The sequence below is a fragment of the Engystomops pustulosus genome, chromosome 2 (assembly GCF_040894005.1).
Source record: "Engystomops pustulosus chromosome 2, aEngPut4.maternal, whole genome shotgun sequence".
NCBI lineage: Eukaryota > Metazoa > Chordata > Amphibia > Anura > Leptodactylidae > Engystomops > Engystomops pustulosus.
In genome coordinates, this window is record NC_092412.1 from 25,352,121 (window position 1) to 25,496,299 (window position 144,179).

Here is a 144,179-nt window from a genome sequence, read left to right on the forward strand (position 1 = left end):
CTGTAGATTTTTGTTTTGTGTCCTGAGGTTATAGTGATGTAGGGGCTTGCAGGCGCCGAACCTGGGCTTTATGTGATGTTGATGTTGTTCAGATTTTGTTTTGTACTATATTTTCTTTGTTATCTTGTAAAAAGTGTATATACTGTATTATTATATATAGTGTGGTTTAGTGTGGTATAGTGTCAGGTTGGGAGGGGGGTGATGGTGGTGGGATTTTGGGATTTATGAACTGACCTTGGACACTGGTCTGGACTACTTAACGCAAACTTTGGACGTTAGACCAGTGTCTGGGGGGAAGGGGAGGGTGCGGGCGAGGGATCTAGTTTAGTGTAGTGTTATGTGTATTCTGTGTTTGTTAGTTTATTAATAAAAAAAAACGTAGGATATCTGTGTGGGGTGGGGTGTGTTTATGTTCATTTAAGTTAATAGTTTTTTGGGGGGGGGTGTGACTTTTGGTTGGGTGGAGGTTGTGCTATTTAGTGTTTATTTTGGTGTGTATTAAGTTATTGTTATTTCTAGGTGTTTTTGCTAGGTGTGAATGTGGCTGGACCAGCAGGTGAGTTATTGTATATATTTTGTATGTATTGTATATTATGTTTGGTTTTTGTTATATATTGTTATGTTTTTTTTTAAACTTTTATATAGAATAAAAGATCTACAGGATGTACCTCAGTACAGGATAAGTACACAGTTACTGCACCAACAGAATAGTGAGTGCAGCTCTGGAGTATAATACTTGATGTAACTCAGGATCAGTACAGGATAAGTAATGTCATGTATGTACACAGTGACTGCACCAGCAGCAGAATAGTGAGTGCAGCTCTGGAGTATAATACAGGATGTAACTCAGAATTAGTACAGGACAAGTAATGTCATGTATGTACACAGTGACTGCACCAGCAGCAGACTAGTGAGTGCAGCTCTGGAGTATAATACAGGATCTAACTCGGGATCAGTACAGGACAAGTAATGTCATGTATGTACACAGTGACTGCACCAGCAGCAGAATAGTGAGTGCAGCTCTGGAGTATAATACAGGATGTAACTCAGGATCAGTACAGGACAAGTAATGTCATGTATGTACACAGTGACTGCACCAGCAGCAGAATAGTGAGTGCAGCTCTGGAGTATAATACAGGATGTAACTCAGGATCAGTACAGGATAAGTAATGTCATGTATGTACACAGTGACTGCACCAGCAGCAGACTAGTGAGTGCAGCTCTGGAGTATAATACAGGATCTAACTTGGGATCAGTACAGGATAAGTAATGTCATGTATGTACACAGTGACTGCACCAGCAGAATAGTGAGTGCAGCTCTGGGGTATAATACAGGAATTAATTGTGCATTGTTACACTTTCTATTCCAGTTTTACGTGGCATATTTTCAGTTTTTCCTAATCTTTTTTTATTTAATGTCTGTAAATTCCTTTACAGCTGTTAATAGGGAGAATTACTTCTGTCAATATGACCCCCATATCTTGTGCTACTATTAGTATTTCCAAGCAGAGGACCAATGACTCGGTTTTTCATGGAGCCTCGTATTTTCCATCCCCTTTTACAATGGATAACAAATGTGTGCGCTCTTAGGTCCTGGATGTTGTGGCCACGTGTGGAAAATCTGTATCACGGTCATTGCCTATTGAGGTGTAACCTTTATAAATGGCCTCCAGGATCCCTACATGGAAATGTTAGACTCCGGCAGCTGGGGTTTCTTCTGTTCCCACATGTAACTGAACAAATAAGTAGGAAAAACAGATACAGTATGACTCAACGGCATCTTAAAAATAGGGAAAGACCGGTGGGAGAAGTGGGGGGCAGACCTGGCTTCCTCTGAGTCACCTCCGTAATAATCCATCGCTCTCACATCTGATAAATCTATCAGAGCTTCTCACGTTGTTTCGTGAATTCCTATGAGTCAGCACTAACAAAGAGGGAACTGTGGGATTTACCAAAATCATGTGATTCCAGGAACGGTCTCCGGCTATAATGCGATTTCCATGGCTAATTCTGGATTTAAAAGGGGTGGTAAACCTGAAAAAATTGTTTTAGAAAAAAGTGGTGGGCACAGAAGAGATGGGTCCACTAACAAAATTGAAACTAGTTTCTTCCCCTGGGTCCAGATTTTTCTACCCATCCGTTTTCGGTCGCTCCATGTCTTTTGGGATAAAGGGAATGTATCAGCAGTGAAGACCATGCAGACCGCAGGTAGTGTGAGGTATTGCTCATAGATCTCTGTGTAATCAGACCTTTGTGTATATTGTTAGTAGTAGCAGCAGGACTGTGAAATATGGATTGATTTTCTATTATTCTAGCTTCTTTAAATGCACTGGGGTTGTGTCCTCACACTGCTGTGCTCTTAGCTCTCTATAGCCAGTATTGTCCCTGGAGAGATGTGAAATCATAACTTTGAGTGTTAATAGCAGCAGCACTGTGAAATATGGATTCATGTTCCAGTATTCTAGATTCTTTAAGTGCACTGGGGGTGTGTCCTCACACTGCTGTGCTCTCTGCAGCCAGTATTTAGTATTTTCCCTGGAGAGATGTGTAGTCGTACTGTTGAGTATGTTTTTATTAACAGATGGAATGTGATATATGGATTTATATTTCAGGATTGTAGCTTCTTCAAGTGCACTGGAAGCATGTCCTCACACTTCTGTGAACTTATCTCTCTGCATTGAGTTGTTACACTGCACTTCCCTTCTGAGTAAAAGGCTTCTGATGGATTATACTACATGGTCCAGACCACGGCACCCTATACATCCATTCTCTAGCTACTGCCTTGTACCGAAATTGTTAACAGGCTTGGGTCTTGTATTGGTACTGACAACCCAAAAGCAGAGGATTGGGGTGTAACCAATCCAGACTGAATTATCTTTGTTTGCAGTCTAATCGCAACTGTATTGGCCACCCTTGGCTGAAAATTCTAGTCATCTGGGTATACAATCTGGAGGTACTGATTTCCCTTGTGGAGAGAATACTATTGTTAATTGCAATGGTTCATGGGAAATATATGTAAAGTAGTCACTGCAGTGCCACCTATAGGAAGCTAAACCCAATGTCAGATTCCTTCAAAAGCCTGGATTTGGGTTTTCAGCCAAACCAGAAAACATTGGGGCTCTTTACTAAGGGTACGAATGCCGCACTTTCGTCGGGTTTCCCGACAATTTCCGTTTTGCGCCGAATTGCCCTGGGATTCTGGCACACGCAATCGGATTGTGTCGCATCAGCGCCGGCTTGCACGTGACAGAAATGGGGGGGGGGGTGTGGCCAGACAATCCGACAGAATCAGACAACACGCGGAATTTAACATTTAAAATTGTGTCGCAACTTACATGCACCAGGAAGGAGAAGGTGAACTCCAGCGGACCTCGGGGCAGAAGCGATGGATGCAGGAACTCAGGGGCATGAGCTTGGTGAATTGCGCCGGACCCGAATCCTCGTCGGACATCGCGCCGCGGGATCGCGACAGGACCGGGTAAGTAAATCTGCCCCATTGTTCCATGTAGTCAGTATCTAGTAGACTTTGAGGTTTCTGTTCCAAAGATTTCTGGTATCTACAAGTCTTCTACTAAGCTTCCGGGTATTTAGTGATTAATACCAATAACCCTTTGGGGATCAGTAGGAGCTATCATTTGATGGCAGCTCCTTCTTCATGGATTTGTCCAGGCTCCTCAATAGATCCAGGTGACTACTTGATAGTAGAACACATCCATAACCGGGCCCATGAGCTCCAACAGAGGTCTACCCTAGGTAAACTCATAATATCCCTGAATACAATGAATTATAAGTAGGCCATTGACTGTGCTGTTCTCCATAGGGTTTCTTCTGGTGGACCCAGTTTGATCCCTCACGTCATGGAAGCTCCAACTCCTCAATGTCATGTGTTGTAGACGGAGTTGTTAGTTGTTTTATACCATCTTCTCAATCGTGATAATTGAGAACCAACATGGTGCAGTTTATTTTTTTTCTGTTTTGCTATGATGTTTTTGTAGTCAAAAGTGAGAAAAGCTCAATTTTTGTTTGTCATGAAATATATCTAACTAACTTTCCACTGTTGTGGTTCCTGTACATGTCTGTTTAGCACTATGGTAACAGACAACAAACAAACTCTGCGTAGTCTGCTATTTCTTTTCATTTTCCGTTGCTTCAGAATATAAGGAATAAAAGTAGAATATGATCAAAAGTAGAAGAAATAGATATGGCAGATGGAATTGACTACACAGCTACCAGGGAGATACATGGCTCCATGTCTTTTATTGGGGGTAGATTGTCCATCAAACAGCCACTGATTGACCAAAATGGGTTCCTTGAGTCGTCGTTAAAGTCATTGTAGACTTCCTTCCAGTGTTGAAGTCCATTAGTGAGGTTCACAAATGAGGTCATGATGGACCTGATAGTCGATGAAAGAAGAAGGCCTTCAAAAACAAATCTATTGAAGGAAATTTAGGATCTTGAACAACATCCCTTCTGTGAATCCAAGACTAAGACTTCACAATAAGGAGCAATTATTTCAGTGCATGGATGGAGAGGAACACAATGGACTAGAGAGGCCGTAAACTTCCCTCTTGTCTCAGACAGATTTTCTTTGTGAAATAAGAGTGATTAGGATTTTCTATGAAAGGTCAGGATCTCTGGTCAGAGACAATAAATATGGAGTCTTAGGCATCCTCCACTTGACAAAGCCTTGTGCATGGACCAGAACGGTCAAGCAAATGTTACATGACTTAGCCCATTTGCTTCTGTTGGAGTGTGACCCAAAGTAAGATGATTCACACATTACTCTACGACGGTCCCCTTACATAATATGGGTTCTTCGTTGTTAGCTTGACCATGACCTCATCTCCATGATCTAAAGCTGGTCATACATGATAGATCTACAAGGATTTCAGTGGGACTGCACAACCATCTTGTACGGCAGGGTCCCAGGAGTGTACATATATATGTGGAGTTAAGAGACATACCTATTATGCCCTAACTTATCTAAGATTATGACCAGAACCAAGTCATGAAACCATGTCATCTAAAGATGAGATTGCTTTCTGCTAAATATTTGAGGTCTATCATGGTTTCGAAGCCTGAACATTGGACAATGTATTGTTCTCCTGTGACCAATATGGCCATTTCTAGTATTCTTGACCACTTTTCTGTTTTGGGGAGTGGGAGGTATGAGTACAAAGCCTTCTATGAAAATCTTTGTAGGTGAAGACAACCAAATTTGTATAGACCTTTCCAATTTGGGTGACGCTAACCAACTTCCTTGCCTTTGTCACTCCCTTCTTGTGACAAAAACTGTGCACGACATATATGAGAGCACAGAGTTGGAGCGATACTCTAGATTTAGGGAGGTCTCCCTTATTTGATGAGCTTCTTGGACATTCCGGGAGAGTTGGTAAGCATGGTCTTCCATCAGGGCCGGTGCCAGCACTGGACAGACCTGGGCAAGTGCTGGGGACCATAGCTCTGGGAGGCCCACATTAGGCTGTATATAAGGAATCCATGGGGTGAGGGGGTCTTTATATAACATAACCATGACGAAGCTGTTTGGGATGATAAACTAGGGAATATTTTAGGGCAGGAGACCGTTTTAGTTTCTTAATTTTCAATGCCGCCACGTGAGTTCACTGCAAAAGGGGCCTAGAGAGGCACTGTCACCCAGGGGCCTACTGAAACCTGGAGCCGACTCTGTCTTCAATGGTCACATCCTCTAAAATTGGAAGGTTCTACAAACCTGTCATCATTATTTTATGTGAAATGATGAGGGATGAGGTTCCACCTGACAGCCGCTCTACCGTTTCAGGGTTGTCCCAGTTAGTAGGACAATGCCTGGTGCTCAGGAGGGTCTGTGTGATGGCGCAAAGTTCATAACCAAAAAAGTTTCTACTTTGTAGGATCTCTTTAAATCCTTTATCGGACAGCGTTTATCATGTTTAGTGCAATCTGCTTTCTATCTGGCTGCAGTCAGTGATAGGTCTCATCACATGTAGTTAACCTATAGCTCTGTGTTATATGTCATGTAATTAATACCAGATGCTCCTCAAATAATTTATAGGGGTCGTGCCGTTGTGAAGGAGTTTGCATGTTGTTTACTATTATTTGGGTTGTCTTACTACGTAATATGTAGGGAACCTCATGATTCTACAAAAATTTTATATCATCATTCAGTGTAGAAGATAATACCGCCATACAATACCAGACAGTAGAGTATAAGTCCCTTCAGCATACAAAATTCCTAGCCCGCAGGCTGCTTAAGCCTGGGGGCGGCAGGACTGGCGGTGTTTCTCCTTCCCCCCCCCTTTTTTTGTGGTAATTAAACCCCTCCCGTGTCCCGTCCCCCGCCCGGGGTTTTGTTACTGGGTGGCCAATCAGTGCTTCCTGGCCACTTGATGGCGCTAGCCCTGGGCTATTTAGCCCTGAGCGCGGAGCTGGTCCAGCCTCTCTTGGACTTGCTCCGCGCTCAAGATTTTTCCCACCCGCCCGCCCCTTTTAAACTGTTTTTCGGGTTTTTGTTTGGGTATTTGCTAGGAGAAGTTTTTTTGTTATGTATAATTTTTTACCATTTGTTTGTAGTGTTTTTGTGTTTTAATATTTTCAACAAAGTTTGTTGGTAGTCACAGCTTGGCCTGTGAGGAAGCTGGACCCTCTCGGCTGACGTCGTAATCACCTGTCGGACCAACAAGGACATGCCCCCGCGTAGGCGGGGCCAGGCATGCGAGGTGAATAATTCCGGAAGGGTCTGGGCTTCCCACAGGTCAGTTTATTTGTAAATATTGTTAATTAATAAAGCTGTGGCCGACCTCCACTTTTCTCCCATCAGACAGCTTCTTGTTTAGTTTTTTGGGCGCAGGGGACGGGTGGGTTTATATCATTTGGGTTGGTTTTATTGATACTGCCAGTCTAATGCTGCTATATTGTACAGATAATGTCATACCTTACATGTGGCTAATACTGTCATATGGTAAATATATCCTATAATATGCTACAGTACTCAAATATAATTCTGCTACACTGTACACATAATGACATCATACAGTATAAGTACAATATAGTATATACAGCCTTGGACACATTGGGGGTCATTTACTAAGGGCCCGAATCGCGTTTTTATGTTGCTTTACTCGAATTTTACTGAAGTTTTTCTCTGAATTGCCCCGGGGTTTTGGCGCATGCGATCAGATTGTGGTGCATCGGCGACGGGAATCGGGGGCGTGGCAGTCGGAAAACCCGTCGGATTCGGAGAAACCGCCGTATTTAAAAAAAAAATGTGTAGCTGGACACGCGCTTACCTGCACCCGGCCCGGCTTGGTGAACTTCAATGCACTCCGATGGACTTCAGCGCAGCAGCGACACCTAGTGGACATTGGGGGAACTACCTTAGTGAATCGCCAGAAGACCCGAATCCTCCACAGAGAACGCACCGCTGGATCGTGAATGGACCAGGTAAGTAAATCTGCCCCAATGTAGTAAACATAAATAAATCTGCTATACTGTACTAATAATGTCATCATACAGTATAATAATATAAGATAAAAGTTGATAATATAAGATAAACCTATGACATCAGACGTGGATAATACAGTAGTACTAACTTAGGCAGGGTCAGCAGCCATCGCAGCTGTTATGGGGTCCACAGTGTCAGGGGGCCCCGGCATTTTGGGTATTGGATGTGAATATGCTGTATGTCTGTGCAACATCCCCCACCGGGGCCTAGCCTTTTCTTGGGGCCTGGAGACAGCCTGGGCCCGCAGTACCTGAGTGGCTGGCGGTTGCGGCCTAAGCACGCTTGTGTCACGGTGCTTGGTATGGGGGAACCGGAGGGCTGTCCTACAGCCTGGCAGGTCTCCAGCAGGGTGGTGTTGGCAAGAAATGATGAGGGAGAGGCTGCTGTAGCGGATCTCCCTGGGGCAACCCTTTGGTGTCTAGAGTATGAGTCTCTGTGTGGTGGACAGGGTGCCCGTGATGGTGACAGCCGGAGTAGCAGGGACCAGACGGAGGCAGAGGTTGAACAGAAACACTTACAGTTCTTTATTGGAACCGACAGGAACATCAGCAACGTGCCTTTAACAAAATGGTGGAGTGCTGGAGAGGTATTTGGAGGGAGCCACAGGATGTAGATCACCAGCCTGGATGCAATGGCAGGCTGGGAGGTAGCTGTGTCCTGGAAGGATGCTTCAGCTTGTCCTGGATTGCTTCAGGTATCACCCTTGAAGGTAGGATGATACCCCTTTCCTCTCTCTCTCTGTCTAACTTGTTCAAACCCTCTGGTCTGACTGAAACTCCTCTAAGAGTCTCCTCTAGAACATTCCTGGCCAGGGGTTTTATTACTCCCACTGGTCAGGTGGTGGCTGCTCCTCCAATTACCTCTCAGCTCACAGAGACAGGATGCAATACATGTGATTGGCTGACACATATGACATCACATAAAACAATTAACTCCTGCCTTGCCAGGCAGGATCTACCACTGCAATGTCCCCTGTGTGATGTAGTGACATGCTGTGGGACGTATTTGCAAGCACTCCTTCGCCTTGCATCGGCGAGGGTGTTGCATCTGTGTATATGATGCATGACTGTATATGGTACTGTATATATGGTGTGTATACACTGTATATTTTTTAAGCGGTAAGTTGGCCCCATTCAGAAGTTGGGTGTTGCTAATCTAAAAAAAAGAAACACATTAGAACCCAATAATAGTCAGATAACTGAGCTGATGGTATGTGACAGCCCGTAAAATTTCTCCACTGCTGGATTTCTCATTTCAGGTGGATACACAGTGTAATAACCTCCAGGGATCAGATTTCTGGATTTGCCTGGATTCATACAGAGCGGGGGCAGAGGATGCGGGTGTCGTACAGGACGGGGCACACCTGCGCCTCCTCCATGTGTGCACCTGCATCTCTTCTATGGTAACATAGAGGCAAATTATTAATGGCATAAATGCTGTGAAAAGGTGGTAAAATATGAACCCCCTCCTTCTGTTCCTACTTGTTATATTAAATTATGAGGGGGGCAAGAAAATCCAACATCAAAATAAATCCACCATCATGATAAACCAGGGACACTTACTCATAGATCCAGGCACCGTGACTGTGGTAATCTTCTTATATCCATGGTCTCCTTCCTTCTAACATCAACTTTTAAAACAATGTTAATTTGGCAGAAGGGCTCTGAGGGGTGTTACCAAAGCCCCTCCGTGCTGTAGCTCACACTTCCCCACTCCCTTTGTCTGATTTCATCTTACACAGTGGGAAAGGGAAGTGTGCCTGCACAGAGTAATAGCCTGTGAATCTGGGAAAGATGGGCTCTGGTAATGCTCCCCATAGCACGTCGGGCTCATTAGCATAATTTTAGAAGGAAGCTGCAGCAGCAGGGGCTTTGTTAACTCCCCCCAGAGCCCTTATGGTTCATTAGCAATAATTTTAAAAGTTGATTTTAGAAGGGAGGAGGACATGGGTAACAAATATGAGAAGATTACCACAGTCACGGTGCCTGGATCTATGAGTACGGTAAGTGTCCCTGGTTTATCAGGATGGATTGTGATGGTAGATTTAATTCAAAAGGGATTTTCCATATTGATAGTGTTGGGTCAACAATATGAATTTGGTGGCATCTGATCAGATTTTTGCAGCTATATACTGGATGGAACTATAAGCAGACAGCTCCCCCCACGGTGCAGTGGCATCCTGAGGTACTACACTCAACTGAATAGAAGCTGATAGCTGTAGCACCTCCACCAATGACTAATCAATATCAATTAGTCATCAATATGTATAAGCTGGAAAACCCCTTTAAATTTGCATCTATTAAAGTGATTCCAATGATAACCCCCTTAATCCAGCATCCGATTATGTCTACATAAAACTATCTACTCCACCCCTTCTAGAAGGTCAGTTGAGCGGTGGTGGCCATAATTCTTCTTGGACATCTTAGGACAGTGATGGCGAACCTTTAAGAGACTGAGTGCCCAAGCTACAACCAAGCCCACTTATTTAGCAGAAGTAACATGTTGCTACCTGTTTTGTCACAGCTTTTAATTGTACAGGTGTCCTAGGACACCAATACAGTTGAAAGAAAGAGGAGACATTCAGATTATCATTGTAGCTTCCTTCCAGGGGCCCCTGAACAGGAAGAACGGCAGGGCCCAGAGCAGGAGCTCCAATAATAACGCAGCCTTGTCTGCACCTCCTTGCTCCTCCTGTAGTCCCAGGCAGCTAAGGATTTGTAGCTTTAAAATAGCCCTGATCACAGCATGTCCTGGGCGGCCGGGGACTGCAGGAGGAGGTTTTGAGTCCTGTCTGGAAACTCTTTGCTGGGATGATGGCCTGGGTGCCCACAGAGAGTGCTCCGAGTGCCACCTCTGCCACCCGTGCCATAGGTTCGCCACCACTGTCTTAGGACATCTATGGCCACATCTCTTATATTATTAAAGGTGACCGATAATTCATGGAGAAGTCCTTCTGTCTGCTCCTGATACTGATAAGAATGTGACTGGGGGGCAAAGAGCATGGACAGGTCAGATCAGGTCAGATCATTGTCAGACTTGGATGACCCTCTCTGGGGCCAGGTGATAAAGTGTACGTATAGATTCATATCTCCCCAAACATTTATGAGACCTATGGGTGGAGTAGAGGGGAAGGGTTATAGTAATAGTGGTAAGTGGGGTATCGTGGTGGCGGGGTGGGTTATACATTTAGCTCTTGGAGGCTGATCAGGGGGTCACTAGAAAGGTTCACTTCTACTATGGAGGACTTGATGTGTTACATGGTCATCCATTCATTTGGCGCATACATTTTGAAAAAATTTAATCCGTTAAGGACCGGGCCCTTTCCTGTTTTTTCATTTCCATTTTTCACTCCTCACCTTCAAAAATCTATAACTTTTTAATTTTTACATGTAAAGAGCTGTGTGACGGCTTGTTTTCTGCGTAACAAATTGCACTTCATAGTGATGGTATTGAATATTCCATGCCATGTACTGGGAAGTGGGAAAAAAAATCCAAATGCAGTGAAAATGGTGAAAAACCGCATTTGCACCATTTTCTTGTGGGCTTGGATATTACGGCTTTCACTGTGCGCCCCAAATGACATGTCTACTTTATTCTTTGGGTCAATATGATTACACAGATACCAAATTTGTATAGGTTTTATAATGTTTTCATACATTTACAAAAATTAAAACCTCCTGTGCAAAATTTTTTTTTTTGATTTTGCCATCTTCCGCGGCTAATAACTTTTTTATACTTCGTTGTATGGAGCTGTGGGTGGTGTAATTTTTTGCGACATTTGATAATATTTTCAATGATATAATTTTTAGGACTGTACGACCTTTTGATCACTTTTTATAGATTTTTTACATTTTTTTTCAAAATTGCAAAAAAGTGCCATTTTTAACTTTGGGCACCATTTTCCGTTACAGAGTTAAACGCATTCAAAAACCGTTAATATATTTTTATAGATCAGGCATTTTCGGACGCGCCGATACCTAATATGCTTATGATTTCTACTGTTTATTTATATTTTTGTCAGTTCTAGGGAAAGGGGGGTGATTTGAATTTTTAGGTTTTTTTATTATAATTTTTTTTTTACTTTTTTAAAAATTTTTTTACTATTTTTCAGAATCCGTCGGGTTTTCGTTCGGCCATGCCCCCCCATTTCCGTCGCGTGCATGCCAGCGCCGATGCGCCACAATCCGACCGCGTGCGCCAAAATCCCGGGGCAATTCAGGGGAAATCGGCGCAAATCGGAAATATTCGGGTAACACGTCGGGAAAATGTGAATCAGGCCCTTAGTAAATGACCCCCATTGTCTTGACACATTGGGGCACATTTACTTACCTGTCCCGTCGCGATCCCTGCCGTGCATTGTCCGACGAGGATTCGGAGCTGCTGCGATTCACTAAGACTGTGCATCCAATTTCCTGCATGTGTCACTTCCCCCGTTGAGGTCTGCCGAAGTTCACGTAAGCGCCACAATCCGATCGCGTGCGCCAAAAACCCGGGGCAATTCAGGGCAAAGCAGTAAAAAGTCGGGAAACCCGACGGAAATGCGCTGTTCTGACCCTTAGTAAATGTACCCCATTCCCTTTAAAGTTCACCTTCTTCTTCCTGGTGCATGTGAGTGCTTGATCTTGTGACACAAAACCTTTTTTAAATTCCGCGGTTTGTCCGAATTCGTCGGGTTGTTCGATGCCCATGCTCCCCCCATTTCTGTCACGTGCAAGCTGGCGCCGATGCGCCACAATCCGATCGCGTACACCAAAATCCTGGGGCAATTTGGCGCAAAACAGAAATATTCAGGTAACCCGACGAAAGTGCGGCGTTCGGACCCTTAGTAAATGAGCCCCACAATGTCTAAGGGAACTCCTTAGAGAGAATAGTCATAAATGTAACAAATCAGTAGAACCTTCAGCTCGTCCACTGTAAACATAAATGCTCATTGTCCTTCATCAGTCTAAGGGACCGAATCTTTCTTTAGTTTGTTAGTTTCTCCTTGAGAAGGTAAAGTAGATCACTGGAGGGTTGTGAGAGATCTGTGATATTACTTTCTGAATGGAAGGCGGCCAGGTGATTGTGTTAATCCGGTGAATAATTGGCGCTACAAGTGGGTGGAGCCTCAAGGTCATACTTTATGGCCGTGCCCTTCTGACCCCAACTCACAATCCTGGGAGTCACCTAATAGTCACATATGTCTTGAGTTACCATCTAACATGATATAAAACTTCCATGTGTGCGACTCCTTACGGAACACAAATCATCGCAGGTCACATGACCACAGAAGCGACATACTGCAAAAGATATGGTGTATCATATAGCGGGAAGCATGGGCGGACCCCGCTGATATCATCCCACATGTGTACACAGGACTTCACATCCAATTACAGGTCTCATTCAATGTGAAGGATCGCCGCGAAATAGGTCACAGGGGAGGAAGCTGTGGGACCCCTCAATGAGCCCAGTGCCCCCCCCCCCCCCCCCCCCCGCTAGCGGCACTCAGTAGTAGGGTGGGGGGAGACCTCACGGAGCGTCTAAGTAAAATGCTTTCCATACAAGGAATAAATAAATCCTATGGACATTCACTGCTGCACGGAAAGGAACTGCAATGTAAAATACAAGAAAATCAGTAAATGTAAAGGAAAACTGCGCCATTTACAGGAATAGTGCACCCATACAATCTATATAACATACAGGGAAAACTGAAAGGTCATATCAGGGGTTAATATCAGATATTCCGGATTGCCTGTATATACTATCTGTGTGCTGTATACAGGATCTCCAGTGTATCCTATGAGATGTAACATCACACTGCCTGTATATACTATCTGTGTGCTGTATACAGGATCTCCAGTGTATCCTATGAGATGTAGTATCACACTGCCTGTATATACTATCTGTGTGCTGTATACAGGATCTCCAGTGTATCCTATGAGATGTAGTATCACACTGCCTGTATATACTATGTGTGTGCTGTATACAGGGTCTCCAGTGTATCCTATGAGATGTAGTATCACACTGCCTGTATATACTATCTGTGTGCTGTATACAGGATCTCCAGTGTATCCTATGAGATGTAACATCACACTGCCTGTATATACTGTGTGCTGTATACAGGATCCCCAGTGTATCCTATGAGATGTAGTATCACACTGCCTGTATATACTATGTGTGTGCTGTATACAGGGTCTCCAGTGTATCCTATGAGATGTAGTATCACACTGCCTGTATATACTATCTGTGTGCTGTGTACAGGATCTCCAGTGTATCCTATGAGATGTAGTATCACACTGCCTGTATATACTATCTGTGTGCTGTGTACAGGATCTCCAGTGTATCCTATGAGATGTAGTATCACACTGCCTGTATATACTATCTGTGTGCTGTATACAGGGTCCCCAGTGTATCCTATGAGATGTAGTATCACACTGCCAGTATATACTATCTGTGTGCTGTATACAGGATCCCCAGTGTATCCTATGAGATGTAGTATCACACTGCCTGTATATACTATCTGTGTGCTGTATACAGGATCTCCAGTGTATCCTATGAGATGTAGTATCACACTGCCTGTATATACTATCTGTGTGCTGTATACAGGATCTCCAGTGTATCCTATGAGATGTAGTATCACACTGCCTGTATATACTATCTGTGTGCTGTATACAGGATCTCCAGTGTATCCTATGAGATGTAACATCACACTGCCTGTATATACTATCTGTGTGCTGTATACAGGATCTCCAGTGTATCCTATGAGATGTAGTATCACACTGCCTGTATATACTATCTGTGTGCTGTATACAGGATCTCCAGTGTATCCTATGAGATGTAGTATCACACTGCCAGTATATACTATCTGTGTGCTGTATACAGGATCTCCAGTGTATCCTATGAGATGTAGCATCACACTGCCTGTATATACTATCTGTGTGCTGTATACAGGATCCCCAGTGTATCCTATGAGATGTAGTATCACACTGCCTGTATATACTATGTGTGTGCTGTATACAGGGTCTCCAGTGTATCCTATGAGATGTAGTATCACACTGCCTGTATATACTATCTGTGTGCTGTGTACAGGATCTCCAGTGTATCCTATGAGATGTAGTATCACACTGCCTGTATATACTATCTGTGTGCTGTGTACAGGATCTCCAGTGTATCCTATGAGATGTAGTATCACACTGCCTGTATATACTATCTGTGTGCTGTATACAGGGTCCCCAGTGTATCCTATGAGATGTAGTATCACACTGCCAGTATATACTATCTGTGTGCTGTATACAGGATCCCCAGTGTATCCTATGAGATGTAGTATCACACTGCCTGTATATACTATCTGTGTGCTGTATACAGGATCTCCAGTGTATCCTATGAGATGTAGTATCACACTGCCTGTATATACTATCTGTGTGCTGTATACAGGATCTCCAGTGTATCCTATGAGATGTAGTATCACACTGCCTGTATATACTATCTGTGTGCTGTATACAGGATCTCCAGTGTATCCTATGAGATGTAACATCACACTGCCTGTATATACTATCTGTGTGCTGTATACAGGATCTCCAGTGTATCCTATGAGATGTAGTATCACACTGCCTGTATATACTATCTGTGTGCTGTATACAGGATCTCCAGTGTATCCTATGAGATGTAACATCACACTGCCTGTATATACTATCTGTGTGCTGTATACAGGATCTCCAGTGTATCCTATGAGATGTAGTATCACACTGCCTGTATATACTATCTGTGTGCTGTATACAGGATCCCCAGTGTATCCTATGAGATGCAGTATCACACTGCCTGTATATACTATCTGTGTGCTGTATACAGGATCTCCAGTGTATCCTATGAGATGTAGTATCACACTGCCTGTATATACTATCTGTGTGCTGTATACAGGATCTCCAGTGTATCCTATGAGATGTAGTATCACACTGCCTGTATATACTATCTGTGTGCTGTGTACAGGATCTCCAGTGTATCCTATGAGATGTAGTATCACACTGCCTGTATATACTGTGTGCTGTATACAGGATCCCCAGTGTATCCTATGAGATGTAGTATCACACTGCCTGTATATACTATGTGTGTGCTGTATACAGGATCTCCAGTGTATCCTATGAGATGTAGTATCACACTGCCTGTATATACTATCTGTGTGCTGTATACAGGATCTCCAGTGTATCCTATGAGATGTAGTATCACACTGCCTGTATATACTATCTGTGTGCTGTGTACAGGATCTCCAGTGTATCCTATGAGATGTAGCATCACACTGCCTGTATATACTATGTGTGTGCTGTATACAGGATCTCCAGTGTATCCTATGAGATGTAGTATCACACTGCCTGTATATACTATCTGTGTGCTGTATACAGGATCTCCAGTGTATCCTATGAGATGTAGTATCACACTGCCTGTATATACTATCTGTGTGCTGTATACAGGATCTCCAGTGTATCCTATGAGATGTAGTATCACACTGCCTGTATATACTATCTGTGTGCTGTATACAGGATCTCCAGTGTATCCTATGAGATGTAGTATCACACTGCCTGTATATACTATCTGTGTGCTGTATACAGGATCTCCAGTGTATCCTATGAGATGTAGTATCACACTGCCTGTATATACTATGTGTGTGCTGTATACAGGATCCCCAGTGTATCCTATGAGATGTAACATCACACTGCCTGTATATACTATGTGTGTGCTGTATACAGGATCTCCAGTGTATCCTATGAGATGTAGTATCACACTGCCTGTATATACTATCTGTGTGCTGTATACAGGATCTCCAGTGTATCCTATGAGATGTAGTATCACACTGCCTGTATATACTATCTGTGTGCTGTATACAGGATCTCCAGTGTATCCTATGAGATGTAGTATCACACTGCCTGTATATACTATCTGTGTGCTGTATACAGGATCTCCAGTGTATCCTATGAGATGTAGTATCACACTGCCTGTATATACTATCTGTGTGCTGTATACAGGATCTCCAGTGTATCCTATGAGATGTAGTATCACACTGCCTGTATATACTATGTGTGTGCTGTATACAGGATCTCCAGTGTATCCTATGAGATGTAGTATCACACTGCCTGTATATACTATCTGTGTGCTGTATACATGATCTCCAGTGTATCCTATGAGATGTAGTATCACACTGCCTGTATATACTATCTGTGTGCTGTATACAGGATCTCCAGTGTATCCTATGAGATGTAACATCACACTGCCTGTATATACTATCTGTGTGCTGTGTACAGGATCCCCAGTGTATCCTATGAGATGTAGTATCACACTGCCTGTATATACTATGTGTGTGCTGTATACATGATCTCCAGTGTATCCTATGAGATGTAGTATCACACTGCCTGTATATACTATCTGTGTGCTGTATACAGGATCTCCAGTGTATCCTATGAGATGTAGTATCACACTGCCTGTATATACTATGTGTGTGCTGTATACAGGATCTCCAGTGTATCCTATGAGATGTAGTATCACACTGCCTGTATATACTATCTGTGTGCTGTGTACAGGATCCCCAGTGTATCCTATGAGATGTAGTATCACACTGCCTGTATATACTATCTGTGTGCTGTATACAGGATCTCCAGTGTAACCTATGAGATGTAGTATCACACTGCCTGTATATACTATCTGTGTGTGCTGTGTACAGGATCTCCAGTGTATCCTATGAGATGTAGTATCACACTGCCTGTATATACTATCTGTGTGCTGTATACAGGATCTCTAGTGTATCCTATGAGATGTAGTATCACACTGCCTGTATATACTATCTGTGTGCTGTATACAGGATCCCCAGTGTATCCTATGAGATGTAGTATCACACTGCCTGTATATACTATCTGTGTGCTGTATACAGGATCCCCAGTGTATCCTATGAGATGTAGTATCACACTGCCTGTATATACTATGTGTGTGCTGTATACAGGATCTCCAGTGTATCCTATGAGATGTAGTATCACACTGCCTGTATATACTATCTGTGTGCTGTATACAGGATCTCCAGTGTATCCTATGAGATGTAGTATCACACTGCCTGTATATACTATGTGTGTGCTGTATACAGGATCTCCAGTGTATCCTATGAGATGTAGTATCACACTGCCTGTATATACTATCTGTGTGCTGTATACAGGATCTCCAGTGTATCCTATGAGATGTAGTATCACACTGCCTGTATATACTATCTGTGTGCTGTATACAGGATCCCCAGTGTATCCTATGAGATGTAGTATCACACTGCCTGTATATACTATGTGTGTGCTGTATACAGGATCTCCAGTGTATCCTATGAGATGTAGTATCACACTGCCTGTATATACTATCTGTGTGCTGTATACAGGATCTCCAGTGTATCCTATGAGATGTAGTATCACACTGCCTGTATATACTATGTGTGTGCTGTATACAGGATCCCCAGTGTATCCTATGAGATGTAGTATCACACTGCCTGTATGTACTATCTGTGTGCTGTATAAAGGATCTCCAGTGTATCCTATGAGATGTAGTATCACACTGCCTGTATATACTATCTGTGTGCTGTATACAGGATCTCCAGTGTATCCTATGAGATGTAGTATCACACTGCCTGTATATACTATCTGTGTGCTGTATACAGGATCCCCAGTGTATCCTATGAGATGTAGTATCACACTGCCTGTATATACTATCTGTGTGCTGTATACAGGATCTCCAGTGTATCCTATGAGATGTAGTATCACACTGCCTGTATATACTATGTGTGTGCTGTATACAGGATCTCCAGTGTATCCTATGAGATGTAGTATCACACTGCCTGTATATACTATCTGTGTGCTGTATACAGGATCTCCAGTGTATCCTATGAGATGTAGTATCACACTGCCTGTATATACTATCTGTGTGCTGTATACAGGATCTCCAGTGTATCCTATGAGATGTAGTATCACACTGCCTGTATATACTATCTGTGTGCTGTATACAGGATCTCCAGTGTATCCTATGAGATGTAGTATCACACTGCCTGTATATACTATCTGTGTGCTGTATAGAGGATCTCCAGTGTATCCTATGAGATGTAGTATCACACTGCCTGTATATACTATGTGTGTGCTGTATACAGGATCTCCAGTGTATCCTATGAGATGTAGTATCACACTGCCTGTATATACTATCTGTGTGCTGTATACAGGATCTCCAGTGTATCCTATGAGATGTAACATCACACTGCCTGTATATACTATCTGTGTGCTGTATACAGGATCCCCAGTGTATCCTATGAGATGTAGTATCACACTGCCTGTATATACTATGTGTGTGCTGTATACAGGATCTCCAGTGTATCCTATGAGATGTAACATCACACTGCCTGTATATACTATGTGTGTGCTGTATACAGGATCTCCAGTGTATCCTATGAGATGTAGTATCACACTGCCTGTATATACTATCTGTGTGCTGTATACAGGATCTCCAGTGTATCCTATGAGATGTAACATCACACTGCCTGTATATACTATGTGTGTGCTGTATACAGGATCTCCAGTGTATCCTATGAGATGTAGTATCACACTGCCTGTATATACTATCTGTGTGTGCTGTATACAGGATCTCCAGTGTATCCTATGAGATGTAGTATCACACTGCCTGTATATACTATCTGTGTGCTGTATACAGGATCTCCAGTGTATCCTATGAGATGTAGTATCACACTGCCTGTATATACTATCTGTGTGCTGTATACAGGATCTCCAGTGTATCCTATGAGATGTAGTATCACACTGCCTGTATATACTATCTGTGTGCTGTGTACAGGATCTCCAGTGTATCCTATGAGATGTAGTATCACACTGCCTGTATTATCGGTGTGCTGTATACAGGGTCTCCAGTGTATCCTATGAGATGTAGTATCACACTGCCTGTATATACTATGTGTGTGCTGTATACAGGATCCCCAGTGTATCCTATGAGATGCAGTATCACACTGCCTGTATATACTATCTGTGTGCTGTGTACAGGATCCCCAGTGTATCCTATGAGATGTAGTATCACACTGCCTGTATATACTATCTGTGTGCTGTGTACAGGATCCCCAGTGTATCCTATGAGATGTAGTATCACACTGCCTGTATATACTATATGTGTGCTGTATACAGGGTCTCCAGTGTATCCTATGAGATGTAGTATCACACTGCCTGTATATACTATCTGTGTGCTGTATACAGGGTCTCCAGTGTATCCTATGAGATGTAGTATCACACTGCCTGTATATACTATCTGTGTGCTGTATACAGGATCTCCAGTGTATCCTATGAGATGTAGTATCACACTGCCTGTATATACTATGTGTGTGCTGTATACAGGATCTCCAGTGTATCCTATGAGATGTAGTATCACACTGCCTGTATATACTATCTGTGTGCTGTATACAGGATCTCCAGTGTATCCTATGAGATGTAACATCACACTGCCTGTATATACTATGTGTGTGCTGTATACAGGATCTCCAGTGTATCCTATGAGATGTAACATCACACTGCCTGTATATACTATCTGTGTGCTGTATACAGGATCTCCAGTGTATCCTATGAGATGTAGTATCACACTGCCTGTATATACTATGTGTGTGCTGTATACAGGATCTCCAGTGTATCCTATGAGATGTAACATCACACTGCCTGTATATACTATCTGTGTGTGCTGTATACAGGATCTCCAGTGTATCCTATGAGATGTAGTATCACACTGCCTGTATATACTATATGTGTGCTGTATACAGGATCTCCAGTGTATCCTATGAGATATAAACTATTATCAAAATAATATTAATCTTTATTTACATATTGCCATCAAACTCTGTAGCACTTTACAAATATAAAATCAGCCCAGCATTCTGCCTTTCTTCTCATAGACAGGCAATGTGCAGTTTGCAGTGAGCTCCTGATCTCCCCCTAGTGGTGGCCATTGTTTTGATGCAATTACAGTTTTGTTCAAGGACCTACATTCTCTTATAGTATTTGTATGTGGTCAGCAGCTCCTTCAGTAAAGCTGTTACTTGCGCTCACAGATGGACTTATCATGTTTCCGGCAGACACAGATGAGGCGTGGACGGTGTTTGCCCAACATTCAGCGGAAGCAGATTCTGTAAATATTGACTCTGTCTGGAAAGAAACTTCTTTTATATGGAAGAAAAATAGAAAAAAAATTGGTGAATAGAACATCAGGAGAGCCATGTGGTGGCGATGTGTGTACAGGATTTATAACCTGACCTAAAGAGGACATCCAGGCAAACATGAAGAATACTGCATGGATTCCCTGTTGTTATGTCCTCACACTGCTGTGTTCTTAGCTCTCTACAGACAGTGCTACCGTAGGTATTGTCTGTGTAGAACTTTGTAATGATATATTTGTTTATATATTGTTAGTAGCAGCAGGACTGTGGATTTACATTGCAGGATTGGGCATTGTCCTGCGACTGCTCTGCTCTGTGAGTAAATCTGCCGCACAGCCCCTCCCTTATGCTCATAGACTGTTGTAATGTTCAATCAGTATTCCCATACAAAAGAGGAGACAGGCGGCTGTGGAGCTTCTCAATGCAGGGAGCTAAGAGCACAGCAGTGTTAGGACAAATCACCAGTGAATGGAGTAGATGAGGGAGTATAAATTATCACCAGGCAGTACCTCACATCAGCGCCCCCTTGTGTTCCAGAATATAATGCAATCTCCTCTGCATATGCTGAATCAGTGACGTTTCCTCCAAAATCAATAAAGTGTGTGGTCCCGCATCCACTCATGGTGTTGAGTATCTCTGCTTGCTGTCAGTGAATGTGAATATTGTTGCATATGGAAACATATTAAATGAGGGGATCACAATCCTCTATAGGTTGCACAGACTCCAGACTGATAGTAAGAGCCTGCACTGATACATTGTAACAAACTATTACCACATGAGATCTGTAATAATAGTGTCAGGTACAGCCCCCTCTATATAGTGACAGATACAGCCCCTCCATATAGTGACAAATACAACCCCTCCATATAGTGACAGGTACAGCCCCTCCATATAGTGACAAATACAACCCCTCCATATAGTGACAGGTACAGCCCCTCCATATAGTGACAGGTACAGCCCCTCCATATAGTGACTGGTATAGCCCCTCCATATAGTGACTGGTACAGCCCCTCCATATAGTGACTGGTACAGCCCCTCCATATATTGACAGGTACAGCCCCTCCATATAGTGACAGGTACAGCCCCTCCATATAGTGACAAATACAACCCCTCCATATAGTGACAGGTACAGCCCCTCCATATAGTGACAGGTACAGCCCCTCCATATAGTGACTGGTATACCCCCTCCATATAGTGACTGGTACAGCCCCTCCATATAGTGACAGGTACAGCCCCTCCATATAGTGACAGGTACAGCCCCTCCATATAGTGACAGGTACAGCCCCTCCATATAGTGACTGGTATACCCCCTCCATATAGTGACAGGTACAGCCCCTCCATATAGTGACAAATACAACCCCTCCATATAGTGACAGGTACAGCCCCTCCATATAGTGACTGGTACAGCCCCTCCATATAGTGACTGGTACAGCCCCTCCATATAGTGACTGGTACAGCCCCTCCATATAGTGACAGGGATAACCCCTCCATATAGTGACAGGTACAGCCCCTCCATATAGTGACTGGTACAGCCCCTCCATATAGTGACTGGTACAGCCCCTCCATATAGTGACTGGTACAGCCCCTCCATATAGTGACTGGTATACCCCCTCCATATAGTGACAGGTACAGCCCCTCCATATAGTGACTGGTACAGCTGCTCCATATGGTGACTGGTACAGCCCCTCCATATAGTGACAGGTACAGCCCCTCCATATGGTGACAGGTACAGCCCCTCCATATAGTGACAGGGACAGCCCCTCCATCTAGTGACAGGGACAGCTCCTCCATATAGTGACAGGGACAGCCCCTCCATATAGTGACTGGTACAGCCCCTCCATCTAGTGACAGGGATAACCCCTCCATATAGTGACTGGTACAGCCCCTCCATATAGTGACAGGGATAACCCCTCCATATAGTGACAGGTACAGCCCCTCCATATAGTGACAGGTACAGCCCCTCCATATAGTGACTGGTACAGCCCCTCCATATAGTGACTGGTATACCCCCTCCATATAGTGACAGGTGCAGCCCCTCCATATAGTGACAGGTACAGCCCCTCCATATAGTGACAGGGACAGCTCCTCCATATAGTGACAGGGACAGCTCCTCCATATGGTGACAGGTACAGCCCCTCCATATAGTGACAGGGACAGCCCCTCCATATAGTGACAGGGACAGCTCCTCCATATAGTGACAGGGACAGCCCCTCCATATAGTGTCAGGTACAGCCCCTCCATATGGTGACAGGTACAGCCCCTCCATATAGTGACAGGGACAGCCCCTCCATATAGTGACAGGGACAGCCCCTCCATATAGTGACAGGTACAGCCCCTCCATATAGTGACTGGTACAGCCCCTCCATATAGTGACAGGTACAGCCCCTCCATATAGTGACAGGTACAGCCCCTCCATATAGTGACAGGTGCAGCCCCTCCATATAGTGACATGTACAGCCCCTCCATATAGTGACATGTACAGCTCCTCCATATAGTGACATGTACAGCCCCTCCATATAGTGACATGTACAGCCCCTCCATATAGTGACTGGTACAGCCCCTCCATATAGTGACAGGTACAGCCCCTCCATATAGTGACAGGTACAGCCCCTCCATATGGTGACAGGTACAGCCCCTCCATATAGTGACAGGTACAGCCGCTCCATATAGTGACAGGTACAGCCCCTCCATATAGTGACAGGTACAGCCCCTCCATATAGTAACAGGTACAGCCCCTCCATATAGTGACAGGTACAGCCCCTCCATATAGTGTCAGGTACAACCCCTCCATATAGTGACAGGTACAGCCCCTCCATATAGTGACAGGTACAGCCCCTCCATATAGTGACTGGTACAGCCGCTCCATATAGTGACAGGTACAGCCCCTCCATATAGTGTCAGGTACAGCCCCTCCATATAGTGTCAGGTACAGCCCCTCCATATAGTGACAGGTACAGCCCCTCCATATAGTGACAGGTACAGCCCCTCCATATGGTGTCAGGTACAGCCCCTCCATATGGTGACAGGTACAGCCCCTGCATATGGTGACAGGTATAGCCCCTCCATATGGTGACAGGTACAGACCCTCCATATAGTGACAGGGATAACCCCTCCATATAGTGACAGGTACAGTCCCTCCATATAGTGACAGGGACAGCTCCTCCATATAGTGACAGGGACAGCTCCTCCATATGGTGACAGGTACAGCCCCTCCATATAGTGACAGGGACAGCCCCTCCATATAGTGACAGGGACAGCCCCTCCATATAGTGACAGGGATAACCCCTCCATATAGTGACAGGTACAGCCCCTCCATATAGTGACAGGGACAGCTCCTCCATATAGTGACAGGGACAGCTCCTCCATATGGTGACAGGTACAGCCCCTCCATATAGTGACAGGGACAGCCCCTCCATATAGTGACAGGGACAGCTCCTCCATATAGTGACAGGGACAGCCCCTCCATATAGTGTCAGGTACAGCCCCTCCATATAGTGACAGGGACAGCTCCTCCATATAGTGACAGGTACAGCCCCTCCATATAGTGTCAGGTACAGCCCCTCCATATAGTGTCAGGTACAGCCCCTCCATATAGTGACAGGTACAGCTCTTCCATATGGTGACAGGTACAGCCCCTCCATATAGTGACAGGGACAGCCCCTCCATATAGTGACAGGGACAGCTTCTCCATATAGTGACAGGTACAGCCCCTCCATATAGTGACTGGTACAGCCCCTCCATATAGTGACAGGTACAGCCCCTCCATATAGTGACAGGTGCAGCCCCTCCATATAGTGACAGGTGCAGCCCCTCCATATAGTGACATGTACAGCCCCTCCATATAGTGACATGTACAGCTCCTCCATATAGTGACATGTACAGCCCCTCCATATAGTGACATGTACAGCCTCTCCATATAGTGACAGGAACAGCCCCTCCATATGGTGACAGGTACAGCCCCTCCATATAGTGACAGGTACAGCCCCTCCATATAGTGACAGGTACAGCCTCTCCATATAGTGACAGGTACAGCCCCTCCATATAGTGACAGGTACAGCCCCTCCATATGGTGACAGGTACAGCCCCTCCATATAGTGTCAGGTACAACCCCTCCATATAGTGACAGGTACAGCCCCTCCATATAGTGACAGGTACAGCCCCTCCATATAGTGACTGGTACAGCCCCTCCATATAGTGACAGGTACAGCCCCTCCATATAGTGTCAGGTACAGCCCCTCCATATAGTGACAGGTACAGCCCCTCCATATGGTGACAGGTACAGCCCCTCCATATGGTGACAGATACAGCCCCTGCATATGGTGACAGGTATAGCCCCTCCATATAGTGACAGGTACAGCCCCTCCATATAGTGACAGGGATAACCCCTCCGTATAGTGACAGGTACAGCCCCTCCATATAGTGACAGGTACAGCCCTCCATATAGTGACAGGTACAGCCCTCCATATAGTGACAGGTACAGCCCCTCCATATAGTGACAGGTACAGCCCCTCCATATAGTGTCAGGTACAGCCCCTCCATATGGTGACAGGTACAGCCCCTCCATATGGTGACAGGTACAGCCTCTCCATATGGTGACAGGTACAGCCCCTCCATATGGTGACAGGTACAGCCCCTCCATATAGTGACAGGTACAGCCTCTCCATATAGTGACAGGTACAGCCCCTCCATATGGTGACAGGTACAGCCCCTCCATATAGTGACTGGTATACCCCCTCCATATAGTGACAGGTACAGCCCCTCCATATGGTGACAGGTACAGCCCCTCCATATAGTGACTGGTATACCCCCTCCATATAGTGACAGGTACAGCCCCTCCATATAGTAACAGGTACAGCCCCTCCATATAGTGTCAGGTACAGCCCCTCCATATAGTGTCAGGTACAACCCCTCCATATAGTGACAGGTACAGCCCCTTCATATAGTGTCAGGTACAACCCCTCCATATAGTGACAGGTACAGCCCCTCCATATAGTGACAGGTACAGCCCCTCCATATAGTGACTGGTACAGCCGCTCCATATAGTGACAGGTACAGCCCCTCCATATAGTGTCAGGTACAGCCCCTCCATATAGTGACAGGTACAGCCCCTCCATATGGTGACAGGTACAGCCCCTGCATATGGTGACAGGTACAGCCCCTCCATATAGTGACAGGGATAACCCCTCCATATAGTGACAGGTACAGCCCCTCCATATAGTGACAGGTACAGCCCTCCATATAGTGACAGGTACAGCCCCTCCATATAGTGACAGGTACAGCCCCTCCATATGGTGACAGGTACAGCCCCTCCATATAGTGACAGGTACAGCCCCTCCATATGGTGACAGGTACAGCCCCTCCATATAGTGACAGGTACAGCCCCTCCATATGGTGACAGGTACAGCCCCTCCATATAGTGACAGGTACAGCCTCTCCATATAGTGACAGGTACAGCCCCTCCATATGGTGACAGGTACAGCCCCTCCATATAGTGACTGGTATACCCCCTCCATATAGTGACAGGTACAGCCCCTCCATATGGTGACAGGTACAGCCCCTCCATATAGCGTCAGGTACAGCCCCTCCATATGGTGACAGGTACAGCCCCTCCATATAGTGACAAGTACAACCCCTCCATATGGTGACAGGTACAGCCCCTCCATATGGTGACAGGTACAGCCCCTCCATATAGCGTCAGGTACAGCCCCTCCATATAGTGTCAGGTACAGCCCCTCCATATAGTGACAGGTACAGCCCCTCCATATAGTGTCAGGTACAGTCCCTCCATTTGGTGACAGGTACAGCCCCTCCATATAGCGTCAGGTACAGCCCCTCCATATGGTGACAGGTACAGCCCCTCCATATAGTGTCAGGTACAGCCCCTCCATTTGGTGACAGGTACAGCCCCTCCATATAGTGTCAGGTACAGCCCCTCCATATGGTGACAGGTACAGGCCTCTCCATATGGTGACAGGTACAGGCCCTCCATATAGTGTCAGGTACAGCCCCTCCATATGGTGACAGGTACAGGCCTCTCCATATAGTGTCAGGTACAGCCCCTCCATATAGCGTCAGGTACAGCCCCTCCATATAGTGTCAGGTACAGCCCCTCCATATGGTGACAGGTACAGGCCCTCCATATAGTGTCAGGTACAGCCCCTCCATATGGTGACAGGTACAGGCCTCTCCATATAGTGACAGGTACAGCCCCTCCATATAGCGTCAGGTACAGCCCCTCCATATAGTGTCAGGTACAGCCACTCCATATAGTGTCAGGTACAGCCACTCCATATAGTGTCAGGTACAGCCACTCCATATAGTGACAGGTACAGCCGCTCCTTATGTTGACAGGTACAGCCGCTCCATATGGTGACAGGTACAGCCCCTCCATATGGTGACAGGTACAACCCCTCCATATAGTGTCAGGTACAGCCCCTCCATATAGTGACAGGTACAGCCCCTCCATATAGTGACAGGTACAGCCCCTCCATATAGTGACAGGTACAGCCCCTCCATATAGTGACTGGTACAGCCGCTCCATATAGTGACAGGTACAGCCCCTCCATATAGTGACAGGTACAGCCCCTCCATATAGTGTCAGGTACAGCCCCTCCATATAGTGACAGGTACAGCCCCTCCATATAGTGACAGGTACAGCCCCTCCATATGGTGACAGGTACAGCCCCTCCATATGGTGACAGGTACAGCCCCTCCATATAGTGACAGGTACAGCCCCTCCATATAGTGTCAGGTACAGCCCCTCCATATAGTGACAGGTACAGCCCCTCCATATAGTGACAGGTACAGCCCCTCCATATAGTGACAGGTACAGCCCCTCCATATGGTGACAGGTACAGCCCCTCCATATAGTGACAGGTACAGCCCCTCCATATAGTGACAGGTACAGCCCTCCATATAGTGACAGATACAGCCCCTCCATATAGCGTCAGGTATACCCCCTCCATATAGTGACAGGTACAGCCCCTCCATATAGTGACAGATACAACCCCTCCATATAGTGACTGGTACAGCCCCTCCATATAGTGACTGGTACAGCCCCTCCATATAGTGACAGGTACAGCCCCTCCATATGGTGACAGATACAACCCCTCCATATAGTGACTGGTACAGCCCCTCCATATAGTGACAGGTACAGCCCCTCCATATAGTGACAGGTACAGCCCTCCATATAGTGACAGATACAGCCCCTCCATATAGCGTCAGGTATACCCCCTCCATATAGTGACAGGTACAGCCCCTCCATATAGTGACAGATACAACCCCTCCATATAGTGACTGGTACAGCCCCTCCATATAGTGACTGGTACAGCCCCTCCATATAGTGACAGGTACAGCCCCTCCATATGGTGACAGATACAACCCCTCCATATAGTGACTGGTACAGCCCCTCCATATAGTGACAGGTACAGCCCCTCCATATAGTGACAGGTACAGCCCCTCCATATAGTGACAGGTACAGCCCCTCCATATAGTGACAGGTACAGCCCCTCCATATAGTGACTGGTACAGCCCCTCCATATAGTGACAGGTACAGCCCCTCCATATAGTGACAGGTACAGCACCTCCATATAGTGACAGGTACAGCCCCTCCATATGGTGACAGGTACAGCCCCTCCATATGGTGACAGGTACAGCCCCTCCATATAGTGACAGGTACAGCCCCTCCATATAGTGACAGGTACAGCACCTCCATATAGTGACAGGTACAGCCCCTCCATATGGTGACAGGTACAGCCCCTCCATATAGTGTCAGGTACAGCCCCTCCATATAGTGACAGGTACAGCCCTCCATATAGTGACAGGTACAGCCCCTCCATATAGTGACAGGTACAGCCTCTCCATATAGTGACAGGTACAGCCCCTCCATATAGTGTCAGGTACAGGCCTCTCCATATAGTGACAGTCTGTGTTCCTCCATTATATACCACCTCTTCTCTCTTTAAGAGATTGTATCCAGTTTACAACTTATCACCTTCAGCAGGAGATAATTTTGGGGGTTCTGACCCCTATAGGAGGGATCCCACACAGTACATGGGAGTCCTCTAGCATCAGGGGTCTCTCTCATAATCACTGCGGGGTCCTGCATTCAGCTGCCACCTTACCCTATATATTGCACCACTACTCCCATGGTGGCAGTAGCCCATTGTCCTCTTGCATGGGACTGCAGGGTCCTGGGTGCGGGAACTGAGCTATCGGGGCCGCCCTGTGCAGGGAGCTGTTTGTTCTGGGCCTGTGGGTGGGAGGGATCACGTGACCCTCTGGAAAACTTTCTCTGCAACTCGGGAAAAAGTTTCCAGATCTCAGCAGCAGCAGCAGCAGCAGAGGGGTCAGACACCTGCCCTGCGGCTCCAGCTACTGACCACCCACCTCTATGGGCACTGCCACCCATGGCCACCGCACTGCTGCGCAGGAACTGTGACCTGGAGTGAGATCCCGAGGGATCTGGAGACATGATCCAGGGGAGATCCCGGCACTGAGATTACTAGAGCGGGTGAGTAGCAGCGAGCACACTACCAGGAGGGCACACTACCAGGAGGGCAAGAAGGCAGATGTAGCAGAGCTGAGCCTGTCATTTACGATAAGGACATATATAGATGTAGCAGAGCTGAGCCTGTCATTTAGGATTCTTACATATATAGATGTAGCAGAGCTGAGCCTGTCATTTAGGATAAGGACAAATAAGATGTAGCAGTGCTGAGCATGTCATTTAGGATTCTGACAAATAAGATGTAGCAGAGCTGAGCCTGTCATTTAGGATTCTGAGATATGAGATGTAGTAGAGCTGAGTCTGTCATTTAGGATTAAGACAAATAAGATGTAGCAGAGCTGAGCCTGTCATTTAGGATTCTGACTTATAAGATGTAGCAGAGCTGAGTTTGTCATTTAGGATTCTGACATATGAAATGTAGCAGCGCTGAGTTGTCATTTGGTGATACACATTTGGAGCGTAGGCAAATTTTACTTTCATTTCAGATGTTGCAAAGATGAATTTGTCATCCATCTTTTTAATGGACAATTCTTTTGGCTGTGATCAACTTTTACCAACTTGTTGATCAACTCAGATGTAGCGGGGCTTAGTTTGTCATTTGGTGATACAAATTATACTTTTCATGTAGCAGAGATGAATGTGTCATCCATCTTTTTAATGGATGATACTTTATATCTGGCTGTGATCAACTCCTGACGTATAGATGTAGCAGGGCTGAGTTTGTAAATTATGCAGAGTACAGATTCACAGTGAGATGTTCTGAACAAATATGATGTAGCAGAGCTCAGTTTGTCATTTGGCGATTCTGTCATTTCAGAAGTAGCAAAGATGAATTTGTCACCCATCTTTTTAATGCACAGTAGTTTATATCTTACTGTGATCAACTCCTACCATGCAGATGTAGCAGGGCTGAGTTTGTCAATTGGTGATGCTATAATTTCAAATGTAGCAGAGATGAATTTGTCAGTGAGATGATTCTGAGCATCTCTCACAAATAAGATATAGAAGATATGAATTTGTCATTTGGTGATACTATTATTTCATATGTAGCAGAGATGACTATGTCATCCATCTTTTTAATGCACTGTACTGCATAACTGACTGTGATCCACTCCTGCACTTTAGGTGTAGTAGAGCTGAGTTTGTCATTATAATGATTTGTGACTAAGGTAACTTCTGTATTTCATATGTAGCAGAGTCGAATTGTTATTCCTTTTATGTCCGCATAGCACATTAAATCTGTGCAGCGTCATAGTCCTTGTTGACTATGAACAACCCCTATATTTCACGTGTAGTAGCAAAGAGTTTGTCATTTGGTTGCTGGCATATATTTTTGTGGGTTGACATAGGACTTCAAATTTTATTATCATTCCAGATGTAGCAGGGCTGAGTTAGTCATTCTATATGACTGCAAATCCCTCCTACATATCAGATGTATCAGAGCTGGGTTTGTCATTTGGCAGCATATGTATCTAGGTTGAGGTAGGGGCTGATGGTTCATTGTTGATATAGCAGAACTGAATTTGTCATTTTTCGTTTTGGTTTCTGTGTATCATGTGTCTATAAAGTTCATTAGTTGCTTTGTGGCTTAACTATGAGTAACCGCCTACATATCAGATGTAGCAGGGCTGGGTTTGTCATTGGGTAACACATATATGTAAGTGGATGTAGGATTGCAGACAATCAAACAGTACTATAATTTCAGATGCAGCTGAGTCTCCTATTATCCGTGTCACTTCAAACGTAGCAGAGCTGTGTATGTCATTGGCCACTTTGTCAGCACAATGAATCAGGGAAAGCAAAGAATAGCAGGGAACGCCCCATTTATCTCATGATGCACAGACATTGCAGTCATAAGACTGTGTACAGATGTAGCAGAGCTGACGGTAGTTCACACTCCAGTTTTATTTGATATCAAACAAATTACAAAGTCATCTCTACTACATATTTTTCATTGTATGTGTAGAGATATAGTAGTACCGATGTTGTCATCATATCTTTTGTGCATAACTGTGTGATAGGATTTATTGCAGTAGGGTGCACCTTTTATTCAGCTAGTGACAAACTCGGTACCACTACATCATGCATGTGTACAGATGTAGCAGTGCTGATGTTTTCAGCCTATATTTTGTGCCCACCCTTTGTGTGTGTTCAGATAATGCAGTCAATTTTGACATCAACCAGATGACAAACCCTATGGTTTTACATAGAATGTGATATACTTATAGATGTAGCAGAGCTGAGTTAGTATTTGCCCCCTTTCTGTATGTCTATGTGCATTCACATAGTGCAGTGTGTTTACCTGACATCAGGCAAATGCCAACCTCTCCCAACTACTTCTGTATGGCACTACACGTGCACAGATGTAGCAGTGCTGACTTAGTATCTGTTATTTTTGCATATATTTGTGAGTTCAGATAATCTAGCGATTTTAGCTGGTATTGAGCACATGACAAACTCAGCTTTAAACTGGAGAGCTGTACATGTACAGATGTAGCAGTGCTGACTTTGTAGTTGTCTCTTTTGTACCCCTTTGCGAGTTCACATAATGTAGTGAGTTAACCCTAAAATCAAGCAAATGAAAGACTCAGCTCTGCTACATCTGGTTCTAGGTCCCTGTAGGCAGTGCTCACTGTCATGCAAAACTGCATTGAGATTCCAATGACAAACACAGCTCTGCTACATTATTTTGGCTGTAGAGCATTCGAGGTGTACAGATGTATTATTTTTAAAATAGTCATTTTATGTCATACCTGGCAAATGACAAACTCAGCTCTACTATACTGTACATAACTATAGGTAAAGGTTTGGCACCTATTTTGAGGAATGTTGATGGAATTTCATATTTACAATCTATGGGCGAGGGCAGAGGAATCTGTGTCTAGTATAAAGGTCACAGTCCTCGGTCCCGGAATTTCTGGAGGATCTACATAATGTCTAGATCTATGACCCGGGTCATCAGTGTCATGTGTGAACATGTAAGGGGACAAGTTTTGTCATTTGATGTCAGATGTAGCAGCGCTGGATGTGTTGTCAGTGAATCTTATCTTTCCAGCAATTGTCTCTGGGGTAAGATAATGTAGAATACTTACCTGCAGTCCTATGTAATACATAATGATGTCACGGTGCCGAACTGCAAACCCAACTCTGCTACATTGGGCTAAATGAAAATGGACATGAGCGAAATCTGCAAAATGTTAATAAGTTACACATCATAATATCAGTAGGGAACATAGCAAACTCAGCTCTGCTACATCTTTATAGAGCGCTATGGATCGCTCTGCGTGTTGATAAAGCAGAGAAGAGTTTGTCACTTCACTCTTTGAGACATCTGATTCCTATAATTCTTCTAGTGGTCTCTATAGAGTCGTAAAATTACACATTGCCCCGCAACGGAGTAAGACAGATGACAAACTCGACTGCGCTTCATCAGGACAAATTGGCTTCTGTATAGATGGAGAAGAGCAAAACTTTTTACATTATTTGGGGGCTGCATTACTAGAGCGTCTGCTATTCTGAAAGTAGCACCTTGTAGTGTGGGGGTTATTGTGTGCCAAGTGACAAACTCAGCTCTACTCCATCTGTATATAGAGCAATGCGGCAGCGATGGCTAATGACACATAAGGGGGGGTGTTGGCAGCGCCAGGGAATTAGCGGATTCCTGATGTTCCCTATGATGGGTGATAGTGGCGCCCCCTAGAGCCATCTGCACATATTGCAGATAAAGGGGGGATCGGAGCAGATGAGCGGCCAAAATATATGGCACATGGATTATCCTCATTTGAGGCAACGCCCTTCACCATCTCCAGTGCCCCTCACATACCCCGTGATGGATGTTGTGGTTGGACCTCATGTCACATCAGCTGGTAACATAAGACGTAACGAGACACAACATCTTCCTGATAGCAAGTAATCCTGAGGAACAGGCTTTATTTGTCATTTAAAAAAAAAATTATACACCAAAGCTGCACTCACTATTCTGCTGCTGGTGCAATCACTGTGTACATCCATGACATTACTTACCCTGTACTGATCCTGAGTTACATCCTGTATTATACTCCAGAGCTGCACTCACTATTCTGCTGCTGGTGCAATCACTGTGTACATCCATGACATTACTTACCCTGTACTGATCCTGAGTTACATCCTGTATTATACTCCAGAGCTGCACTCACTATTCTGCTGCTGGTGCAGTCACTGTGTACATACATGACATTACTTATCCTGTACTGATCCTGAGTTACATCCTGTATTATACTCCAGAGCTGCACTCACTATTCTGCTGCTGGTGCAGTCACTGTGTACATACATGACATTACTTATCCTGTACTGATCCTGAGTTACATCCTGTATTATACTCCAGAGCTGCACTCACTATTCTGCTGGTGGTGCAGTCACGGGGTACATACATGACATTACTTATCCTGTACTGATCCTGAGTTACATCCTGTATTATACTCCAGAGCTGCACTCACTATTCTGCTGGTGGTGCAGTCACTGTGTACATACATGACATTACTTACCCTGTACTGATCCTGAGTTACATCCTGTATTATACCCCTGAGCTGCACTCACTATTCTGCTGCTGGTGCAGTCACTGTGTACATACATGACATTACTTACCCTGTACTGATCCTGAGTTACATCCTGTATTTTACTCCAGAGCTGCACTCACTATTCTGCTGCTGGTGCAGTCACTGTGTACATACATACATTACTTATCCTGTACTGATCCTGAGTTACATCCTGTATTATACTCCAGAGCTGCACTCACTATTCTGCTGCTGGTGCAGTCACTGTGTACATACATGACATTACTTATCCTGTACTGATCCTGAGTTACATCCTGTATTATACTCCAGAGCTGCACTCACTATTCTGCTGCTGGTGCAGTCACTGTGTACATACATGACATTACTTATCCTGTACTGATCCTGAGTTACATCCTGTATTATACACCAGAGCTGCACTCACTATTCTGCTGGTGCAGTCACTGTGTACATACATGACATTACTTATCCTGTACTGATCCTGAGTTACATCCTGTATTATACTCCAGAGCTGCACTCACTATTCTGCTGCTGGTGCAGTCACTGTGTACATACATGACATTACTTATCCTGTACTGATCCTGAGTTACATCCTGTATTATACTCCAGAGCTGCACTCACTATTCTGTTGGGGCAGTCACTGTGTACATACATGACATTACTTATCCTGTACTGATCCTGAGTTACATCCTGTATTATACTCCAGAGCTGCACTCACTATTCTGCTGGTGGTGCAGTCACGGGGTACATACATGACATTACTTATCCTGTACTGATCCCGAGTTAGATCCTGTAATATATTGCAGAGCTGCACTCACTATTCTGTCTCCATGTATCACAGTTGCCTCCTGTCATGGTGGAACTTTTATGACTGCGTTGTCCTTTAGATACATCTACAAGTAAGTACTACAGACCTGGGGACAAGATGTGATGCACAAGAGGTTGCCATTGGTGTAGTCATTCTATCCGTCTCTAGGAGATTACATATTCCTCTGCTTTGCTCCCTTTTACTATGTGCCTGTATCCACTGAAGTTCTGTCATTGTATTCATGAAGCAGGAGGCTCAGGATGAATAGTATTAAAGGTGTGTTCCAGTGCATTGAATGATGGGGTAACACATATATATCCATTTGAATCTTCTCCCACGTCCCTCTTTTAAACCTACAGTCACAGAGACCTGATGGGGTTCACTTATTTTCTTGTACTGCGTTTGGACCCCTTCATCCCCTTCATTGATGGCCGTCCACCCAGATGTCACTTTGTATATCTACCTACACAAACAGCTTAATCCAATAAGCAATTTACTCGTTATAAACTCTCTGGCAGCCTTGGTATCTGAAATTAAAAAGAAAAACCTAAACCCCGCCCCTGATTAGCCAAACACCAATCAATCACACCTGGGATCCTCCCCTGCCTAGAATTACATAGCTGCTTTCTTCCATATCTGTCCATAGGTCTTGTCCGGTTCTGTAGCTTGGCTCATATGTGGTGGATGGAGTTACATTGCAATACCAAACACAACCTATGGACAGATATGGCGCTATTTTTAGAAGGAAGCAGCCATGTATTCTAGGCAAGGGTGTGTCCCTGTCAAAAGTAGGCAGGTCAGTCTTGGTGCTTAATTATGCAGGGGCGGGGTTTAGGTTATGTTTTCTCTTCATGTACCATGTAGTTTTAGTTGTTTGAGTGTGAAAGTCCAATCTTTTGGAATCATAGTCCAATCCTGCAAAATCCCTTTAAAGCCTGATCCTTTAAGGACCCTCCATCATCTCCATATTCTGCGTCCTTCACTGATTCCGACGCCGTTGGAATCTTTTCCTTAGCCTCCATTTTCTGGATTTAATTTGCCCCTCATTATACTAATTCGATCCACTACTGTCAGTTGGGAGGTCCTGGGTTGAATCGGCCACACTGTCACCGCCCAATTGACCGTAATTTGCATATAGACCGCTGAAACTATTGACTGTGATTGCTCGGGAACGGTAGGGGCTAGAGAAAAAAATCCAACTGCGTCGGAATCAGTGGAGTGGAGCCTATTCAGTGTGAGTCCGGGGAAGTCAATGGCAACATCCTCTTAAAGGGAATGAATCTCAACTTTTCCATAGCTTTCTCCTTTAATTGTGGTAGTGGTTCCCTCCATCGCTGAATAATCCTAGTTCAAGGACTTTGTCTATAGGTGTGACCTTAATGATATCGTTTCCACCTTGTCAGATTTCAAAGGAGGAAACCGCACCCCCACCCCTCCGTCTCCTTCAATTACCCAGTGAAAGGTCGTCACAGTGTTAAAGGCTTTTCTTCCCCCCGGCGGCTGCTTGTCTTACCTGTAAACTTCTTAAAGGGCCAGTCTGTCATCCGCTCCCCCCCTCCTCCCGATTGTGGAGGATTCCTTATGTTCTCCGCACACAACCTAATGCACTAAAACTTTATTTGTCCTGGGCTGGAGACGGCCATTGTCGGCCATTGTGGGGACCATTCCTCTCCGCTTCAGTAGTCGTCCGGTGGACAAAGGGAGAAGCTTTTTAATTATTTGGCTTTTTTGTGTTTAAGGGAGTCTTTTGTGCGATTTTTTTTATTTGCGGAGTCGGGTCTCTGTCAATCAATCTCGCCACCACCTTTTAGCCTTTTTTTTTTGCCTTTTGTTGGAGTGTATATCATTATCAAGTCTATTTGGACTGTTGTTAATAAAATACCCTATAGAAGGAGACTGAGGGGGTCTTCACCATGACTTTCTACATCTGGGAATCATTTAACTAGCAACTTCTTAAAGGGAACCTGTCACCAGCGGGACGCCTGTTAAACCCCTAAACATACCTTATAGGGCAGTGATGGCGAACCTTTTAGAGACAGAGTGCCCAAACTGCAACCCAAAACCTTATTACTTATCGCAAAGTGCCAGTACGGCAATTTAACCTGAAAACTGACGGTTTAGTTTAGAATCAATAAAATGATACATTCCCAATCAGAGGTAGCTTCCCTCCCATTGCGTTTTATTTGCATTTCAAAACTCCTATACTTGTTTCATACGTGCGACATTGAGGGAGAGGCAGCAGTCCTATACACACTGAAACGCCACTTTTACATCATATAAAAGAGTAATAAAAAGTTATCAAAAGGTCACTCAGTCCTCAAAATGGTAGCAATGAAAACAACGGCTCATTAAGCAAAAACGCCATTTTCACCATTTTTTTTTTCCAGCTTCCTAGTACACGTCATGGAATAATAAATAACTGAGTTACACAAAAAATAAGCCCTCACACAGCTATATATAAAATGCACATATAAATATATAATATGTATTTACATACATACATATATACATAGAAATACATATATTACTTACTCTTTGGTTGTCCAAGGTGGCGGGCAAAAGTTCAGGTGTCTGGTATTCCTGGGGGGGAGGGGGCGGTAGTGTAGATGGGCAGAGGGTGGGTGGCCAGAGTTAGGGCTGCAGGGGTAGGGGTCTAATGCGGCATCTGGAGATCTGGGCAGTGGGTTTTTGAGGCATGAGTTCCAGGGGAGGTAGCGGGCGAGGTTTGGGCCGAGGTGGGGTTTGTAGCGGGCAGGGTGGTTCGCAATAGTTGGGTTGCGATAGCGGGCTGGGGTCCGGGCGGGAGGGCGGGCTTGTGGTTGCGGGTGCAGTTTGTGCTGGTAGTTTCGGCGGCTTGCGGGCGGAGTTTTAGGGGAGGGGCGGGAGCGAGCAGGAAATCATCCCTTCTGCGGGTATATTATGCCCTGAATAAAATAAATAAACTTACCTCAGACTCCGTGTTCCTCCGGCTTCTTCTGTTTTGCACACAGAGTAAGGTGCTCAGCGCTGGCAGCGTAATGACATCATCGTGCCAGCAGTGAGGGCTCTGCGTGCCCTCTCTGGCACGCGTGCCATAGGTTCGCCACCGCTGTTATAGGGTGTAGGGTGTATCTGGGGGGAGAAACCCGCATAGCGCATGCGCTGCAAGCTGCGCGCCTTGCGGATACACGCAGGGCCGGAGAGGAGATACTAAACGCATTGCGCATGTCCGAGATTTCGGACAAGATCGCTGGAGGCAAAGCAGGAAATGCCTGTAAAGAGAAATGTAGGCGGAGTTTTGATGATGCACCTGGCCGGAGGCGGGGTGCACCCTTAACTAGTCGACCCCAAAGCCCCGCCCCCCTGACTAGTAGCTGACTTGGAATATAAGGTGATATTTCAGCATGTGGCCGGCACACCAGCGCTATAAGGACATGCCAGGACAGCATTTACTACACCCTATGAGGGATGTTTAGGGATTTAATAGGGGTCCCGCTGGTGACAGGTTCCCTTTTAAGAAAGTCAGGTGAAGAGTGTTTTGAGTTTGTAAATATGTGCTTAAAAAATGTGCTCCAAAAATATGGGAAAAAAATATAACAAAAATAGTCCAGAATGTTTTATAAAGATATTTAAAATATCTTTACAAATAATTTGAAAAAAGATGATAAAATGCCTTCAAAAATACGGTAATTAAGAATATGGTTAAAAATTTTTTTTAAAATGCCAAATAATTCCAAAAATATACACTGGCAAACTCAAAAATAGTGATGATGCAATTTACTAAAAATATTAAATAAAAAAAAGAATTTCTTAACATAAAAACACAAAGATCTCCCCAAAAAATCTCTAAATATATAGAAAATAATCCTGCAGAAAAAATTTTTTCCAGGTTTTTTTTTATTTTTTACTACAAATGGTTTTGGGCTGCTGGGTAATTTATGGTTACAGACTAATAGCCCTTTATTTTGTTCCTGGTAATAATTTATAACAGAAATGCATAGAACCTTCTGGAAGGTCTCTTTGAGGAATGAACAATGAACCTCCAGTAAATACACAGAATGTTCAGGCACAAAGTTGAAAAAGGTCCTAAGTGTGAAAATGGCTGAATGGACCTATTCTGGTAGTGGTAACACAGTAACGCCTCTGCTTTAAATTCTTTATACTAAGAAAATATTCCATTTCCTATTATTACACCATCCGGTGCCAATGGCGACTATTTCCAACACATCAAACATTTTAAAAATACAGAACACCCTTCCGACCCTGGAACTACACAGGATTTTTAATAATGTGATGAATTCCAAAAATATACCGAGTGTTGACATGTATTTTGAAGGATTCTTAGTTTTTTTTACACAGGTTAGGCTGTTTTGAGTGTTTTGGACTGACCATTCGGGCATAGGGACAATTCAAGATGGAGCCACCACAATCTCTGATGGACCGACATACTGGCCTGGTTCCAACCATTGCATAATGACTATAGGTGTCTATAAAGGTCCCATAACCTAGCTCAGGTACAAAATCATCTCATCCTCAGAGTAAGATCCTCTCAGCCTACTACTCACTCAATAGAATTTGGACCATAGGATCAAGTTTTTGAGGATTTTTAACAGACCATTTAGTTAGTTGGACAGTTCCAGATGGTGGTCCATCAAAACTTACTTCCGATTTAGAGAATAGAGAACTTTTCACGTCCCAAAAGTTTGACCAACGGGTCAAAGGTTTGAGGGTTTTAACTGGTCATCGGGGCAGTTCTAGATGGTGGTCAGGTTGGTCAATCTGTTGATCCTATTCCAGTGCATATCGACTATGGTTGGTCAGATCTGGCTCAGGGGGCAGATCAGCTCACCCTACCCAAGATTTTAAGCAAAGAGACAACTTCTATTAGAATTTGGACCATTGGTTGAAGGTTGGTTATTAAAGGTCCTGATTATATAAGTCTTCCCCATTTCTTAACAAAGAGAGAAAACTTTGTACACTAAGCAGTTAGAAAGTAGACCATTGGGTCAAGGGTTTGAGATTTTTTGTCTGACTATTGGTACTATAGAGCAATTTAAGATGGTGGTCCTTCATAACTTCCACTCGGTCAATATTTTGACCCAGCTTCAGCGTTTAATGAGTACAAAAGTCATCTAAGACTACCCTGATTTTAAACAAAGTGTGTACTTCTCCTCAGCCATTATGAAATTGACATCACGGGTTTAACCGATCATTTGGTCATTAGGTCAGTTCAAGATGACGGTCCATTATAATTCTTGCCGGGTCGATGTGGTCACCTAGGACCCGTGTATAATGACTATGATGGTTGATAATGGGCATCTTACCTTTGTTTAGGAGCTAGATCATCACATTCTATCCCACTTCCAAGAAAAGAGACAACTTTTTATTCTCAACCATGTCAATGGTTTGAGGTTCTCTCATTTCATTTCGAAAAGTAACTTTACACTCTAAAAGTTTTATTTATCCCTGAGTCTACACGAGTGTCTAATATCCTAAACCTCTACCTTGGTGGCCATACCATCTTCACTTTTAGACTAACACTGTCCTCCAGTGTCATCATACGGGAAGTGATGACATCAGCAAAATGTGGCAGATTTTGTCCGCCGAGGATTCGGGTCTGCCACGATTCACTAAGCTTGTGTGCCGAGTTCCTGCATCCGTCGCTTCCGCGCCGAGGTCCGCCGGAGTTCACCTTCTTCTTCCCGGTTCTTGTAAGTGCGTGTCTTGCGACACAATTCCAATTGTTAAATGTTGCACGTTGTCCGAATCCGCCCATTTCTGTCGCGTGCAAAATGGAAATCGTAGGGAAACTCGGCGAAAATGCTCTACGGACCCTTGGTAAATGTGCCCCACTGTATCTGCTTCCTCCAGTCTGGAAGTGAAAGAAGAGCCATAAGGAAACTGGCAACCAACAAGTCATGAATTTTTTGGACCTGGGATTCCCCTTTAAATTTTGCCGTTTTTGCATTATAGTTTACATCCAGGGAGAGGCGTGTGACTCATCACAAGGATTCGGAATGTATTACCTCAGAGAACATGTTCTCCGCGAGGCCACATTTTTTTGCCTCGGGGATGGATTTCCACATCTAAGGTAACAGTCTCCCCAAAAACCTTTGTTCTCGGCTGAAGTATTGTTCAGCTTCTTGGCTGCTAATCCGATTCTCGGCAACTTCTGCCAGGGAAGTCAGTCACGGCATTGTGTGGAAGAGCCGGCAAAGGACTTGCGGTCTTCTCTAACTTATTTCAATTGTTGTTGATAGAAATTTCATTAAATGTTTTTGACTTTTATAATGCTATTTAATTATGATGACAGCGGCGGAATAAGAATAGATTGATCATGTGGGAGGCAGTGACTTTCGTTTTTGTAAGGTTATAGTTATAAAGTTTAGTGATATCACAACTAAGAACAAAAGAAGCAATGCCATACAGCAGTGAACAAAAGAAATGTAGCCACTAACTATAAATTATTTATATTGTGACAGCAGTAGAAGAGAAGTGTCTTGAACCTGCAGGAGGCAGTGACCTGTCTATCAATATAAGAATGTTATATAAGGAAGGATGATATAAAGAATTTATCAGAATATAGGGACTCACAGGTGAGGAGGGGCTGCTGGCCACAGGAAGGAAGTAGGGGGAGGTCATGTGATAGTGCTCTTTGTGTGTAGCAGAGCTGATTGTGTTCAGTGCTGTAGAAATGTATGTCTCCTACACAGAATAGTGAGGTACAACATCTCCTCTGTTCCCTTTCAGTTCCTCCATTCCAGTACTAGAGAACTTTCTCTGTCTCTCTCTTCACCTCATGCTGCACCCCATCCATCCCCACTCTCAGCACTGTTCCTCCATGTGATAAAAGCTGTCAGGCTAGTCACCATATACATCCTGTATGTAACACCAAGCAGTGTTCGGTGGATTTAGTTGTAGGAATTTCACTGGATTTTCTATTAAATTACTGAATGAGAGAAAATAAGATATAATGGGAAGTGAGGGCAGAGTGAATTGGACTCAGCTTCAGGGCAGATACAGGAAGATGTTAGTCTCCGCCCACTTCACCTCTGGTGAGGAAGATTTTTGTCAAACCCTTTCAGAGAAAACAAAAAACTATAACTTTGGGAAGAAAAGGGCGAGTAACACAATATGGGCATCGTTCTGTTTATTTTTAAATGGGGATCACGTATATGAATTTGGTAAAATCATTATAATTTCAGAGATGCTTAAAGGATGACCGCAGCAGTAGAGCAGAATACTGATCCGATCAGAGAAAGCGACCTATTCACTTTTGTGACCTACATATTAGGGATATGAATATATCATTGGCTTATTGTACTAATTATTGTATCTAATTACTAGGTATATTGGATTCCTAGAACCAATCTGGAGCATTGTTTCTGATTTTTATATATCTTTTATATAATTTTTTATTATAATTCATATAAATTAAGGAATTTTATAGAACAATGATCTGATACATGTTGTTCTGCATATTGGATATAATATGTAGTCCTGTCAAGCGATTGATTGGTTGGGGGTTTTAGTGTTCTATGAACAGTATAAGGTATAATACATTGGGGCACATTTACTTACCCGGTCCATTCGCGTTCCAGCGGCGGCTTCTCGGACGAGCTTTCGGGTCTTATGGCGATTCATGAAGGTCCTGCGCCCGATGTCCACCAGGTGTCGCTGCTGTGCCGAGGTCCGCCGAGTTGCGTTGGAGTTCACTGATCTCTTCCTGGTGCATGTGAGTATGGCCCGTGCGACCAATTTTTTGTTTTAAATGCGGCGTTTCATTCGGCCACGCCCCCCGATTTCCGTCACGTGCATATTCGGGTAACACGTCGGGAAAACGCGAATCGGGCCCTTAGTAAATGACCCCCATTGTATTGCATTCATGTCATAGTGATCAGTCATGTTGGGGGTTGTAGTGCCTTATGTAGTGTGTAAAATAGAATTGTATTATGTTCATGTCCAGTGGTTGTATATATTGGGAGCTGTAGTACATATAGGGGCTCATTTACTAAGGGCACTGCGGCCGCATTTCAGTCGGGTTTCCCGAATTTTTCTGTTTTGCGCCAAATTCCGCCGGGATTTTGGGGAACGCGAACGAATTTCGACGAATTTCGTCGGCTTTCACGTGACAGAAATTGGGGGTCGTGGCCATCAGACGACCCGACGGATTCGGAAAAAACGCGGAATTTAAAAAAACGAAATGTGTTGTAAGATCAAGCACTCACATGCATCGGGAAGAAGAAGGTGAACTCCGAAGGACCTCAGTGCAGCAGCGACACCTGCAGGAACTCAGGCGCACGACCTTAGTGAATCCCGGCAGACTGTCATGGGTTCTGGGATGTAAGAAAATTGTGGGCTCCCCTAATTTTTTGAGAATATTTGACATTTATGGGCTACATATGGGGGCAGATTTATCAAGTGTCTGAAAGTCAGAATATTTCCAGTTGCCCATGGCAACCAATCACAGCTCCTCTTTAAAATATTCATGAGCACTGGTAAAATTAAAGCTGTGCTGTTATTGGTTGCCATGGGCAACTGGAAATATTCTGACTTTCAGACACTTGACTTTCAGAATCCAGACTCCTTTCTGTCTCCTTTCAGATTTGTAGTTTAAGGACCTTTGGAAGGGTTTAAAGGTCCCAGAAGGGCACTTCTATTATATAAAGGGCCTTCCTATTATATGTATTTTGAAAGCTGGCACATATGTATGAGGATTTCAGAGCTTAAGGTCTTCATATTAGTTGTATCGTCAGTATCAGACTTGCTGGGTGGTTCTGGTGGCCATGGGCCCTTGGCGGATGTCCGAACCACCCATATTATAATTTGCTACTGGTTATGTTGGAGGTTGTAGTCTTCTATGTACAGGATAATAGGAATGTAATGGTCATATCTACTGTCCGGCATACTGTGAGGTAGAGCCTTTTTTGTTTCATTAATGCGGTTTAAGGACCTTTGGGGGACCTTCAAAGGTCCTGTATAATATAAGTGTATTTGGCGGCATATTGCTTTATGAATATCCAGTGAGCCAGGTTTTTATAGTGTCTTAGAAAACAGCCATAACAGTGTTAAATTTGCTGGGTTTATGTTCGGTAAAATTTTTGCTCCTTTTTATCTTCCATAATAACTATACAGCGCGACCTTGACAATGTTATATCAGTACAGATATCCCTGCCCCGTATCTGGATCCTGCCTGCATCCGCCCTACCTGTTTGTCTGACATTCTTCACGGCCAGAGCAAATATGTCCATTACATACAATATACAAGAGCTTTTTATTCACATGACAATAATACATCTTTATACCCTGAATGTCTTAACGGGGTCAACTAGTTTAGAACCAAGCTTCTAAAAGAGGATTGCTGTTCAGAGCCCTCAAATATTAGAGTAGAGATAGATATAAGTAGTGACTCTTTTCCTTTGGAGGTCCAAACATGTACATGCATTACACACATTGGGTAAGATTTATCAGAAATGTCTGAGGTAAAATTGTTCTAGTTGCCCATGGAAACCAATCAGAGCTCAGCTTTCATTTTCCCACAGCTGTTTATAAAATGAAAGCTGTGCTCTGATTGGTTTCTAGGGACAACTTGAACAATTTTACCTCAGACACTTCTGATAAATCTCCCCAATGATCCCTGTAATAGAATGCAATACCTAATTTCACCTGAGGTGGCACTGCAGAGAAACGGAACACTTGCTCCAGATTTGATCATAGATTACAGATGATCGCCGATGATCACTCTGATTCCCTGTAATGGAGCGAGCTGTAATACTGGGATAATGGCAGGTCACTATATCCTAGGGCCCAGTACACACCATCTGTTCAGCCTAGTGAAGCCTGGAAGAGCATTGGTTAACATTTCACGCTTTTGGATACACAATTGTGTCCGCCAGAAAAGCAACGAGGCAGAGAAAAGATTCGATACGCTCCAAGACGAGGGAAATTCCTGACAGCAGGTTATTGGGTTATTGGTTTCTCTTAAAGGAGATGTCATTAAGATACTTAATTGCATCTAATAGGCGTGTGGTTTACTCAGCAACACCCTATACAATGGCCGCACAAGGAATTTACAAGAGAGAAAAGATATGATGTGGAGCAAATGCTGTAAACATCAGTAACTTCCAATAATCTGATTTATCTAATCTGAGAAAACCGGTTTATCAAGGCTGTGGCTCATTGTTGCCCCCTGCTGGTAACATCTTCATGACCATAACTTGTTCATATGGCAACTGAAAAAAATTCTTCGCAAACTCCTGTGCTAAATACTTTTTAAAAGTTTAGGTATAGTCCTGAAAAATTAATACCTGCGCTAACTATAATAACGCTTCATGTAATTCATATAACCATACACTGTTTAGGGAGACACATTAACATGACTATTATACTACATGTATGTTCAAATATATAACTACTAATATACTGCCCCACTGTATAAAAGAATATAACAATAATTAGTACTATAAATAATAATACTGATCCCTATGTACAAGAATATAACTACTATAATACTGCCCCCTATGTACAGGAATATAACTACTATAATACTGCCCCCTATGTACAAGAATATAACTACTATAATACTGCCCCCTATGTACAAGAATATAATTACTATAATACAGCCCCCTATGTACAAGAATATAACTACTATAATACTGCCCCCTATGTACAAGAATATAACTACTATAATACTGCTCCCTATATACAAGAATATAACTACTATAATACTGCCCCCTATGTACAAGAATATAACTACTATAATACTGCCCCCTATGTACAAGAATATAACTACTATAATACTGCCCCCTATGTACAAGAATATAACTACTATAATACTGCTCCCTATGTACAAGAATATAACTACTATAATACTGCCTCCTATGTACAAGAATATAACTACTATAATACTGCCCCCTATGTACAAGAATATAACTACTATAATACTGCCCCCTATGTACAAGAATATAACTACTATAATACTGCCCCCTATGTACAAGACTATAACTACTATAATACTGCCTCCTATGTACAACAATATAACTACTATAATACTGCCCCCTATGTACAAGAATATAACTACTATAATACTGCCCCCTATGTACAAGACTATAACTACTATAATACTGCCTCCTATGTACAACAATATAACTACTATAATACTGCCCCCTATGTACAAGAATAGAACTACTATAATACTGCCCCCTATGTACAAGAATATAACTACTATAATACTGCCCCTATGTACAACAATATAACTACTATAATACTGCCCCTATGTAGAGCAATAATAATGTGGGAAGAGTTATCTGGAATATCTTTTACACCTTGAACAGGATATTCTGCAAATATTTTTGTATGTAATACCTCTAGTATTTCTAGGGGAATTTCCATCTATATTCTCACATATTTCCATCTTCCCATGAGAATAGGAGTTACTCATACAGGAATGAAGGGGGCAGCAGGATGATACTTTACTCTGTATTTTGGATTATGCCCCATGAAACGTCTCGTGTGATTGTTCTGTTTAATGTATTTTCCAAAAAACATGGGCCCTGGAACCTTATGGAATGGATTTGTGACTCATAGATTCTGGGTCTGGAGCGTCTGCGGATATTATTGTTCTGTATCGTGACCCATCTATTAGGTGTATCCGCTGTGCTGATCCAGTAGCTAGGTGATATATTCCGCTTCTCTTGGCTGAGAGGGATCATTTCATATTATGATCCAACTTTAAAAGCAAAAACAGTCAGATTTGAAGTTTTGTTATAATTCTCGTCAATACGGGGCGGTTCCCTAATAAAAAGAAAATTGCATAATATTGTCAAAAAAAATCAAATCTTCTCTTTCTCTCTCTCTGAACCATTGCTATATCTATGGGCTGTATCTGGTGCTGCAGCTCATTCGTTTAAAATTTAAGATTCGTTTGATCTGTAATACCAGAATCATCCTTTACCCAACAGTGGTGCTGTCTGTTTTTGAAAAGAAAAAAAAAATCAAATTTTTCAGGCATGGTATTTCTACTTTAAGTGTTTTTTAATAGTGTTTTTTTTTTTTTACCAACCTTATTAGATGCAGATTTTTTGGTGACAGCTACCAGAGGAGTCCCCATTTATCTCCCCATTAGAGATGAGCGAGCACTAAAATGCTCGGGTGCTCGTTATTCGAGACGAACTTTTCCAGATGCTCGAGTGCTCGTCTCGAATAACGAGCCCCATTGAAGTCAATGGGAGACTCGAGCATTTTTTTAATAAAACTGAACAGTAAAAGAACAGTGCAAAAAAAAAATTCCAGATGTTTGCAGATGTTTTACTTGTAAGAACACATTGAAATAACACTATTCTTCACTTTGCAGGTGTTTGCGCGTGTCTCCCGCTAAGTTAGGAGATGTGCACGAACATCTGGAATGTGAAGAATAGTGTTCTTTCAATGTGTTCTGCACTTAAATGCTCCTCTATTCTTCACATTGCAGGTGTGCGCGCGTGTCTCCCGATAGATTCGGAGATACGCGCTGTGATAATAATATTACTCCTCCACCGTTTGTTTGTTGTATATATATATTTTTTTTTATTCTTTCTTTGTGTTGTTTCATTCTGCCTGTTATAAATCATTAGGCTCCATTTGTTTAAGATCAGCCAGGAAGGTGAGCCTGGCAGGGGGTTATAAAACCCCAGGGAGTCTATGCTTGATCAGAGAAGCATGGTCTTCCCAAGTGGTAAAATTAACACCTCTCGGCCAGAGTAGTCTAGTTAGTGGGGGATGAAAAGAAGCCACAGACTACATGTTTTTCCCTCCAAATTCAGACAAAGGGGAATATCATAGCTGCCCATAACTGGGACATAATTCATAATTATAGGTCCCAAGTTACACAGGACAGTTATGGGGTCTAGACACACTCCTGGTCTGAAAATCAGAACATTAGCTGCAATGGAAGGCAGCCAATAGCAGAACACCCCTGATATTAGGCTAAGACACCCCGAGTTTGGTATGGGGTTAATGGGAATAACATGCCCGTTTGGTTGGAAGCCATGGCACAATTGTGCCATCTCCCAATCAAAAGTTATGGGGTTCTGATAAAAACCCAGACCCAAAAAGTAGCTCACTGATGGGAGGGGGATAGAAAAATCCCCCTCACAGTGACATCACAGCCAGGGGTGGGGGTCAAAAAATCACCTGGGCTTAAATTAATGAAGCAGCCACATAGTAGTGTTCAGTCTGGGTGACTCTATGACAATAGAAGGCTGGATCGATGCTTATGCCCTGTCCTCGGGCCAAAGAATTTCTTCCTATTTCACTAGCAAGAATTTTTTGTTTCCGTTTTCCCTAACTGTTTGTAAGTATTGTATGTGTATTGTTTTTAATCCTTTTTTCATTTTATCTGACAATTTAATTCTTTGAGTGTACTGCATTTTTATGTAAATTAAAACTTTTTAATAAGCCTCTGCTTGTAGCCTTAAAGAATCTGAGTCTCTGAAGGGAATCACGTTACCAGAGGTCATTATTAGCATAGTCCATGTAGTAAGCGATTGCATGTTCTGTGTGAGTTTATAATTGTAATATCGTGTAAGTAGTGAGTGCATGTGCTGAGTTATCATCAGGGTGCATTGTCTGTGTGGTTGAGGTGCCTACGGCCTTCTTTGCATAAGTAACTCGTGGGTGGTGGCAGTGCGGATTCTGTGGAGTAAATTTAGCGTAAGGACGCCATTTTGAGGAAGTGGGCGGAGCTTAAGGGCTAAATTCTGGGACTCCATAGAGTAGTTATCCCCGTGTGTGAACTCCGGTGAGTCGGGGTCGTGACAGATTGGTGGCATAGCGGTGGGATAGTGTATAATTTTTTATTACACTGTTAAGGCTTTAAGTGTTTGGTTTAAGCAATTAACCCTTTCACTTAAGGGCTGAAGTATTCCTAATACTACAGTCCACAAGCAAGAGACTCAGTGCACTCAAAACTTGTCAGTCAATATACATACGTACAAAACAGTTCCCCTCCCCCTCTTTTCTTTTCTATCTTTTGTTTGCTAACTTGAGACCACTGCTAAGATGGCAGAGGTATACAGAAACAGATCCAAGGCTGATCTGCTGACTCTCTGTGCGGAGAGAGGGCTAATAACAACGGGCCAGAACAAGGCGGAGATAATTCAAACGCTGGTGGCGTTTGATTTGCAGTCCCATCCTTCTGCGGAACCGGACCAGGGACCTCCAGCCTCAGAGGAACCGATAGGAGATGTCTTGCAGCAACCGGCTGGGCATGGCGGCGCCAGCGGTATGGACACTTCTTTTTCTTTTATTCTCCAGCAGATCGGTGACTGTGATCCTAGCCTTAGGATACAGCTGTTGATGCAACAACTGGAGAGACAGGCAGCCCGAGAAGCTGCCCGAGAAGCAGCCGAGCAGCGCAAAGCAGAGCGGGAGCATGAGCTGCAGATGGCCCAGATACAGCTCCAACAACAGCAAAGAGCTTCACCATCAGCACAGAGTGAGTCCATGGACAGTGTTGCTTTTAGGCCCCGCCTGGATCGTTTTCCTGTCCTGGAGAATGATGGGGACCTGGATGTCTTTTTGCAAGGATTTGAGAGGGTCTGCAGGCAATTTCAACTGCCGCCTGCTGAATGGGCCCGATACCTTACCCCTGGACTTAAAGGCAAAGCACTGGAGGCGTTTGTAGCCTTACCTGCCTCTGTGGAGCACGATTATGAGGCTATCAAAAGGGCTCTGATACAGCGTTTTAACCTCACTCCAGAGGTATACAGGGAGCGTTTCCGTACTGTCAGGCGGACAGATACGGATAGCTATGCCGAGTTTGCTAGGAAACTGCTAAACCTGGTGAAACAATGGTCCAGAGGATGGGGTGTGACCACTCTAGAGGAGATGGATGACCTGATCGCCATGGACCAATTTATTCACACCTGTACAGCGGAGGTGCGACAGTTCATACGAGAACGGGAGCCAAAATCCTTGGAAAAGGCTGCCCAGCTGGCAGATGTGTTTGCTGCCAGCAGAGTGCCCGAGGCACGGAAACCTGCAGCTGCAGGATGGAAGGGGGGTAAGCCCCCTGTTAACTCTTCTACAGTTTCCCACAAAGCTTCTGGGGCATCCCCTTCTTCGTCATTTAAGCCAGCGGGAGACCAACGCAGGTGTTTTGTTTGCAACCGATCGGGGCACATCAGCATTACATGCCCAGAGAAGAGGAAGACCACCCCTTTGCCCAGACCAACATCGTCTTCACCATCTGTTTTGTTTGTGGGTGGGAGTAAGCGGGTGGTTGGTGACAACCTACAGGAGGTTACTGTGGGTGACAATGTCACGATGGGGTTGAGGGACACTGGTGCAGAGATGACCCTTGTGCACCCCTCACTTGTCAAGCCGGAGGATCTCATCCCAGGACGGACTCTTACAGTTGCTGGAGTTGGAGGCCTCACCCCTGCATTGCCCATGGCCCGAGTGTACCTGGATTGGGGGGCGGGGAGAGGGATGACAGACGTGGGTGTAACGGACAAAATTCCCACCAGTGTGTTGCTGGGGACAGACCTGGGGCGTCTGGTCTCTAGATATGTAATCCAGGATGCCGATGAGGACACAGGCATCCCTGGTGCCCCACGTGAGTCCAACCCCTTAACATCTGATATTGTTGGGACTGTGCCTACTGTAGACTGTGACGATGATGCATCATGTGATATTGATGAAATGTGTAGTAACCATTTACCTGTTTCTAACCTAGCTTTTAATGCCATAGACCATGAATGTGAACATAGTAATGATGTAGAGTTTAACTGTGTTAATAATGTGGCTAAGAGTGGTAGTATGTTAACACCTACAGCTCTGCGCCAAAAGCTGGAGTGTGGTGTGTCCGTGTCCGCTGTAACTCGCAGTCGGAGTCTTCAGGAAGCTCACCGTTGCCTGAGTCCTGAACCTCCTGCTGTCCGGGTTACAGAGGAACAGGAGCAGACTGACAGCCTGTCACCAGTGGCTGAGACCAGTCAAGGGGTTAAACTATTAACCAGTACAGAGTCAGAGCGTCGCCAGTTTCTGGACGCCCTGCACTCAGATGAGAGTCTACAAAAGCTACGTGAGAGGGCTGGTCAGACCCCTGAGGAGGGGGACAAGGAATGTATCACATGGGACCAGGGTAGGCTGTATAGACAGAGCCTTCACACTGACCCCCAGCAGGATGTATCCCTGGATAGGCAACTGGTGGTACCTCGCCCTTTCCGGGAGCAGCTTTTGAGAGTTGCCCACGAGATACCACTAGCAGGACATCTGGGGATAAGTAAAACCAAATGTCGACTCAAGCAGAATTTCTATTGGCCCAATATGGGGAATGATGTGGCGGAATATTGCCGTTCCTGTACAGTATGTCAAAGGGTGGGGAAGGCCGGCCAGGTCCAGCGAGCACCCCTCATCCCTTTACCCATAATTGAGGAGCCTTTCCAGAGAATTGCTGTTGACATTGTAGGCCCTGTGAATGTCACCAGCGGCTCAGGTAAACGCTTCATCCTGACGGTTGTGGATTATGCCACACGTTACCCAGAGGCCGTGGCATTGTCATCCATCCGGGCTGACAAGGTGGCAGATGCGCTCCTCACTATATTCTCTCGTGTAGGGTTCCCCAGAGAGATGCTCACAGATCAGGGGGCCCAGTTTATGTCTCACCTTATGCAGTGCCTCTGTAAGAAAATACAGGTGCAGCACTTGGTAGCCAGTCCTTATCACCCGCAGACCAATGGACTCTGCGAGCGGTTTAATGGGACCCTCAAACAGATGCTCCGGACGTTTGCGGATACCCATGGGAAGGACTGGGATCGTTATCTACCACACCTGCTATTCGCTTACAGAGAGGTACCGCAGGCATCGACTGGATTCTCTCCCTTTGAGCTTCTCTATGGCAGGAAGGTACGGGGCCCACTAGATCTCATGAAGGAGTCATGGGAGGGAGAATTAGGATCACCAGAGGTCTCTGTGGTTGACTATGTTCTGAAGTTCAGGGACAGACTGCAGGCATTGACAGGGATGGTGCAGGAGAACCTGACTCAAGCCCAGGCCGACCAGAAACGGTGGTATGACAGGAACGCCAGGGAGAGAGTGTATGAGGTGGGCCAGAAGGTGTGGGTCCTGATCCCCACTACCCAAAACAAACTCCAAGCTGCGTGGGAAGGCCCGTATCCCATTCATCAACGCCTAAATGACGTGAACTATGTAGTCACGATCGACCATGTTCGCAAGAAGCACAAGGTTTTTCATGTGAACATGATCAAGGCTCATCATGATAGGGATACGAGCGTCCTGCCAGTTTGCAGTATACCAGAGGAGGGAGAAAGGGAGGCCTTGCCTGACTTAGTGGCATCCGCACAGGAGGGAGGGTCCATTGAGGATGCAATAGTCAGCGCCCAGCTGTCTGGATCTCAGAAATCCCAGCTGAGAAAGACACTCAACCCATACCTTGACATTTTCACCGGTAAACCAGGAAAAACCCCACTAGCCTCTCATCACGTAGACACGGGGGGAACACCCACCAGTCAGACAGGGTGCATATCGGGTTTCTACAGAAGTAAGGGCTGACATTAAGAGGGAGGTGGAGGAAATGCTGGGACTGGGGGTGATCCAAGAGTCTCAAAGTGCGTGGGCATCACCTGTAGTGCTTGTCCCCAGGGCCGCCGATAGGGCAGTACAACTGGTACTGCCCTATGGGGCCCGGACTCTAAGACACTAGGGGGGGGGCCCGGGGGCCCGGCCGGTGGGCCGCAGACTGTGCGGTCTGTGCTGCACACAATATGTGTGGTGTGGGGTGGAGGCGCCGGGGGCCGCTGGCAGTGGCGTACCGACCGCAGTCCGGGCCCATCGGACGGGGGGGCCCGGGCCGGGGCAATCACTAATGCCTCTGTCTGTCGGACCCCCCGTGAATTTGCTGGCCTGGCAGGCTATAATTTAATGATTCTGGGCCGGTGGGGGCGGTGCTTGTGCCGTCCGCGGCATTCTGTATTGGAGCTGCGCTCATGACAGAGCTGGAAGTGACGCGCACTGACACTTCCTGCTCTGTCACACTGAAGCAGCGCACAGGACGGTAAGCGTCCTAGCGCTGGCAGCATAATGACGTCATTACGCTGCCAGCGCTGGGCGCCTCACTACGTGCCCAGTACAGAAGACGGAGGATGAAGGCCAGAAAAAGGGGAGTGAAGAAATGTGAGTATTAGAGTTTATTTTTTTAAAATTATAAATTGTGTGTGGGGGGCCATTACTATATATCTGTGTGTGTGGGGGGCCATTACTATATATCTGTGTGTGTGGGGGGCCATTACTATATATCTGTGTGTGTGTGTGTGTGGGGGGGGGGGGCCATTACTATATATCTGTGTGTGTGTGTTGGGGGCCATTACTATATATCTGTGTGTGTGGGGGCCATTACTATATATCTGTGTGTGTGGGGGCCATTACTATATATCTGTGTTTGTGGGGGGCCATTACTATATATCTGTGTGTGTGGGGGGCCATTACTATATATCTGTGTGTGTGGGGGCCATTACTATATATCTGTGTGTGTGGGGGGCCATTACTATATATCTGTGTGTGTGTGTGGGGCCATTACTATATATCTGTGTGTGTGGGGGGCCATTACTATATATCTGTGTGTGTGGGGGCCATTACTATATATCTGTGTGTGTGGGGGGCCATTACTATATATCTGTGTGTGTGGGGGGCCATTACTATATATCTGTGTGTGTGGGGGGCCATTAATATATATCTGTGTGTGTGGGGGGCCATTAATATATATCTGTGTGTGTGGGGGGCCATTACTATATATCTGTGTGTGTGGGGGCCATTACTATATATCTGTGTGTGTGGGGGGCCATTACTATATATCTGTGTGTGTGGGGGGCCATTAATATATATCTGTGTGTGTGGGGGCCATTACTATATATCTGTGTGTGTGGGGGGCCATTACTATATATCTGTGTGTGTGGGGGGCCATTACTATATATCTGTGTGTGTGTGGGGCCATTACTATATATCTGTGTGTGTGGGGGCCATTACTATATATCTGTGTGTGTGGGGGGCCATTACTATATATCTGTGTGTGTGGGGGCCATTACTATATATCTGTGTGTGTGGGGGCCATTACTATATATCTGTGTTTGTGGGGGGCCATTACTATATATCTGTGTGTGTGGGGGGCCATTACTATATATCTGTGTGTGTGTGGGGGGCCATTACTATATATCTGTGTGTGTGTGGGGGGCCATTACTATATATCTGTGTGTGTGTGGGGGGCCATTACTATATATCTGTGTGTGTGGGGGCCATTACTATATATCTGTGTGTGTGGGGGCCATTACTATATATCTGTGTGTGTGGGGGGCCATTACTATATATCTGTGTGTGTGGGGGCCATTACTATATATCTGTGTGTGTGGGGGGCCATTACTATATATCTGTGTGTGTGTGTGGGGCCATTACTATATATCTGTGTGTGTGGGGGGCCATTACTATATATCTGTGTGTGTGGGGGGCCATTACTATATATCTGTGTGTGTGGGGGCCATTACTATATATCTGTGTGTGTGGGGGGCCATTACTATATATCTGTGTGTGTGGGGGGCCATTACTATATATCTGTGTGTGTGGGGGCCATTACTATATATCTGTGTGTGTGGGGGCCATTACTATATATCTGTGTTTGTGGGGGGCCATTACTATATATCTGTGTGTGTGTGGGCCATTACTATACAGGCGGTCCCCTACTTAAGGACACCCGACGACCCACAGTTAAAGACGGATTCCTCTGCCCACTGTGACCTCTGGGGAAGCTCTCTGGATGCTTTAGTTTAGTCCCAGGGTGCAATGATCAGCTGTAAAGTGTCTGTAATGAAGCTTTATTGATAATCCTTGTATGTAACCCGGGGACTGCCTGTATATATATGTGTGTGGGGGGGGGCATTACTATATATCTGTGTGTGTGGGGGCCATTACTATATATATATGTGTGTGTGTGGGGGGGGGGGCATTACTGTTATTTTTACTATTTTTCAGACTCCCTAGGGTACTTTAACTCCAGGTTGTCTGACTGATCCTACCATATACTGCCATACTACAGTATATGCGGATTTTCTACATCATCTATTACAATGTGCAAATCACACATTGTAATAGAAGGGTTAAAATCAGACAGCCTCCGGTCTTTGTATAAATGTAATTAGGACATCATTTTTATTCCTGTGATATTATACTGTCAGTGACTGTGGTGTTTTTAGAGGCAGCCCTTTAGTGCAGTCATTTTTTTGGCGCTGTATACTAACGTGCAGTTTTTTCGCAGCTGGTATATATTTATGTATATGTGATATATTCATTACTGCAATATTATTAGTATTGTACAGGTACGTGGATATATATATATAATATATTTATGTGCAACTGAATTTCAGTGTTTCATATGGTGTATGTATTTATATGTGTAGTGTGAATATAGCGTGTGTAGAGTATATATGGGGCAGTGTTAATATGTGTTTATGTGTATTATGCATATATAGTGTATGTGCGCTTTTGTCTGTGGAGTGCAAAGTCACCCAGCGGCCAGTCCTGCGGTGATCCGAAATCCCGATACCTGTGCCTGCTCAGCAGCCTCTGTGAATCAGTGTGCAGGTGCTGGGACTTTAGGTTTCCTTGGGGCATGCAATGAACGCTCCTTCATATTTCCTCAGAACCAATGGGAAGGAAAAGAAGTCCTGACCCTTATGCAGTGATTCACAGAGGTTGCTGAGCAGGCACAGGTACCAGGACTTCAGATTACCTCAGGACTGGTGGCAGGGTGACGTAAAGAGCCCTTAGGTGCACTGGAGCACCCCCACTGGTAATTAACACAATTCTTTATTAAAACATTAAAAGATAGTGGCGGCCCTAGCAATTGCACTTTATAATGTTATATTTGTTATATGTTGTCTGTTAAACACTTTTATATGTTTACTGTTCACCATGCTTTTAGTTTTTGATGCCATATTTGCACTATAATAAATATACTTGACCAAAAGTATGACTCCTATTGGCAATCTACCAGAAGAGTGTGCCTTGTCGTAGCAACAGGCCTCAAACCCTGTTTGTGAAAGGTCACTGCGGGGGGCAGGAGGCTTGTTCGGTTTTGGGGTGTGTTGGGGCCCAGACACTTTTGCTGTATGGGGCCCCGAATTTCCTGATGGCTGCCCTGCTTGTCCCCAAAAAGGACAAGACCACACGCTTCTGTGTGGACTACAGGAAGCTGAACAGCATCACAGTTTTTGACGCTTACCCAATGCCCCGCATAGATGAGCTTTTGGATCAACTCGCCAGCGCTCAGTATATCACCATCATGGATTTAAGTAGGGGGTATTGGCAGATTCCCATGACAGTGGAGGCGCAGGAAAAGTCCGCCTTCATCACCCCCTTTGGACTATATGAGTTTAAAGTCATGCCCTTTGGCATGAAGAATGCCCCTGCCACATTCCAGCGCTTGGTGAACAAACTGCTAAGTAAGTCTGAAGGGTTTGCTGTGGCATACCTGGATGATATTGCAGTGTTTAGCCAGACTTGGGAGGAGCACTTGACACACCTGTCACAGGTGCTCAAGCGCCTCCGGGAAGCCGGTCTCACCATCAAGCCTGGGAAGTGTCAGATAGGCATGTCTGAGGTGCAATACCTAGGACACCTGGTAGGTGGGGGGACACTTAAGCCTGAGCCAGGGAAAGTAGAGGCCATTGCAAATTGGCCTACCCCCAAAACGAAGAAACAGGTGATGTCATTTCTAGGAACAGCTGGGTACTACCGTAAGTTCGTCCCTAACTACAGTACCCTGGCCAAGCCCCTCACAGACCTCACAAAGAAGAAACTACCACAGGTAGTCAGCTGGACTGCCGATTGTGAGCGGTCCATGGCGGCTCTCAAATTGGCTCTGACTAGCTCTCCAGTATTACAGAGTCCAGATTTCAGCCGCAAGTTCGTAGTCCAGACTGACGCCAGCGCCTATGGCTTGGGTGCGGTACTCAGCCAGGTCAACCCAGAGGGAGATGAGCACCCCATCCTATACCTAAGCAGGAAACTCTTACCCAGGGAGGTGGCCTATGCCACCATAGAAAAAGAATGCCTTGCCATTGTGTGGGCCCTACAGAAACTACAGCCCTACTTATATGGCCGAAAGTTCACCGTGGTAACGGACCACAACCCTCTCAGTTGGCTTCACCGGGTATCTGGGGATAACGGAAAGCTGCTGAGATGGAGTCTAGGCCTACAGCAATATGACTTTACCATTCAACACAAGAAGGGCAGTGAACATGGGAATGCGGACGGGTTGTCACGGCAGGGAGAGCCGGCGGACAATGGCTTGGGATATTGATTAGAATATCAAAATCCCATGCCATATCTCTGGAGGGAGGTGTGATAATAATATTACTCCTCCACCGTTTGTTTGTTGTATATATATATTTTTTTTTATTCTTTCTTTGTGTTGTTTCATTCTGCCTGTTATAAATCATTAGGCTCCATTTGTTTAAGATCAGCCAGGAAGGTGAGCCTGGCAGGGGGTTATAAAACCCCAGGGAGTCTATGCTTGATCAGAGAAGCATGGTCTTCCCAAGTGGTAAAATTAACACCTCTCGGCCAGAGTAGTCTAGTTAGTGGGGGATGAAAAGAAGCCACAGACTACATGTTTTTCCCTCCAAATTCAGACAAAGGGGAATATCATAGCTGCCCATAACTGGGACATAATTCATAATTATAGGTCCCAAGTTACACAGGACAGTTATGGGGTCTAGACACACTCCTGGTCTGAAAATCAGAACATTAGCTGCAATGGAAGGCAGCCAATAGCAGAACACCCCTGATATTAGGCTAAGACACCCCGAGTTTGGTATGGGGTTAATGGGAATAACATGCCCGTTTGGTTGGAAGCCATGGCACAATTGTGCCATCTCCCAATCAAAAGTTATGGGGTTCTGATAAAAACCCAGACCCAAAAAGTAGCTCACTGATGGGAGGGGGATAGAAAAATCCCCCTCACAGTGACATCACAGCCAGGGGTGGGGGTCAAAAAATCACCTGGGCTTAAATTAATGAAGCAGCCACATAGTAGTGTTCAGTCTGGGTGACTCTATGACAATAGAAGGCTGGATCGATGCTTATGCCCTGTCCTCGGGCCAAAGAATTTCTTCCTATTTCACTAGCAAGAATTTTTTGTTTCCGTTTTCCCTAACTGTTTGTAAGTATTGTATGTGTATTGTTTTTAATCCTTTTTTCATTTTATCTGACAATTTAATTCTTTGAGTGTACTGCATTTTTATGTAAATTAAAACTTTTTAATAAGCCTCTGCTTGTAGCCTTAAAGAATCTGAGTCTCTGAAGGGAATCACGTTACCAGAGGTCATTATTAGCATAGTCCATGTAGTAAGCGATTGCATGTTCTGTGTGAGTTTATAATTGTAATATCGTGTAAGTAGTGAGTGCATGTGCTGAGTTATCATCAGGGTGCATTGTCTGTGTGGTTGAGGTGCCTACGGCCTTCTTTGCATAAGTAACTCGTGGGTGGTGGCAGTGCGGATTCTGTGGAGTAAATTTAGCGTAAGGACGCCATTTTGAGGAAGTGGGCGGAGCTTAAGGGCTAAATTCTGGGACTCCATAGAGTAGTTATCCCCGTGTGTGAACTCCGGTGAGTCGGGGTCGTGACACGCGCGCACACCTGCAATGTGAAGAATAGAATTAAAACATTAAAAACAGTGAAAACACGAACATTTAAGGGCAGAACACATTTAAATAACACTATTCTTCACTTTGCAGCTGTGCGCGCGTATCTCCGAACCTATCGGGAGACACGCGCGCACACCTGCAATGTGAAGAATAGAATTAAAACATTAAAAACAGTGAACACAGGAGCATTTAAGTGCAGAACACATTGAAAGAACAATATTCTTCACATTCCAGATGTTCGTGCACATCTCCTAACTTAGCGGGAGACACGCGCGAACACCTGGAAAGTGAAGAATAGTGTTATTTCAATGTGTTCTTACAAGTAAAACATCTGCAAACATGTGTAATATTTTTTTTTTACAATAAAAATACTTTTATTCAATTTATTTTATTAATTTACTGCTCGATCTCGAGCCGGCGAGATACTCGTCCGAGTAACGAGCCGGTCCGAGTATACTAATACTCGACCGAGCAGTATACTCGGACGAGTATACTCGCTCATCTCTACTCCCCATTAGTGTGGCTTGTAAATTTGGCCACCTCACCCATTGTTGCCAGTATTTTATGTTCCGCCCCTATTGTGGCCAGTATTGTAAGCTCCTCCCCTATTGTGGCCAGTATTTTAAGCCCTGCACCTATTGTGGCCAGTAATTTAAGCCCCACCCCTATTGTGGGCAGTATTGTAAGCTCTATCGTATTGTGGACATTATTTTAAGCCCTTCCCCTATTGTGGCCAGTAATTTAAGCCCCACTTTTATTGTGGCCAGTATTTTAGGCACCTCCCTATTTTTGTTCTCAGTATTTTAAGCCATGCCTTGATTATGGCCGTAATCTTAAGCTCCACCCTTATTGTGGCCAGTATTTTATGTTCCGTCCCTAATGTGGACAATATTGCAAGCCCTGCCCCTTTTATATCTAGTATTTTAAGCCCTACCTCTACTGTGGCCACAATGTTAAACCTTATCCCTATTATATATTATACCCAGCATTTATTTTGGCCAGTATTTTAAGCCCCACCCCATTGTGATTAGTATTCTAAGCCCCACCTATATCATGGCAAGTATTTTAAGCCCTAACCTTTGTATGGCCAGTATTATTGGGCCCTTCCCCTTTTTGTGGTTCGTATTTTAGCTAGATGCTCTTTTTTTTAGTCCTGGGCAGGGATGATCAATTTTGGTTCCGCCTTCCATTGTGGCCAACATATTTAAATACCGCCCCCAATTGTGTCAGGTATATTTGAATCTTTTCCCCTGTTGTGACCATTGTTTTTGTGTTGCATAGCTGGCTACAATAGGGGCCCCAATGTATAACATACACTGTGGGGCCCATGTGGATGAGTGTGAATTTTTCCTTGTACATTCCTTGGATCTTCAGAGTCTCTGTTCCTTCCTGTTTTTGACCCCAGTGACTTTCTCATGTAGTATAGTAATGATGCAGACATAAATCTTGTTGTGTGTCATGCGTAACTACTCGATGCGATGCGCCGATTAACCTCCAGGCTGTTGGATACATAAAATCTTGTGGGGTCTTTGCACTGCGGGTGGTCTGTCTACATGAGCATGGCCTTAGGGTCCAGTCATCGATACTCCCGCAGACTGGCCATGACTAGGGATTTATGTGAAATATTCTGTTAATGTGTTTTTGGATTTTTTGTATGGTGACACACAACATCTGGCACATAGATGAGTGCATTGATCCCAAATCTTTACATTTATCCAAGTAAATGGCCCATAATATTGTACTTTAGTAAAATGTAGCTCTTAGAGGGGTTGTACATTATTACAAAAACATGGAGCTTTCTACCTAAATTGGTGCAATACCAAATACAACCTGACCACAGGTTTGGCGCTGTTTATAGATTAGAACAATTAGTAGTAACCATCATCTTATCTCCATGAACTATTAAACCTTTACGTTCGGAATGAGTGTTAGAGAGAGAATATGAGATAGTTGAAAGAGATACAGTTTCTATATAACCCTAAGTGCTTGATCTCCCTCAACACTGATGAACGCTTCATTATAATTAGAGATGAGCAGACCCAATGGTTGAGTGCAGGGTTCAGATTCAGACACCTGGCGCCTAAAACCAGTCCGGTAAATTGACGCTCCTGGAATGGTAAGTATGTCTCCCCTGGCCAATCATAGCCATAGCTAGTTCCTAGGGGCGTCAGTTTGCCGAACTGGCTCTTTGGCCACCAATCAGGCAATATGTCAGGTGGCCGAACCCAAACCTTCAAACCCTTCCATCGGCTCTGCTCATCCAACTATAATGTAAATGCCTTTTAGTGAGAGAGAAAGAACTATGCAGCAGATAATCCTCTACTTTCTGCATGCCATTTATAGGAGACATTATAGCAGCTAGTCTCCAACCACCAGCTCCGAGACAACTGTGGATTTGGGACAGTTTTTGATAGTATACTTACTATACTTACTAATTCCTATCTGTTTTCCCAGATTGAAGACATAACTATGGCTGAAAAAGTGTCTGCAGCTTGCGTCCTCCTGTTCCTGATCTCCTGTGTGGAGTCTAAGTCAAAACCTACTTGGCCAAGCTACAAAGTTCCAGTGGTTCTTCCTCAGGTGATTACTGGCCTAGAGAAACCTCGATTTGATGCAGAACCAAGACTTGATGTCCCTGGATCTTGTGGAGCAGAATGTCATAAGCAATTTCCAATGCCTACTTTGGATAATCTGAAGGACAACATGGCCTACGAAACTTTGTATTCCAACGGGAGCCGCACTTTGACAGAAGTAGGGATCTATGTTCTTGCCAACAGCCCAGAGACTGCAAGAGACCATGGGAGGTCCCGTCAGAAAAGACAAATCTATGGATATGACAGTAGGTTTAGTATATATGGGAAAAACTTCTTACTCAATTATCCTTTTTCCACGTCTGTAAAGTTGTCCACTGGTTGCACCGGCACATTGGTGGCAGAGAAACATGTTCTTACGGCTGCCCACTGCATCCACGATGGCAAAAGTTATGTCAAAGGGGCTCAGAAGCTCAGAGTTGGATTCCTAAAGCCAAAATATAAAGATGGAGGTAAAGGTCTTAACCAAACTTATTCTGGATCTAGTGAAAAAATGAAATTCCAATGGATTCGGGTTAAAAGAACCCATGTCCCAAAAGGATGGATTAAAGGAAATGCCAACGACGTTGGCATGGATTATGACTATGCCTTGTTAGAACTCAAAAAACCCCACAAAAGAAAATTCATGAGTATTGGTGTCAGCCCAACTGGCCGACAGTTACCTGGTGGGAGAATCCACTTCTCCGGTTTTGATAACGATAGACCGGGAAACTTAGTCTACCGATTCTGTGATGTCAAGGAAGAAACCTATGACCTACTTTACCAGCAATGCGATGCCCAGCCTGGGGCCAGCGGTTCAGGAGTTTATGTCAGGATGTGGAGACGCGACAGACAGAGATGGGAGCGGAAGATTATTGGAATCTTTTCCGGGCATCAGTGGGTGGACAAAAATGGGGACAAGCAGGATTTTAATGTAGCGGTGCGTATTACTCCTCTGAAATATGCACAAATCTGCTTCTGGATCAAAGGAAATTACATAGATTGCAGGGATGGATAACCAAAATTTGTCAAAATTTTGTAAAATTTGCGAATGAATGTACTGTTCTGCCAATGCAACTTTTCTCTTTCTGCTCTCGTTCGTGGAGATGTGAGAGCTACGAGGCATGTTCTGGGCAATGGAGCTTTTGATTCTCTTTTACAAACATCAGCAGGGCAATGAAGACTGCACGGACTTGTGGCTTTCTTTTAAAGGGAATGTGTTGCCAATTTTTGTTTTCACTCATTAAAATGGATCACAAAATATATAAAGTTTTTACAAATCTGATTTTAATTCCTTATTGTAGATTTTTGTATCAATGATGGATATGGCGGTGGCCATCTTGTCTGAGCTCTGGTAACAGCAGTAATATGCAGCAGCCACATGGATATGGGCAGTTATAGAGTGGAGTCATCTCATTGAGATCTATGGAGAATTCTAGGCACGCTATGTACTAATAGTAGGCGTAGATAAGAGATGATATCATCTATTGTCAGTAGTGATGTAATGATGGGTCAGTGTTATCTATATAGAGGTCATTGTACAGGGAGGGGGAGGGGGATAAGCTGTGACATCATCTATTGTCAGTAGTGATGTAATGATGGGTCAGTGTTATCTATATAGAGGACATTGTACAGGGAGGGGGAGGAGATAAGCTGTGACATCATCTATTGTCAGTAGTGATGTAATGATGGGTCAGTGTTATCTATATAGAGGTCATTGTACAGGGAGGGGGAGGAGATAAGCTGTGACATCATCTATTGTCAGTAGTGATGTAATGATGGGTCAGTGTTATCTATATAGAGGTCATTGTACAGGGAGGGGGAGGAGATAAGCTGTGACATCATCTATTGTCAGTAGTGATGTAATGATGGGTCAGTGTTATCTATATAGTGGTCATTGTACAGGGAGGGGAGGAGATAAGCTGTGACATCATCTATTGTCAGTAGTGATGTAATGATGGGTCAGTGTTATCTATATAGAGGTCATTGTACAGGGAGGGGGAGGAGATAAGCTGTGACATCATCTATTGTCAGTAGTGATGTAATGATGGGTCAGTGTTATCTATATAGAGGTCATTGTACAGGGAGGGGGAGGGGGATAAGCTGTGACATCATCTATTGTCAGTAGTGATGTAATGATGGGTCAGTGTTATCTATATAGAGGACATTGTACAGGGAGGGGGAGGAGATAAGCTGTGACATCATCTATTGTCAGTAGTGATGTAATGATGGGTCAGTGTTATCTATATAGAGGTCATTGTACAGGGAGGGGGAGGAGATAAGCTGTGACATCATCTATTGTCAGTAGTGATGTAATGATGGGTCAGTGTTATCTATATAGAGGTCATTGTACAGGGAGGGGGAGGGGGATAAGCTGTGACATCATCTATTGTCAGTAGTGATGTAATGATGGGTCAGTGTTATCTATATAGAGGACATTGTACAGGGAGGAGGAGGAGGAGATAAGCTGTGACATCATCTATTGTCAGTAGTGATGTAATGATGGGTCAGTGTTATCTATATAGAGGTCATTGTACAGGGAGGGGGAGGAGATAAGCTGTGACATCATCTATTGTCAGTAGTGATGTAATGATGGGTCAGTGTTATCTATATAGAGGTCATTGTACAGGGAGGGGGAGGGGGATAAGCTGTGACATCATCTATTGTCAGTAGTGATGTAATGATGGGTCAGTTATATCTATATAGAGGTCATTGTACAGGGGGGAGGAGGAGATAAACTGTGACATCATCTATTGTCAGTAGTGATGTAATGATTGGTCAGTGTTATCTATATAGAGGTCATTGTACAGGGAGGGGGAGGGGATAAGCTGTGACATCATCTATTGTCAGTAGTGATGTAATGATGGGTCAGTGTTATCTATATAGAAGTCATTGTACAGGGAGGGGAGGAGATAAGCTGTGACATCATCTATTGTCAGTAGTGATGTAATGATGGGTCAGTGTTATCTACATAGAGGTTATTGTACAGGGAGGGGGAGGAGATAAGCTGTGACATCATCTATTGTCAGTAGTGATGTAATGATGGGTCAGTGTTATCTATATAGAGGTCATTGTACAGGGAGGGGGAGGAGATAAGCTGTGACATCATCTATTGTCAGTAGTGACGTAATGATGGGTCAGTGTTATCTTTATAGAGGACATTGTACAGGGAGGAGGAGGAGATAAGCTGTGACATCATCTATTGTCAGTAGTGATGTAATGATGGGTCAGTGTTATCTATATAGAGGTCATTGTACAGGGAGGGGGAGGAGATAAGCTGTGATATCATCTATTGTCAGTAGTGATGTAATGATGGGTCAGTGTTATCTATATATAGAGGTCATTGTACAGGGAGGAGGAGGAGATAAGCTGTGACATCATCTATTGTCAGTAGTAATGTATTGATGGGTCAGTGTTATCTATATAGTGGTCATTGTACAGGGAGGGGAGGAGATAAGCTGTGACATCATCTATTGTCAGTAGTGATGTAATGATGGGTCAGTGTTATTTACATAGAGGTTATTGTACAGGGAGGGGAGGGGGATAAGCTGTGACATCATCTATTGTCAGCAGTGATGTAATGATGGGTCAGTGTTATCTATATAGAGGTCATTGTACAGGGAGGAGGAGGAGATAAGCTGTGACATCATCTATTGTCAGTAGTGATGTAATGATGGGTCAGTGTTATCTATATAGAGGTCATTGTACAGGGAGGGGGAGGAGATAAGCTGTGACATCATCTATTATCAGTAGTGATGTAATGATGGGTCAGTGTTATCTATATAGAGGACATTGTACAGGGAGGAGGAGGAGATAAGCTGTGACATCATCTATTATCAGTAGTGATGTAATGATGGGTCAGTGTTATCTATATAGAGGTCATTGTACAGGGAGGAGGAGGGGATAAGCTGTGACATCATCTATTATCAGTAGTGATGTAATGATGGGTCAGTGTTATCTATATAGAGGTCATTGTACAGGGAGGAGGAGGAGATAAGCTGTGACATCATCTATTATCAGTAGTGATGTAATGATGGGGTTATCTTCTATTGTAATATCTGTGATGTAATTGAGGAGGTCACTGTATAGAAAACCCCTCAAAACAAGTGATGATCTAGTGGCCAGAGTGAGAATTGCAGGAAACAATACATTTTCTTACATATAGAGTGGACATTTTAAAAAAAACAAATAGGTAATTTTCTGGTGACACATCCCTTTAACGCTGAGTGAGAGGAAGTTTTTCCTGAGTTGCCGATTACTCCATAATACAAAATATGCGCTTTCCCTCTGCTTAATTCTTAGAATGTAAATGTGTCTCTTCTATAAATTCCTGTTTTCCTACAGATTTTTTATTACTGCTGTTGATGTAGATGGGTCTTTTTTATATGCGTTTTTTTTCTCCCTGAAGTAGCTTTTAATCTCAGGATGTACAGAGTTGGCATAAATGCATTATTATTAGGATGTCATTTCTCCGCTGAATTTAGAGGGATTTTTTTTTTAATGTATATATTATTTCCAACCCACCAAGTTCTGGAGTTGGAGAAAGGGAAGAAAATTATCTTCGGTAATTTGACAGATGCTTTAGAAAAAATTCAGAAGAGACAAAACCAGAACAAAAATTAAAATTCATCAACTATGGGGACAATGGGCTCGATTAAGTTATTTTAGATTGAAATGTGAATTATTTTTTTTTTTATACAGAAACTAATGGCCCAATGTGGTCAAAAATAATCAGTGAAGCGTTAGTGGATTTTTCAAACTATGGGGCAGATTTACTTACCCGGCCCATTCGCGATCCAGCGGTGCATTCTCTGCGCTGGATTCGGGTCCGGCCGGGTTTTATGAAGGTAGTTCCTCCGCCGTCCACCAGGTGGCGCTGCTGCGCTGAAAAGCATCTGAACGCACTGGAATTCACCGAGTTGGACCAAGTGAAGGTAAGCGCGTCCCAAGCGACACATTTTCCGTTTTTAAATGCGGCGGTTTTTCCGAATACGTCGGGTTTTCGTTCGGCCACGCCCCCCGATTTCCGTCGCGTGCATGCCAGCGCAGATGCGCCACAATCCGATCGCGTGCGCCAAAATCCCGGGGCAATACAGGGGAAATCGGCGCAAATCGGAAATATTCGGGTAACACGTTGGGGAAAACGCGAATTGGGCCCTTAGTAAATGACCCCCTTTGTCTTTGTGCGTTAAGACTGTGGGTGGAAGTTTTTTGCAATTAGTCAGCTCTTTAAAACTGTTTCCAGCAGTGTCACTAAAAAATAGTGTTGTCCGTTTTTGGCTAATCCAAATATGGCCCTTTCCAAGTTTTTTTTAGTTTATAAGAGACATTCCATCTCAATGTTAACTGTGGCACTAAAGGCAACTGGAATGAGCTGATCAGAGGGGGTCCCAAGTGTCGGATTCTTATCAATATATTAACCTCACTGATCGTCAGGGGTCTCTGATCCATACTGATCTAAAAGGGGTGACCTGCTGATCAGAGGGGGTCTCGAATCCCCAAGTGTCATCAGGGATCTCTGATTCATACTCATCTAAAAGTGATGACCTGTCGATCAGAGGGGGTCTCGAATCCCTAAGCGACGGATTCCTATCATATCGATGATAGGGGATTGGGGGTTCCTCAAGTGTCATCAAGGATCTCTGATCCATACTGATCTAAAAATGATGACCTGATGATTAGACGGGGCTTTGAATCCATAAGTGTCGGATTCCAATCAATATTTTAGACTTGCTGAACGGCAGGGGGCTTTTATCCATACTCATCTAAAAGTGAAGACCCGCTGATTAGCAAGGGCTTGAATCCATACTGATCTGATATTGGTGACCTGCTAATTGATGGGAGTCTCAGATCCCTAATGATTTGATACTGATGACTCAATGATAGTCAGGGGGTCTCAATTCCATACTGATCTGATATTGATGACCTGCTCATTAATGGGAGTCTCAGATCCCTACTGATCCGATGTTGTTTAGCTGCGGATAAGCAGACTTCCCAAGTGATCGGTTCCTACTAATGTTATACTGATGACTCACTGATCGCCGGGGTCTCTGTTCCATACTGATGTTCTATCGATGAACTGCTGATCAGCGGGGTCTCTAATTCATACTTATCTGATATTGATGACCTGCTAATAGATGGGAGTCTCAAATCCCTAATGATGTGATACTTATTACTCACTGATGGTTGGGGCATCTCAATTCCATACAGATCTGATGTAGATGACCTGCTGATGGGAGAGGTCTTAGATCCATACTGATCTGATATTGATTACCTGTCGAACAGCAGGAATCCCAAGTGACCTAGTTGTGATATTGATGACCTGGTGATCAGTGGGGTCTCCGATCCATACTTATCTGCTAATAGATGGGAGTCTCAGATCCCTAATGATATGATGCTGATGACTCACTGATGGTCAGGGCATCTCAATTCCATAGTGATCTGATGTAGATGACCTGCTGATGGGTGGGGGGTCTCAGATCCCTACTGATCAGATGTTGACTACCTCTTCGTTCAGCAGGGTTCCCAGGTGACAGGTTCCTACAGATGTGATATTGATGACTCACCGATTATTGGGGGTCCCATATCTGAACTGATCTGAAATTGATGACCTGGTCTCAGATCCCTACCAATCTGATATTGAATCCGGAAATCTCTTTAAACCTGTGTACACTCCTAACATTCCTTGTATGTGATTAAAGGAAACTTTAAAAAGAACTATTTCACAAAAATTTTTTTTTTTGTAAAATTTCACATTCCAATATGAGGAAGTTGTCATCACCTAATTCTGAGGTTACATTCGTAAATAAGCTGTGTGCGTTTTCCTCCATAAAAGGATATTATACCTATTTATGATAAAATACTAGACTGATATCTGATTTTTTTAAATATAATTTTGCAAAAAACCGAATGTGTTTTGACAAATCTGAAAGTGTGTTAAAGATGGATTTACATAGAATGAACTGTGACCTCCTGCTGTATGAACAGGTCAAGATAAACATTGGGCCCTGTGTATTGTCCCCTTGAAATTCCAGACATATTTTCCTCTGATGGGAAGAGACGGGCACTGACATTACTTTAGGTCCATCACGGTGAAATTCTGGTCTGAACTTGCAGTATGGCCTGAAGCCTGGACGTATTCTCCTGACCCACCTTGTACATGGGGTCAGCTGTTACATGGTTGATTAGACTAAAATGAATCCATCATACCTGGAGAGGGGGGAGGGAGGGTTGTCATCAAATCTCAAAGGGGGTGAAAGCTCCAAATTGTGGATCCATCATTAAAGGTATCTAATTGGATAGGTAAAATGGCCGACCTTTCACTTTCCCCTTTTATCACAAGTCCTTTTAGTTTTAATGATCTTATATAAGGGTATGCCTCGATGAGTCTTCTTGGGTATGAGCCTTTGTGTTGATCTACCATAAGGAGGATCTTATAGAGTCTTCTTGGGTATGAGCCTTTGTGTTGATCTACTACGAGGTGGTTCTTATATAGTCTTCTTGGGTATGAGCCTTTGTGTTGATCTACTACGAGGTGGTTCTTATATAGTCTTCTTGGGTATGAGCCTTTGCGTTGATCTACTTCGAGGTGGTTCTTATATAGTCTTCTTGGGTATGAGCCTTTGTGTTGATCTACTACGAGGTGGTTCTTATATAGTCTTCTTGGGTATGAGCCTTTGCGTTGATCTACTTCGAGGTGGTTCTTATATAGTCTTCTTGGGTATGAGCCTTTGCGTTGATCTACATCGAGGTGGTTCTTATATAGTCTTCTTGGGTATGAGCCTTTGTGTTGATCTACTACGAGGTGGTTCTTACATAGTCTTTTTGGGTATGAGTCTTTTGGGGTATTTAAATCTAATATTGGTATGAGCCTCAAAGAGTATTTTTGGGGATGTTGATCTAATTTAAGAGTTTGCCTCAAGAATGTGCCTTAATGAGTCTTTATGGGTATGTTGATCTACTTAAGGCGGGTGCCATCTAGAATGTTTTAGGGTATCTTGATCTCAAGGAATCTTTTTGGGTATTTGATTTTTGGGGGTTTATGTTGATCTAATTAAAGGATGTGCCTTAATGAGTCTTTTTGGGTCCGATGAGAGGGTGTCGCTGTTAAGATCCCCACTATTAGCCAAACGTAGAGCCATTAGGAATAGATCTTAAATACTCTACAATTCCAGTTGATGGTGAACGTCCCAGCAGTAGGAACAGCATCTTACCTTAACCTAGAGCAGTGGTGGCGAACCTATGGCACGGGTGCCAGAGGTGGCACTCAGAGCCCTGTCAGTGGGAACTCAGGCTGTTGCACCAGGGCAGAGTTCGCCAGACAGGGATCCTTCTGCAGTCTCAGGACTTGCCATGTTTATCATTTTAATGTAGAGCATCCTGGTATATCTGAGGCTGCAGGAAGAGAGAGGAGGTGTGGACAGGGTCAGGTTATCATTGGAGCCCCTCCTGTGCAACCCCTGAATCTTTCTGTTTAGGAGGCTGTCAAGGGAAGCTCCAGTCCCAACCCAAATTTCCTCTCCTTCTGACAAAGATATCGGTGCCCTCAGGCCCATTGAAAGTTGTGGTACAGCACGGAGCAAGAAAATTGCAATAAGTTACTGCTTGAATTGCTGTTTTGGCACTTTTCAAAAAATATGCAGGTTTTGGGTTGCTGTTTGGGCACTCAACCTCTAAAAGGTTCGCCATCACTGACCTAGAGCCTAAATCGATGTTTCTAAGAGGTTGTTTGATTTCCATTGCCCCTTTCTGGTGGAAATTTTTGAGATGGGTTCCAATGACCTATCAAAGTCTACAAAAATGTCTACTTTGGAGGACTTTCTTTCCCCTGTGGTGGTTCTATTAGAAATCACTGGCTACCAGGTTACCCACGCTCTCGAAAATGCCAACTCAAGCAATTTCAATTTGTGGATTTTATTCCTGTGTAATTTTAGGGGAAGTGGATGGTGAAACAACTACAGGCGGTCCCCTACATGAGAACACCCAACTTACAGATGACCCCTAGTTACAAACGGACCTCTGGATAACAGTTATCAGAGGCGTCTGATATGAAGATTTATTGTTAATCCTGGTTCTTATGACAATCAAAAAGTTTTAAAATCCAATTGTCACAGAGACCAAAACATTTTTGGCTGGGGTTACAATTATATTATATACAGTTCCGACAAATTCGACTTAAGAACAAACCTGCAGAACTGCCTGTACTAGCACCAGCATGGCGTCCTACATAATCCTTCTGGCTAAACCTCTTTTGGTTTATGGTGCTTTTATATTTATTTTCTTTTTGTACATTTTATGGCATTTGGTTTCATTAAAGGTGCTTCCCCCTTAATAGCCGCCTCGTGTTTTATTATCTTGTAATAGTTCCTGTGTGTTCATCATTGTCCTGGAAAAAAAAGTTCTCAAATATTTGTACAAATGTTTTTGTATGTAAATTATTGTAAGGATCGCCATGACGTAACACTTCATATAAAGGGTTTTCTTTTTGTATGTAAAAAGAGAAAAAAATCTGATTAAATAAAAAAAAAAATCAGTTTTTTTTAAAGTGTGTAAATTTGTGGGCCAAAATATCATATAACCCGCTGTCCTATGAAATAATGTACTATAAATGTACGCACAGTAACCATTGAAAAAAAAAAGACCAAAAAAATCTTAAAGGGGAAGCACTTTTTATTTTTAGCAAAATGAATAATATTATAAAGGTGGCAGTTCTGGAGGGCTCATCAAGGAAATCTCCCATAAAAGTCTACCATGATAACCCAGAGACACCTAATAAGACAGATTGGGGGTCATTTACTAAGGGCCCGATTCGCGTTTTCCCGACGTGTTACCCGAATATTTCCGATTTGCGCCGATTTCCCCTGAATTGCCCTGGGATTTTGGCGCACGCGATCAGATTGTGGCGCATCGGCGCTGGCATGCACACGACGGAAATCGGGGGGATTCCGACGGATTCGGAAAAACCGCCACATTAAAAAAAAAAAAAGGGTCGCGAGACTCGCGCTTACCCTCACCAGGAATAGGCCGGTAAACTTGGGTGTATTTCGGCGGGCCTCGGGGAACTTCAGCGCAACAGCGCCACCTGGTGGACGTCGAAGGAACTACCTTAGTGAATCCCGTCCGGACTCGAATCCACCGCAGAGAACGCGCCGCTGGATCGCGAATGGACCGGGTAAGTAAATCTGCCCCAATGGCTCTTGAGAGTGTAACCAGAGCCCCTCTGTGCTGTAGCTTTACAGGTTTGTACACTGTGGTGGGGCACATCTCACCCCCTGCTCCCTTGGCATTTCTGCACAGTGTAATCCAGAGCATAAAGGGACTTTAGCACCTCAGGCTCACTGTATAGCATTATATGGTAGAATCAATCAGACAACCTTGGGTTAAAGTACCCCAGGGGGTTTGAAAAATAATTACAATTTAAAAAAAAAAGTAAAAAATACATAAAAATTCAAATCACCCCCCTTTCCCTAGAAGTGATATAAAAATAAATAAACAGTAAAAATCATAAACATGGCTGTGGAGTGGAGCCCGTTTCAGTCAACACTTTGAGGGCCCTATGATTGTTAATTCTATATTGAGAGTCTAAGTGGTACCTGGTTTTCACCAGAGCCTGTGGCATGGTACCACCAGGTCGTTCCTCAGGCGTGACTTGTCTGCAGTGGCGGCCAAGGTCGAAGTGAGACGGCAGACAATCTCGTGGTCAAAGTCCAGGCACAAGGTCAGGGCAGGCGTCAGAGATGCAACGTCAGAGTCCGATCCGGGGTCAGCAACAGGAGGTCCAAGCAGAAGGGTACAGAAACACAGCGCACAGGACAGCAGCACGGAGAAACACTGGTACACGGGAACATGGAGGAGCTCAGGTAACACTGGAACACGGAGGGACTCCGGAACGCAGGAGACACAGGAACGCAGGAGACACAGGAATCGCAGACAAATCGCTGAAGAGCTTTCTCTCAGGCTGTGAGGCACAAAGATCCGGCAAGGCAGTAAGGAAGGTACCAGCTTTTAAAGGGGAAGTTCAGCCAGCGCACCAATTAACGATGTGCTGGCATTTTAAATTTCCTGGAAGTGCCGCGTGCGCGCCCTAAGAGACGGGGTGTCGCACGCACGGAGCTCGGCAGGGAATCAGGATCTCTCCACTGGCCCGATCCTCGTCCAGTCGACCAAGAAGAACCGCTTACCCTTCACCATCTTCATGTCGAGGATCTCTTCCCCTCATAAATATCCGAGGAGTCAGCCACTGGAGCAGGAGGAGGTACTTGCCGGGAGAAGCGGTTCAAGATAACAGGCTTGAGTATAGAGACATTGAAGGAGTTCGGGATGCGCATGGTGGAAGGGAGGCGCAACTTGTAGGACAGAACTTCAAAAGGACCCAAAAATCTTGGGCCAAGCTTGTACCCAGGAATCTTCAACTGGATGTATCTAGCGGATAACCAGACTTTGTCGCCAGGAGAAAAAACAGGAGAAGGCCTGCGTTTCTTGTCAGCCTGGAGCTTGGTACTGGCGGAAGCCTGCAGCAATGAAAGGGGAGTCTGCTCCCAGATGGTCTTCAGGTCTCGTATCAACTCAACAGCAGGAACATCCGTAGGTACAGGCAGAGGAAGAGGAGGACGTAGAAGCTATCCGTAAACGATGAAGAAGGGAGAGGCAATAAAGCTGTCCAGTCGTCTTGGTGGGCCGAGACGAAATGGCGAGGGTAGCAGCCTAGAGTTTGGTTGACTCTCTCTACCTGTGCATTAGACTGCGGATGGTAGGCAGAAGAAAAGTCCAGTTTCACCTGCAGCTGATTACACAGAGATCGCCAGAAGCGGGAGACAAACTGAACCCCTCGATCCGAAACGATGTGCAACGGAAGTCCATGCAGCTGAAAGATGTGGATGAAGAAAAGACTGGCAAGGCATGGAGCAGACAGCAGACCAGGCAATGGAACAAAATGGGACATTTTAGAGAACCGGTCGGTTACCACCCAGATGACAGTATTCCCAGAGGACAATGGAAGGTCCGTGATAAAGTCCATGGCCACGTGAGTCCACGGGCGACTGGGTATCGGCAACGGCATCAGGAGACCAGCAGGTTTGAGGCGTGATGGCTTATTTCGAGCACAGGAACTGCAGGAGCCCGCAAAATCCCGCACATCTTTGGCCAGGTCTGGCCACCAATAGTAGCGGGAAATGAGGGCCACAGAACGCTGCTCCCCAGGGTGTCCAGCCACACAAGAACAATGTCCCCAAGTTAAAACTCTCTTCCGAAGGGCAGGTCGGACGTACGTCTTGCCTGGTGGAAGCTGCCGGAGGTCTACTGGAGCAGCAAGAACCAGCCATTCTGGAGGAACAATATGACTAGGAGCAGGATCTTCTCCAACCACATCTGAAGCACGAGAGAGAGCATCGGCTTTAACGTTCTTCTCTGCAGGGTGGAAATGTATTAGAAAGTCAAATCGGGAGAAGAAGAGAGACCAACGAGCCTAGCGAAGATTAAGGCGCTGAGCAGACTGGAGATACAGGAGATTCTTGATATAAATATGGACTGGATGACAAGCTCCCTCCAGAAGATAAAACCATTCCTCCAAAGCTAGCTTTATGGCCAAGAGTTCTCGATCACCAATAGAATAGTTCCTTTCGGCAGGGGTGAAGGACTTTCAGAAAAAAACGCAGGTGAGGGTACGACCTTTGGGCCCCTTCTGAGTAAGAACGGCCCCAGCACCAATGGATGAGGCATCAACCTCTAACTGGAAAGGCTTCTCCGTATCAGGCCTTGTGAGTATTGGCGTAGAAGCAAAAGCAGACTTCAGTCTAGTGAAGGCATCTTCAGCAGCCGGAGGCCTATGTCTCGGGTTGGCATTCTTCTTAGTCAAGGCCACAATGGGAGCCACAAGGGAGGAGAAGTGGGGAATGAATTGTCAATAGTAGTTGGCGAAGCCCAGAAATCTCTGTATGGTACGTAAGCCCACTGGGCGAGGCCAGCTGCCAACTTGGAAGGGTCCATCTGAAGTCCCTACACCAGAAACGGAAGCCTACTCTGGTGAAACAGGCATTTCTCGAGTTTAGCATATAAACAGTTAGTTCTTAAGCACCTGAGAACCTGACGGACGTGGATCTGGTGAGACTGTAGGTCTGGGGAAAACACCAAAATGCCGTCCAGGTAGACTATGACACACGAGTAGAGCAAGTCTCGGAAGATGTCATTAACAAATTCTTGGAAAACTGCTGGAGCATTGCAGAGTCAAAAAGCCATCACCAGATACTCAAAATGTCCATCACGGGTATTGAAAGCAGTCTTCCACTCGTCGCCCCTCGTCAGGTAACACTGGAACATGGAGGGACTCAGAAACGGGAGACACAGGAATCGCAGACAAATCGCAGAAGAGCTTACTCTCAGGCTGTGAGGCACAAAGATCCGGTAAGGCAGTAAGGAAGGTACCGGCTTTTAAAGGGGAAGTTCAGCCAGCGCACCAATTAACGATGCGCTGGCCCTTTAAATTTCCTGGAAGTGCCGCGCGCATGCCCTGAGGGACGGGGACGCACGCGCATGGAGCTCGGCAGGGAATCAGGCGCGGGGGAGGGTAAACAGCGCCGGCGCAGCGCCTACGAGCCCCGGTGAGCCCGCGACCCGCGATATGGGTCGCGGGACCATCCGTGAGAAGGAGGAGCCAAAAATTAGATTAACTTCTTATTTTAATAATCTTCTAATGCAGCGATCCCCAAAAGTGGGCCGTGGACCACCAGGTCCTGGGCCGCAGCCAAAGATACTTGTAATAAAAAAAATCCAGATACTCACCTTTCCCCGCTCCCCCTGGGCACCAGGAATCTTTTTCTTGTATACTCTTTTTTGTGGCATTTTTTTTTTCTTTTTTGTGGCAGTACAGGCACTTACACTATGACACAGGGGTCTTGCCACCTTCTGACATCATTGTGTGTGGGCGGGTAGAGCACATAGACATGCCTCTAGGGACAAGAAGGCTACGGAAAGAGAGAAAGGTGGAGGTAAGTACAGATTTTATTACTTTTCAGGGTAGGCTGCTGAACATTTCATTAATGATAGGGGCTTCTCATTTCATTAGTGAGGAGAATCTGCTGCTAAACCTTTCAAGAGTAGCTGTTGCAATTCCCACCCTAGTCAATAAGGGTGTCAATAAGATATTTCCTTAATAGGGGGAGGCTGCTGTGGACATTTCATTAAGAGGGGAGGCTTCTGGACATTTCATTAATGAGTTGAGGCTGCTGTGGACATTTCATTAATGAGAGGAGGTTGCTGTAGACAATTCCTTAATAAGGGGATGCTGCTGTGGACATTGCATTAATGAGAGGAGGCTGCTGAACATTTCATTAATGATGGGAGCTTCTTCTCATTTCATTAGTGAGGGGAATCTGCTGCTGCACCTTTCAAGATAAGCTGTTGCATTTCCCATCCTAGTCTATACGTTTTACTAGTTTCTGTTGTAAAATTAGGTTCCCTGGCTTATATATATATATATATTTTAATTGTAGTGAAAAGGCCAATAAAAAGGGGACATTATAGGTGTGTGTGTGTTGGGTGCTATAGAAAAAGGGGCATTATAATGTATTAACTGAAAAAGGGGGCTAGAGAAAAGGGGTACTATCAGGAGAGGGCTACATACAAGAGGACACTATACAGAAAAGCAGGGGCAGCTGTAGGAAAGGGGGGATTGTAGAAATGAGGCATTATATGGGTTGTGGTTAAATAAGGAGTATTTTTGGGGCACACTATTTTTTTTCCAGGGACCATGGTAAGAGGCTTACCCGACCTGGTTCCTTGAAAAAAATTGGGGTACAGCTGGTCCCTGGATACAAAAAGGTTAGGGACCACTGTTCAAATGGATGATTTAGAATATACAAAGATTAGAGGGTAATTTTGTGAAGCAGGGAATAAAGGGTAGGTTTGGAATTTTTGGGGCTTCAATCTGATCTTGGGCTCGCACACATTTACATGAGTTGCATTATGTCTTTGGCGAGGACTGGCATCTGAAGATATTTGAGTAAGGATAACGGAACAATATGACAACTCCACACAAGAGATTAGAATTCTTGGAATGTGTGAAGATGGTGGAGTGGTCCCAGCGCCTGCTCGCTGTCAATGGGCCAGGGCCTATGCTCCTTTTGTCATCGCCCCATGAAGTGTGCTGCATGCCTAAGATTCCTCCTCCATTCTTCACCTAATCTGTCCTTTCTTAGACCTCCTGCCCAAATTCCATTCAGTCTGCATGACGGCATTGTCCCAGGACACTGGAGCAATGAGGAGAAGTCCTGTGGAGACGGACACAGAGGACCACGCATGGTAATTATAGTTAGTTCTCAATAGTCCTCAATTCTCGAAGATGGAATGTACCATCTACTGTGCAAGGGGAGAAAAACTCAACGTAAGCTATATTCACACTGCCTTTGCCCACCGTACCGTAGCACTGCGGCACACGGCAGCTAGCGGGGAGAGGAAGAGGAGGTGAGCGCTGCTCAGCCCTGCCCCTCTCCATAGGGATGTATGGCGCACAGCGCCGTAATACGGGAAAAGATAGGACACGTGCGGCCATTGCCGTCTATGGGGGAGGTATATCGGCCATATATATGTCCCCCATGCGGCAGTGTGAATGTAGCCTTAAACTGATCATGGAACTGAGTGACCGGTCTCATAGATATCATATATCTGTCTATCCATAGTTTCAGTGGTGGGCACTGCCCTAAGAATGAGTAGCGGGTTACTATCAGGTGGTGATCTGTATGGGTACCGCTGCTTGCTCTTGTGTGGTCACATTGGATTGTGGGTTATTCTCCTATCTGCTACAGGATACTATAGTACTATATGGAATCAGACGTATGTAGAATATGCAGGAAAAGCAATACAACAGCAGGGACCTTTATTGTTTACTGACAAATCGCCTACGGCCTCTCAGTACTCATTTTTAACACTTAATTGCTGGCACAGTAATGAATAGTGAGTGCAGTTCTGGGGTATAATACTCAGGATTAGTACAGGCTAAGTAATGTCATATATATATACAAAGTGACTGCACCACCAGCAGAATAGTGAGTGCAGTTCTGGGGTATAATACAGGATGTAACTCAGGATCAGTACAGGATAAGTAATGTCATGTATGTACACAGTGACTGCACCAGCAGCAGAATAGTGAGTGCAGCTCTGGAGTATAATACAGGATGTAACTCAGGATCAGTACAGGATAAGTAATGTCATGTATGTACACAGTGACTGCACCAGCAGCAGAATAGTGAGTGCAGCTCTGGGGTATAATACAGGATGTAACTCAGGATCAGTACAGGATAAGTAATGTCATGTATGTACACACTGACTGCACCAGCAGCAGAATAGTGAGTGCAGCTCTGGGGTATAATACAGGATGTAACTCAGGATCAGTACAGGATAAGTAATGTCATGTATGTACACAGTGACTGCACCAGCAGCAGAATAGTGAGTGCAGCTCTGGAGTATAATACAGGATGTAACTCAGGATCAGTACAGGGTAAGTAATGTCATGTATGTACACAGTGACTGCACCAGCAGCAGAATAGTGAGTGCAGCTCTGGAGTATAATACAGGATGTAACTCAGGATCAGTACAGGATAAGTAATGTCATGTATGTACACAGTGACTGCACCAGCAGCAGAATAGTGAGTGCAGCTCTGGAGTATAATACAGGATGTAACTCAGGATCAGTACAGGATAAGTAATGTCATGTATGTACACAGTGACTGCACCAGCAGCAGAATAGTGAGTGCAGCTCTGGGGTATAATACAGGATGTAACTCAGGATCAGTACAGGATAAGTAATGTCATATATATACAAAGTGACTGCACCACCAGCAGAATAGTGACTACAGCTCTGGGGTATAATACAGGATGTAACTCAGGATCAGTACAGGATAAGTAATGTCATTTATGTACACAGTGACTACACCAGCAGCAGAATAGTGAGTGCAGCTCTGGTGTATAATACAGGATGTAACTCAGGATCAGTACAGGATAAGTAATGTCATTTATGTACACAGTGGCTGCACCACCAGCAGAATAGTGAGTGCAGCTCTGGAGTATAATACAGGATGTAACTCAGGATCAGTACAGGATAAGTAATGTCATATATATACAAAGTGACTGCACCACCAGCAGAATAGTGACTGCAGCTTTGGGGTATAATACTGGATGTAACTCAGATCAGTACAGGATAAGTAATGTCATATATATACAAAGTGACTGCACCACCAGCAGAATAGTGACTGCAGCTCTGGAGTATAATACAGGATGTAACTCAGGATCAGTACAGGATAAGTAATGTCATGTATGTACACAGTGACTACACCAGCAGCAGAATAGTGAGTGCAGCTCTGGTGTATAATACAGGATGTAACTCAGGATCAGTACAGGATAAGTAATGTCATTTATGTACACAGTGGCTGCACCACCAGCAGAATAGTGAGTGCAGCTCTGGAGTATAATACAGGATGTAACTCAGGATCAGTACAGGATAAGTAATGTCATGTATGTACACAGTGGCTGCACCACCAGCAGAATAGTGAGTGCAGCTCTGGAGTATAATACTGGATGTAACTCAGGATTAGTACTGGATAAGTAATGTCATATATATATACAAAGTGACTGCACCACCAGCAGAATAGTGAGTGCAGCTCTGGAGTATAATACAGGATGTAACTCAGGATCAGTACAGGATAAGTAATGTCATGTATGTACACAGTGGCTGCACCACCAGCAGAATAGTGAGTGCAGCTCTGGAGTATAATACTGGATGTAACTCAGGATTAGTACTGGATAAGTAATGTCATATATATATACAAAGTGACTGCACCACCAGCAGAATAGTGAGTGCAGTTCTGGGGTATAATACAGGATGTAACTCAGGATCAGTACAGGATAAGTAATGTCATGTTTGTACACAGTGACTGCACCACCAGCAGAATAGTGAGTGCAGCTCTGGAGTATAATACAGGATGTAACTCAGGATCAGTACAAGATAAGTAATGTCATGTATGTACACAGTGCAGCAGCAGCAGCAGAATAGTGACTACAGCTCTGGGGTATAATGCAGGATGTAACTCAGGATCAGTACAGGATAAGTAATGTCATGTATGTACACAGTGACTGTACCACCAGCAGAATAGTGAGTACAGCTCTGGGGTATAATACAGGATGTAACTCAGGATCAGTACAGGATAAGTAATGTCATGTATGTACACAGTGACTGCACCACCAGCAGAATAGTGAGTGCAGCTCTGGAGTATAATACAGGATGTAACTCAGGATCAGTACAGGATAAGTAATGTCATATATATACAAAGTGACTGCACCACCAGCAGAATAGTGACTGCAGCTTTGGGGTATAATACTGGATGTAACTCAGATCAGTATAGGATAAGTAATGTCATATATATACAAAGTGACTGCACCACCAGCAGAATAGTGACTACAGCTCTGGGGTATAATACAGGATGTAACTCAGGATCAGTACAGGATAAGTAATGTCATGTATGTACACAGTGACTGCACCAGCAGCAGAATAGTAAGTGCAGCTCTGGAGTATAATACAGGATGTAACTCAGGATCAGTACAGGATAAGTAATGTCATGTATGTACACAGTGACTGCACCAGCAGCAGAATAGTGAGTGCAGCTCTGGGGTATAATACAGGATGTAACTCAGGATCAGTACAGGATAAGTAATGTCATGTATGTACACAGTGACTGCACCACCAGCAGAATAGTGAGTGCAGCTCTGGAGTATAATACAGGATGTAACTCAGGATCAGTACAGGATAAGTAATGTCATATATATACAAAGTGACTGCACCACCAGCAGAATAGTGACTGCAGCTCTGGAGTATAATACAGGATGTAACTCAGGATCAGTACAGGATAAATAATGTCATTTATGTACACAGTGACTACACCAGCAGCAGAATAGTGAGTGCAGCTCTGGTGTATAATACAGGATGTAACTCAGGATCAGTACAGGATAAGTAATGTCATGTATGTACACAGTGACAGCACCAGCAGCAGATTAGTGAGTGCAGCTCTGGGGTATAATACAGGATGTAACTCAGGATCAGTACAGGATAAGTAATGTCATGTATGTAGACAGTGACTGCACCAGCAGCAGAATAGTGAGTGCAGCTCTGGGGTATAATACAGGATGTAACTCAGGATCAGTACAGGATAAGTAATGTCATGTATGTACACAGTGACTGCACCAGCAGCAGAATAGTGAGTGCAGCTCTGGGGTATAATACAGGATGTAATTCGGGATCAGTACAGGGTAAGTAATGTCATGTATGTACACAGTGACTGCACCAGCAGCAGAATAGTGAGTGCAGCTCTGGAGGATAATACGGGATGTAACTCAGGATCAGTACAGGATAAGTAATGCCATGTATGTACACAGTGACTGCACCAGCAGCAGAATAGTGAGTACAGCTCTGGAGTATAATACAGGATGTAACTCAGGATCAGTACAGGATAAGTAATGTCATGTATGTACACAGTGACTGCACCAGCAGCAGAATAGTGAGTACAGCTCTGGAGTATAATACAGGATGTAACTCAGGATCAGTACAGGATAAGTAATGTCATGTATGTACACAGTGACTGCACCAGCAGCAGAATAGTGAGTGCAGCTCTGGGGTATAATACAGGATGTAACTCAGGATCAGTACAGGATAAGTAATGTCATGTATGTACACAGTGGGGGTCATTTACTAAGGGCCCGATTAGCTTTTTCCGGACGTGTTACCCGAATATTTCCGATTTGCGGCGACTTTCTCTGTATTGCCCCGGGTTTTTGGCGCGCGCGATCGGATTGAGGCGCATCGGCGCCGGCATGCAGGCAACGGAAATCGGGGGGTGTGGCCGAACGAAAACCCGACGGATTCGGAGAAACCACATTTTTTTAAAAAAAAGTGTCGCAGGACAACTTACCATCACCATGTATAGGATCGTGAACTCCGGCGGGCCTCGGTGGACTTCAGCGCAGCAGCGACACCTGGTGGACGTCGGAGGAACTGCCTTAGTTAATCGCCAGAAGACCAGAATCCACCGCGGAGAACGTGCCGCTGGATCGCGAATGGACCAGGTAAGTAAATCTGCCCCAGTGACTCCACCACCAGCACAGTGCAGCTCTGGAGTATAATACAGAATAGGTAATCTAATCCATATGCAGAGTAAGATTTAAATGTACATTAGATCTATTGACTATTTGAAAATGAACATACCCTTTAAATCATTTATTTTGTCGACCATTTACATAATTCTTTGTATGTTATACATATGACGCACTATGTACTTACCTCAGATTTATTCCATTAGAAAAATGCCCTCCGAATTACACTTGATAGAAATCAGTATTGTTGCTCAATGCCAGCCGGCTGCAAGCAAAAGCCTGGGGGCAACGTTCTCTAGTGTTTAGAAATCTGGGAAAGCTTCCATTACTGATGACCTCGCAGAAGCAGCACAACGTTCAGTTCTCTGCAACTTGACAAAAGTTGTACTCAGAAGGGGAGTGGGAAGAAAATGTCAGTCTTAAGCAGAAAAGAATTGGTAAGTCACAAAATGTCAAAAGTCAGATGTACCCAGAAAGATCCATTGTCTCCGACTATTGTGGATGAGGACATTTGTTTCCAGCTCTGCAGAACATTGCACCTCAGGAAAGGGCAAAAACCATAACTTTGTTACTCATCGACGTATCCAAACAATGGAACTCGTATAAATACACGCAACATAGAAGAACGGCGAAAATTACAAATATTTTTTTTCCATAATTTTCCTCTTGGCTTAACATGAACAGATCTGTCATGGGGTGAGCAGATTTTCCGTATAATCTTCTTTAGTGATAGTTGGGATTTCTCAGAAGTGTCGGAGGTAAAACTGTTCTAGTTTCCAATGGAAACCAACCAGAACTCAGCTTTAATTTCATAAACCGTTGTGGGAAAATGAAAACTGGACTCTGATTGGTTGCCATGAGCAAGTAGAACAGTTCGGCTCTCAGACACTTCAAAATTTTAAGATCAACCAATTTTCAGATTTTAAATGTAAAATGCTGAATATATACCAAATGAAGATAGCATTGAATGGATGACTGTTGTAACTATGGGATGTAGGTGTATGTGTGTAAGCTGTACAAGTTAAGGCTCCATGTGATTCGTTGCGATGGACTTACAGTTGTGGAGTTGTTGTTTTCGACCAGAAGACAATAGATTGTAACCAGACGTTGAGGCGGACCAGAATTCATGGTGACTAGAAGTTGATGCTACTAACCAAAAAGTGATACATGTGATCAAAAGATGATGCAAGTGACCAGAAGTCAATGGGGCTCATTTACTAACGGTCCGTGAAGCGCATTTTTGTCAGGTCTACCGATGATTTCTGTTTTGCGCCGGGGATTGTGTCGCACGCGATTGGATTTTGGAGCATCGGTGCCGGCTTGCACGCAACAGAAATCGGGGGAATGGCCGTCGGACAGCCCGACGGATTCAAACAATGTGCAAGATTTAACATTTAGAATTGTGTTGCAAGACAAGCACTTACAAGCACCGAGAAGAAGAAGGTGAACTCCTGCGGACCTCGGTGGGGAAGTGACGGATGCAGGAATCTTCATGAATCACGCCGGACTTCATCCTCGTTGGACCTTCCGAATCGGGGATCGCATCTGGACCAGGTAAGTAAATTTGCCCCAATGTGCGGTGACCAGAAGATTATGGAAGTGACCAGAAGTCAATGTATAGTGACCAAAAGATGATACACGTGACCAGAAGCCAACCCATTGTGACCAGAAGATTATGCAAGCGACCAGAAGATGATACATGTGACCAGAAGCCAACGTATGTGTTAGGATCAGTGGTAGTGGATCCTCTGTACCACTGCGGACAATAACATAAGACGACACCTGGGACTGGAGTCTAAGTGGTACCCGGTTTTCACCAGAGCCGCCGCAAAGCAGGTTGGACTTGTTGTGGCGTGGTACCACCAGTTCGTTCCACAGGCTCGACTTTGTCCGCGTGGCAACTAAGGAGAAGTACAGAATCGTCAGGCAAACTCGAGGACAGACAGGAGGTCAGGACAGGCAACACGGGATTGGAGTCAATAACGGAACCATAGCGGAAGGTCAGGACAGGCAACACGGGATTGGAGTCAATAACGGAACCATAGCGGAAGGTCAGGACAGGCAACACGGGATCGGAGTCAATAACGGAACCAGGGTCACAGCTGGAAATAGGAAACACAGAAAAATGCATGGAACAGCTTTCTCTGAGGCACTAGGCACAAAGATCCAGCGGGGAATGCTGGGTGAGGCCAGCTTTTATCAGTTTCCTGGAAATGGACAGCACCAATTAGCGGTGCACTGGCCCTTTAAATCCTCTAGTGCCATTGCGCGCGCGCCTTAGAAGGCGGAATCGCGTGCCGGGCTGCTGGAGCAGGAACGCGGACAGGTAAGGCACGGAGGGGAGCCGGGGGCGCAGGGAGGCACGGGTGTACTCGTGACCCGGGATGTGGGTCGCAGGGACACCCATGACAGCATGGTAACCAGAAGATGATACAAGTGACCGGGAGAACTAAGTATAAGAGTCCGGCCTTCTAAAACTATTCAATTTACTCATGTGGCCCAATGGGAAAAGGAATTGACTACCCCTGCTCTACATGATCAAGGAAAGAAAACTATGAGGAGCCTTTATCATCGGCGCCACTGTGAGGACATCTCAGAGTCCTGCAGTCCTGCGTAACTTATGTTTGAATAACTAAAGTTGTATGTAATATTATTTATGTTTTTAGTGGATCTTCCTTTTGTTTTTTCTTTGCTCCGTAAGTCAGGGGAAACCAGAGTAGATGCCTACTGGGCAACGTGGACAACAATAGTCTACGTCAGGCCAAGGTTGAAATAGACAATTATCTGTTCCTGCTCGGCTGAGCTTCAATACACTTTATGTATGTGGTTCCATCATTGTTCCTGCGACTTTGATCGACAACACAAAGTAACGGGAGAAGGTCTTTGTTATATAAAACACTCCCCAAATGGAGAACTAAACAACCCAACTCTACCCTAAGAAATCTAAGAAATGTCTTCTCTCTAATTAAAGGAAAGTTCTGGAACATAATTTACAGCTGTAATTTCAGTCTTTCAGGTTCTATTTATATCTCCCACTCCTTCCATTAAATCCGGGCTGTTGGATGTTTTATTATGTGTAGTTAGATTCAGCTCAAAGACGCAGCAAAATAAAGCATTTATTCCTACACAGTCTGAGCCGGGGCTTGTATTTGTCTGAGTTTGTTGTTTTTCGGGTAGATTTGGTGCAGTCTATACAGCAGAAAGGAAGCCCCGTAGCAGCAATGGTCATCTGTAGAACTATCTGACAAAGAGTGTAAGCTCTTATGGGCAGGGTCTTCTCTCCTGTAGAGTGTAAGCTCTTATGGGCAGGGTCATCTATCCTGTAGAGTGTAAGCTCTTATGTGCAGGGCCCTCTCTCCTGTAGAGTGTAAGCTCTTATGGGCAGGGTCCTCTCTCCTGTAGAGTGTGAGCTCTTATGGGCAGGCTCCTCTCTCCTGCAGAGTGTAAGCTCTTATGGGCAGGGTCCTCTCTCCTGTACAGTGTAAGCTCTTATGGGCAGGGTCCTCTCTCCTGTAGAGTGTGAGCTCTTATGGGCAGGCTCCTCTCTCCTGCAGAGTGTAAGCTCTTATGGGCAGGGTCCTCACTCCTGTAGAGTGTAAGCTCTTATGAGCAGAGTCCTCTCTCCTGTAGAGTGTAAGCTCTTATGGGTAGGGACATCTCTCTTGCAGAGTGTAAGCTCTTATGGTCAGGTTCCTCTCTCCTGTAGAGTGTAAGCTCTTATGGGCAGGTCCTCTCTCCTTTAGAGTGTAAGCTCTTATGGGCAGGGTCCTCTCTCCTGTACAGTGTAAGCTCTTATGGGCAGGATCCTCTCTCCTGTAGAGTGTAAGCTCTTATGGTCAGGCTCCTCTCTCCTGTAGAGTGTAAGCTCTTATGGTCAGGCTCCTCTCTCCTGTAGAGTGTAAGCTCTTATGGTCAGGCTCCTCTCTCCTGCAGAGTGTAAGCTCTTATGGTCAGGCTCCTCTCTCCTGTAGAGTGTAAGCTCTTATGGTCAGGCTCCTCTCTCCTGTAGAGTGTAAGCTCTTATGGTCAGGCTCCTCTCTCCTGTAGAGTGTAAGCTCTTATGGTCAGGCTCCTCTCTCCTGTAGAGTGTAAGCTCTTATGGGCAGGTCCTCTCTCCTTTAGAGTGTAAGCTCTTATGAGCAGGGTCCTCTCTCCTGTAGAGTGTAAGCTCTTATGGGCAATGTCCTCTCTCCTGTAGAGTGTAAGCTCTTATGGTCAGGCTCCTCTCTCCTGTAGAGTGTAAGCTCTTATGGGCAGTGTCCTCTCTCCTGTAAAGTGTAAGCTCTTATGAGCAGGGTCCTCTCTCCTGTAGAGTGTAAGCTCTTATGGGCAGTGTCCTCTCTCCTGTAGAGTGTAAGCTCTTATGGGCAGGGACCTCTCTCCTGTAAAGTATAAGCTCTTATGGGCAGGGTCCTCTTTCCTGTAAAGTATAAGCTCTTATGGGCAGGGTCCTCTCTCCCGAAGAGTGTAAGCTCTTATGGGCAGTGTCCTCTCTCCTGTAGAGTGTAAGCTCTTAAAGGGCAGGGACCTCTCTCCTGTAGAGTGTAAGCTCTTATGGGCAGTGTCCTCTCTCCTGTAGAGTGTAAGCTCTTATGGGCAGGGTCCTCTTTCCTGTAAAGTATAAGCTCTTATGGGCAGGGTCCTCTCTCCTGTAGAGTGTAAGCTCTTATAAGCAGGGTCCTCTCTCCTGTAGAGTGTAAGCTCTTATGGGCAGGGACCTCTCTCCTGTAGAGTGTAAGCTCTTATGGGCAGGGTTCTCTCTCTCCTGTAGAGTGTAACCTCTTATGGGCAGAGAACTTTCTCCTGTAGAGTGTAACCTCTTATGGGCAGTGTCCTCTCTCCTGTAGAGTGTAAGCTCTTATGGGCAGGGTTCTCTCTCCTGTAGAGTGTAAGCTCTTATGTGCAGTGTCCTCTCTCCTGTAGAGTGTAAGCTCTTATGGGCAGGGTCCTCTCTCCTGCAGAGTGTAAGCTCTAATGGGCAGGTCCTCTCTCCTTTAGAGTGTAAGCTCTTATGGTCAGGCTCCTCTCTCCTGTAGAGTGTAAGCTCTTATGGGCAGGGACCTCTCTCCTGTAGAGTGTAAGCTCTTATGGGCAGGGTTCTCTCTCTCCTGTAGAGTGTAACCTCTTATGGGCAGAGAACTTTCTCCTGTAGAGTGTAACCTCTTATGGGCAGTGTCCTCTCTCCTGTAGAGTGTAAGCTCTTCTGGTCAGGGTTCTCTCTCCTGTAGAGTGTAAGCTCTTATGTGCAGTGTCCTCTCTCCTGTAGAGTGTAAGCTCTTATGGGCAGGGTCCTCTCTCCTGCAGAGTGTAAGCTCTAATGGGCAGGTCCTCTCTCCTTTAGAGTGTAAGCTCTTATGGTCAGGCTCCTCTCTCCTGTAGAGTGTAAGCTCTTATGGGCAGGGTCCTCTCTCCTGTAGAGTGTAAGCTCTTATGTGCAGGGTCCTCTCTCCTGTAGAGTGTAAGCTCTTATGGGCTGGGTCCTCTCTCCTGTAGAGTGTAAGCTCTTATGAGCAGGGTCCTCTCTCCTGTAGAGTGTAAGCTCCTATGGGCAGGGCCCTCTCTCCTGTAGACTGTAAGCTCTTATGTGCAGGGTCCTCTCTCCTGTAGAGTGTAAGCTCTTATGGGCTGGGTCCTCTCTCCTGTAGAGTGTAAGCTCTTAAGGGCAGGGACCTCTCTCCTGTAGAGTGTAAGCTCTTATGGGCAGGGTTGTCTCTCTCCTGTAGAGTGTAAGCTCTTATGGGCAGGGACCTCACTCCTGTAGAGTGTAAGCTCTTATGGACAGGGACCTCTCTCCTGTAGAGTGTAAGCTCTTATGGGCAGGTCCTCTCTCCTGTAGAGTGTAAGCTCTTATGGTCAGGGACCTCTCTCCTGCAGAGTGTAAGCTCTTATGGGCAGGGTCCTCTCTCGTGTAGAGTGTAAGCTCTTATGGGCAGGGTCCTCTCTCCTTTAGAGTGTAAGCTCTTATGGGAAGGGTCCTCTCTCGTGTAGAGTGTAAGCTCTTATGGGCAGTGTCCTTTCTCCTTTAGAGTGTAAGCTCTTATTGTCAGGCTCCTCTCTCCTGTAGAGTGTAAGCTCTTATGGTCAGGCTCCTCACTCCTGTAGAGTGTAAGCTCTTATGGGCAGGTCCTCTCTCCTTTAGAGTGTAAGCTCTTATGTGCAGTGTCCTCTCTCCTGTAGAGTGTAAGCTCTTATGAGCAGGGTCCTCTCTCCTGTACAGTGTAAGCTCTTATGGGCAGGGTCCTCTCTCCTGTAGAGTGTAAGCTCTTATGGGCAGTGTCCTCTCTCCTGTAGAGTGTAAGCTCTTATGAGCAGGGTCCTCTCTCCTGTAGAGTGTAAGCTCTTATGGGCAGGGTCCTCTCTCCTGTAGAGTGTAAGCTCTTATGGGCAGGGTCCTCTCTCCTGTAGAGTGTAAGCTCTTATGGGCAGTGTCCTCTCTCCTGTAGAGTGTAAGCTCTTATGGGCAGTGTCCTCTCTTCTGTAGAGTGTAAGCTCTTATGGGCAGGGTCCTCTCTCCTGTAGAGTGTAAGCTCTTATGAGCAGGGTCCTCTCTCCTGGGCAGGGTCCTCTCTCCTGTAGAGTGTAAGCTCTTATGGGCAGGGTCCTCTCTCGTGTAGAGTGTAAGCTCTTATGGGCAGGGTCCTCTCTCCTGTAGAGTGTAAGCTCTTATGGTCAGGCTCCTCACTCCTGTAGAGTGTAAGCTCTTATGGGCAGGTCCTCTCTCCTTTAGAGTGTAAGCTCTTATGTGCAGTGTCCTCTCTCCTGTAGAGTGTAAGCTCTTATGAGCAGGGTCCTCTCTCCTGTACAGTGTAAGCTCTTATGGGCAGGGTCCTCTCTCCTGTAGAGTGTAAGCTCTTATGGGCAGTGTCCTCTCTCCTGTAGAGTGTAAGCTCTTATGAGCAGGGTCCTCTCTCCTGTAGAGTGTAAGCTCTTATGGGCAGGGTCCTCTCTCCTGTAGAGTGTAAGCTCTTATGGGCAGGGTCCTCTCTCCTGTAGAGTGTAAGCTCTTATGGGCAGTGTCCTCTCTCCTGTAGAGTGTAAGCTCTTAAGGGCAGTGTCCTCTCTTCTGTAGAGTGTAAGCTCTTATGGGCAGGGTCCTCTCTCCTGTAGAGTGTAAGCTCTTATGAGCAGGGTCCTCTCTCCTGGGCAGGGTCCTCTCTCCTGTAGAGTGTAAGCTCTTATGGGCAGGGTCCTCTATCCTGTAGAGTGTAAGCTCTTATGGGCAGTGTCCTCTCTCCTGTAGAGTGTAAGCTCTTATGGGCAGTGTCCTCTCTCCTGTAGAGTGTAAGCTCTTATGGGCAGGGACCTCTCTCCTGCAGAGTGTAAGCTCTTATGGGCAGGGTCCTCTCTTCTGTAGAGTGTAAGCTCTTATGGGCAGGGTCCTCTCTCCTGTAGAGTGTAAGCTCTTATGGGGAGGGTCCTCTTTCCTGTAAAGTATAAGCTCTTATGGGCAGGGTCCTCTCTCCTGTAGAGTGTAAGCTCTTATGGGCAGGGACCTCACTCCTGTAGAGTGTAAGCTCTTATGGGCAGGGTCCTCTCTCCTGTACAGTGTAAGCTCTTATGGGAAGGGTCCTGTCTCCTGTAGAGTGTAAGCTCTTATGGGCAGAGAACTTTCTCCTGTAGAGTGTAACATCTTATGGGCAGAGAACTTTCTCCTGTAGAGTGTAACATCTTATGGGCAGTGTCCTCTCTCCTGTAGAGTGTAAGCTCTTCTGGTCAGGGTTCTCTCTCCTGTAGAGTGTAAGCTCTTATGGGCAGTGTCCTCTCTCCTGTAGAGTGTAAGCTCTTATGGGCAGGGACCTCTCTCCTGTAGAGTGTAAGCTCTTATGGTCAGGCTCCTCTCTCCTGTAGAGTGTAACCTCTTATGGGCAGAGTCCTCTCTCTCCTGTAGAGTGTAAGCTCTTATGGGCAGGGTCCTCTCTCCTGTAGAGTGTAAGCTCTTATGTGCAGGGTCCTCTCTCCTGTAGAGTGTAAGCTCTTATGGGCGGGGTCCTCTCTCCTGTAGAGTGTAAGCTCTTATGTGCAGGGTCCTATCTGCTGTAGAGTGTAAGCTCTTATGGGCAGTGTCCTCTCTCCTGTAGAGTGTAAGCTCTTATGGGCAGGATCCTCTCTCCTGTAGAGTGTAAGCTCTTATGGGCAGGGTCCTCTTTCCTGTAAAGTATAAGCTCTTATGGGCAGGTTCCTCCGTCCTGTAGAGTGTAAGCTCTTATGGGAAGGGTCCTCTCTCCTGTAAAGTGTAAACTCTTATGGCCAGGGTCCTCTTTCCTGTAGAGTGTAAGCTCTTATGGCCAGGGTCCTCTTTCCTGTAGAGTGTAAGCTCTTATGGCCAGGGTCCTCTCTCCTGTAGAGTGCAAGCTCTTATGGGCAGGGTCCTCTCTCTTGTAGAGTGTTAGCTCTTAAGGGCAGGGTCCTTTCTCCTGTAGATTCTAAGCTTTTGTGGGGAGAACTATAAGAGAAAGCCTTTTTGAGCTCACTATTGAGAGCTCTTGTCTTCCCTCTCTGAGAATGCCTCTGGTATTTGGCTCCCTCTCGGTACCACAGCTCTTTGGCTTTGCTGCTCTTACAGGAACTTATCACATGTCACTACCATTACAGGATAAATCCTAGCTATGGATGTGTTGCCCTCTGCTGTAACAGACAGTAATTACCACTATGGAATGCACAGTAGGGATATCGATGAAGGCATAGGGAGCAGTCTGCATGGAGCGAGGAGTATTCTGTGCGAATAGAGGTACAATATGGAAGTGAGTGAGACTGTAAGAATTGGGCACAGAGAGTAGTCTGTTCAGTGGCAATGGGCATAGAGAGCAGTCTCTGAGAAAAAAGAGGGCTGTAGGGAGCAGTCTGTCTCTAGGGGGTTACTCAACCTTCCCTGGGCTTCTTGGCTAGTTGGAAGCAGACTGGCACCTCAGAGGATCTCTGTTGCTCGTAGGAGCTACTGCTGGTGGTTTCTATGTGGCACTATTGTTGCGTAGCCTCTCACACATGCCAGGCACCACACATCTTCACATACCGGACCCTTTGACCCTTCTACAGTGATCTGCATATTAACTTCTACATGCATTGCCCCGCCTCCTTGTATCTGATTGACAGGTCTCACTGCTAGGACATACTGCTGTATGGAACAAGTACTGTACTTAGGGACCGTCTGCCAATATTTAACTACATACACAGCTGTGTTTACTTATTTTTAGGGGTGTCAAATGTTTTACACTCTGCCTTGCAGGAACGTTGAGAGAGAGAGTTCTGCTACATCATGTGAGCAATTCATTTCATGTGACCAGGGGGATGTCATCTAAGGCCCATTACCCAGAAACATTTACTTTACTCACATTAACATATACCTCATGTATGTATCTGATCACATGAAATCACAGCAGCCTCAATGGAGGATAGGGAGAAGTAGAAGTCCATGGAGAGTGCTGTGATTTCATGTGATCAGATACATGACGTAGATGTTAATGTTACTGAGAAAAGCAAATGTTACTGGGTAAAGGACCTTTGATCACATCAACTTGGTCAAATGACATGAAGTGCTGAATGGTAGGGGCATATTGCAAGGGGAGGAGTACATGGGAGGGGCAGGCCAAGCAGGATATACAAGTTTTGATACCAGGTAGGATAAAAAAGTTAATTTTATGGGGATGTGAGGGAAACTAATTTTACCTAAAAGAAGGGTGTAATTTAGTTAATAGGGTGCTATGGGAACCTGTCACTAGCTGTATTTGTGAAAATGTGGTGACAGGTTCCCTTTAAAGATCCAAAGCCAGGGATTTCACTTATACATTGGGGGTCATTTACTAAGGTCCCGAATCGCTATTTGTCGTCACGTTTCCCGAAAATTACCGTTATGCGCCAAATTGCCCTGGGTTTTTGGTGCACGCGATCGGATTGTGACGCATCGGCGACGGAAATCGGGGGGTGTGGTCATTGGAAAACCCAATGGATTTGGAAAAAAAACCGCTGTATTTAAAAAAAAATGTGTCTCTCGACACGCGCTTACCTGCACCCAGCAACGAATAGTGCACTCCAGAATCCTCCACACAGAACGCGCCGCTGTATCGCGAATCGACCGGGTAAGTAAATCCACCCCATTGTCTATAGACATGGCCCAAAATCAAACGGCTTAGGTGACACAGTGGATCCACTCACAGAACTGATTTTAACTTTTGACTATAAGTTTTTGTTTTCAGCTTTTAACTTTTTCACTTCATCGTTGCTGGATATTCGAGTGCTCTAATTTTTTTTTAACTTTCCTGTAGCTGTGACAGATGAAGTGCATTATTGTGTCTGGATGAAATACCGTCTGATCAGAAGCTGCATGGGTTGTCAGCTAAGTTCTAGCAACCGCAAAATACTTTATAGATTTTTTTAGATTGAAAGGTGAACAGATGACTTCCCACACAGCATGAAAATATATTGTATCAGCGGGATGTGACAGGAAGCTAAGATGCTGGGATCCTAAGATGGCCTGATATTACAGGAGATGTCTTGTATCTGATTTCTATATCTTACATCATTCAGAAGAGTCCTTGGATGGCACCTGCTTCTGCCTGGTCTCACTAAGGCAATATTACTAGTAGCACTATATTAAGTATAATTTCTTGTACATAGGGGGCAGTTTTATAGTAGTTATATTCCTGTACATAGGGGGCAGTATTATAGTAGTTATATCCTTGTACATAGGAGCAGTATTATAGTAGTTATATTCTTGTATATAAGGAGCAGTATTATAGCAGTTATATTCTTGTACATAGGGGGCAGTATTATAGTAGTTATATTCTTGTACATAGGGGGCAGTATTATAGTAGTTATATTCTTGTACATAGGGGGCAGTATTATAGTAGTTATATTCTTGTACATAGGGGGCAGTATTATAGTAAAACACGGTATGGCAGCACTTCATACACCTCCACGTAGCTTTGTTGAAAAATATCCTTTATTTAGGCAAACTATTATAGTAGTTATATTCTTGTACATAGGGGCAGTATTATAGTAGTTATATTCTTGTACATAGGGGGCAGTATTATAGTAGTTATATTCTTGTACATAGGGGGCAGTATTATAGTAGTTATATTCTTGTACATAGGGGGCAGTATTATAGTAGTTATATTCCTGTACATAGGGGGCAGTATTATAGTAGTTATATTCTTGTACATAGGGGGCAGTATTATAGTAGTTATATTCTTGTACATAGGGGGCAGTATTATAGTAGTTATATTCCTGTACATAGGGGGCAGTATTATAGTAGGTATATTCTTGTACATAGGGGGCAGTATTATAGTAGTTATATTCCTGTACATAGGGGCAGTATTATAGTAGTTATATTCTTGTACGTAGGGGGCAGTATTATAGTAGTTATATTCTTGTACATAGGGGGCAGTATTATAGTAGTTATATTCTTGTACATAGGGGGCAGTATTATAGTAGTTATATTCTTGTACATAGGGGGCAGTATTATAGTAGTTATATTCTTGTACATAGGGGGCAGTATTATAGTAGTTATATTCTTGTACATAGGGGGCAGTATTATAGTAGTTATATTCTTGTACATAGGGGGCAGTATTATAGTAGTTATATTCTTGTACATAGGGGGCAGTATTATAGTAGTTATATTCTTGTACATAGGAAGCAGTATTATAGTAGTTATATTCTTGTACATAGGGGGCAGTATTAGAGTAGTTATATTCTTCTACATAGGGGGCAGTATTATAGTAGTTATATTCTTGTACATAGGGGGCAGTATTATAGTAAAACACGGTATGGCAGCACTTCATACACCTCCACGTAGCTTTGTTGAAAAATATCCTTTATTTAGGCAAACTATTATAGTAGTTATATTCTTGTACATAGGGGCAGTATTATAGTAGTTATATTCTTGTACATAGGGGGCAGTATTAGAGTAGTTATATTCTTCTACATAGGGGGCAGTATTATGGTAGTTATATTATTTTACATAGGGGGCAGTATTATAGTAGTTATATTCTTGTACATAGGGGGCAGTATTATAGTAGTTATATTCTTGTACATAGGGGCAGTATTATAGTAGTTATATTCTTGTACATAGGGGGCAGTATTATAGTAGTTATATTCTTGTACATAGGGGGCAGTATTATAGTAGTTATATTCTTGTACATAGGGGGCAGTATTATAGTAGTTATATTCCTTTACATAGGGGCAGTATTATAGTAGTTATATTCTTGTACATAGGGGGCAGTATTATAGTAGTTATATTCTTGTACATAGGGGGCAGTATTATAGTAGTTATATTCTTGTACATAGGAAGCAGTATTATAGTAGTTATATTCTTGTACATAGGGGGCAGTATTAGAGTAGTTATATTCTTCTACATAGGGGGCAGTATTATGGTAGTTATATTATTTTACATAGGGGGCAGTATTATAGTAGTTATATTCTTGTACATAGGGGGCAGTATTATAGTAGTTATATTCTTGTACATAGGGGCAGTATTATAGTAGTTATATTCTTGTACATAGGGGGCAGTATTATAGTAGTTATATTCTTGTACATAGGGGGCAGTATTATAGTAGTTATATTCTTGTACATAGGGGGCAGTATTATAGTAGTTATATTCTTGTACATAGGGGGCAGTATTATAGTAGTTATATTCTTGTACATAGGGGGCAGTATTATAGTAGTTATATTCTTGTACATAGGAAGCAGTATTATAGTAGTTATATTCTTGTACATAGGGGGCAGTATTAGAGTAGTTATATTCTTCTACATAGGGGGCAGTATTATTGTAGTTATATTATTTTACATAGGGGGCAGTATTAGAGTAGTTATATTATGTTGCCAACCTGTACTTTACTGCTATTTGGACTGTTTGCCATTAAAAAAACATTTACTTACCCGGTCCATTCACGTTCCAGCGGCGGCTTCTCGGACGAGCGTTCAGGTCTTCTGGCGATTCATGAAGGTCCTGAGCCTGATGTCCACCAGGTGTCGCTGCTGCGCCGAGGTCCGCCGAGTTGCGTCGGAGTTCACTGATCTCTTCCTGGTGCATGCAAGTATGGCGCGTGCGACCAATTTTTTTTAAAAACTGCAGTGGTTTTTCTGAATATGTCGGCCCCCGATTTCCGTCGTGTGCATGCCAGGGCCGATGCGCCACAATCCGATCGCGTGCACCAAAATCCCGGGGCAATTCAGGGAAAATCGGCGCAAATCGGAAATATTCGGGTAACACGTCAGGAACACGCGAATCGGTCCCTTAGTAAATGACCCCCAGTGTCTCCAGTGTGCATCCCTAGCCGGCCATTAACATCAATGGCCTCCTCACATAATTGCCCACATCCACCGTCTGTCCCCTGTGGAGTAAGGTTGCAGTAGGAGGCAGTATTGTAGTGGTTTTATTCTTGTATGTAGGAACAGTTGTATTTTACTTCTCCTGGCAGAAGATCCTGTTTTTCCCTTGAGGATGATTATTTCCCTCTTCTCCTCCTAGTTAACGTCTCCGCACAGCTGTAAACATAATATTTTCATTGATTCCTTTCAGTACATATATTTTGATGGCTTCGCTTTCACGTCTTCCATCTCTCACGATGAGGTGATGTGATAAATAAGCCTGTTTTTTTTCTTATTCCCTAATTAGCACATTTTTACTTCTTTTTAACAGGCAAAATAAGAAACACGACTCTTTACCGTATGGGAGACGCAGAAGTGTTGGAGCTTTACGAAATGGAGGAAGAAAAATAAGAAAAAAACATGCAGACATTAAAAATGAATTTCTTTCAGATCTGTAATATCGTAATATCCTCTCTTCAGCTGATTTACATGCAAATATCTTCACAAAGGGTTTGGTTTTGCTCATTGGTTTATTATTAGGAAGGCCCCAAGAATCAGATTTACCATTATACGTAGTAGTGACAGTGAGAGGAACAACAATGGAGTTATTAATGTTGTGATATGGTTATTCTTTATTGTGTACATTGTAATAATATCATCCAAGTGCAGTGGGAGCAATGTATATTATCACTGTTCATGTATAATGAATGGCAGCATTATTTATAGTATGCATATCATAGTTACATGTACAGGCGGTCCCCTATTTAAGAACACTCGACTTACAGACGACCCCTAGTTACAAACGGACCTCTGGATGTTGGTAATTTATTGTACTTTAGCCCTAGGCTACAATAATCAGCTGTAACAGTTATTAAATGTGTCTGCAATTAAGTTTTATTGTTAATCCTGGTTCTTATGACAATCCAAAATTTTTAACATCCAATTGTCACAAAGACCAAAACAAATTTGGTTGGGGTTACAATCATAAAATATGCAGTTCCAACTTACAAATTCAACTTAAGAACAAACCCTACAGAACCTATCTTGTACGTAACCCGGGGACTGCCTGTATTATATATCAGTATGACTAATTGTGTGTATATTTCTAGTAAGCATAGTATAGTTATGTGTACTATGTGGTATTATTATTTATTGTATATATATTCTACGATCTTTACCATAGTTATGTGTACTATATAGCAGTATTATTTATAGTGTGTATAGATCTAGTAAAAAATATCATAGTTACATATACAATATATCTGTTTTATATATTGGGGGTCATTTACTAAGGGCCCGATTCGCGTTTTCCTGACGTGTTACCCGAATATTTCAGATTTGTGCCGATTGTACCGGAATTGCCCCGGGATTTTGGCGCACGCGATCGGATTGTGGCGCATGCATGCGCGCGATAGAAATCGGGGGGGCGTGGCCGAAGGAAAACCCGACGTATTCGGAAAAACCGCCACATTTAAAAAACTAAAAAGTGTCGCTTGGGAAGCGCTTACCTTCACCTGGTCCAGCTCGGTGCATTCCGGCGCGTTCAGATTATTTTCAGCGCAGCAGCGCCACCTGGTGGACGGCGGAGGAACTACCTTCATAAATCCCGTCCGGATCGGAATCCTGTGCAGAGAAGGCGCCGCTGGATCGCGAATGGGCCGGGTAAGTAAATCTGCCCCATTGTGTGTATATTTATGTTAAATATTTAACAGTTATGTGTACTATATAGCAGTATTATTTATACTATGTATAGTTCTAGTAAGAATATAATAGTAACATATACAATACATCTGTTTTATATATAGCATGTATATTTATGTTAAGTATATAACAGTATATAGCAGTATTATTTATACTATGTATATTTCTACTGAATATATCATAGTTACATGAACTATATAGTTGTAGCCTCTCTCTCTCTCTCTATATATATAGTCTGTCTGGGGAACATTGATCTTAATTTTTTAGATTGTTTTATGCTGGTATTAAATTTGTCTCTTATTTGCAACTTTTTTGTGTGCAAGCAAAAGTCCTGCACTTATCTGACATAGTGGGGCACATTTACTTACATGGTTGCTGGAGTTCCCCGAAAGTGTCTGACGATAATACACTCTGCCGTGATTCACTAAGATCGTGCGCCCGATATCCTGCATGTGTCGCTTCCCCGCTCAGGTCCGCCGGAGTTCACCTTCTTCTTCCTGGTGCATGTAAGTGCTTGATCCTACGACACAATTTGAAAGTTTAATCCCACGCTCAGTCCGGATTAGTCAGATCATCCGACGTCACTGGGATTGTGTTGCACATAATCGGATTTTGGCACAGCTGCGCCCCCCTCCCTCCAACACAAATTGGGGGGGGGGGGGGGCGCAGCTGTGCCAAAATCCGATTATGTGCAACACAATCCCAGTGCAGACACCTGCTAAAAGCCTGCCAAGGCAAACCCCCAAGAAGACGAACAAGCCAACAAAAGTGTGATCCGCGATTACATATGGCCTCCTCAAATTATTACAGTACATATAACCCCACCACCGTTAAATTACATATAATAATAATAATAATAATATAAATTATTATTACACAGTGGCCAAAATGTTTTGGCCCCCAAAAACCTGCTCACCTCTCCCGGCTCCTGTGTCCTCTGTACCAGTCTTTTTACTGCTGCAGCCGGATGGATGTGAACAATGAATGTGTGGGCACGTTATCACATCTACATGAGGCTGTACATCATTCTTTAGAGTGCGATGTGGGCTGGGAAGTCTCCTGGTTGCGTCGCACTCACTCTTGACAATGCGATCTGCGTCTTAAAGACACATTTACAAAGATAGTACTCAAGTGGCCGGTTTTGGCTGCATCGAGTACTATTACAATTACAGGAAGATGTTGGAGCCCATCGGTAGATCCTCTGGTGGGCCAGTCCGAGCCTGTTCATGGGGTCATGATGGTGATTACTTAAGTACTTCTTTAAATTTTAGTGTTTCTAATGAATTTTTTTAAATCCATTTTTTATTTGTTAAATGCTCCGTTCCTCATCTGCTTTTGGGTAAAGAAGGAACCTTTGGTATTTCGAATAAACAGTTTTGTTTTTTTCTATCTGCAGCCCACAGGGGGCAGTGTATGTCTCCTGAAAAATGGTAATTATTTATTTAGAAATAAGGAGGAGGAAGCATACATAAACATTGTTAGCATCATAGGGACAACGACTATGATATAGGTCTATGTGTGCTTTACAGGATGGCAATATGGCTGTCCCTGGACACTATATGGCACTACATGAGCACAGTATGGCACTGTGGTGCAGTCTTTGTCTCCAAGTCTTCTCAGAGGTTCATGGCCACCCTATAACCACCCAAAACATATGATACTACCCTGTAGAGACAATAAAGAGTTTGTTTTTAAAGAGGACCTGTCACCTCAAATTTGTACCCCCATCCAAACATACCTACTGAATCTACTCCCTGGCCCCTTTCTAATGCTGCCCATTTCAAAGCCCTGGCATTAATCCAGGCACTCCTCTTTTCCACAGGCCGCCACTCCCCCAGGCACCGGTTCTTTTCCTATGCCCTAGATCAGTGATGGCCAACCTTTTAGACACTGAGTGCCCAAACTACAACCAAAACCCACATATTTTTCGCAAAGTGCCGATACGACAATTTAAGCAGTAAGGCCCCTTCCACACTTGCGTTTTTCACGCGCGTTTTCTGCGCGTGCTTTTGACGCGCAGAACTTGCATTGCACTCTGACCCATTGTAACCAATGGGTTTTTTCAGACTAGCATTTTTTTTCACGCGCACACGCGCGTTTTTTTAAACACGCGTTTAAATCTCGACATGCTCTACTTTTGCAAGTCACGCGCGTGAAAAACGCACCATACAAGTCTATGGAGATGCATCAAAAGCGCATTGCACTCTGAGACACTTGCAAGTGCAATGCAAGTGCAATGCATTTTTCACGCATCAATTGCCATAGAAAAGATAGAGCTCAGTCCTGAGTCCATTTCTGCGCGTGAAAAACGCATTGAAATTGCAGTGAAATTGCATTGAAAACGCGCTTGAAAAACTGAGACACTGAACAAACTCTGACTGAAAACTGATTGCACTCTGATGCAAAATGTGTGTTTTTCACTGACCAAACCCTGATCGCACCCTGATCAAACTCTGACGTGATCTGCAACGCAAGTGTGGAAGGGGCCTAACTTATTACTCCCTGCTCTGTCACAGGTTTAACTCCTTAACGCTCTGCGCCGTAGCTCTACGGCGCAGAGGTATAAGGAGTGTATGAAGAGGGCTGAGTCCTCTTCATACAAAGGTGGGGGTTTTTGCATTTTGCATAAAACCCCCACCGCTATTAACCCTGTCATTGCCGCCGGCAAAGTCGCCGGGCGCCGCCATCTTTTTTTCGATCGCCACGCCCCCGAACGTCATCGGGGGGCGGCGATCGGTTGCCATGGTAGCCTCGGGTCTTCGTTTGACCCGAGACTATCTGGCATCTGCAGATTCGTTACAATGAGCCAGTGGCTCATTGTAATGAATGTGCTGCAAAAATGCCATATATTGCAATACAGAAGTATTGCAGTATATGGTAGCAGCGATCTGACCATCTAGGGTTAATGTACCCTAGATGGTCTAAAAGATAGTGAAAAAAAAAGAAAAAAAAAATTAATAAAATATTAAAAATTCAAATCACCCCCCTTTCCCTAGAACTGATATAAAACATAAAAAACAGTAAAAATCACAGACACATTAGGTATCGCCGCGTCCCAAAATGCCCAATCTATCAAAATATAAAAATGGTTACGGGCGGCGGTGACCTCCGAGGCGGGAAATGGCGCCCAAATGTCCGAAATGCGACTTTTACACCTTTTTACATAACATAAAAAATGAAATAAAAAATGATCAAAATGTCGCACAGACCTCAAAATGGTAGCAATGAAAACGTCGCCTCATTTCGCAAAAAATTACCCCTCACACATCTCCGTGCGCCAAAGTATGAAAAAGTTATTAGCGTCAGAAGATGGCAAAAAATTTTTTTTACTTTTTTGTACACATTCGTTTAATTTTTGAAAATGTATTAAAACACAATAAAACCTGTATAAATTTGGTATCACTGCGATCGCACCAAACCAAAGAATAAAGTAGGCATGTTATTTGCAACGAAGAGTGAAAGTCGTAAAAACTGAGCCCACAAGAACGTGTTTTTTTCAATTTTTCCACATTTGGAATTTTTTTTCAGCTTCGCAGTACACGGCATGTTAAAATAAATAACATTACGGAAAAGTAACATTTGTTACGCACAAAATAAGCCCTCACACAGGTCTATACACAGAAAAATGAAAAAGTTATGGATTTTTGAAGTTGGAGAGCGAGAAATGAGCCGAAAAACCCTCCGTCCTTAAGGGGTTAATTGTATAGGCACCAGAGGACACCAATACAGTAGAAGAAGAAGAAATTTGGATTATCATTATACCTGCCTTCTAGGGTCCTGGACTGCCTGGAACTACAAGAGACCTTGAGTCCTGTCAGGCGAACCCTGCCCTGGGGTGATGGCGAGGGTGCCTAGAAAGAGGCCTCTGAGTGCCACCTCTGGCACCAGTGCCATAGGTCGCCATCACTGTCCTAGATGCCGACGATCATTGCATCCAGTGAACAAGCGCTGCCGGCTTCATGCTCTCGGCACTTACTGCGCATGCACAGCGTGATGATTGGAGCTCGGGGGAGTGGCGACCTGTGGAGAAGAGGAGTGCCTGGACGGCCCCCTAATGAATAAGCCGGACTTCTTGTCCGTCGATCGGACATCAAGTATGTAATGTGTCATATGCTATAGCGCCGATTACTGAAGTTTGATTAATGCCAGGACTTTAAAATGGGCAGCATTAGAAAGGGGCCGGGGAGTAGATTCAGTTGGTATGTTTGGATGGGGGCACTAATTTGGGGTGACAGGTCCTCTTTAAGCGAAAAAAGGTTTAAAATTATGCAAATGAGTCTGAGGGGCTCTAGGGTCCTTTCACATCTACAGAGCCTGGAGCCCCTTATGCTCATTTGCATAAATTTAAAAAATTATTTTTGTAAAAACCAGAGCATAAGAAGCTTAAAGAAGAGGGAACACATGCCAGTATGTCAGTGTGCTTGTCTTATAATCCTTGATCCTGGTGGTGGATGTCCTATAATGCAGTTTTTTTAATTCACCGTACACTCTGGCTACATTTTGCTTCGTAAATCTTCCTACATTATTCTAAGAGATGTAATAAGCTTATTGTTTAAGAGTATCTTCTGCTTCCGTGAAAAATACCTTCTCTTTCATTATTGCTATCATTAAAATCAAAGACATCAAGATGAAAGACAAAGAACATTCGCTACAGCCATGAAGATTGCATCGTCTTCCATATGTAAACGTGTTTTTTTATTGCAAACTATGAAAAAACATTACACTATAAATAAAAGACGCTGAAATATTCCTGGAGGGATCACAAACAAAGTGTTTATCTCCTTGATTCAAGCTGGTTACCGTCTTTGATTCAGGGTAGAGTCTCATCTTCTGAAGACCCCCGGAGTCTCGGAGCTCACACACATGAAGGTTGAGGCTTATTTGCTTAGTTATAAAAATATTGATGCCAAGAAAAGTACAAGCTCCTTCAAACTTTTCCTGACTTATTCCTTCTGTAGGGTTTGTCAAACATTGCCAAATTGTACTGTTGCACCTGTGTAATGGGGATTAGAGGAACTCTGCTCATTGCAGCACTATGGGTGCATCATACCTTCCATAGCTATTCCCTAATGCTAAATCATCCAAAACTTTCCTGTACCCCATTCCCAATACACTTGCACTCAGGTTGGCCAAGCCATGAAGTGTTCCCAGCAGTGAGGTGGAACTTATATCCCCAATCGCCCAATGCTTTTTCCAAATAGATGATGGAGTCAGAAGCCCCTTATGCATACTAAATACTTGGCTGGTCTTGCTGATGTTGGGCCAACATTAATTAATTTTGTTTGGACTTTCCATGATCTGCCTTCCAGTTTTGGTCATTCCGGTGGTCCTCTGCTCAGCCAGGAGTGCCAGGGGATCTACTTTGGCCAATGAAGGACCTCAGTTGACCACATCACTTTCCATACATAAACCCCCAACACTGCCAGCCAAGCCATCAGTATCAAAGGCCAGAAGACCACTGGAACCAAGAGAGGGTGTAGGGCAAAATATTTCTATAACCCCTTTAATTATCCATCTCCTGGTTCCAACTATTCAACTAAACTAGTTATGTACATATTTAGCTTCCTTTTGGCTCTACTTTAACTCCGTTGGGCCAACCATAAGCACTCTGGAGAAGTAAAGGCCAACCTTGCAGTCTTCAAAGAGGCCTGATGCTTTCATAGTAGGATAACAATTTTATTCCAGTAATTTGGGAATCATCTTGATTTCTCAGCACTAGAACTGCTGCACCAAGGGTCTTTCATGGTCTCCATAGGTAATACTCTTTGATGTATTTTTTGGCAAAATTAAAGCATAGTGCAATGTTCAGATAAAAAGCATAAACCGCTAGTTTTTATAGAAGGTCTGATCCAAAGCCCAGTCAAGCTACATTTGAACTTTAGATATGGCTTCTGCAGACCACCGCAAGTCTGACAATCACAAATGACTCTTGGCTCTTCAATATGACTCAACCAGTCTTGAGACCAACTTTAAAATTGACTTCTGAGACAGTAATTTAGCTTGCTCTTCAGATCGAAATAAGTTAAGTTAGTCAAGACCATTGTTTATGACAGTGGACAAGTATGGCTAAAGTTTTAAGAACATGATGTAGTACCATCATCAAGATTGATCCTCAAGATACTTGAGTAGACATTAAGCGGTTCCTGTCCATCCTCCTGCAACACAAGTCCACAAAACAGGAACGATACTTTAGGTCAGGATAGGTCAGGTCAACCATGGTTTTAAGAAATCATCAAATATGGCTACAGAAAAGTCAACCAATTAAAATCCATCTTTGACGACGGTCCATAAGTCACTATACTTGCTCTTCGGATCGAGAGGGGTCAAGTCTTCTCACAGGGACAACCTGTGTTGCTTTGCAGCATCCAGAGCATATGTATTTCAGAAAACAAAGATAAGCGCTCCCAGATATCACCACAGTCACTATAATGATTACTGTCGCACCAAAGGCTGGTGAGACTGTGTCGTCTAGAACAGACTGGAGGCCGCTGTTTGTGGTTAGGCCTGATGCTTCTGTGTGGTCATCTGTAAACAACAAAAATTCAAGACAATTGTTAATATTTTTATACCTTCAAAAATATACTCGTACATCATGTGATTTACATCCTTTTGTAAAGTTCAACCAGTGAACAACCCTACCAATGGATTGGTACAGAAAACCAACCATGCTTGATCCACCTTCTGACAATGTAATATCCCCCTATAGAGCCCAGATAATGTTACCATATACAGTCCACATAATACCACAAAATATTCCAAAAAGCATACCACCCCATACTATTGAGTGATGCTGGATGTTCATAGCTTGCTTCTTGAGATTCTAAGGAGGTGGACCAAAGTCCTTGAGACGTTTGCCATCATTTAAGAACCTCTACACTTGGTTGAGCCATAGTTGACATGGTGTTAACATCTAGTTGTGAATAAGAGATTATTTGGTGTAAAAATAATTTTACTACTAGGTCCATAATACCATTATTATTAAAGGGGTTGCCCATTTCAGATGGTTTTCTAATATTTAACCATCTATAGAATGCCCACCTTCTAGATACTCCAAGGGTCAGCTGTAATTTAAGGGAGGAAACTAGCAGCAATTCTTCCTAGAGTTACACAGTATCCATCAAGGGGGTACCTGTGTAATTTATGCAGCTATGAGGTCGTACAAACCAAAAGATCCTCCTTGTATTCACTTTATGCTCCGGCTTTTAGTTGTAGGTCCTCAAAATATACATTTATTCTAATTTTCTGTTATGTCTACAAAGTTCTCACCATCTCAAGACTTCCCCACCAGAGAACTTCTGACAAATGACTTTGGCACGGTCAAGGGTTGCACACCACCATTTCCCAGCTTTCCATAGAAGAATAGGAAAATTTCACTGTCATTAACAGTCCAGATGAACGTTAACAAAGGTTGCAATGAATCATACATGTCATGACCACTGAGATGTGACTGATCCACCATTGTCTAGTTTCCGAAAGAGTGGGAGAACTCGGCATTGTCTCCAGTCCTGGAGGATGAATAGGCCCTTTCAGTAGCATGCCTCTTGACCTGAGACCTTGGCTTAACCTAGGAAACTTATACAAATCCTTAACTTTACCCTAATTATCTCAGCAGGTGGAGGATGGAAAGAAACGGGACAAAGATGTCACATATTCACAAAGTCCTATTTCTTGTAACCTCCGGACGGGACTACAACTAGATGGGAATCTTTCAGCCTTTACCACAGTTTGTCTTGACCTTGGAGACTTTTATTATGGCTCTTGTGAAGAATTAAATTGAGGAAATTTTCTAGAAAGGCCATTTCTAATTCTCAGTTGGAGAGATCTTCTGAGAAAAGATTGAAGGTAGAAGAAAAGTGTCTGAAAATTGACTATTTTTAAGAAGAAAATTGGTATTAGGAACAATCTGGTAGCCACTGTATGCTTTTTATAAGATGTCTGACCTTGAAATTGAAAGGTCAAGCAGGACTTCATGCTGTCTGTAGGTGAACATGCAGAAACCTCTTTTCTATCTACAATATGTTTTCAGATATTACAAAAAATCCTTGTTTGGAGAAGGACACACTATATACAGGGAAGTAGTTCAAGCCCTGCACATCCACCAATTTGTGTCTCAGATTACTTGCTCACACTCTGCTAACCAGCGGGTGACAAATGGACAACGGTCCATACTCTGGGTTCATGCACAGAACAGATAAACAAAAAAAAAGGGACAGACAGAAGTGAGGTCTGACTAACTGGGTCAAAAGCAAGATGGCAGCCAGGTACAAAATTATGAGGCAAGTATAATCATTAAAGGTCCAATTAAGGGTCGAATTGCACTTGACCGAATAACAGATCCACTATCCATGGCAACATGGCATATTGATCATGAGACCAGTAGCTGGGACCCCTGTTGCTAACAATAACAGGGGTCCCATCCCCCCCAATAAAATTTATGACCTGAGACTTCATTCTCGATATTCATTTGCATGATCGGTGAGGGTCCTAGCCTTTATACAAACTCAGTACTGGGCCTCCAACTAGAAAGTATAATTTAGACTACTGGTCCTTTTATATGGGGAAAAGACACCAAGTGGCCCCCTAAGGCTCTTTGGTTAGGCCCCTCAAAGATGATAACTTTTCATCTTTGGCTGACAGCTTTTACTTTATGTGATGAATATATAGAAATATTCAGCAAGGCGGGGCACTTATTAGATATTTTCTTTGCTCATCACCACTATACCTCACTTCCCCCAGCCTTACTTTGAATGCCTTAGTTAACCCTTTGAAAGGTATAGGTTCAAAGGCTTTGAGCAGATGAATTGGCACTGACAGTACTCACAAAGTTCTTTCCACACATATAAATTTACAATAATAAATTTGCCTCATAACTTAATATATGTATATAAATTTATGGTATATCCCAGTCGGATACCAAGTTCACTTCTGAGATCAGGGCATCGGGGTGAATGTGCACCTTGGTTTCTGTTCTGGAGGCCTCAGATGAGGAGATGTATAGAACTCTCAATGGGAGCATAATAAGTGGGTCATGTGTGGTCTCAAAAGACAATGGAGAGACGGACAAATCTAATGAGATCAGAACCATAATCCTATGATCTCCGATTGAGAAGTAAGAATCCATTGAGAGGTAAGAATAGCTGGTATGGTCCAGGTCGGATATTTTCTAGAGTCCACCTATGGGTAGGAGGGGTGTGTCTACAACTCCAATAAGAGCAGGTCATTCCCCATGGCCATTGTTCTTTGCCTGGGGGATTATTACCATGACATCAAAAGGAGGAAAAAATCTTCAAGTGTGGGCCATCTTTCCCCATTGGGTATTTGACTTGATTGCTTTCACTGGTACTCCAGCTGTATCTTGTGCTCTGTTAACTGTATATACATTCACTTGTGTCTATTGTTTTGCCTAATGTGCCCTTAAGGCAATTAAATATAAAAAATTTACCTGCGTTGTCCTCCTCTCAATCCACGAATCTCCACGTCTGTGTCTTGGTTATATATATATATACACACTACCTGGGTTTGCTTCTGGCCCAATATAATCCTGTTATAAAGCCATGAGAGCAAATGAGAGCTGGCAGCAGTCTCACATACTGATAAGGCTCTGTTTCAATGAGGCTAGTGAAAGGGGACCTCCGGCCCAACAGGGCTGTGGGTAAGTATTGTGCTATACTGAAGGTTGTGTGGACAACTCTATCTCACTTCTTTTTCCTTCCCGAAGCTGTGCATTCAGTAAGCGTCTATGAAAATAATAATTAATTGACCTTGTGCACCCTTAAGGGGTCCGGAATGTTACACTTTATATAAAATGGAAAATCTAAACCCATTGTAAAAAATTTTCTACCCACCTTTACATTGGATTAGCCTATAGCATGTTTTACAGCAAGGAGCCATGGGTTCAAATCTAGCCAGGGCAATATTTGTAAGAAGTCAGGATATTCTTCTTATATTTTCATGAACATCATTTTGTACTTTCAAAGCTTACTGTGGTTATCTAGATTCCTATAAAGTTGGTGTGTGCATAACCTAATCTGTATAATTTAATATGTTAGATGTGATGTGCAGGGATTTAATTCCTTACATCCAGACATGTTTCAGCATCAATAAGACTCTGAGAAACTATGAGAGTTCATAATGAAATGTTAAAACACTGTTTCTAAGAAAGTCATGAATTATGGGACTTTTCATGTCCCTGTGGTCTTCCCTCGATACCAGATGTAGTAAATCCTCTATGAATACAATAGGAAATGCTGTGATGGGGTTTATGCCGATATGTAATAAGTAAATGGCGTAACTTTGAACACAGGTGGCCTGGGAATGAAATTTTTGTGTAAATAGAAGCAGAATCTTGTGAATTTTAGGTGAGCTGAAATTGTTAAAGTTTTCAGCGGGTGGAAGATAAAAAAACAAAAAACTTAAAACAACATTTGTGCTGAAAATCCCTGGAGTTGATTTGTTTTACTTTCAAAAAAACTTTATAGAGCGAATTATAAAATATCAAAACTCTGCACTTATGATTCATGAGTTGGGAGACCTTGATTTCTTTGTTTTTTTTTTTAAATCATTATTGACCTCATTTTGCACAAATGACAGAGAAAAGTTTTTTAGAACAAAATAAAATGACAGAACTGCCATAAACTTTGGGTAGGGGGTGACTGGGGATGAAATTGTGGGTCGAATAGAAGCAGAACCCTGTGGATTGCTGGAAAGAAGAAAGAGTTAAAGTTTTCAGAGGGTGGAGAATGCGGCGACAAAGCAGAACTGAACTGATTGTCTTGATAAAGGCTGGAACTGAAACTTTTTCATATGAACACTAACTAACACTATGAGCTACTAACCTGTGTCATGGGTCCTGAGGATCAGGGGCACCAATGCCTTGTTAATCATTTTAGTGCACCTAAATACTAACCAATGACTCATGTTGTTAAGGTAAACCTAGCTGATAGATCAAATCCTGTCATTTCTACTTTTCTTATTTTCCTAAAAAGTTCTGTAACAGAAACAATTGCCGACGTGTTACCCGAATATTTCCAATTTGCGCCGATTTCCCCTGTATTGCCCTGGGATTTTGGCGCACGCGATCGGATTGTGGCGCATCGGCGCTGCCATGAACGTGACGGAAATGGGGGGGGGGGGCGTGGCCGAACGGAAACCCGACGGATTCGGAAAAACCGCCCCATTTAAAACAAAAAATGTGTTGCGGAGCTTGCACTTACCTTCACTCAGCCCGGCTCGGTGTATTCCAGTGCGTTCCAGGGAACTTCAGCGCAGCAGCGCCACCTGGTGGACGTCGGAGGAACTGCCTTAATAAATCCCGGCCGGACCCGAATCCAGCGCAGAGAACGCGCCGCTGGATTGCGAATGGACCGGGTAAGTAAATCTGCCCCAATGAACTCAAAACGGCACTGAGACAGAAACGTTTCAAAGCTAAAGGAATGTGGGCGTGACGTGAACATGACGTCGACGTGCAACAGCAAGGAAGTTCTCCAATCAAGAGACTACATAAGCTGGGAATTCTCCGCCCCCTTCTGCTTCTATATTTCTATATAGATTTGTGGATCCAAATAAAGCTTGCGCACTGCATATTTGCCCCAGGCAATGATAGCATGAGTGAGACTTAAATCAGCTGTTGTCTGAATTATTCCTTATGACGTGCACACATGCTTATTGATTAGAAACACGCAACCAACGCACACTAAAAGAGGATAATCTTGAATCCTACCCCAACAATGTCATGATTAGTATCGTACCATAAATGGTTCTATATCAGATCACAGACTTATAAACAGGGGGGATGCAAAGGATACGGTTGCAACCGGGCCTAAGAGGTTTAGGGGGCCCATAAGGTGTCACTTTCCCATTTGAGAAGACTAGTACTATAAACCATAAATTTTAGTCAGGGTCCTGGGGCCCATCAGCTTCAAGTTAGGCCGCTGCTTATAAAACACAGTAACGGTGTTAAAGGTAATAACATAGGCCAAGGGGTCTTAAAGGAATACTCAAGTCAAAGCTAATCCATTGAATAATACATGGTGCAGGGCCGGATGGGAGGAGCAGGACTCATTTTCATTGTATTCCTACAACCTAGAGTCCTGCTCCTCCCTTCAGGGCCTGCACGAGGTATAATTCAATGAATTGGCTGTGACTGGAGTGTTCCTGGAGAGAGCATACGGCTTAGGTTTACATAGGATTATGTAGTAGCATTATATAGTTTTCCATGCATTATGTATAACACCTTACATATTTTAATGATGAAAGACGGACTTTGTCATCTAATTAGAAAGATTATATTAATTAAATCATAAATATAACTTTCTACAGAAGAAGCAACGTCTGCAGGAACTAGGCCATTCAGATGCTTCACCAAGAGGATAATGAGAGGTGACTTCACTCCCTTCTTGAGAATACTTGACATTTGCTTATTCATGAAATTATCTGGATGATTCCTGACGACAAACACATCTCAAGTTCCAAGAAAAGACCCTTCTCTGATACAATAACACGAATGTAAGTAACCTAATCAACAGGGGTCATGAAATTTTACTAAAATTATAAAAAACGGTAATATTCAAAATATAGCAAAAAACAAAGGATATACCTACTATAATATTAAGCTATAATACTGTCCCCTATGTACAAGAATATAACTACTATAATACTGCCCCATATGTACAAGAATATAACTACTATAATACTGCCCCCTATGTACAAGAATATAACTACTATAATACTGTCCCCTATGTACAAGAATATAACTACTATAATACTGCCCCATATGTACAAGAATATAACTACTATAATACTGTCCCCTATGTACAAGAATATAACTACTATAATACTGTCCCCTATGTACAAGAATATAACTACTATAATACTGCCCCCTATGTACAAGAATATAACTACTATAATACTGCTCCATATGTACAAGAATATATCTACTATAATACTGCTCCATATGTACAAGAATATATCTACTATAATACTGCCCCCTATGTACAGGAATATAACTACTATAATACTGCCCCTATGTACAGGAATATAACTACTATAATACTGCCCCTATGTACAAGAATATAACTACTATAATGCTGCCCCCTATGTACAAGAATATAACTACTATAATACTGCCCGTATGTACAGGAATATAACTACTATAATACTTCCCCTATGTACAAGAATATAACTACTATAATACTGCTCCCTATGTACAAGAATATAACTACTATAATACTATCCCCTATGTACAAGAATATAACTACTATAATACTGCCCCCTATGTACAAGAATAAACTACTATAATACTGCTCCATATGTACAAGAATATATCTACTATAATACTGCCCCTATGTACAAGAATATAACTACTATAATACTGCCCCCTATGTACAAGAATATATCTACTATAATACTGCCCCTATGTACAAGAATATAACTATTATAATACTGCCCCCCTATGTACAGGAATATAACTACTATAATACTGCCCCTATGTACAAGAATATAACTACTATAATACTGCCCCTATGTACAAGAATATAACTACTATAATGCTGCCCCCTATGTACAAGAATATAACTACTATAATACTGCCCGTATGTACAGGAATATAACTACTATAATACTGCCCCCTATGTACAAGAATATAACTGCTATAATACTGCCCCTATGTACAAGAATATAACTACTATAATACTATCCCCTATGTACAAGAATATAACTACTATAATACTGCTCCATATGTACAAGAATATATCTACTATAATACTGCCCCCTATGTACAAGAATATAACTACTATAATACTGCCCCTATGTACAAGAATATAACTACTATAATACTGCCCCTATGTACAAGAATATAACTACTTTAATGCTGCCCCCTATGTACAAGAATATAACTACTATAATACTGCCCGTATGTACAGGAATATAACTACTATAATACTGCCCCCTATGTACAAGAATATAACTACTATAATACTGCCCCTATGTACAAGAATATAACTACTATAATGCTGCCCCCTATGTACAAGAATATAACTACTATAATACTGCCCGTATGTACAGGAATATAACTACTATAATACTGCCCCCTATGTACAAGAATATAACTGCTATAATACTGCCCCTATGTACAAGAATATAACTACTATAATACTATCCCCTATGTACAAGAATATAACTACTATAATACTGCTCCATATGTACAAGAATATATCTACTATAATACTGCCCCCTATGTACAAGAATATAACTACTATAATACTGCCCCCTATGTACAAGAATATAACTACTATAATACTGCCCCCTATACAGGAATATAACTACTATAATACTGCCCCTATGTACAAGAATATAACTACTATAATACTGCCCCCTATGTACAAGAATATAACCACTATAATACTGCCCCCTATGTACAAGAATATAACTACTATAATACTGCTCCATATGTACAAGAATATAACTACTATAATACTGCCCCCTATGTACAAGAATATAACCACTATAATACTGCCCCCTATGTACAAGAATATAACTACTATAATACTGCTCCATATGTACAAGAATATAACTACTATAATACTGCCCCCTATGTACAAGAATATAACTACTATAATACTGCCCCAAGGTAAAAGCATATAACTACTATAATCAACAATAATATAATTACTGTAATCCTGCCTCCTAGAGGTGATGTTGTCTGTGTTTTGAGCTCCTGAGTTCCACTGATGTCTGGAGCTAGCCCTGGGTGGGGATGTTCTCCAAGCAAGACTCCATGGTCTAAATTGGGAGAAAGCTGCCAGGCCGTACAAGATCCGCTGCAGAATGTCACCAGGACTGCACAGTGTGAACCAGCCATAGCAGAGGTCGGTGCATCCAAACAGCCTGGAGCAGTGCCCAACCAGCAAAGATGACACAGACCAAACAGACGCCTGAGCTGCAGTTGGCACAGGAGATCCCGGCACTGATATGGAGGATGGGGGAGCGGATTCATTCCCCCATGCAGCAGAAGAACAATGGACATGTAGGATGATGCAGTGACCCAGGAGTAAAGGAGGCTGTAAATAATAATGGGGCTTATTTACTAAGGGTCCCGCGGGCGAATTTTCGTCGGTTTCCGCGCCGGGGATTGTCGGACATACGATCGTTTTGTGTCGCAGTCGCGACGGCTTTCACGCGACACAAATGGGGGGTGGGCCATTGAACGATCCGACGGATTTGGACTACGCGCAGGATTTAACATTTAAATTTGTGTCGCCAGCCCAAGCACTTACATGCACCAGGAAGAAGATGGTGAACTCCGGTGGACCTGAGTGGGGAAGCGACACATACAGGATATCATGCGCACGATCTTCATGTATGGCGGCAGAGTTCATCCTCGTCGGACAGTCCGGATCGGGGATCGCGCAGGGACCGGGTAAGTTAATGTGCCCCAATGTGCGTGACTTCCCCTCACTGACATCAAACCCCTTAGATGAGTCCGGTTCATCTAGATCAGACCCAGAGAGGCTCTTAGAAACCCTGGAGCTCTGGCGCTCCCTCCTTCAACTCCGGCGCACACTACTCCGGGCAGCCGTTTAAGAGGAGGAATGTGATATGCTTCAAGAACTGAGGCGCTGAGGAAGATCTCCCAGATAGGATCACCTGTCCTACTAGATAAGGTACTCATCAACTGATATCCTGGCAGTCATAAACCTACCCACAGACAAGGCTATGATGTCAGCTATGTCTAGTCAGGACAGGTTCTAGGATAAATTTCTCTGCTTTGGGTAAACTGATAGCAAGAATAAATTTATATTTGTTCCCTTTTCCAAGCAAGATACAGTAGTGGTTAATGTGATCTTCTGGAATGAGTCAGTTTCTCCTCAGGATATTTTGGTGTGGCTCAGGCACCATTGTGATTTTGTGTCTGACCTCACCAAGAACAAAGGTGCTGACGGTATCCGGACTGGTGGGTGGAAGGTTCTGGTGATACTGAGGCAGTGAAACAACATCACCCTGCAGAGCAGTGGTCAGAAACTCTTGGGTCCTATGTAACATATCACAGGCCAATCTGCATGTTATATTCACCCTGAATCGTGGAAAACCTAAATACACATGATAGGAACAGCAAAAAAGACTTACAACAGAGTTACTGGATGAGTGAGAAGGTTGTCCCACATTCTGACCGTTTGGCCTTTTTGTTGTTTTGCATGGGAGCCTCTAACCACTTTAATGTTGGGCGAGGGCTATGGAGGCTTAATTCCTGGATGTTTTGTGTCCACACCCTTTTTCAGGACTAGCTCCAGAGAGAAGATATCTATGACAACATGGCTGACTGGTGGGAGGATGTCAAGGAGGAGATTGGCTTCCACTTAAAGAGACTGTCAGGGAAGAAGGGTAAGAGTAATTACAGCCAGTATCTCAAACTGCGGAAAGAACTGGAGTCACTCTATTCGGCAGCTGGCAATGACAAACACAAGATTGACCGACTGAAATCTGAGATAAAGCCGTATCAATACAACCAGTACACGTCTCCGGTGCTTGAGCGGGACTATAGGACCTTAGGGGCCCCTGATCCCTATGAGAATTGCTGGGGACATGTGGCTAAGAAATCCAACACAAGTCTCACTGACTCCCAGGGTGTTTTGCATGAAGGGATCAATTCTTGGAGACAACTTCAGGGCCTGACACAACAGATTTGACCTTATCAATAGCTTATTTAACCTCCTCCTCTGTTATTCTTGATTTCAAATGGGTGAAGGTCCTTCTTAATATAAAAGTTGGTGGGCAGTTTGGGTGGCCATTGGTCCTCTAGAAGGCTTGGGCCCCGGGTTACCGCCCAAACCACCTGTATTATATTGCTGGACAGTCAGGAATGAGGAAATTTCAGAGAATTTCATATTTTTCAGTAACAGGTTAACTTTAAGTTTCCAAATTGTGAAGTGTAAAATAGAGAAAACATATCAGATAACACCACCTGTCTCCGTGGCAGGCGCACAGCCCCTGACATCTGTCAACTGGATACACTAACACATAAATTCTCTCTAATGGCATCTGCTGCTTCCACTCCTGATAAATAATATTTTTCTGTTCTGTGGTGGAAACACATTTAACGGTTGGTGAAGATAAATTTCTAGTGATGGAAGGATTGGCAAAATGTAGCATGGGCGTCTAACTTACTGGTCTGTGGAGCATGGAAAACTGTAGCCAGTGTTAGATATCCCTGGACATCTGTGTAATCATACCATTGTGTGTGTTAGTAGCAGCAGAACTGTGAAATATGGATTGATATTCCAGGATTGTAGCTTCTCCAAGTTCGCACCAATGTTCCCAAACAGCTGTGCTCTGTGCAAACAGTGTTAGGTATTGTCCCTGGAGATATGTGTAATCATACATTTGTTTGTGTTGTTAGTAGCAGCAGGACTGTGAAGAATGCATTAATATACAGAATTCCTAGCTTTGTAGTGTATCCTCTCACTTCTATGCACTTAGCTCTCTGCATTGAACTGATCCATGGTCTATTCCTTCTGCTCTGAATGACTGCTGTTTTTTTTTTTTACCTAGAAGCATGATACAGCATCAACTTATAGCAAAAGGGAGAGTCTGTGGAACAGTTCCATTTACAGAGCACAGCAGTGTGAGGACCTGCCCCCAGAAGCTACAATCATTCAACATACATTTAGATTTCAAAGTCCTGCTGCTACTAACAACACAGAAAGGTATGATTACACATCTCTCCAAAGACAATACCCAATACTTTCTACAGCCGCACATGGTCAAAACATCAAACTATGAAATATTTCCTTTATAAAATTTCTGTACTCAGTTTTTACTAAAATACGTTTTCAAAATTCCATTCATAATCATAGTTACAGTATATAGTACATTTCAGCAATAAATACTTCCTCCACCACTAGAGGGAGTCTAGTATTGAATTTACCATTAACATAAAATGCAAAAGTCTCTTGACCTCCCCCTGGTGGTGGCTGGAGGTAGTTAGAAATGTATTATTTAACTTTGTAGAAATTTTAGATCTGTTTTTCTGATGCAAATATATACGCATGGTTGGATTAGTACAGAAAAATAGATCTAGCAATAATGAATTTTAACCCCTTACCGACATGTGACGTAATGGTACGTCACATGTCGGGTCCCGGTGCATGGAGAGGGCTCACGGGCCGAGCCCTCTCCATAGCCGTTAAGTCTTTGCTGCATATTGCAGCAAAGGCTTACCGGTAACACCCGCGATCGGTGCCAGCACCCATCGCGGGTGTTTTCAGGCTGATCGCGCCGCATGGGCCATCTTTCTGAGGATCGCCGCTCCTCGTGACGTCATTGGGGAGCGGCGATCCGTCGCCATGGTAGCTTTGGGTCTCATGAAGACCCAAAGCTACTTCAGGTTAACCCATTCATTACAATGTGCTATCATTCATTATCAATGTGCTACTGTAGTATGGCAGTATATGATAGGATCGTACAGACACCCTAGGGTTAAAGTAGTAAAATAGTAAGAATAAAAAAAGTAAAACAAAAAATTATAATAAAAAAAACTAAAAATTCAAATCCCCCCCATTCCCTAGAACTGATATAAATATAAATAAACAGTAAAAATCATAAATACATTAGGTATCGGGGCGTCCGAAAATGCCCGATCTATCAAAATATAACGTTTTCTCACTGTGTTTAACCCCGTAACGGAAAATCGTGCCCAAGGTCGAAAATGGCACTTTTTTGCTATTTTTAAAAAAATTAAAAATTCGATAAAAAGTGATCAAAAAGTCGTACAGTCCTAAAAATGATAACATTGTAAATGTCATCAAAATCCGCAAAAAAATTGCACCACCCACAGCTCCATACAGCAAAGTATAAAAAAGTTATTAGCACCAGAAGATGGCAAAATCCCCCCCAAAATTTTTGTACAGAAGTTTTTTGTACTGGAGGTTTTAATTTTTTTAAATGTATGAAAACATTATAAAACCTACATATATGTGTTATCCCCGTAATCGTACCGACCCAAAGAATAAAGTAGACCTGTCATTTGGGGCGCACAGTGAAATCCGTAAAATCCAAGCCCACAAGAAAAAGGCACAAATGCGTTTTTTTTTTACCAATTTCACTGCATTTGGAATTTTTTTCCTGCTTCCCAGTACACGGAATGGAATATTAAATACCACCATTTTGAAGTGTAATTTGTTACGCAGAAAATAAGCCGTCACACAGCCCTGTACATGGAAAAATAAAAAAGTTACAGATTTTTGAATGTGGGGAGTGAAAAATGAAAACGCAAAAACGAAAAAGGGCTGCGGCGGGAAGGGGTTAAGGAAAGGATTCCCACTCACCACTATGATTGGAAAGATGCAAATACCTATTGATATTATGATTACCATGAGCTCTTGTCAGTGTGAGCCTTGATGAACGTGTGTCACAGCCTAACTCAGAAGTTAGGGAATGAGGGGTTTGGAATTCTGTTTTTTTGGAAACCGATATTCAGTGAACTTTTACAAATCAGAGTTTGCCACCTAGTGCTCAGGAGGGGAAGTGCATTATTGATTATTTTTTGAATTTTTGTTGAAGGACCTTTTGATAAAGGACACAACAATAGATAGATAATGTAAAGTCACAAGATAAGACATGATTTACCAATAGCTACTCACTTACTCAGCTCTGCTACATTTTAGGGAAACAGCACTAGTGCAACGTGAACTCTTCTACTAGTAATCTGGACTATTAGATAATATGAGCGCTGACTACTTCCCCATATAATTTCACTAATAGATCATTAGCTTCCTACATTGGGGCAGATTTACTTACCCGGCCCATTCTCGATCCAGCGGCGCGTTCTCTGCGCTGGATTCGGGTCCGGCTGGGATTTATGAAGGTAGTTCCTCCGCCGTCCACCAGGTGGCGCTGCTGCGCTGAAAAGCATCTGAACGCGCCGGAATACACCGAGCTGGACCAGGTGAAGGTAAGCGCTTCCCAAGCGACACATTTTCGGTTTTTAAATGCGGCGGTTTTTCCGAATACGTCGGGTGTTCGTTCGGCCACGCCCCACGATTTCCGTTGTGTGCATGCCGGCGCCGATGCGCCACAATCCGATCATGTGCGCCAAAATCCCGGGGCAATTCAGGTACAATCAGCGCAAATCGGAAATATTCGGGTAACACGTCGGGAAAACGCGAATCGGGCCCTTAGTAAATGACCCCCATTGTGTCAATAATCTGTTCATAAATGTCTCATGTGATCTTCACATAGAACATTCTCCTAATTCCGTGTCATCCAGCTCTGTCCTAGATAATGTTTCCCTCAGCAGACAAGAAGCGTCATGTCTTCCATGCAGAAAATGAGATGTATTTCTCCCGTATTAAGGAGGACGCTGAGATAAACATCCTAATAATGGTCGTCCTCGCCTGGAGGCTCGCCTGCTTTCGAAGGATATTAGAGCGCTAAGGATACGGGGAGTGCTGTCAGAGGAAAGCTGTACATCCCACATTAGTAGCTGCAGATCTTATCCCGAGGACATTTACAGATGAAATAAGATAAATGAATCCTTGGAGTGATGTGAAAAATGTGTCATCTGAATAAAATATAGTCCTGAGCGCACTACATGGAAACATAGCATGGACTTATTTATGAGTAGGTTTAAAAAATCTACATAATTTTACACAACTTAAGAAGACAAATCTTTTGGCTCTCCTGTGTGGTGTAGTATATAGAGTATGTGTCAGCTCTCCTGTGTGGTGTAGTATATAGAGGATGTGTCGGCTCTCCTGTGTGGTGAAGTATATAGAGGATGTACCAGCTCTCCTGTGTGGTGTAGTATATAGAGAAGGTGTCAGCTCTCCTATGTGGTGTAGTATATAGAGGATGTGTCAGCTCTCCTGTGTGGTGTAGTATATAGAGTATGTGTCAGCTCTCCTGTGTGGTGTAGTATATAGAGGATGTGTCGGCTCTCCTGTGTGGTGTAGTATATATAGGATGTCAGCTCTCCTGTGTGGTGTAGTATATAGAGGATGTGTCAGCTCTCCTGTGTGGTGTAGTATATAGAGGATGTGTCAACTCTCCTGTGTGGTGTAGTATATAGAGGATGTGTCAGCTCTCCTGTTTGATGTAGTATATAGAGGATGTGTCAGCTCTCCTGTGTGGTGTAGAATATAGAGGATGTGTCAGCTCTCCTGTGTGGTGTAATATATAGAGGATGTGTCAGCTCTCCTGTGTGGTGTAGTATATAGAGGATGTGTCAGCTCTCCTGTGTGGTGTAGTATATAGGGGATGTGTCAGCTCTCCTGTGTGGTGTAGTGTATAGAAGAAGTATCAGCTCTCCTGTGTGATGTAGTATATAGAGGATGTGTCAGCTCTCCTGTGTGGTGTAGTATATAGAGGATGTGTCAGCTCTCCTGTGTGGTGTAGTGTATAGAAGAAGTATCAGCTCTCCTGTGTGGTGTAGTATATAGAGGATGTGTCAGCTCTCCTGTCTGGTGTAGTATATGGAGGATGTGTCAGATCTCCTGTGTGGTGTAGTATATAGAGGATGTGTGAGCTCTCCTGTTAGCATGGAGATAGCTGTATGTGGGCGGAATGCGGCCATGACAGGATGGGCTGGGAGGGCTGGAAAAAGGCGGGTTTTTGCTAGAGTTGGGGGGTTGAACTTTATGTGAAGTGATAGGTGGGCCAGTTTGGGGGGTGGAGACTTTAGAGGGTTTATAAGGGGTGCCAGGAAGGGGACGCCATCTTTTGGCTGGAGAAAATTGTAGGGAGAGGTGGTGGCGGTCCGTTTTTTCCGTAATTTGCGCAATTTTGTTTTTCCTGCGTTTTGTTTTCGGTAGACGGGACTGGGGATGGCGGAGTTGGAGGCTTTTTTGGCCCAGATGCGGGCACAAGCGGAGGCCAGGGGAGCCGACTGGATGAGGGAGCAGGTGGCCAATTTTACCGCTGCGGGCGACGGCGGGACCCGGCGGTCGGCCAGGGCTTCAAGGGCGAGGCCCCCTGAGAGGTTGAGCCCCTCGGTGTCACCTGTGCGGGCCGGGAGGAGTGAAGACTTTTGCGTACCTGGTGGTTCCGGAGGAGGAGAGGCGGTCCGCGGTTCCGTGAGGAAGAGGAGCAGGAGGCCGTCGGTGGCGTCATCGGAGGACGATGGAGGGGCCGGCGTGCGGAGTCCTAGGACATCGGGGAGCGTGAGATTGTCCGGAGGTGCGAGGCGCAAGATGGTGGCCGCGCGTGGAGGTCCCAAGATGGCGGGCGGACGTGCCAGTGGGCGGAGCAGCGGTGGCCGGAAGTCCGGAACCGGAAGTTGGGGGTCGACGGGAGCAGAGGGGAGGAGCCAGCATGGCCGCGGCACCCGCCAGGAATCCAGGGGAGCGGTGAGTGTCCACCGCACGCCAGGTAGAGCGGCGGCGGTTAACAGCTGCGGGAGGGCGGGGGCTGGGGAGGAGGATGCCCCCAGCAGCCCAGGCAGCGAGGTGAGCGAGGCAGAGGAGGCCGCGGTCGGGGTCCAGGATGCAGCCGCGGCCTCGAGCGCGGCGGCAGCGGGTAGGGGGGGTCGGGTCCCCCCTTCACCCAGGTCGAGCGGGGGGGCACGGCAGCAGCATGGGGCAGCGGGTGGAGGCATGAGTCCTCCATCCAGGTACAGGGGAGACGGCAGCTGGGCTAGTGGGGCTAGCGATAGGCCTGCTGGAGGGATGCAGCACTCCATGGGGCCTCCTGACAGCAGCATGAGTGTGGGGATGGCGCAAGGTGCGCAGTGGTTAGGCGATGCTGGTTGTGTTCGTGGTGTTTCGTCTGTCTTTTTTCCTTACCAGATGCAGAGTGGCGCTGAGGCGGCTATGCTGGACACAGTGCGTCGCGCGCTAGGACTGGCCGCGACAGGAGGAGGTCCCATGGTGTCGCCGGCAGCAGGATCAGCGGTTGCGGTGCCGTCCATGGCTCCAGGAGTGATGTCATCGGCGGGAGCAGTTCCATCGGGCCAGGGGATCGTTGCAGGCCCCGGCGAAGCCGGACAGACGCCAGGAGGCAGCGGCGTCACGATTACAGGTGCGTCCACAGCTACACAGGCACATCTACATACAAACACACTTAACACTCCAGTGGGATTAGCCGTTAATACGTCTGATGCAGGGCCCCTTCAGGAATTTATGCAGGGGATGCAGCGTTTGATGTCAGTCATTGAGAGGGCTATGGGGTCACAGCATGGGGGGCCGATGTCGGCTTGGGGTGCTGGGGCGGTAGGGTCATCTAATGCAGGGGTGACCACGACGTCTAATGCGCTAGTGGCGGTGACGCCCGTGGTGACGGAGGTAGTCAGCACAGGGGCAGGGGAAAATTTGGGGGGATCAGTTAGCGTGGGGTCAGTGACGGAAGGGTCAGAGAAGGCAGTGGTAGCAGTGAGTGGGGATAAAACTCTGGCGGCTAAGTCAGCTGAGGCGTCCAAATTGTTGCCGGTTTCGGACGCGGCGTTGGGTAACTTGTACATTTGTTTTGATGGGCCTCTTGGGGGTCATCTAAAACAAGAAGTGAAAGATAAAATATGGAAGAGGGAGAATCTGGATATTTTTACGCTGTTACCTTTGGAGCGTTTTAGCGTTGAACGTTGGGAAAAGGGGAAGGAACATCGTAAGGAAGAGGATGAGGAGAGGCGCCGTTATCGGCTAATTCCTCGTAATTTTGGGAATTGGTTGCACGCTTTTTCTATCTTGGGTAGTGTCATTGGGGAGAAACAGCCTGAATGGTGCTCGGGGTTGTTTTGTCATCAGGAAACGATATGGGAAGCGTACAAGACATATGGGGGGATAGCATGGCTTAGATATGACGAGCAGTTTCGTCAGAGAATGGCCGTGAGACCTTCCCTGGAATGGGGGCATAGGGATATTGGGCTATGGATGAGGTTGATGACGGCGCCAAAGCCGGCGCCGAAGAGTTCGTCATTTGGTGGGGTGGCGGTGGCGGGCTCATCCTTTCAGTCGGGGCCCGACGGAGCCAAAGCTGGGACCCCGTCGGGCAGTGGTAAGAAGGGAGTCTGTTGGAGGTATAACAAGGGTAACTGTACTTGGGGATCCTCTTGTACCTTCAAGCACGAATGCTCTGGTTGCGGGGGTATCAACCACCCCTTGTCTCGTTGCTTTAGGAGAAAGGGACAGCGGACGGGCAATAGTGCTCAAAAAGGGGGTGACTCCGGTGAGGCTCGGCGTAATGATGCCGTGGCTCGGGAGATATCCAAATAAGGAGAAGGCTTGTTTGTTGATTCAGGGCTTTCAGGAGGGGTTTCGGATCCCGTTTAAGGAGGGGGAGCCGGGTTGTTTTGCAAAGAATTTGAAATCTGCGGATGAATTCCCGGAAGTAGTTAGGGAAAAGCTGCAGAAGGAGGTGAAGTTGGGTCGTATGTTAGGCCCCTTTGTTAATCCACCGGTGGGAAATTTACGGGTTTCGCCATTGGGGGTAGTTCCTAAAAAGGAGGAAGGAAAGTTTCGCCTGATTCATCATTTGTCTTACCCGCGGGGGGGGGGTTCGGTGAATGATGCGATAGATCCAGCTATGAGCTCGGTTTGCTATACTTCATTTGATGAGGCTGTGAGTCTGGTGAGGGCGGCTGGAAGTGGAGCGTTGATGGCGAAGGCGGACATTGAGGCTGCATTTCGCTTGTTACCAGTGCATCCCGAATCGATGCATTTGTTGGGGTGTTATTTTGAGGGGAGTTACTACGTGGATGGCTGCCTGCCGATGGGGTGTTCTATTTCCTGTGCTTATTTTGAGGCGTTTAGTACGTTCCTGGAATGGGTAGTTAGGGAGTTGTCTGGTGGGGCTGGGGTCATTCATTATTTAGACGATTTTCTATGTGTAGGCCCGGCAGAGAGCTATAGGTGTCAAGTTTTGTTGTCCACATTGTCTGAAACGCTGGGGAGTTTTGGTGTGCCATTGGCGGTTGATAAGACCGAAGGCCCAGCCACGAGTCTGTGTTTTCTGGGTATAGAATTAGATTCGATTGCCATGGAGTGTCGTTTGCCAGAAAAAAAGTTGGGGGAGTTGCGCTCTTGCGTGGGTGAGGCGTTGGTGAAGTCAAAGTTGACATTGCGGCAAGTGCAATCATTGCTGGGCAGATTAAACTTTGCTTGTCGGATTATGCCCATGGGGCGGGTTTTCTGTCGGAGGTTGGCGCAGGCGACGGCTGGAGTGAAGCGGCCAGAACACTTTGTTCGGCTAAGGAAAGAGCATAGAGCGGATTTGCGGGTTTGGGATGATTTTTTGGTCACTTACAATGGAAGGACTCTGTGGCTGGCAGAGCCTGTTTCTAATGCGGAGCTCCATTTGTTTACGGACGCTGCAGGGTCTATAGGTTACGAGGCGTTTTTTCAAGGGGAATGGAGCGTGGGGTCGTGGCCAGAGTGGTGGCACGAACAGAGGCTGACGGCTAACCTGTGCCTGTTGGAATTGTTTCCGATTGTAGTGTCGTTGGAATTGTGGGGTAGCCAGTTAACAAACAGGAGTGTGGTTTTCCATTGTGACAACATGTCAGTGGTCGATGTCATTAACAAACAGACGTCGAGCTCTCCCCCGGTTATTGTGTTGTTGCGGCATTTGGTGTTGCTGTGCCTTCGTTTGAATGTGTATTTTCGGTCGGTACATGTTCCAGGAGTAGATAATGAAGTGGCGGATGCTCTGTCTCGATTGCAGCTGGTCAGGTTCCGGGAGTTGGTGCCGGGGGTGGCGTTGCAGTCGGTGCGGTGTCCGGAGCATTTGTGGGAGATGCTGCGTTGAATTTATTCCCATGGGTTCAGTTGTCTTTAGCCCCTTCGACATGGGATTCTTACAAGAAGGTATGGCGTGATTGGTTCCTCTTGCTGGATGAGTGGTGTGCAGTCAGGGAGGTGCCTAGTAGAGAATCTGTCTTGTTTTGTCTGTTGATACGATATTTTGAAAGAGGGGCTTCGGTGGCGGTAGTTTAGAGGGCGCTAGCGGCTTTAGCTTTTTTGTTTAAGTTGATAGGTGGAGAGGATGCGACTCAGGGTTTTTTAGTGAAGCAAGCGGTGAAGGGTTACAGGAAGGGCCGTTATAGGGAGGACTGTAGGAGACCTGTATCTTTTGATCTGTTGAGGGACCTGGTAGGAAAGGTTCGGGAGGTATGTGTTTCGGATTACGAGGGTTGTTTGTTTACATTGGCATACTCGTGGGCATTTTTTGGGGCGTTTAGGATTAGTGAATTGGTGAGTGGCAGCTGCTTGCGCAGCGGGGGTATTCAGATGCGGCACGTGCAGTGTGTGGATGGTGAGGTTAGGATTGTGTTGACGAATGCTAAAACGGATAGCTCTGGTCGGGGTTTTTTGGTGCGTTTACGGCGGGTGCCTGGGTTCGTGGGTTGTCCGGTGGATTGCCTTGAGTCCTTTTTGTCGGTTCGTTCAGCGTCGGGGGGGGCGTTATTGGTTCACCAGAACGGGAAGGCCTTGTCCAGATTTCAGTTTGTGGCAGTTTTTAGGAAGTGTTTGAATTTGTTGGGGTTAAATGCGAAGGAGTATTTTTCGCATTCTTTTCGCATTGGAGCTGCAACTGAGGCAGCCAGGTGGGGCCTGTCGGATGCTGATATCAAGAAAATCGGGCGGTGGGAGTCTAGGAGGTTTCGTTCGTATGTTCGGCTTCATAGATTGGAGAATTGAAGGGGGATGGGGGTGCGTTGTTGGTTGTTACGATTGTTTATTTTTTGATAGGTATTAGAAGGTGTGTCATCTGGATTTTCGGACACTCCTTTATTCATTGGGCGGAAAAAAGGGCTCAGCTCCGTTTGGGTAGTAGGTTTCTTGGGCTCGATGGAAATTTGGTAAGTGTGCGTTGGCTTGGCTATAGGGGGCTTCAGTGGGAAGCGGTGCGTGCGAAGTTGCGGATGGCAATTGAAAGATGGGGTGCTCCGGATGTTTTGTTGATCCATGCTGGGGGCAACGACATCGGGAGTTTTCCTATGCGTCAATTGATCAAGGCGATGAAGAGAGATGTGTTGTGGATTATGAGTGAGTATCCGGATGTTTTGTTGATTTGGTCTGAGATGGTGAGAAGGGAGCGATGGAGGAACGCAGTTTCAGTGGCGGCACTGAATCGGTCTCGGGTGAAGATTAGAGATGAGCGAACACTAAAATGCTCGGGTACTCGTTATTCGAGACGAACTTTTCCCGATGCTCGAGTGCTCGTCTCGAATAACGAACCCCATTGAAGTCAATGGGAGACTCGAGCATTTTTCAAGGGGACCAAGGCTCTGCACAGGGAAGCTTGGCCAAACACCTGGGAACCTCAGAAAAGGATGGAAACACCACGGAAATGGACAGGAAACAGCAGGGGCAGCATGCATGGATGCCTCTGAGGCTGCCTAATCGCACCATTATGCCAAAATTATGGGCAACAGCATGGCCATGACAGAGTGACAGAATGAAGCTAGATAGCATCTAAAACATCCAATAATTGACCCTGACACTATAGGGGACGGCATGCAGAGGCAGCGGCAGCAGCGGCAGGCTAGAGAGTGGCATGGCGACATACCCTAAATGGACTCAGGCTTCAAACCAATGGGTGGCAGAGAGGAACCAAAGGAGGTGAGCAAGAAGCGCTCAAATAATATCGCTACATGATAAAAGTTTGCCAGTATATTTTGTGGATTACACAGCAGGGTGGCGACAAAGTTAACATGGAAGCCATGAAAACAACCCCAAATTCTGCCTGACACAGCTCGTTTGATAAGGGGACCATGTATGCTTACAGTTCATGCCAGTCGCTGCACTTGCTGCCAGTCTCCTTTCGAATAGTTTAAAATAATAATAACCCTCATCCATAAAGCTCTGTATAATGCTGCACCCCCCTACCTCTCCTCTCTTATCTCAGTCTATCGCCCAACCCGTGCTCTTAGATCCGCCAGTGATCTTAGATTAACCTCTACCCTAGTGCGGACCTCCCACTCGCGTCTCCAAGACTTCTCTAGAGCTGCACCAATTCTATGGAATGCTCTGCCCCGGACTATCAGACTAATACCTAACCTCCAAAGTTTCAAACGTGCTCTTAAAACCCATTTCTTTAGGCAAGCCTATAACACTCATTAACTGCATGAAGTTTTAACTCTTCTACTAACCCGTCCTGTGTCGTCCTCCCATCTGTTATCCAGCAACCAACAGGCACCAGACTTCTCTGCAGTCCCATTCACCCTGGACCTGGTATATAAGATGACGGCTGAGTGTTTCAAGCGACAGCAATTCCATTTATTATATTTTTTTCTATTCCCTAAGAAGAATGGCTTGACCATTAAATATTCTTTTACCTCGTGTTACCCCATCATCTTCATAAACCGTAAGCTCTGGCGAGCAGGGACCTCACTCCTGTTGTTCCATACAAATGTTGTGCTCTGTTACATTACATTTGTATTTGTTTCCTATGATTTGTAAAGCGCTGCAGAATATGATGACGCTATATAAATAAAGATTATTATTATTATGGAGGCAGTGAACTAGTAGTAGATTAAAGGTGCTGCAACTATGTTAGTTGGATCTTGTGATGGAGCTGGCGCTCTGCAGCCAGGCGAGCTTTCGCCAATCCAAGCCCCTGTTTCTAGGCTACTCCCCAAACAGCACTTCTAAGAACCTTTTGTATAAGATCAAGTGTAGTAGCGTTCTTATAAGTTTAGGATATGCCGGGTGAGGGGAATGTAAACAGATGCGCAAGAAGCGCATGATGCGCATGGAGCTGGCGCTCCGCTGCCAGGCGAGCTTTCGCCAATCCAAGCCCCTGTCTCTAGGCTACTCCCCAAACAGCACTTCTAAGAACCTTTTGTATAAGATCAAGTGTAGTAGCGTTCTTATAAGTTTAGGATATGCCGGGTGAGGGGAATGTAAACAGATGCGCAAGAAGCGCTGAAATAATATCCCTAAATGGTAAAAGTTTGCCAGTATATTTTGTGGATAACACAGCAGGGTGGCGACAAAGTTAACAACTTTGATGTGGAATCCATGAAAACAACCCAAATTTCTGCCTGACACACCTCGTTTGATAAAGGGACGATTTATGGAGGCAGCTATATGGACGACTTTTGGAGGTAGCAATGGAGACAACGTGTGGAGGCTGCTATGGAGACAATTTAATTTGGATAGTGCCTGTATGTGGCAGTCCCAAACATTTTTCAAACCAGAGGAGCAGGTAGGTGGCCCTCCAGTAAAATGGAATAGATTGAGTGCCTGTATGTGGCAGTCCCAAAAATGTTTCAAACCAGAGGAGCAGGTAGGTGGCCCTCCAGTAAAATGGAATAGATTGAGTGCCTGTATGTGGCAGTCCCAAAAATTGTTCAAACCAGAGGAGCAGGTAGGTGGCCCTCCAGTAAAATGGAATAGATTGAGTGCCTGTATGTGGCAGTCCCAAAAATTCTTCAAACCAGAGGAGCAGGTAGGTGGCCCTGCAGTAAAATGGAATAGATTGAGTGCCTGTATGTGGCAGTCCCAAAAATGTTTCAAACCAGAGGAGCAGGTAGGTGGCCCTCCAGTAAAATGGAATAGATTGAGTGCCTGTATGTGGCAGTCCCAAAAATTGTTCAAACCAGAGGAGCAGGTAGGTGGCCCTGCAGTAAAATGGAATAGATTGAGTGCCTGTATGTGGCAGTCCCAAAAATTTTTTAAAACAGAGGACCGGGTAGGTGGCCCTCCAGAAAAATGGAATAGATTGAGTGCCTGTATGTGGCAGTCCCAAAAATTGTTCAAACCAGAGGAGCAGGTAGGTGGCCCTGCAGTAAAATGGAATAGATTGAGTGCCTGTATGTGGCAGTCCCAAAAATTCTTCAAACCAGAGGAGCAGGTAGGTGGCCCTCCAGTAAAATGGAATAGATTGAGTGCCTGTATGTGGCAGTCCCAAAAATTCTTCAAACCAGAGGAGCAGGTAGGTGGCCCTGCAGTAAAATGGAATAGATTGAGTGCCTGTATGTGGCAGTCCCAAAAATTTTTTAAAACAGAGGACCGGGTAGGTGGCCCTCCAGAAAAATGGAATAGATTGAGTGCCTGTATGTGGCAGTCCCAAAAATTCTTCAAACCAGAGGAGCAGGTAGGTGGCCCTGCAGTAAAATGGAATAGATTGAGTGCCTGTATGTGGCAGTCCCAAAAATGTTTCAAACCAGAGGAGCAGGTAGGTGGCCCTCCAGTAAAATGGAATAGATTGAGTGCCTGTATGTGGCAGTCCCAAAAATTGTTCAAACCAGAGGAGCAGGTAGGTGGCCCTGCAGTAAAATGGAATAGATTGAGTGCCTGTATGTGGCAGTCCCAAAAATTTTTCAAACCAGAGGAGCAGGTAGGTGGCCCTCCAGTAAAATGGAATAGATTGAGTGCCTGTATGTGGCAGTCCCAAAAATTGTTCAAACCAGAGGAGCAGGTAGGTGGCCCTGCAGTAAAATGGAATAGATTGAGTGCCTGTATGTGGCAGTCCCAAAAATGTTTCAAACCAGAGGAGCAGGTAGGTGGCCCTCCAGTAAAATGGAATAGATTGAGTGCCTGTATGTGGCAGTCCCAAAAATTTTTTAAAACAGAGGACCGGGTAGGTGGCCCTCCAGTAAAATGGAATAGATTGAGTGCCTGTATGTGGCAGTCCCAAAAATTTTTCAAACCAGAGGAGCAGGTAGGTGGCCCTCCAGTAAAATGGAATAGATTGAGTGCCTGTATGTGGCAGTCCCAAAAATTGTTCAAACCAGAGGAGCAGGTAGGTGGCCCTGCAGTAAAATGGAATAGATTGAGTGCCTGTATGTGGCAGTCCCAAAAATGTTTCAAACCAGAGGAGCAGGTAGGTGGCCCTCCAGTAAAATGGAATAGATTGAGTGCCTGTATGTGGCAGTCCCAAAAATTTTTTAAAACAGAGGACCGGGTAGGTGGCCCTCCAGTAAAATGGAATAGATTGAGTGCCTGTATGTGGCAGTCCCAAAAATTTTTTAAAACAGAGGACCGGGTAGGTGGCCCTCCAGAAAAATGGAATAGATTGAGTGCCTGTATGTGGCAGTCCCAAAAATTGTTTCAAACAGAGGACCGGGTAGGTGGCCCTCCAGAAAAATTAAATGCATGAAGTACTATAGCAAGAGCCAGTGGGCCCTGTCAAAAAATAGCCATTTTCCTCTGCTTTACTGTACAAAGAGGAGGAGAAGGAGGAAAATGAGGAGGAGGAGGAGGAGTGGATCAATTATTCAGGTTGAGCTTCCTTCACCTGGTGGAGATTGGAAATTCTGAGAAATCCAGCCTTTATTCATTTTAATAAGCGTCAGCCTGTCAGCGCTGTCAGTCGACAGGCGTGTACGCTTATCGGTGATGATGCCACCAGCTGCACTGAAAACCCGCTCGGACAAGACGCTAGCGGCAGGGCAGGCAAGAACCTCCAAGGCGTACAGCGCCAGTTCGTGCCACATGTCCAGCTTTGAAACCCAGTAGTTGTAGGGAGCTGTGTGATCATTTAGGACGATGGTATGGTCAGCTACGTACTCCCTCACCATCTTTCTGTAAAGATCAGCCCTACTCTGCCGAGACTGGGGACAGGTGACAGTGTCTTGCTGGGGTGACATAAAGCTGGCAAAAGCCTTGTAAAGCGTACCCTTGCCAGTGCTGGACAAGCTGCCTGCTCGCCTACTCTCCCTCGCTACTTGTCCCGCAGAACTACGCACTCTGCCGCTAGCGCTGTCAGAAGGGAAATACTGTTTCAGCTTGTGCACCAGGGCCTGCTGGTATTCATGCATTCTCACACTCCTTTCCTCTGCAGGGATGAGAGTGGAAAGATTTTGCTTGTACCGTGGGTCCAGGAGAGTGAACACCCAGTAATCGGTGCTGGAATAAATTCTTTGAACGCGAGGGTCACGGGATAGGCAGCCTAGCATGAAATCTGCCATATGCGCCAGAGTACCAACGCGTAAGAATTCACTCCCCTCACTGGCCTGACTGTCCATTTCCTCCTCCTCCAACTCCTCCAACTCCTCTTCTTCTGCCCATACACGCTGAACAGTGAAGGACTCAACAATGGTCCCCTCTTGTGTCTCGCCAACATTCTCCTCCTCTTCCTCCTCATCCTCCTCCACCTCCACCTCCTCCGATATGCGCTGAGAAACAGACCTCAGGGTGCTTTGGCTATCAACAAGGGAATATTCTTCCCCCGTCTCTTGTGACGAGCGCAAAGCTTCCGACTTCATGCTGACCAGAGAGTTTTTCAACAGGCCAAGCAGCGGGATGGTGAGGCTGATGATGGCGGCATCGCCACTGACCATCTGTGTTGACTCCTCAAAGTTACTCAGCACCTGACAGATATCAGACATCCACGTCCACTCCTCATTGTAGACTTGAGGAAGCTGACTGACCTGACTACCAGTTCTGGTGGAAGTTGACATCTGGCAGTCTACAATCGCTCTGCGCTGCTGGTAAACTCTGGATAACATGGTCAGTGTTGAATTCCACCTCGTGGGCACGTCGCACAACAGTCGGTGAGCGGGCAGTTGGAGGCGGCGCTGCGCTGCCCTGAGAGTGGCAGCATCTGGGCTGGACTTCCTGAAATGCGCACAGATGCGGCGCACCTTCGTGAGCAAATCAGACAGATTGGGGTATGTCTTGAGGAAACGCTGCACTATCAGATTTAACACATGGGCCAGGCATGGCACATGTGTCAGTCTGCCGAGTTGCAGAGCCGCCACCAGGTTACGGCCGTTGTCACACACAACCATTCCCGGCTTGAGGTTCAGCGGTGCCAGCCACAGATCAGTCTGCGCCGTGATGCCCTGTAATAGCTCTTGGGCGGTGTGCCTTTTGTCGCCTAGGCTCAGCAGTTTGAGCACCGCCTGCTGTCGCTTAGCGACGGCACTGCTGCTGTGCCTAGAGCTACCGACTGATGGCGCCGTGCCCACGGATGGTAGTTCGGAGGAGGAGGTGGAGGAGGGGTGGGAGGAGGAGGAGGCATAGTAGGCCTGAAACACCTGGACCGAGGTAGGCCCCGCAATCCTCGGCGTCGGCAGTATATGAGCAGCCCCAGGGTCAGACTCGGTCCCAGCCTCCACCAAGTTAACCCAATGTGCCGTCAGCGATATATAGTGGCCCTGCCCGGCAGCACTCGTCCACGTGTCCGTGGTCAGGTGGACCTTGTCAGAAACGGCGTTGGTCAGGGCACGGATGATGTTGTCTGACACGTGCTGGTGCAGGGCTGGGACGGCACATCGGGAAAAGTAGTGGCGGCTGGGGACCGAATACCGAGGGGCGGCCGCCGCCATGAGGTTGCGAAAGGCCTCGGTCTCTACTAGCCTATAGGGCAGCATCTCCAGGCTAAGCAATCTGGAGATGTGCACATTAAGGGCTTGGGCGTGCGGGTGGGTTGCACTATATTTGCGTTTCCGCTCCAGCGTCTGGGGTATGGAGAGCTGAACGCTGGTGGATGCTGTGGAGGATCGTGGAGGCGACGATGGGGTTTTTGTGCCAGGGTCCTGGGCAGGGGGCTGACTAGCAGCTGACACAGGGGAAGGAGCAGTGGTGTGCACGGCCGGAGGTGAACGGGCTTGTTGCCACTGAGTGGGGTGCTTAGCATTCATATGCCTGCGCATACTGGTGGTAGTTAAGCTAGTAGTGGTGGAACCCCTGCTGAGCCTGGTTTGGCAAATGTTGCACACCACAGTCCGTCGGTCATCCGGTGTTTCCTTAAAGAACCTCCACACTTCTGAAGATCTAGCCCTCGCCGCAAGAGCCCTCACCACGAGAGCTTCACTAGTTGACAGTGGCGCTGATGCACCAGCTCTGGCCCTGCCTCTCCGTCTGGCCCCACCACTGCCTCTTCCAACCTGTTCAGGTCGAGGACTCTCCTCCGTCTCAGAAGCACTGTGTTCACCCGGCCTCTCAACCCAGCTTGGGTCTGTCACCTCATCATCCTCCGATCCCTCAGTCTGCTCCCCCCTCGGACTTCCTGCCCTGACAACAACTTCCCCACTGTCTGACAACCGTGTCTCCTCATCGTCGGACACCTCTTTACACACTTCCACTACGTCAAGAAGGTCATCATCACCCACAGACTGTGACTGGTGGAAAACCTGGGCATCGGAAAATTGCTCAGCAGCAACCGGACAAGTGGTTTGTGACTGTGGGAAGGGTCCAGAAAACAGTTCCTCAGAGTATGCCGGTTCAAATGGCAAATTTTCCTGGGAGGGGGCAGACTGGGGGGGAGGAGGCTGAGGTGCAGGAGCTGGAGGAGTGGGGATTTCGGTGACATGGGTGGACTGCGTGGAAGACTGACTGGTGGTGGACAAATTGCTCGAAGCATTGTCAGCAATCCACGACATCACCTGTTCGCACTGTTCTGGCCTCAACAGTGCTCTACCACGAGTCCCAGTAACTTCAGACATGAACCTAGGGAGTGTAGCTCTGCGGCGTTCCCCTGCTCCCTCATCAGCAGGTGGTGTCTCACCCCGCCCAGGACCACGGCCTCTGACCCCTGCAGTAGTTGGACGCCCACGTCCCCGCCCTCGTCCTCTACCCCTAGCCCTCGGGTTAAACATTTTTAAAATGAGAGTTATAACTTTTTTTTTTTTTTTACTTCTTTTTGTTTTTTTTTGTGTTTTTTTGTGTTTTTTTTTTTTTTTTGTGTTTTTTGTTTTTTTTTGAGTTTTTAAAACCAAACAATCCTATCCTATTGCTATGGCTATTTTCTAGCCAAGTATCAAAGGAAGCACACTACTATGCCAGATGAGATGACACTGAGTTAGTGCCTAATAGAAATCCAACCCCTACTGAATTTTCCCACTTCGGCCTTTGCTATGGATATGTGCGCCACTAAGCGCAGAACACAGCGGTCGCAAGTCTCACTACAAATTGCTCAGAATTGGCAAGTACATGCACTGCAGAAACTACAGCCACCAGCAGATCAACCAGAAATCAAATATATAGAACGCTACTGTAGGCTTCAAGAAGCTGTTTGTATTCTCCTATGGCTATTTTCTAGCCAAGTATCAAAGGAAGCACACTACTATGCCAGATGAGATGACACTGAGTTATTGCCTAATAGAAATCCAACCCCTACTGAATTTTCCCACTTCGGCCTTTGCTATGGATATGTGCGCCACTAAGCGCAGAACACAGCGGTCGCAAGTCTCACTACAAATTGCTCAGAATTGGCAAGTACATGCACTGCAGAAACTACAGCCACCAGCAGATCAACCAGAAATCAAATATATAGAACGCTACTGTAGGCTTCAAGAAGCTGTTTGTATTCTCCTATGGCTATTTTCTAGCCAAGTATCAAAGGAAGCACACTACTATGCCAGATGAGATGACACTGAGTTAGTGCCTAATAGAAATCCAACCCCTACTGAATTTTCCCACTTCGGTCTTTGCTATGGATATGTGTGCCACTAAGAGCTAAACACAACGGTAGCAAGTCCCCCTGCTAATTCCTCACAAAATGGTAATAGATGCAAATTAAAATAAAAAAAGTAGAACGTTATTGTAGCCCTAAGAAGGGCTGTTGGGTTCTTTGAGAATCACTCCTGCCTAACAGTAAGCTAATAGAACACCCTAACGCTTTCCCTGACCAGCAGCAGCTCTCTCCCTAGCGGCATCCAGAGACAGAATGATCCGAGCAGCGCGGCCAGCGGCTAGTCTATCCCAGGGTCACCTGATCTGGCCAGCCAACCACTGCTATCGACGTGTAAGGGTACCACGTCATGCTGGGTGGAGTGCAGAGTCTCCTGGCTTGTGATTGGCTCTGTTTCTGGCCGCCAAAAAGCAAAACGGCGGGAGCTGCCATTTTCTCGAGCGGGCGAAGTATTCGTCCGAGTAACGAGCAGTTTCGAGTACCCTAATGCTCGACCGAGCATCAAGCTCGGACGAGCATGTTCGCTCATCTCTAGTGAAGATCAATAAGTGTTTTGGTAAATTCATCCGTTTGAATGGTGGGTTGGTTGTGCGACATGGTTTGTTGGAAGCTGATCGCAGCTACACGGGCAAGGATGGTGTGCATTTGACGGACCTTGGGTTGGATGTTTTTAATTATGGCTTGTCTGAAGTGGTTGGTTTTGGTTGGAGGGTGTGGCGGTGCACGGCGTCTTGAGGGGTCAAGACGCAGTGCTGTGGCGGGTGCTTGGCAACAGATAATTTATATTTTGGTAAATTGATTGCATCATTTGGGATAAAGTCCGGGAATTTGGTGAATTGAATTGCAGTCTCCTTGAGAGTTTGACCTCAGGAGCTGGATTCATTTGATATTTGCCACATTCTGCCCTCGTCACTTGCCAGGTTGGTGTGCGGCTTGTGGATTGGTAGATGTGGTTGTTTACACACTGAGCGTGAGTTATGAGCAATTATATTTTACTTAACGGTTACACCGGACTTAGTTGGTTGTCTAAAATGGACAAACAAGTTTTCTGCTCTGTTGTCAAGTACTCGGCCAATAAGAAAGTTGATGTTTAACGTATTCTGTATATTTTTGCAATTGTTAATATATGTTTAATAAAGTTTATATTTTACAGATTTTCAAAGAAAATAAAGCTGTGACCAGCACTTTTCCAACAACAAAATGTGTGTGTTTTATTTAGTTTGGATAAGGAGGGGTCCTTTTTCTGCTCTGTGAGCCGTTCCTACGACTCAGCCCTATCCTGGTCATGTGTAGTGTAGTATATAGAAGATGTGTCTGGTCTGCTCTCCTGTGTGGTGTAGTATATAGAGGATGGAGCAGATTTACTTACCCGGCCCATTCGCGATCCAGCGGCGCGTTCTCTGCACAGGATTCAGGTCCGGCTGGGATTTAAGAAGGTAGTTCCTCGGCCGTCCACCAGGTGGCGCTGCTGCGCCGAAAATAATCTTAACGCCCCGGAATGCACCATCCCATAGCAGGTGAAGGTGAGCACTTCCCAAGCGACACATTTCGGTTTTTAAATGCGGCGGTTTTTCCGAATACGTCGGGTTTTCGTTCGGCCACGCCCCCCCCGATTTCTGTCGCGCGCATGCCGGCCCCGATGCGCCACAATCCGATCGCGTGCGCCAAAAACCCGGGGCAATTCATGTACAAGCGGCGCAAATCGGAAATATTCGGGTAACACGTCGGGAAAACGCGAATCGGGCCGTTAGTAAATGACCCCCGATGTGTCAGCTCTCCTGTGTGGTGTAGTATATAGGGGATGTGTCAGCTCTCCTGTGTGGTGTAGTGTATAGAAGAAGTATCAGCTCTCCTGTGTGGTGTAGTATATAGAGGATGTGTCAGCTCTCGTGTCTGGTGTAGTATGTAGAGGATGTGTCAGCTCTCCTGTGTGGTGTAGTATATACAGGATGTGTCAGCTCTCCTTTGTGGTGTAGTATATACAGGATGTGTCAGCTCTCCTGTGTGGTGTAGTATATAGAGGATGTGTCTCCTGTGTGGTGTAGTATATAGAGGATGTGTCTGGTCTACTCTCCTGTGTAGTGTAGTATATAGAGGACGTGTCAGCTCTCCTGTGTGGTGTAGTATGTAGAGGATGTGTCAGCTCTCCTGTGTGGTGTAGTATATAGAGGATATGTCAGCTCTCCCTTATGGTTTAGCATATAGAGGATATATCAGCTCTCCTGTGTGGTTTAGTATATAGAGGATATGTCAGCTCTCCTGTGTAGTGTAGTATATAGAGGAGGTGTCAGCTCTACTGTGTAGTGTAGTATATAGAGGGTGTGTCAGCTATCCTGTGTGGTGTAGTATATAGAGGATGTGTCAGCTCTCCTGTGTGATATAGTATATAGAGGATTTTTCAGCTCTCCTGTGTGATATAGTATATAGAGGATATGTCGGCTCTCCTGTTTGGTGTAGTATAAAGAGGAGGTGCCCCCTCTCCTGTGTGGTGTAGTATATAGAGGATGTATCAGCTCTCCTTTGTAGTGTAGTATATAGAGGATGTGTCAGCTCTCCTGTGTGGTGTGGTGTATAGAGGATGTGTCAGCTCTTCTATGTGGTGTAGTATATAGAGGATGTGTCACCTCTCCCGTGCGGTGTAGTATATAGAGGATGTGTCAGCTCTCCTGTGTGATGTAGTATATAGAGAGTGTGTCAGCTCTCCTGTGTGGTGTAGTATATAGAGGATGTGTCTCCTGTGTGGTGTAGTATATAGAGGATGTGTAGGCTCCCCTGTGTGGTGTAGTATATAGAGGATATGTCAGCTCTCCTGTGTGGTGTAGTATATAGAGGATATGTCAGCTCTCCTGTGTGGTTTAATATATAGAGGATATATCAGCTCTCCTGTGTGGTTTAGTATATAGAGGATATGTCAGCTCTCCTGTGTAGTGTAGTATATAGAGGATGTGCAACATCCCCCACCGGGGCCTAGCCCTTGAGGTGAGGCCTGGTGACAGCCGGGGCCCGCGGTACCGGAGCGGCTGGTGGTTGCGGCCTAAGCACGCTATTGTCACGGTGCTTGGTACGGGGGAACCGGAGGGCTGTCCTACAGCCTGGCAGGTCTCCAGCAGGGTGGTGTTGGCAAGAAATGATGAGGGAGCGGCTGCTATAGCGAATCTCCCTGGGGCAACCCCTTAATGTCCCGAGTGTGAGTCTCTGGGTGATGGACAGGGTGCCGGTGATGAAGGCAGCCGTATTAGCAGGGACCAGACGGAGACAGAAGTTGAAGAAAACAACTTACAGTTCTTTATTTGAACCGGCAGGAACCGCAGCAACGTGCCTTTAACAGGTAGATGGAGTGCTGAGATGTGAGTTGGAGGGAGCCTCAGGAGATAGTTCACCAGCCTGGATGTATAGGGCAGGCTGGGAGGCAGCTGTGTCCTGGTAGGAAGCTTCAGCTTGTCCTGTAGGGCTTCAGGTATCACCTTCAAAGGTAAGATGATACCCCTTTTCCTCACTACACTAACTCTAATCTAATACTCCACTCTTCAGAGGCAGGGGCTAGGCTCTTCCTGCTCTGGTATGGGCTAGACAGAGATTACTCACTCACTCACTGATCTCTAGGATTGTCCTTTACTGGAATCTCCCTAGAAAGACCCAGAACATTCCTGGCCAGGGGGTTTTGTTACCTCCCTTTGGTCAGGTGGTGGCTGCTCCTCCAATCACATCTCAGCTTACAGAGCACAGGATGTAACACATATCATTGGACAACAGCATCTTGCATCATACAAAATACTTAACCTCTGCCTTGCCAGGCAGGATTCACCACTGCAATATCCCCTATGTCCTATCAGGGCCATGTAGTGTAATGGGATTACATGCAGGTGGGACGTATTCGCAAGCACTACCTCGCCATTGCATCGGCGAGGGTGTTGCAGATGTGTCAGCTCTCTTGTGTAGTGTAGTATACAGGAGGTCCCCTACTTAAGAACACTCGACTTACAAACGACCCCTAGTTACAAACGGACCTCCTGATATTGGTAATTTATTGCACTTTAGTCCTAGGCTACAATAAACAGCTATTACAGTTATCACGTGTCTGTAATGAAGCTTTAGTGTTAATATTGATTCTTATGACAACCCAACATTTTAAAAATCCAATTGTCACAGAGACCAAAAAAGTTCTGTCTGGGATTAAAATGATAAAATATACAGTTCCTGACACATCCTCTGACAGGATGTGTCAGCTCTCCTGTGTGGTGTGGTGTACATAGTGGAAGTGTCAGCTCACCTGTGTAGTTTAGTATATAGAGGATGTGTCAGCTCTCCTGTGTGATGCAGTATATACAGGATGTGTCAGCTCTCCTGTGTGGTGTAGTATATAGAGGGTGTGTCAGCTATCCTGTGTGGTGTAGTATATAGAGAATGTGTCAGCTCTCCTGTGTGATATAGTATATAGAGGATGTTTCAGCTCTCCTGTGTGATATAGAATATAGAGGATATGTCGGCTCTCCTGTTTGTTGTAGTATATAGAGGAGGTGCCACCTCTCCTGTGTGGTGTAGTATATAGAGGATGTGTCGGCTCTCCTGTGTGGTGTAGTATATAGAGGATGTATCAGCTCTCCTTTGTGGTGTAGTATATAGAGGATGTGTCAGCTCTCCTGTGTGGTGTGGTGTATATAATGGATGTGTCAGCTCTCCTGTGTGGTGTAGTATACAGAGGATGTGTCAGCTCTCCTGTGTGATGTAGTATATAGAGGATGTGTCAGCTCTCCTGTGTGGTGTAGTATATAGAGGATGTGTCAGCTCTTCTATGTGGTGTAGTATATAGAGGATGTGTCACCTCTCCTGTGTGGTGTAGTATATAGAGGATGTGTCAGCTCTCCTGTGTGATGTAGTATATAGAGGATGTGTCAGCTCTCCTGTGTGGTGTAGTATATATAGGATGTGTCTCCTGTGTGGTGTAGTATATATAGGATGTGTCTCCTGTGTGGTGTAGTATATAGAGGATGTGTCAGCTCTCCTGTGCGGTGTAGTATATAGAGGATGTATCAGCTCTCCTGTTTGATGTAGTATATAGAGGATGTATCAGCTCTCCTGTGTCGTGTAGTATATAGAGGATGTGTCTCCTGTGTGGTGTAGTATATAGAGTATGTGTCAGGTCTCCTGTGTGGTGTAGTATATAGAGGATGTGTCAGCTCTCCTGTGTGGTGTAGTATATAGAGGATGTGTCAGCTCTCCTGTGTGGTGTAGTATATAGAGGATGTGTCTGCTCTCCTGTGTGGTGTAGTATATAGAGGATGTGTCGGCTCTCCTGTGTGGTGTAGTATATAGAGGATGTGTCGGCTCTCCTGTGTGGTGTAGTATATAGAGGATGTGTCGGCTCTCCTGTGTGGTGTAGTATATAGAGGATGTGTCGGCTCTCCTGTGTGGTGTAGTATATATAGGATGTGTCTCCTGTGTGGTGTAGTATATAGAGGATGTGTCGGCTCTCCTGTGTGGTGTAGTATATATAGGATGTGTCTCCTGTGTGGTGTAGTATATAGAGGATGTGTCAGCTCTCCTGTGCGGTGTAGTATATAGAGGATGTGTCAGCTCTCGTGTTTGATGTAGTATATAGAGGATGTGTCAGCTCTCCTGTGTGGTGTAGTATATAGAGGATGTGTCTCCTGTGTGGAGTACTATATAGAGGATGTGTCAGGTCTCCTGTGTGGTGTAGTATATAGAGGATGTGTCAGCTCTCCTGTGTGGTGTAGTATATAGAGGATGTGTCAGCTCTCCTGTGTGGTGTAGTATATAGAGGATGTGTCTGCTCTCTTGTGTGGTGTAGTATATAGAGGATGTGTCTGCTCTCTTGTGTGGTGTAGTATATAGAGGATGTGTCAGCTCTCCTGTGTGGTGTAGTATATAGAGGATGTGTCGGCTCTCCTGTTTGGTGTAGTATATAGAGGATGTGTCAGCTCTCCTGTGTGGTGTAGTATATAGAGGATTTTTCAGCTCTCCTGTGTGATATAGTATATAGAGGATATGTCGGCTCTCCTGTTTGGTGCAGTATAAAGAGGAGGTGCCCCCTCTCCTGTGTGCTGTAGTATTTAGAGGATGTGTCGGCTCTCCTGTGTGGTGTAGTATATAGAGGATTTTTCAGCTCTCCTGTGTGATATAGTATATAGAGGATATGTCGGCTCTCCTGTTTGGTGTAGTATATAGAGGATGTGTCAGCTCTCCTGTTTGGTGTAGTATATAGAGAATGTGTCAGGTCTCCTGTGTGGTGTAGTATATAGAGGATGTGTCAGCTCTCCTGTGTGGTGTAGTATATAGAGGATGTGTCAGCTCTCCTGTGTGGTGTAGTATATAGAGGATGTGTCTGCTCTCCTGTGTGGTGTAGTATATAGAGGATGTGTCAGCTCTCCTGTGTGGTGTAGTATATAGAGGATGTGTCGGCTCTCCTGTGTGGTGTAGTATATAGAGGATGTGTCAGCTCTCCTGTGTGGTGTAGTATATAGAGGATGTGTCAGCTCTCCTGTGTGCTGTAGTATTTAGAGGATGTGTCGGCTCTCCTGTGTGGTGTAGTATATAGAGGATTTTTCAGCTCTCCTGTGTGATATAGTATATAGAGGATATGTCGGCTCTCCTGTTTGGTGTAGTATATAGAGGATGTGTCAGCTCTCCTGTTTGGTGTAGTATATAGAGAATGTGTCAGGTCTCCTGTGTGGTGTAGTATATAGAGGATGTGTCAGCTCTCCTGTGTGGTGTAGTATATAGAGGATGTGTCAGCTCTCCTGTGTGGTGTAGTATATAGAGGATGTGTCTGCTCTCCTGTGTGGTGTAGTATATAGAGGATGTGTCAGCTCTCCTGTGTGGTGTAGTATATAGAGGATGTGTCGGCTCTCCTGTGTGGTGTAGTATATAGAGGATGTGTCGGCTCTCCTGTGTGGTGTAGTATATAGAGGATGTGTCGGCTCTCCTGTGTGGTGTAGTATATAGAGGATGTGTCAGCTCTCCTGTGTGGTGTAGTATATAGAGGATGTGTCGGCTCTCCTGTGTGGTGTAGTATATATAGGATGTGTCTCCTGTGTGGTGTAGTATATAGAGGATGTGTCGGCTCTCCTGTGTGGTGTAGTATATATAGGATGTGTCTCCTGTGTGGTGTAGTATATAGAGGATGTGTCAGCTCTCCTGTGCGGTGTAATATATAGAGGATGTGTCAGCTCTCGTGTTTGATGTAGTATATAGAGGATGTGTCAGCTTTCCTGTGTGGTGTAGTATATAGAGGATGTGTCTCCTGTGTGGTGTACTATATAGAGGATGTGTCAGGTCTCCTGTGTGGTGTAGTATATAGAGGATGTGTCAGCTCTCCTGTGTGGTGTAGTATATAGAGGATGTGTCAGCTCTCCTGTGTGGTGTAGTATATAGAGGATGTGTCTGCTCTCTTGTGTGGTGTAGTATATAGAGGATGTGTCTGCTCTCTTGTGTGGTGTAGTATATAGAGGATGTGTCAGCTCTACTGTGTGGTGTAGTATATAGAGGATGTGTCGGCTCTCCTGTTTGGTGTAGTATATAGAGGATGTGTCTGCTCTCCTGTGTGGTGTAGTATATAGAGGATGTGTCAGCTCTCCTGTGTGATATAGTATATAGAGGATTTTTCAGCTCTCCTGTGTGATATAGTATATAGAGGATATGTCGGCTCTCCTGTTTGGTGTAGTATAAAGAGGAGGTGCCCCCTCTCCTGTGTGCTGTAGTATTTAGAGGATGTGTCGGCTCTCCTGTGTGGTGTAGTATATAGAGGATTTTTCAGCTCTCCTGTGTGATATAGTATATAGAGGATATGTCGGCTCTCCTGTTTGGTGTAGTATATAGAGGATGTGTCAGCTCTCCTGTTTGGTGTAGTATATAGAGAATGTGTCAGTTCTCCTGTGTGGTGTAGTATATAGAGGATGTGTCTGCTCTCTTGTGTGATGTAGTATATAGAGGATGTGTCTGCTCTCCAGTGTGGTGTAGTATATAGAGGATGTGTCTGCTCTCCAGTGTGGTGTAGTATATAGAGGATGTGTCGGCTCTCCTGTGTGGTGTAGTATATAGAGGATGTGTCAGCTCTCCTGTGTGGTGTACTATATAGAGGATGTGTCGGCTCTCCTGTGTGGTGTAGTATATAGAGGATGTGTCGGCTCTCCTGTGTGGTGTAGTATATAGAGGATGTGTCGGCTCTCCTGTGTGGTGTAGTATATAGAGGATGTGTCTGCTCTCCTGTGTGGTGTAGTATATAGAGGATGTGTCGGCTCTCCTGTTTGGTGTAGTATATAGAGGATGTGTCTGCTCTCCTGTGTGGTGTAGTATATAGAGGATGTGTCAGCTCTCCTGTGTGATATAGTATATAGAGGATTTTTCAGCTCTCCTGTGTGATATAGTATATAGAGGATATGTCGGCTCTCCTGTTTGGTGTAGTATATAGAGGATGTGTCTGCTCTCCTGTGTGGTGTAGTATATAGAGGATGTGTCAGCTCTCCTGTGTGATATAGTATATAGAGGATTTTTCAGCTCTCCTGTGTGATATAGTATATAGAGGATATGTCGGCTCTCCTGTGTGGTGTAGTATACAGAGGATGTGTCGGCTCTCCTGTGTGGTGTAGTATATAGAGCATGTGTCGGCTCTCCTGTTTGGTGTAGTATGTAGAGGATGTGTCGGCTCTCCTGTTTGGTGTAGTATATAGAGGATGTGTCTGCTCTCCAGTGTGGTGTAGTATATAGAGAATGTGTCAGTTCTCCTGTGTGGTGTAGTATATAGAGGATGTGTCACCTCTCCTGTGTGGTGTAGTATATAGAGGATGTGTCAGCTCTCCTGTGTGATGTAGTATATAGAGGATGTGTCAGCTCTCCTGTGTGGTGTAGTATATAGAGGATGTGTCGGCTCTCCTGTGTGGTGTAGTATATATAGGATGTGTCTCCTGTGTGGTGTAGTATATAGAGGATGTGTCAGCTCTCCTGTGCGGTGTAGTATATAGAGGATGTATCAGCTCTCCTGTTTGATGTAGTATATAGAGGATGTATCAGCTCTCCTGTGTGGTGTAGTATATAGAGGATGTGTCAGGTCTCCTGTGTGGTGTAGTATATAGAGGATGTGTCTGCTCTCCTGTGTGGTGTAGTATATAGAGGATGTGTCGGCTCTCCTGTGTGGTGTAGTATATAGAGGATGTGTCGGCTCTCCTGTGTGGTGTAGTATATAGAGGATGTGTCAGCTCTCCTGTGTGGTGTAGTATAAAGAGGATGTGTCGGCTCTCCTGTGTGGTGTAGTATATATAGGATGTGTCTCCTGTGTGGTGTAGTATATAGAGGATGTGTCGGCTCTCCTGTGTGGTGTAATTATATAGGATGTGTCTCCTGTGTGGTGTAGTATACAGAGGATGTGTCAGCTCTCCTGTGCGGTGTAGTATATAGAGGATGTGTCAGCTCTCGTGTTTGATGTAGTATATAGAGGATGTGTCAGCTCTCCTGTGTGGTGTAGTATATATAGGATGTGTCTCCTGTGTGGTGTACTATATAGAGGATGTGTCAGGTCTCCTGTGTGGTGTAGTATATAGAGGATGTGTCAGCTCTCCTGTGTGGTGTAGTATATAGAGGATGTGTCAGCTCTCCTGTGTGGTGTAGTATATAGAGGATGTGTCGGCTCTCTTGTGTGGTGTAGTATATAGAGGATGTGTCAGCTCTCCTGTGTGGTGTAGTATATAGAGGATGTGTCGGCTCTCCTGTTTGGTGTAGTATATAGAGGATGTGTCAGCTCTCTTGTGTGGTGTAGTATATAGAGGATGTGTCAGCTCTCCTGTGTGGTGTAGTATATAGAGGATGTGTCGGCTCTCCTGTTTGGTGTAGTATATAGAGGATGTGTCTGCTCTCCTGTGTGGTGTAGTATATAGAGGATGTGTCAGCTCTCCTGTGTGATATAGTATATAGAGGATTTTTCAGCTCTCCTGTGTGACATAGTATATAGAGGATATGTCGGCTCTCCTGTTTGGTGTAGTATAAAGAGTAGGTGCCCCCTCTCCTGTGTGCTGTAGTATTTAGAGGATGTGTCGGCTCTCCTGTGTGGTGTAATATATAGAGTATTTTTCAGCTCTCCTGTGTGATATAGTATATAGAGGATATGTCGGCTCTCCTGTTTGGTGTAGTATAAAGATGAGGTGCCCCCTCTCCTGTGTGGTGTAGTATATAGAGGATGTGTCGGCTCTCCTGTGTGGTGTAGTATATAGAGGATGTGTCAGCTCTCCTGTGTGGTGAAGTATATAGAGGATGTGTCAGCTCTCCTGTGTGGTTTAGTATATAGAGGATGTGTCGGCTCTCCTGTGTGGTGTAGTATATAGAAGATTTTTCAGCTCTCCTGTGTGATATAGTATATAGAGGATATGTCGGCTCTCCTGTTTGGTGTAGTATAAAGAGGAGGTGCCCCCTCTCCTGTGTGGTGTAGTATATAGAGGATGTGTCAGCTCTCCTGTGTGGTGTAGTATATAGAGGATGTGTCAGCTCTCCTGTGTGGTGAAGTATATAGAGGATGTGTCAGCTCTCCTGTGTGGTGTAGTATATAGAGGATGTGTCAGCTCTCCTGTGTGGTGTAGTATATAGAGGATTTTTCAGCTCTCCTGTGTGATATAGTATATAGAGGATATGTCGGCTCTCCTGTTTGGTGTAGTATAAAGAGGAGGTGCCCCCTCTCCTGTGTGGTGTAGTATATAGAGGATGTGTCAGCTCTCCTGTGTGGTGTAGTATATAGAGGATGTGTCAGCTCTCCTGTGTGCTGAAGTATATAGAGGATGTGTCAGCTCTCCTGTGTGGTGTAGTATATAGAGGATGTGTCAGCTCTCCTGTGTGGTGTAGTATATAGAGTATGTGTCAGCTCTACTGTTTGGTGTAGTATATAGAACATGTGTCGGCTCTCCTGTTTGGTGTAGTATATAGAGGATGTGTCGGCTCTCCTGTTTGGTGTAGTATATAGAGGATTTGTCGGCTCTCCTGTATGGTGTAGTATATAGAGGATGTGTCAGCTCTCCTGTTTGGTGTAGTATATAGAGAATGTGTCAGTTCTCCTGTGTGGTGTAGTATATAGAGGATGTGTCTGCTCTCTTGTGTGATGTAGTATATAGAGGATGTGTCTGCTCTCCAGTGTGGTGTAGTATATAGAGGATGTGTCTGCTCTCCAGTGTGGTGTAGTATATAGAGGATGTGTCGGCTCTCCTGTGTGGTGTAGTATATAGAGGATGTGTCGGCTCTCCTGTGTGGTGTAGTATATAGAGGATGTGTCGGCTCTCCTGTGTGGTGTAGTATATAGAGGATGTGTCAGCTCTCCTGTGTGGTGTAGTATATAGAGGATGTGTCGGCTCTCCTGTTTGGTGTAGTATATAGAGGATGTGTCTGCTCTCCTGTGTGGTGTAGTATATAGAGGATGTGTCAGCTCTCCTGTGTGATATAGTATATAGAGGATTTTTCAGCTCTCCTGTGTGATATAGTATATAGAGGATATGTCGGCTCTCCTGTTTGGTGTAGTATAAAGAGGAGGTGCCCCCTCTCCTGTGTGGTGTAGTATATAGAGGATGTGTCGGCTCTCCTGTTTGGTGTAGTATATAGAGGATGTGTCGGCTCTCCTGTTTGGTGTAGTATATAGAGGATGTGTCGGCTCTCCTGTGTGGTGTAGTATACAGAGGATGTGTCAGCTCTCCTGTGTGGTGTAGTATATAGAGCATGTGTCGGCTCTCCTGTTTGGTGTAGTATGTAGAGGATGTGTCGGCTCTCCTGTTTGGTGTAGTATATAGAGGATGTGTCTGCTCTCCAGTGTGGTGTAGTATATAGAGAATGTGTCAGTTCTCCTGTGTGGTGTAGTATATAGAGGATGTGTCTGCTCTCTTGTGTGATGTAGTATATAGAGGATGTGTCAGCTCTCCTGTGTGATGTAGTATATAGAGGATGTGTCAGCTCTCCTGTGTGGTGTAGTATATACAGGATCTGTCTGCTCTCCTGTGTGGTGTAGTATATAGAGGATGTGCAGCTCTCCTGTGTGGTGTAGTATATAGAGGATTTGTCAGCTCTCCTGTGTGATGTAGTATATAGAGGATGTGTCGGCTCTCCTGTGTGATGTAGTATATAGAGGATGTGTCAGCTCTCCTCTGTGGTGTGGTATATAGAGGATGTGTCTGCTCTCCTGTGTGGTGTAGTATATAGAGGATGTGCAGCTCTCCTGTGTGGTGTAGTATATAGAGTATGTGTCAGCTCTCCTGTGTGATATAGTATATAGAGGATGTGTCAGCTCTCCTGTGTGGTGTAGTATATAGAGGGTGTGTCGGCTCTCCTGTTTGGTGTAGTATATAGAGGATGTGTCTGCTCTCCTGTGTGGTGTAGCAGGGCCGTATCTGCCATGAGGCGAGATGAAAATCTCGCCTCGGGCGGCAGAATGCGGCCCTCTTTAAAAGCGGCATTTTGCAGCTCCAATGTGGGCGATTCAGGCGCCCGCCGGCGCCCGAATCTCCCTTCAGGTAAATCGCACCTGTCTCTTTAAGAAACAGGTGCGATTTACATGCGGAGCGGCGCAGCGCCTTTACGGCTGCTGGCGTCGCTCCTTACAGTGCAGTGACACAGGCGGCGGATGATGACGTCACGCGCCTGTGTCACTCAGCGGAGCCGCGGCTGCCAGTAGAGCTGCGTGAATATGGGAGCCGCGCGCCGTGGGAGCACCCTGCCGTGAGGTAAGTACAAGTTTTAATATTTTTATTGTCCAATTATTAATTAAATGTGGCCATATATATATTAGGGGGCGATATATACTTTTTTACTGGGGAGGCTGTGTACATTTATAAGGGGCCAGATCCCATTTTCCTGGCGGAGGGGAGGCTGTATATATTTATATGGGGGGGCCAAATTCTTATTACACTGGGGGGGGGGGAGGCTGTATATATTTATATGGGGGGCCAAATTCTTATTACACTGGGGGGGGGCTGTATATATTTA

The 144,179-nt window shown here is 44.8% G+C and overlaps 1 protein-coding gene across 2 annotated transcripts; it reads left to right on the top strand.

Annotated features, from left to right (window-relative positions):
• Nucleotides 1-2,189: 2,189 nt before the first annotated feature.
• PRSS23 (serine protease 23) lies at nt 2,190-70,128 on the top strand. Of its 2 annotated transcripts, none has more exons than XM_072134068.1 (2): nt 2,190-2,208; nt 60,682-70,128. In XM_072134068.1, the coding sequence occupies exon 2, from the start codon at nt 60,697-60,699 to the stop codon at nt 61,813-61,815; it is 1,119 nt and encodes a 372-aa protein (XP_071990169.1). In that variant the 5' UTR covers nt 2,190-2,208; nt 60,682-60,696; the 3' UTR covers nt 61,816-70,128. The 2 variants fall into 2 exon arrangements, with proteins under 2 accessions (XP_071990169.1, XP_071990168.1); XM_072134067.1 differs by lacking the exon at nt 2,190-2,208 and adding an exon at nt 28,951-29,199.
• The last annotated feature ends 74,051 nt before the right edge of the window (nt 70,129-144,179 follow it).

Bases quoted from the DNA above. Each gene is read 5' to 3' on its own strand.
- PRSS23 (XM_072134068.1), top strand. From the start codon at position 60,697: ATGGCTGAAAAAGTGTCTGCAGCTTGCGTCCTCCTGTTCCTGATCTCC.